The sequence below is a fragment of the Spermophilus citellus genome (assembly GCF_964194105.1).
Source record: "Spermophilus citellus genome assembly, chromosome: 3".
Classification (NCBI taxonomy): domain Eukaryota; kingdom Metazoa; phylum Chordata; class Mammalia; order Rodentia; family Sciuridae; genus Spermophilus; species Spermophilus citellus.
Window position 1 is genome coordinate 141,795,665 of NC_138184.1, and position 121,896 is coordinate 141,917,560.

Consider the following 121,896-nt stretch of genomic DNA (forward strand, 5'->3'; position numbering starts at 1 on the left):
ATGTTTTACCATAATAAAAATATACAGGACTAGGGGACATAGGTAGCAGACACAGTTAGGGCAGAAGCAGAGCACCCAAGGAAGAAACCAGTTGGGAAAAGGCCCTCTCCAAGGATGAGATTCAGACTCCACAGAAAAGGTATGGCTGTAGCCCACAGAGAAGTCTGTGGAGGTACAGAGGCCCGGTAGCATCAGCATACCCGTCCACAGGGGTGCTGACCACACTCACTAAGAAGCAGCTCTGAGAAGAGCCAGTGGCACTCCCTAGGACTTCACCCACAGCGTGCTACAGAGACTCACTGGGAAGCCACTGGGGCTTCAGTAAACCTTGGCAGAAGCCTACTATGAGGACACTGCTAAATTTGCTGGAGAGTTGGCTAAAGTGCTGGCTGAACTCCCTAGGTGTGTTGCTGATCCCACTGAGGGAGGAGCACCCCTGGGTGTTCCATGTGCCAATCAAATGCTGCAGGAAACAAGGAAAGGCACACCAGACAGAAAGGGAAGCCCTGTCCCTCAAGCACCCTCCAGTGACAGCACTAAACATAGTAACAGTGCTTACTGTCCTGCCCAGTGGCAAAGAAACATCAGGGCCCCATTCCAGTATCACAAAACTATTCAAGGCGGACTGGATTTGGAATTCAGGGACAATGAGTTGATAACTGTCACAGTCCACCCCTTGGCTACTCTACTTGCATTTGACCATTCTACACAGATCTGAACTTCTGTACAACAAAAAACAAGTCTTCCATGCTTTCTACAGGTGAAAGTATTCTTGCCCTTTTCCCCAAATGAAACAACACACAGTCCCAAGAGCTATTGTATCCTAATCTCCAGTTATATTAATTACTCCTCAAATTTGATAACAGTTCCACTAAGTATTCTTTTATCCAAAGATTAAATCATAAAGTGAACTTCCAACAAGTTGTATATAAACTAATAAAAGAAAGAAAGAGAGACAATTTTGGCATTTTCCCATAATCCCTCTATCAGTCTTGGGGAAGATTCTGATTGGCTTGGGTCATGCATGTCAGAATTTTCAAAAGATCTGAGATTTCACCCACCTTACAATTTAATAAATTAGTCTGTTAATATTTTCATGGATGTGCATGGGAAATATGAGTCTGGGTCAGAAACAAAGGTTTTTATTATTCATGACATAGACAGATGAAGGAGGCTGTTGGTCTGTGTTGGTTCCCCACACTTCCAAGTCCCATGGGAGAGGTGGAGAGGCTCAGGAAGATGCTGGACATGCATGGTGTTTGTGTTGCAGTGAAGGAACACTGAACCCAGGCACATATCATTTAATGGTAAGCAAGTTTGCTTTTCCTCTGGGCAGGGGGATATTGCTTCACCATGGTTGTCCATTGCAATTACTGTTCCTATGAATTCTAGGTACTTTATATGAGTGAAATCACATACTATTTACACTTTTGTGTCTGACTTATTTCACTTAATGTGATTTTTTAAAAGTTTCATCCATATAGTAGCATGTATCAAAATTTCATTCCTTTTTATAAGTAATATACCATAGTATACAGTACCACATTGTTTTTGCCCAGGCAAATAGCAGGGCCTTGTATTCTTGTTATCCCCAAGCATTACAATCATGGCCGATGGTGGACTGCCTTCAAAAAAAATCCATCATGAGCCCTGCCTGAGAGATTCTTGGCCAAATATAAAATTTCCCATGTCAGCCACTCAGATTAATCTGACCAACAGAGGCTGGAACCAAATCTGATTCCTACAGCACTTGAAATTAAGGCTACTAATAGCAGGACTTCACAACACAGTAAGGCTGATTTTCAGTACTTATTTCACCCATGTCTTTCAGGGTCCCAGGTTCAGACAACTGTGAATAAGTCCCTGAGGAGACTAATAGTTCTTATTTCAGACAGTCACAATGCCATCTAATGCCACTTTAGTGTCCATTACAACCCACTCAAGGGCGTTTAAAAAGACTGATATTTGGTATCACTGATGTAATTACAGTGGGCAATAAAGGGACCCCCAAACTCCATTTCCTCTCACATAGAAATATACTATTCAAAGGGGGCATAGGTTATACTACTTTGAGATTTATTGTTAAAGTTTGGTTCACCATTACATTGGTGCTATGGTTCAGATCTGGGATGTCCCCAAAATCTCATGTGTTGAAGATTCAGTCTCCAAAGTAGCAATGTTCCAAAGTAGCTTTTGAGAAGTATTGGATCATAAGGGCTCTGATCTCATCATTGGAGTGATCCACTGATAGCTGAATGCATTTGGAAGGTAGTGGAAACTGTAAGCAGGTAGAGCATGATCGGAGTAAATAGGTCACTGGAGGTATGCCCTTGGGGATTATCCCTGGTCCTTCCTCTCCCCTCTACTTCCAGGGTGCCATGAGCTCTGCTAGGAGCTACAAGCAAATAATATGATGCATGGCACTTTCGGTTGTAAGGTGACGCCAGCTAGCCATTGAGATGATATGATTATGTTAAGATTTACATTCATATGGAAATTGGACTCCTGCTGTTCACCTTGGCCTGCTACGGGACTCATGTTAAGGGACTCCTGGAGAGTTCCCATTGGTTGGGGAAGGATAGTAGGAGGGAATTCCGGGGGAGGTGGGGGGGGGGCCGGTTCCGGTAGACACGCGCGGGGGTGGAGCGGTTTTTGGCTTGCCGGAGCACGGAGTATTGGCGGCTTTTTCAAAAATAAAGTTTTGTTCCTGCTTGAGTGGCTCGTGATTCTGTGCCCAGCCAGACTGAGGCAGAGCTCATCATCTTTTCTCTGCCACATGTTCTTCCGCTATGATGTTCTGCCTTGCCTCAGTCCCAGAGCAATGGAGCCAGCCCACCAGGGTCTGAAACCTCTGACACAATGAGTCAAAGTAAAGCTCTCAACAAATTTTAAAAAATAAAATAAAAAATGCTGCCTTCTCTAAGTTGTTTTTGTCAGGTATTTTGGTCCCAGAAATGAAAAGTTGACCAACACAATTGGCTTGGTAAATATGATGGTTAATTTTATATGTCAACATGACCAGGCCACGGTATCAACATATTTGGTCTATCATTATTTTGTAGTGTTTTTAAATGAAACTTATATTTAAATCGATGAGCTTTGAGTAAAGCAAATCACCCTCTATAACAGGATTGGAACGTATCAATCAGTGGAAGGCCCAAGTATAACAAAAGACTGACCTTTCACAGCAAGAAAGAATTCTGCAGCAGATGGTCCTCAGACATGAACTGCAGCATTAGGTCTCCAGCCCCCAGCCCACCCTGTAGATTTTGCCAGCCTTCATAATTTGTGAGCCAATTCCTCTGGAGAATCCTGATTAATGCATTAAATCTCATGGACAGTGTCACTTAGTTCCTGCAGCCTTGACTGCTACATAACACATAAACCAAGTGCACCTGGGTGTCAGGAGGAGCGCATGAAATTGTATCATTCAGTTTAGAACATAATTGTTCTCATCCTTGTGTTTGAACAGTATGGGAATTTGGGATGCGAGGTACGTTGGGGAGTTATTGACGGCATCAAGTATAAGAGTTCAGGCCCTGCCATGTTCTTGTGAATTTTCAAGGACTTAGCGGGAAAGGGAAGAATTCATTGCACCCCTCCACACAGCTTGTACTTCTCAGGGTCTAAGGTGTGCCTCCCCAAAGCCTAGGACTATTGTTTTCCTCCCCCCACCATCACAAAATTGTCATATCCTGTCCCAGTACCTGTAACTTCATCTTTCCTTCCATCTACAACATGCCCAGATCTTTTATTTTTCCCCATAAGACTCAAGGGTAAGGGTATAACAGGGACTGAGAGAAGCTGCCTTTGATTCTCACTTGAACATGCAGATGCCCAATGAATAACTAAAAGAAGGATAAAGTTTGACATCTCTGCCTCCATTTTGTATCTGTCTCCTTTATTACCTTGAACTTGAGGTCAGGTTCTTGCTCAACCCTGCACACAGTCATGCTATTCATTTAAGGAATGTTCTTGTGAAGCTGGTCATCTGCCCCCCTGAAGATGAAGACAGCAAGACAAGACTAAATAAGGTATTTTCGAGATTTTCAAGGATATTCAACTGCCAGCTTTTTCCGTGTCTTCTTACAGATCCCTGGAAGTCTCCAGCCATCGCCTTATGTCTTCCAGAAACAATGGAGCCTCCCAGGCAGATCTACCCAGGATGAGACTGCCCCCCTAACTGAACTGCACCCCTTTTCCAGGATCACAGGTCTGATAGAGAAATATCTGAGCAGAAAATGGAGACACCCCCAAGAACTTCTCCTAAGCCACCTGGCAGAACCAGAACTGAGATAATGATCAATTGGACCATAGTTAAACCAAGACTGCTTAACATTGAATGCCTCTCTGGCTCCCTACCCCAAATTTTCCTCTGTTTGAACTGAAAGCTCATGTCAGCACCCTGAAGACAGGGCTAAGATGCTTGGGTATCACTTGTCTTCCCTATGTAACTTATGGATGAATCCTCTTTTTCCTGCCTTTTACATTATTTTTTCCTTTGGTTTGTGTGGGCTGGGGAGTGGCTGGGCCTGATTTACAGGGACCCTCAGAGTTGGGCCTCTGGCCTAGGTGACTCCAGCAGCAAGAGTAACAAGTCTGCTTTCACAACATTTGAGAGCCAATGACAGTGGCCGTGTGGGCCACTGCAGGAAGATTCAGAGCATTGCACTCAACCAGCTGGTAAATGTCTTCATGGCCAAATTTCATGGCCAAATTTATTCTTGGCCAAATTCAAAATTTCCCATGTCACCTGCTGCCCCTGGGGGCTGTACATACACCATCCGGGACTGGTACTGCTTTTAGGGGAAAGAAAGAAGCACCATGCCCAGAGTGGCCAGAGTAGAGTCCCAGTTTTTCAACACAGATTTATATAACTCTCCACCCTTCATCAGCAATGTTTTGGTTATTACTTAGAAAATGACCCAAAAGGAAATGATCCCTTACTGGGGATGGCCATATTCAGTAACTGTTATTCTTCTGCTCTGGTTGCATAATAAAGTACCAAGGACTTAACAGCTTAAACAACTGACATTCACATTCTCACAGTTCTGGAAGCTGAAGTCCATGGTCAGGGTGCTGGCAGTCTAGGGCCCTCTTACTAGCTGTGGATGACTATCTTCTCCTTGTGTCCTCACATGGCCTTTCCTCTGTGCTCAGTCCCTGACTCTCTGCTGTCTCTCCATTATCTTATAAGTACACTGGTCCTATCAGATCAGGGTCCCCCCAGGCCTTATGAACTCTTTTAACCTTAATGAACTCCCTAATAACTTATCTCAAAACATGCAGCCACATCCGGGGTTAGAACTTCAACATATGAATTTTGGGAGGACACAACTCAATCCATAACACTGACCAAGATGTTTTACCAAGGAACATGGACCAGGAGGAGGTGATGGGAGTGAGACTGGAAATCTTAAATTTGCTTTTTAGGAGATGGTTTCAATGCCCAAAAGATCTAATGCCTGTAAGTGGAAGGAATCAGGGGAGGCTCACCAGATACCTTGACTATGAGTGGACTTGGCAATGAAAGGAGTGTTATTGGATGTAGACAGTCTTCTGAAAAGCTGAAAATAACACAGTATTCTTTCAAGGGCTGTGGGGTATGGCCAGTGTCAGGCATGGTTGCCATCTTCCCAGTCCCAGAATGGAGCCCAGCCCATCTTGGGCACTTAAAACATTAATGAACACTGGGTTTCTTTGCTTCCCTTCTACATACACCCTTTGTTTGTTTAAACAATTTTTTCTAATTCTTTATTTTCAACAGGGTTGTTTCTCCCTTGTGTCATGGGAGAAGAGGACTTTTCCAAAGAAAAGTCCAAGAATTTCCCCAGGAGAATGGGGGCTCAACTCAGGACTAGAGGAGTTCTTGGCATACACAAAGGAAAAGAATCTCACTGCACATCAGCCAGAAGCATGAACACAGGTTTATTTAGGAAAGTAGGTAACACATTCAAAGGATAATGCAGGCCATCTTGTGGGTGAGAGATGTGTTTGGGGTTCCTGATTCTTCTTTTAAAGGAAACATAGAGAGAGGTGGATATGAGAATATATGTAGGGATGACATCTCGTCTGGTAATCTCAAGAGGATCCAATCAATCTCAAAATCCTTAGGCTGACGTGGTCTTCATTATCTGATCAGTACATAGTAGTGGAAAGTCCCCTAAATTATAGGTTTCTCAAGATATTGTATCTCAGGGGCTGGGCTGGGGCTCAGTGGTAGAGCACTTGCCTGGCACATGTGAGGCACTGGGTTAGATCCTCAGGACCACATAAGAATAAATAAAAATAAATAAATAATAAAGATATTGTGTCCAACTACAACTAAAAAAAAATTTAAGATGATATATCTCTCTTAAACTATTTATTGGGGGTTAATTAATAGCACACCGGTAGGTTTGCAGAATTCCTAGGAATTTAGGAGCAATAGGGCTGGGAGAGAGACTGGTGAGTGAGTGGGGGGTTGAGAAAAGTATGCAAAAATTTTGGATTAAAATCTTATTTCTTTGTCTTTCTTTTCTATCTTCTTTCTACCTCTTATTTCTTCCATCCTACCTCACTGGTTGACATCCGTGTTTCTCAGGGACTCTACCTTAGAGTGGCTCAGCTATAATCGTTTGGACTCCCATTCCCTAGAAAGAGAGTCTCCTGACTATTACTACCATGAGGAAAAAGCCAGCATGGTGGCATACACCTGTTGTCCCAGCTACTCACAGGCTGAGGCAGAGGATCACAAGTTGGAGGCCAGCCTGGGCAATTTAGCAAGACACTGTCTCAAAGTACATTTTGGGGGGTGGGTACTGGGGATTGAACTCAGGGGCACTTGACCACTGAGCCACATCCTCAGCTCTTGTGGGTGAGAGATGTGTTTGGGGTTCCTGATTCTTCTTTTAAAGGAAACATGGGGAGAGGTGGATATGGGAACGTATGTAGGGATGACATCTAATCTGGTGATCTCAAGAGGATCCAGTCAATCTCAGAATCCTTAGGCTAACATGGTCTTCATTATCTGATCAGTACATATTTTATTTGGAGACAGTCTCACTGAGTTTTATTTAGAGACAGAGTCTCACTGAGTTTCTTAGCACCTCACCCTTGCTGAGGCTGGCTTTGAACTCTGGATCCTCCTGCCTCAGCCTCCCGAGCTACTGGGATTACAGGCCTGCGCCACTGCACCCAGCTCAAAGTACAATTTTTAAAAGGGCTGAATGTGGCCCACTGATAGAGTGCTCACCTAGAATACACAAGGCCCAGCTTTCACCCCCAGTACCACAAAATGATAATAACAATAATTAGAAAACTACTGGTGGTGAAGATCAGTGGTAGAGTACTGGCCTGGCATGTATGAGGCCCTAGGTTTGATCCTCAGCACCCCAAAATTGCAAAAAATAAGAATCTGAGGAAAGAACTAAACTATAACCACTCCTAAGGGCTAATTCTTCTATTTCGCTTTTGCTTTTGTGGAATAAACACTAGGCAATATTGTGGTGGGCCTGTCCTCCTAGTCAGTAACCCTGTGCCACTTACCCATGGTCAAATATATTCACCCTCTTCCCCGTGCATTTCTGCATAAGATATATGTCAGAAACAACTATTTTCTTTCAAAATCCTGTGTATCATCTAGGCTGTCCTGGCCCTTAGATTTTCATTTAGCTACTGAAAAGATTTGATCTCAGCTCAAGGATCCTATTCTACCCCTGCTGGTCTGAATTCTGGGGCTCCAGTGAAAGGCTCTCTGGAAACCTGCCGAAAACCAACTGAGCTGTCTATAAGGAATTCAGCTAGGGAGAGTTTGGAGAGGATCCAATTAATTGGGTAAAAGGATTACAAATTAGATCTAAGTGAGGAAAGAGGGTTCTTGAAGGAAAAAAAGATGTTCAGTTACAATGAGTAACAGAAACCTGAAGCAATCACCTTTGAGATTTTGTTCAGGCAATGAGTATTGACTACCTACTGTGTGTATTGAATGATGTGCTGAATGTTAAAGATTTCAAATTAGATAAGACAGGCCCAGCCTGGGGAGCTCATATTGGAATGTTCAGGGGAATCCTCAAGAACTGAGTCACCGCCACCAATCTGACTCTGAGATCAATAATCTACCGTATTTTAATTGCTTTATTAAATGATTATAAAAACAATGCTTATTGAAGAGAATTTGAAAAACAAAGAAGAAATTAAAAAATCATTTTTGATCCTGCCCCTAGAACAACCACTGGTAACAATTTTGCCTTTTGTGTGAGTCTATATAGTGATAATAAGCACTAACATTGATTTAATGTATTCCATGTGCCAGGGGCCATGCTAGAGTCTCATTTAACCTCCACATCAGCCCTGTGAAGAAGGTACCATCATGATAACCATTTTATAGAAGAGGAAACTGAGGCTTTGAGAGGTTAATCTGTCCAACGTTGCAAAGCTAGTGAGTGGCAGAGGTTGGGCTCCCTAGAGTTCTGTCATGTTCTCAAAGTCTCAGCCAGCCAGGGCTCAAAAGAACCAGCAGCAAAGCCTTTGTCATTAGAGGTACAATTCTGAGGAGCGGCCATGACTCAGATTTGGCTTTCAGAGGACTGTCTGAAACCTGGGAGAGAAAAGGGCTGAAAGAGCCATATCCTAAACAAACAAACAAACACAAAACTGCTCTCTAGGAACTCTTAACAGAAGCTCCAAGAGGAAAAAGGCAGCTGGGTCACTCTGGCAGGAGGCGGCATCACGCTGAGGCGTAGTAATTTGGTGCTGCCACCTGGTGGAAACGGTGGTGTAGAACACCGCCTCCTGTATTACCAACCCTGAGAAACTCTGAGATGGGGAAGAAATATTTGGAGAGAAATTTCCAAGAGTTGTTCCAAGTCTCGCATTGGCACATGGGAACAAGAGTTACAATTGCTACTGTGACCCCCACCTCTCCCTACATCCTAGTAAGGCTCGAAGAAACAAGTTATACATTCCCCCCATACTCTTTGTTTTGGCAGTGCTGGAAATTAAACCAAGGGTCTTAACACACAGCCATGCTAGGCAAACACTTCACCACCAAGATATGCCTCCAACCCTCCTGTACTCTTAAAAACATGTCTTCTTCTCTGAAATTACTTCTGATGTTTAAATATCTTAAATACCTAGTAGGTGACAATATGTGATACACTTGGTCATTTTCGGGAATTATTTGACCAGCATCAAAAATCTACAGAGAGGCACAGAGTAACTGCTCAAAAAGTGCTGTTATTAGGTTTGTGCATTGTATCTTTTTCCTTGGGCCAGAGGCCAGGAATTACATCTGCATTAATTACATCTCATTAATCTCGTGAATTACATTTTATTAATTACATCTGCATTAATGAGATTAAAATTTTTAAAATACAAAATGTACATCAGACAGATGGAAACTCTAATTATAAAGATTTGGCAATCTGCATCTTCTGTTGAAGATAAATAAAAAATCTGCCAGGGTATCTTTGGGATTGGATACATGTTGTAAGACCCAAATATTTAAGCTAGAGCTCAGGTTCTGACTTTGAAGACTCTATCCCCCTTCAACTATTAGGCAAGGTGAAATGTGTATGAAAGTGTGTACCTCTTCTGGGGAAGGCTTGGGGCTTTTAGCAGCTTTTGCAAATGGTCTGTACCCAAAGAGAAGATTCATTCCAGGGGCCCTTCAGGGAGTCCTTGAAATCATGTTCTCTACAGTTGGTCAACATCACATGCATTATTATTATTTGTGATTAAAGTAATTATCTTGCAAGCTGATTTGAAATGACTCATTTTTAAATAAGCACTTGGATTGATACAGCCTTTTTTTTAAGAGAGAGTGAGAGAGGGAGAGAGAGAGAGAGAGAGAATTTTAATATTTATTTTTTAGTTATCGGCGGACACAATATCTTTGTTTTGTATGTGGTGCTGGGGATCAAACCCGGGCCGCACACATGCCAGGCCAGCGCACTACCACTTGAGCCACATCCCCAGCCCCTGGTACAGCCTTTACGGAGGAATCACAGTAGTAGTGAAGGGTTTGACCAAGTCAAGCAAATCCTGCAGTTGACAGCCCAGCAGACTGATCACGTTGAGGATGCACTAGGATAATCAAAGGACAAATAAGAACCCGATGTTCTGAACTTAAACCTGCTCATGAAGCTTGGTGACTTCAGGGAATTGATCTCCCCAGCCCTCAGTTTCCCTAACTGAAACTGTCTGATGCTTATGATTTTAAAATTCCTTTTCATCATTAACATTCAATGACTTAGAAGAATGGTTCTCAAGTTTTATTCATTTTTAACTCCTATTATAGGTTTCTGAAGATCCTCTTTGGCCTCTCCATGAACTTATAAGTTCTAGGGTGTCCAAGGAGCACAGTTTGAAAATGAGTTGTCTCAGGATAATCATGGAAATCACGGAATTGAGAAGGCAACTCACATTCTTAAAGGAAAGGTTTTGCCAAAAAGTTGTTTAAATGGAATTTGGATTTAAACCAAATCTAAATTAGGAGTTCCTGTGCCCTTCCTTCTCAATTGATGATCACTTAGCAGAGGCTTGAATATTTTATACATTTTGCTTTGCCAGCCTCTTACACATCTAATGAAAGAAAACAACGATTATTGAGTCTATATGAAGTTCCAGAAGAAAATGAATGAATCCATGGTAGAAGAATCAGATGAGTAAAGAGTTCAGCCTGGACTCTTCCTCTGGAAGGGTAAGATAAGGGTCACTTAAGGCCCATTTAGACTTACACATGAATGTACACTGAAGTGGGTTTTTTGTTGTTGTTCGTTTTTTTTCCTTTTTTTTTATTGGTTGTTCACAACATTACAAAGCTCTTGACATATCATATTTCATACATTAGATTGAAGTGGGTTATGAACTCTCAATTTTACCCCAAATGCAGGTTGCAGAATCACATCGGTTACACATCCACAATTTTACATAATGCCCTATTAGTAACTGTTGTATTCTGCTACGTTTCCTATCCCCTACTATCCCCCCTCTCCTTCCCTCACATCTTCTCTCTCTACCCCATCTACCGTAATTCATTTCTCTCCTTGTTTATTTTCCCATTCCCCTCACAACCTCTTATATGTAATTTTGTATAGCAATGAGGGTCTCCCTTCATTTCCATGCAATTTCCTTTTTCTCTCTCTTTCCCTCTCATCTCATGTCTCTGTTTAAAGTTAATCTTTTCTTCCTGCTCTTCCTCCCTACTCTGTTCATAGTTGCTCTCATTATATCAAAGAAGACATTTGGTATTTGTTTTTTAGAGATTGGCTGGCTTCACTAAGCATAATCTGCTCTAGTGCCATCCTTTTCCCTGCAAATTCCATGATTTTGTCATTTTTTAGTGCTGCGTAATATTCCATGGTGTATAAATGCCACATTTTTTTTATCCATTCATCTATTGAAGGGCATCTGGGTTGGTTCCACAGTCTAGCTATTGTTAATTGTGCTGCTATGAACATCAATGTGGCAGTATCCCTGTAGCATGCTCTTTTAAGGTCTTCTGGGAATAGTCCGAGAAGGGCAATAGCAGGGTCAAATGGTGGTTCCATTCCCAGCTTTCCCAGGAATCTCCAAACTGCTTTCCAAATTGGCCGCACCAATTTGCAGTCCCACCAGCAATGTACAAGTGTACCCTTTTCTCCACATCCTCGCCAGCACTGTTGTTGTTTGACTTCATAGTGGCTGCCAATCTTACTGGAGTGAGATGGTATCTTAGGGTGGTTTTGATTTGCATTTCTCTGACTGCTAGCGATGGTGAGCATTTTTTCATGTACTTGTTGATTGATTGTATATCCTCCTCTGAGAAGTGTCTGTTCAGGTCCTTGGCCCATTTGTTGATTGGGTTATTTGTTATCTTATTGTCTAATTTTTTGAGTTCTTTGTATACTCTGGATATTAGGGCTCTATCTGAAGTGTGAGGAGTAAAAATTTGTTCCCAGGATGTAGGCTCCCTATTTACCTCTCTTATTGTTTCTCTTGCTGAGAAAAAACTTTTTAGTTTAAGTAAGTCCCATTTGTTGATTCTAGTTATTAACTCTTGTGCTATGGGTGTCCTATTGAGGAATTTGGAGCCCAACCCCACAATATGTAGATCGGAACCGACGTTTTCTTCTATCAGACGCAGAGTCTCTGATTTGATATCAAGCTCCTTGATCCATTTTGAGTTAACTTTTGTGCATGGCGAGAGAAAGGGATTCAGTTTCATTTTGTTGCATATGGATTTCCAGTTTTCCCAACACCATTTGTTGAAGATGCTATCCTTCCTCCATTGCATGCGTTTAGCCCCTTTATCAAATATAAGATAGTTGTAACTTTGTGGATTAGTCTCTGTGTCCTCTATTCTATACCATTGGTCCACCCGCCTGTTTTGGTACCAGTACCATGCTGTTTTTCTCACTATTGCTCTGTAATATAGTTTGAAATCTGGTATCGCTATACCGCCTGATTCACACTTCCTGCTTAGAATTGCTTTTGCTATTCTGGGTCTTTTATTTTTCCATATGAATTTCATGATTGCTTTATCTATTTCTACAAGAAATGCTGTTGGGATTTTGATTGGCATTGCATTAAACCTATAGAGAACTTTTGGTAATATCGCCATTTTGATAATGTTAGTTCCGCCTATCCATGAACAGGGAATATTTTTCCATCTTCTAAGATCTTCTTCTACTTCTCTCTTTAGGGTTCTGTAGTTTTCATTGTATAAATCTTTCACCTCTTTTGTTAGGTTGATTCCCAAGTATTTTATTTTTTTTTGAGGATATTGTGAATGGAGTGTTTTTCCTCATTTCCGTTTCAGAAGTTTTGTTGCTGACATACAGAAATGCCTTTGATTTATGCGTGTTGATTTTATATCCTGCCACTTTGCTGAATTCATTTATTAGTTCTAGTAGTTTCTTTGTAGATCCTTTTGGGTCTTCTAGGTATAGAATCATGTCGTCTGCAAATAGTGATAATTTAAGTTCTTCTTTTCCTATTTTTATGCCTTTAATTTCTTTTGTCTGTCTAATTGATCTGGCTAGTATTTCAAGGACTAAATTAAATAGAAGTGGTGAGAGAGGGCATCCCTGTCTTGTTCCAGATTTTAGAGGGAATGCCTTCAAGTTCTGTCCATTCAGAATGATGCTAGCCTGAGGCTTAGCATAGATAGCTTTTACAATGTCAAGGTAAGTTCCTGTTATCCCTAGTTTTTCTAATGTTTTGAACATAAAGAGATGCTGTACTTTGTCGAATGCTTTCTCTGCATCTATCAAGATGATCATATGATTCTTATCTTTAAGTCTATTGATGTGGTGAATAACATTTATTGATTTCCGTATATTGAACCATCCTTGCATCCCAGGGATGAATCCTACTTGATCATGGTGCACAATTTTTTTGATGTGGGTTTTTGTATTCAATTTGCCAGAATTTTATTGAGAATTTTTGCATCCAAGTTCATTAGAGATATTGGTCTGTAGTTTTCTTTCTTTGAGGTGTCTTTGTCTGGTTTTGGAATCAGGGTGATGTTGGCCTCATAGAATGAATTTGGAAGAGCTCCCTCTTTTTCTATTTCCTGAAATAACTTGAAAAGTATTGGTATTAATTCTTCTTTAAAGGTTTTGTAAAACTCCGCTGTATACCCATCCGGTCCTGGGCTTTTCTTGGTTGGTAGTCTTTTGATTGCTTCTTCAATTTCATCCATTGATATTGGTCTGTTCAAATTGTGTGTATCCTCCTGACTCAGTCTGGGCAAATCATATGACTTAAGAAATTTATCGATGTCTTCACTATCTTCTATTTTATTGGAATATAGGTTTTCAAAATAATTTCTAATTGTCTTCTGTATTTCTGTAGCATCTGTTGTGATATTGCCTTTTTCATCCTGTATGTTAGTAATTTGAGTTCTCTCTTTTCTTCTCTTCGTTAGCATGGCTAAAGGTCTGTCGATCTTATTTATTTTTTCGAAGAACCAACTTTTAGTTTTGTTAATTTTTTCAATAGTTTCTTTTGTTTCAATCATTGATTTCCGCTCTGATTTTAATTATTTCTTGCCTTCTGCTACATTTGCTGTTGTTTTGCTCTTCCTTTTCTAGGGCTTTGAGATGAAGTGTCAGCTCATTTATTTGTTGGTTTTTTTCTTTTTTGGGGAATGACCACCAGGCGATGAATTTCCCTCTTAAAACTGCTTTCATTGTGTCCCATAAATTCTGATGTTATGTCTGTATTTTCATTTATCTCTAAGAACTTTTTTATATCCTCCTTTATGTCTTCTGTAACCCTTTGATCATTCAGTAACATATTGTTCATTTTCCATGTGATGTAGGATTTTTCCTTCCTTCTTTTATCATTGATTTCCAGTTTCATTCCATTATGATCAGATAAAATGCGTGGTATTATCTCCACCCCTTTATATTTACTGAGGGTTGCCCTATGGCATAATATATGGTCTATTTTTGAGAAGGATCCATGTGCTGCTGAGAAAAAAGTATATCCATTTGATGATGGTTGATATATTCTATACATGTCAGTTAAGTCTAGGTTATTGATTGTGGTATTGAGTTCTATAGTTTCTTTATTCATCTTTTGTTTGGAGGATCTGTCCAATGGTGAGAGAGGTGTGTTGAAGTCACCCATAATTATTGTGTTGTGGTCTATTTGATTCTTGAACTTGAGGAGAATTTGTTTTATGAATGTCGCGGCACCATTATTTGGTGCATAAATATTGATAATTGTTATGTCTTGTTGGTGAATGGTTCCTTTTAACAGTATATAATGTCCTTCCTTATCCCTTTTGATTAACTTAGTCTTGAAGTCGATTTTATTCGATATGAGGATGGCCACCCCTGCTTGCTTACGAGGACCGTGTGCATGGTATATTTTTCCCATCCTTTCACCTTCAGCCTGTGTATGTCTTTTCCAATCAGATGTGTCTCCTGGAGGCAGCATATTGTTGGATTTGTTTTCTTAATCCATGATACCAGCCTATGTCACTTTATTGGAGAGTTTAAGCCATTAACATTCAGAGTTACTATTGATATATGGTTTGTACTTCCAGCCATGTTTGATTATTTATCCTTTTTTTAAGAAATTTAGTTTGTTTCTCCATGATTATCTTTCCCCTCGCCCTCTGTCTTTACCAGGGCACTTCCCACTGATGGTTTTGGTTATTGTTTTTCATTTCTTCCTCGTGTAGTGTTTTGCTCAAAATGCTTTGCAATGCTGGTTTTCTGGCTGCAAATTCTTTTAACTTTTGTTTATCATGAAAGATTTTTATTTCGTTGTCATACCTGAAGCTTAATTTTGCTGGATACAGGATTCTTGGTTGGCATCCATTGTCTTTCAGTGTTTGAAATACATTGTTCCATGACCTTCTTGCTTTCAGCGTCTGTGATGAAAAATCCATTGTTAACCTTATTGGTTTACCACTGAATGTAATCTGTCTCCTTTCTCTTGTAGCTTTTAATATTTTCTCTTTGTTCTGTATATTGGATATCTTCATAACAATGTGTCTTGGCGTTGGTCTACTGTGATTTTGTGTGCTCGGTGTCCTGTATGCATCTTCAATTTGTATATCTGTTTCCTTTTTTATTTCTGGAAAGTTTTCTGTAATTATTTCATTCAGCAGGTTACTCATTCCCTTGGTTTGAATCTCTGTACCTTCTTCTATCCCGATGACTCGTAAGTTTGTTTTTTTTATGTTATCCCATAACTCTTGGATGCTTTTCTCATGATTTTTTACCAGCCTTTCTGAGTTGGCTAGACTCTTTTCAAGATGATATATTTTGTCTTCATTATCTGACGTTCTGGCTTCTACTTGCTCCACTCTGTTAGTGATACTCTCAATTGAGTTTTTAATTTGGTTTATCATTTCCTTCATTTCTAGAATTATTGTTTGATTATTTTTTATAATCTCTATCTTCTGATAAAGATGCTTAACTTCTTCTTTTATCCGTTTATGTAATTCATTCTCAATGTGTTCTTTCGCTGCTTGAATTTGCTGTCTCGTATCCTCTTTAAGGTTCCATTCCATCTGTCTAAGGTGTTCCTTGAGTTCTTTATATGACCATTTTTCTGATGACTCTAGGTCCTCCTGAATATTTAGGCTGTCCTGCATTGTTTGTACTCCTTTTCTTCCTTGCTTTTTCAAGTTGCTCATGTTACTTCTTGTTCTGTTTGACTGCTGAGTTACTGTTTACTCCTATAAATTTATTTGATGCTTGGCAGAAAAGGTATTAGAAGGGAAGGGAAGAAGTCACTAAAGAGAATGAGAGTAAGCAGGTAGAATTCAAGGAAGGGGGAATAAGAAAATTGAAACGAAATGAAAAGACAAAAGAAGAAAAAAAAATAGGAAATAAAAAAAGAAAAAAAAGAAAAAAAAATAATAAAAAATTAAAATTAGAAGAAAAAAAATTGTAAAAAAAATTAAAAAACAACAAGAAAGAAAAATGAAAATGAAAGAAAAAACCCAAATCAAAAAAAAGAGAAAAAACAAAACAAAAAAAACTAATAAATGCAGTCTTAGAGTTTGATTAACTTCTCTTCCAATAGGTGGCGCTGTGCCCACCAGGCCAAGTTTCTCCTGTCAATACATGGGAACCAATCACTGTGCAGCAGCTCCTCCTCCCAGACTGGGCGGGTCTCCAATCCTGAGTGCCTAGGGCCTCCTCTTGTGTCTAGTCACTTCCCCACTTTTCCTCTAGCCAGGCCCCTCTCACGGGTGCCGCTCACCACAATACTGGCTACACGCCAGGTCTGCTGCTCCCAGGAGCCCTGTTTTCATGAACGACTGGGCACACTCTCCCAGTTTGCCATTCCCTCAGACCCTAAGTTTGTAGAGCTTGGGGCTGAGAATCCTCAGGGAATTTTACTTGCCCTCTGGTAGCCACGCCCCCGGTAGCTGGTGCAAGAGACCTCAGCAGTCAGCCCTGGTGGGAGCGGTAGCCTGGAGTTTCGCGCTGCGGGTCCTACGCCACCTCTGATTCCCTTGGTCTGGCTGTCGCGCTCATGGGAGAGCTGGGGGGGGGCCCTTACGGGAGAGCTGGGAGGGGCCCTTAAGGTTTCCCCGATGTGTGGAGAGGGAAGGTTAGGGAATTACACACCTGTAGCCACAGGTTTCAATGAAGTTATCTCCTCCGCCGCAGTCTAGTTCTCTGCCATGGTGGTATCTCTTGCAAATGGCGACAGTTCGTTTCCCTTTGCCAAGTGACCAATGCAACGGGTGGGTCCTTACTGTCTCTCCCAAGCCCCGTTTCAAACCTGTGGCCACTACCTATGAAGGCTCGGTTGGCATTTACCTCTGTAGGATCAGAAGGGCCGACCAGTTGTTTCAGCCGGATGGATTAGTGCTGAGTCACAGCTGTTTGTCTTCGGGAAGCAGGGGAACGGGAGCTTGAATTCAGCCGATCCGGGCTCAGTGTGTGTTCTGAGAGGCCCAGACTGTTCGCCCCAGATCCACATCAGTTCAGCATTGCCTAGTGATCCATTGCCTGGTTCTCAGGAGTAGGGCTACTTGGGATCCTCAGTTCCTGCACAGCAGAACAACCTGTGACTCTGAAGTGTGAGACATTTCCTGGCTTTCAGGGTTCTCAGCGTTTTCCCTGTGGTTTGTTTTCAGCTTCAGCATAGTACAGAGACCTAGGCTCTGGATGTAGGACAGAAGCCTACAAAAAGCTGTTGTTCGTTTTATTGAATTTAAATCTCACATCAAAAGAAAAAAAATCATAGTCAATGGAATACTGTTCAGCCTTTTTTAAAAAATATTTTTTTAGTTGTAGTTGGACACAATAGGTTTATTTATTTATTTATTTATTTATTTATGGTGCTGAGAATCAAACCCAGTACCTCACATGTGCTAGGCAAATGCTCTACTGCAGAGCCACAACCCTAGCCCCCTGTTCAGCCTTTTAAAAATAAGAAAATACTCTTACATGCTAAACCATGGGTGACACTTGAAGACACTGTGTTATGTAAAACCAACCAATCACGAACACACACTGTATGATTCCACTTATATGAAGGAACTAGAGTAGTCAAATTTGTAGAAACAGACAGTTGAATGGTGGCAGCCAGGGGCTGGGGGAAGGGAGGAATGGGAAATTACTATTTAATGAATATGGAAATGAAGTTTTGCAAGATGAAAATGTTGTGGAGATCCATTGCACCCCAATATGAATGTACTTAATGCTACTGAATTCTATGTGTACTTAAAAATGGTTAAAACAGCATTTTTTGTGTGTGTATGTGTGTGTGTGTGTGTGTGTGTGTGTGTGTGTGTGTCTGTAGTGGGGATTCAACCAGAGGCACTCTACAACTTAGCTACATCCCTAGCCCCTTTTATATTTTATTCTGCAATAGAATCTCTCCAAGTTGCCCAGTCTGGCCTCCAATTTGCAATTCTCCTGCCTCTGCCTCCCAAGTTGCTGGGATTTGAGACCTAGCTTAAAATAGTATGTTATATGTTTTTACTATAATTAGGAGAAAAAAATTGAGACAATATCAAATTCTACTAGTGATATGCATGATGAAGTTTTAAAGAAGAGAGTGTCTTATATCTGCTACTTAATTTGATATGCTTATAGGAATAGAACATTGGATATAGAATAGAACATTGGATAGATATGTGAGTAAACAAGGGGTAGGATGCACCTCACAATAAAATTCTTCTATCATTGCTGTATGCTTTAAATTTTTCATTAAAAAAACACTGGAGAGGGGCTGAGGTTGTAGCTCAGTAGTGGTGTGCTTGTCTCACACTTATGAGGTATTGGGTTCCATCCTCAGCACTGCATAAAAATAAATAAACAAATAAAGGTATTAAGTCCATCTACAATTAAAAAAAATAGAAAGAAAGAAAGAAAAAACACTGGAGAAGTTGCATCCCCTGCCCTTTGTAAATTTTATTTTGTTGGTCTCACTATTTTGCTGAGGATAGCCTTGAACTTGCAATCCTCCTGCCTCAGCCTCCTGAGTTTCTGGGATCAAGCCATGTGCCACCACCTCTGGCACACATATGCACTTGATTTTTGTTTTTATTTTTTAGAGAGTGACCATCAGTTAGTGAATTAAAGTGAAGCTCAATTGCTTTTGTGTAATGTTTACACACATTCCCATTTGCTCTGTCAATAACACACAGCCTGAACCTGCTGTGGGTGCCTGTGGCACATGAGAGCTCTCATCCTAGAGCTCTCGTCTGTGGGTTGTTGTGCACATGTGCCCGACAGAGCACAGCTACTTACTTCCCATCTTTTCCCTTACCCAAGGGGCAATCCAAATTTGTTTGATTAAAAACTGTAATAAAATGGGTACTAAAAGAGTAACTGCAGATTCGAATATGTAAGGTGATGGATATGTTTGTTAGATTTCAAATAAATTACTGTGAGTTCAATGTGGTATTTATCTATTTTGCATGATATATCAATGTGGTATGTTTTTCAGCTAGGTAGAAAGCTATTAATGTACCATTGAACTTTATGTGCATGTCTGCACGTTTACATACAAAGGCATGGAAATTAGTAAACAAAATTTATGAATAGTAAAGATAGCCCATAAAATGATTGATCTTTGACTATCTCTTTTCTTTTGTTTTGGCATGCTTCTGAATCATTTTTGCACAAAAGTTCTTCACTTTTACAATGTTAGGGTTCCCAATAATTATTGTTTATTGACATTTTTATTTTAAGTATTGTCTATCCATCTGACCAAGACTATAATGATTTTTTTATCTTTGGGCATCTCTTACTTATGCTTTTATCTTTATGTATGTCCACTTATCTGGTATTCTTTTTTTTTAATTTTTGCATTTCCCACAGTCAAGTTCTAAAACCAAAATAGCAAAGCTCTTAGATATTTCTTACAATCATGACCCTCAGCAGAAGGTTATTGTGTAGCACCAGCATTGGTCTCCCTACATGGAATAAACACACATCTGTACTTATCTCTAGCATAACTTCCTTTACCATGGAAGGAAGCACTCCTTTATCCTGGAAGGTATGCTAGAGATATGCACAGATACATGTTCATTCCATGTTTTAATCACTATAACAATTACCTAAACACATGTTCAATGCAACGTCCCTCTATCCAGATATTAAATAAGCCTTCTCCTTTCTGGCAGACATTAACACAACTCCAGACTTTGGATGACCTGACCATGCTGTACCTTTCAAGTTGTTTGTACAGAAAAAGCAGGATGTGCTTAAAAAAAAAAAAGGCACTACCATGAGAGCCGAGATCCAGCCAGACTGCCTACACCAGCCCACGAGGGGGATCCTGCCAGAGCCTAGCCTTTGGCGCAGGACCACCCCTTCCTACCAGCAGACTACAAAAGAGGTCAATCCCAGCAGCCCAGATCCACCCACTCCAACTTTCTGCAGGTCCCAGACCCAGGATGCAGTAATATCCATTGAGGGACACCAGCAGGGCCTGGGAGCCCAACATCAAGGTGAGGTACAGACAATCTACATGGGTACTACAAGAATATAGGGAAGAAACTGTAATGTCTCAGATCCACACTGCAAGAAAGGAAGACACAGAGACAGCATGAAAAAACAAGGGAGGAAAGTGCCCCAAACAAACCAGGACACTATAATAACAGAACCCATGGACAGTGAAGTTGATGAAGTGTCAGAGAAGGTGTGCAGAATGTTCATAGTTAAAATGATCTGTGAATTAAAGAATGACCTAAATGAGCAAATACAAGCAAAAATTGATCACTCCAACAATGAGATAAGAAAGCAAATACAGGTAGCAAAAGGTTACTTCAAGAGAGAGATAGAGACTCTGAAAAAAAAAAACAATCAGAAACCTTTGAAATTAAGGATACAATAAATCAAATAAAAAACTCAATAGAAAGCATAACCAACAGACTAGATCACTCAGAAGAAAGAATGTCAGATAATGTAGACAACGTATAATCTGGAAAATAAAGTTGATTACACAGTGAAGAGAGTAAGAAACCATGAACAGAACATCCAAGAATTATGGGAAAGCATCAAAAGACCAAATCTAAGAGTTCTTGAAATAGAGGAAGGCACAGAGTTTCAAACCAAAGGAATGCACAATCTCTCAATGAGATAATATCAGAAAATTTCCCAAGGATGAAGAACAAATTGGAAAACCAAATACAAGAGGCTTACAGGATACCACATGTACGAAATTACAACATATATACACCAAGACACATTATAATGAAAATGCCTAGCATACAGAATAAGGATAGACTCTTAAAAGCTGCAAGAAAGAGGAATTAGATCACATAGAGGGAGAGACCAACTTGTATCTCAGCAGATTTTTCAACCCAGATCCTCAAAGCCAGGAGATCATGGAACAACATACACCAAGCTCTGAAAGAAAATAGATGCCAACCAAGAATCTTATATCCAGCAAAACTAAGCTTTAGATTTGATGATGAAATAAAAATATTCCATGATAATTAAAAGTTAAAAGAATTTACAACTAGAAAGCCTGCACTATAGAACATCCTCAGCAAAATATTCCAAGAAGAGAAAATGAAAAACAATGATGAAAATCAGCAGAGGGAGGGATTACACTAAAGGAAAATCTAATCAGAGGAGAAACCAAATCATGTTAAATACCAAAAATAAATAAAAATGACTGGGAATACAAGTCATATCTCAATAATAACCCTAAATGTTAATGGCCTAAACTCACCATTCAAAAGACATAGACCAGCAGATTGGATTTAAAAAAAGACCTGTCTAATAGAAGAAAAAGTAGGCCCTAATCTCCATCATATGGGATTAGGCCCCAACTTCCTTAATAAGACTCCTGTAGCACAAGAATTAAAATCAAGAATCAATAAATGAGATGTACTCAAACTAAAAAGTTTCTTCTCAGCAAAAGAAACAATCTGTGAGGTGAATAGAGAGCCTACATCTTGGGAGCAAATTTTTACCCCTCACACATCAGATAGAACATTAACCACTAAGGTATATAAAGAACTCAAAAAGCTAAACACCAAAAAAACAAATAAGACAATCAATAAATGGGCCAAGGACCTGAAAAGACACTTCTCAGAAGATGATGTACAATCAATCAACAAATACATGAAAAAATGTTCATCATCACTAAGAAATGCAAATCAAAACCACTCTAAGATTTCATCTCACTCCAGTCAGAATGTAGCTATTATGCATACAAACAACAATAAGTATTGGTAAGGCTGTGGGGAAAAAGGTACACTCATACATTGCTGGTGGGACTGCAAATTGATGCCGCCAATATGGAAAGCAGTATGGAGATTTCTTGGAAAATTGGGAATGGAACCACCATTTGACCCAGATGTCCCTCTCCTCCATCTATACCCAAAGGACTTAAAAACAGCATACTACAGGGACACGGCCACATCAATGTTTATAGCAGCACAATTCACAATAGCTACACTGTGGAACTAACCTAGATACCCTTCAATAGATGAATGGATAAAAAAATAATGTGGCATATATACACAATGGAATATTACTCAGCAATAAAAGAGAATAAAATCATGGCATTTGCAGGTAAATGGATGGAGTTAGAGAAGATAATGCTAAGTGAAGTTAGCCAATCCCCCAAACCCCAAATGCCGAATGTTTTCTTTGATATAAGAAGGCTGATTCATAGTGGGATAGGGAGCAGGAGCATGGGAGGAATAGATAAGCTCTAGATAGGTCAGAGAGGTTGGAGGGGAAAGGAGGGGGCATGGGGTAATTAATGATGGTAGAATGTGATGATCATTACTATCCAAAGTACAGATGTGAAGACACGAATTGTTGTGGATATACTATGTATAGAACAGGGATATGAAAAATTGTGCTCTATATATGTAATAAAAATTGCAATGCATTCTGCTGTCATATATAAATTAAAAATTCCATAAAAAACTTTATTTATTTATTTTTATGTGGTGCTGAAGATCGAACCCAGTGCCTCACAAGTGCTAGGCAAGAGCTACAACCCCAGCCCACAATGTGCTTTAAAAGTGCTAAAATCAAAGCCAAAAACTCATCACAAGTGTATTGCCTCCCTGGGATGGTTTACCTGCCTTGTTTACAGTTGTGGCAGAGACAGTCAAGCTAGTGGGTGTCTCAGCAGGCATCCTACTTCCACTTGCTGTCCTTGTCCTATTCAAATGTTATTGCTTCAAAATCATCCATAGTAGAAATCCAGTTCTCATCTTTGACATTTTCCCATTGCTTCCCATGTAATTGTTAAGCACCTCTCCAACCCAGATCCAGGCAGTCCCTGTCCTGATTAGCATTCTCTTGACATATTTTTTTCATGTTTCTTATTTCAAAAATAATCCGAGTTTATCCTGTATTATATAAGTTGTAATTTCTGAACTCTCTGCCTCTCATCAAGAGCATACCACCAATTAAAGATAAAAGAATTCACAACCGCTCACTGATAGCAGATAGGATTGTAGACATGGTATGAAAGCATACGGGTTTGTTGTCTGACTTCCTTGGACACTTGAATCAAAAATGGGCAATGAAGGGGCTGGGGCTGTAGCTCAGTGGCAGAGTGCTCTCCTAGCACTTGTAAGGCACTGGGTTTGATCCTCAGCACCACATAAAAATAAATAAATAAAATAAAGGTATGCTGTCCATCTAAAACTATAAACAAAATTTTTAAATGGGCAATGAACTAAAGACTTGTTAGAGGCAAGTCAACATCTGAAAGAAGCAATATAATTTTTAAAATTGGAGAACATTCTATAAGTTACACCTCTGAAAGGAAAGGAAATGCTCTAGCTATCTACTATGCAAATTGAGCAGCCACTTTCTCCCACGATAGTTATTTAATATCAATCCAGAAGGACTCATTTCAATACAATTATCTAACCATACAGGAGGGAGAAGACGGTGACTTACAAACTCTGATGAGGTGAGGGAGGAGGAAAGGGAAAGAGGAAATCCTAGGGAATGATATTGGCCAAATTATATTGTCATATTGTATGCATGTACAAATAGGTAACAACAAACCCAAACATTATGTACATTATGTATTATAGTTATAATACATGAATTAAAAAATATGGGGGGAAATGTGTTGGGGAGCTTTGGGTGTTAGACTTCCCAGGATGGCCACTTGGTGGCTGCTAAGTACATCTTCAGACCTTTATTACCAATGTTACCTAGAAGCAGCTGTAGTTGCCGTGCCAAGGATGGATCTGTCCAAAACACAAAAATAGAGGTGGAGAAATTTTACCCATGGCTGAACAAGTGACTGAAACTTCCTTTATGCACAAATATCAAAATCTAGAAAAAAATACAAAGGGGTGAGGCTCAGAATCCCATCTCAAGAATCATGAATATTTACAAATGGACTCATTCTATTGCCCAATGACAACAAAGCTTTCAACATGTTTCAGGAATAGCCTGCCCTTTTTCTGGTCAGAACAATAGCTTTCTTCTGGGCTGGGGATGTAGCTCAGTGGTAGAGTGCTTACCTAGCATGTGTGAGGCCCTGGTCTCAGTCACTAGCATGACAAACAGAAAAAGGTTTTCTTCTGCTGAAAAGATGATGTTTTAACTGATAGCAATAAAACTTGGACCTTTTCTCCCACTTGGATGAAGGGACTATTTTTCAGGTACCATACTTAGGGAACTATGTAAAAATCTTTCAATAAAACAGAAACCTCACTGTCCACATTATCCCTTATGTTGTAGAAAGAAAAACAAATTAATAATGTAATCAAAATCAAATGTCCAGGAGCTGGGGGTGTAGCTCAGTGGTAGAGCTTGCCTAGCATGCATAAGGACCTGGGTTTGATCCCTAGCACTGCCAAAACAAAACCAATCCAAACCAAATCAAAACTGTCCAAATTTTTAGGAGAGTTTAATCTTGTTTAGCCTAAAGTTCTACCCCTGTCCTAATGATAATGTGATGTATACCATGAAACCTCAACCTCTCTCCATGTGAAATTCATATGGACCCATGGGGCCAAGAATAACTCCTTTGCCAACATAATTTCCTTGTTACATTCTGATATTGTCAGTTATTGTCAAAACTGGTATTGTGTACATAGTCACATGCCAGTGGATGCAAGCTACACTTTGAAAGAGACGTGGGACACATTCTTACACGATATAGAGTTGGAAAATTGGGTGTCATGAATAGGATTCCAAGACATCAGCCTTGGAAAGTTCATCTCAAATACTTTTTGTGTGTGTGTTTGGTGCTGCAGATAAACCCAGGGCAATCAACCTACCATTGGGCTCTTTCCCCAGCCCTGAAGTACTTTTAACCACAAATATTTAGTATTAAAATCCAGGATGTACATGTACTCGTGAGCTCATGATTCCCAGTATAAAGATGCTAAAGAATCTACAATCTGGACATCCAGTCCCACAGGAGATACATCACTGTGGCACAGAGCGAAATGGTTTTAGATGTACATAGCTCTGGGAACTCCTAGCTCCTCAAAAAATTAGTGGATCAAGACAATTTGACAGCTGGGTGCAGTGGCGCACTCCTGTAATCCCAGCAGCTCCAGAGGCAGGAGGATCGAGAGCTCAGCTGGCCTCAGCAACAACAAGGTGCTAAGCAATTCAGTAAGGCCTTATCTCTAAAATACAAAATAGGGCTGGGGAGGTGGCACGGTGGTCGATTGTCACTGAGTTCAATCCCTGTTACCCAACCCACCGCTCAAAAAAAGATCATATGACATAGAGATGGTTTCTACTAAAGACTTTCAGATTAAGAATCATAATTAGAACTTACATTTTACTATTTGTCTTCTTCCTTTTATTATTTCTAAGTTAAGTTCTTAGGCTGTAAAATGACCTTTAAATGATCCTACCTCAAAACAATAATGTAGTTTTTTCTGTTTCTAGTGACCTTTCCCAGAGAAATCCATCTCACTGGAACTAGAGGGCTGTGGGTTTAGGCAAATAGGAGGTGTGGAAGTTGGGATGGTATGCAGACCACTGTGGCAGGAAATTTCTGGTGATAGGAAGAAGTGATGAAGCTTGAGATAGGCAAGATTTATAGGAAGGTAATTCAGCCTGTTTGAAGGCTAAGGAAACTCAGGAAGCTGATGGACAAGTTAATGGAAGAAACTGGTAGGGAAGCAAAGGTTAAAGGTCATACGAGGCAGTATGAAATAAATCCGTAGAGAGGGGCATAGCTATGGAGTCAGGGATAAATTTGAATAGTAACTTCTATTCACCAATCTTGTGACATTGGACATCTCACTTAAGTGAGATGAACTTTTGTCTTCTCATTTGTAAAGATGGGATAAGCGTCCCCTACATTAGGAAGTTTCGTAGTATTGAGATTATCCATATAAAATGCTTGGCACAGTGACCACGACACAGTGAATGCATATTGATAGTATCTCCTGTTAAGAAGTGGAGAAACAGTGGAATAGATTAGCCAAATCCAGGTGGGAAAGGAGAGGATCCAGTTCAGGTGGAGGAATTACCTGGGAAAAAGAAGAGGGATCCCTCTGTGGTGGTTCTAAAAAATGTCTAAATTCTTTGGTACCCTTTTTATAAACTTCCCAAGATAGAACCCAATTCCCCTTCTCCTAAGTGCAGGTGTTACTTACAGACTCACCTCTAACTAATAAAACATGGCAGAAATGATGATATGCAACTTTGGAATTTACAAAAGGCTTTGCAACTTATTCCACACTTGTTCTTTTGAATTGCTCAATCTAGGGGTAATGTCAAGTAACCCTCTGAAGAGGCCCAGGAGTTGAGATGCTGAGGCCTCCTGCCAACAGCCCCATGAATGGCCACCTTGGATTTGATCCTCAAGTTTTCAGATGATGGCAGCCACACTGATATCTTGACTATGACCTCATGAAAGACTCTGAACCAGAATCACCCAACTAAACAACTTCCAAATTCCTTACTCAGGAAACCGTGAGATAATAAATGCAATTAGTTCCTTTATGCTGCTAAACTTGGGAAGATAATTTGTTACACAGCAACAGGTAACTAATACACCCTCTTTCTCTAAGGCAAAAGGAAATCAGAGAGTGATATGAGTGATAGGGAAGGAGGGAAAGGAGAATGCTTTATGGTCTCAATTTTCTTTGTAAAATTAAACGTGAAGTTGTTATCTGCTGACGAGATGGCTTGAAGAGACAGGCAAGGGATTGGAATAGCCATGCAGAAAATAGGAAATGCAATTGACAAGAGGCACAGACAAGATTGATGGTTTTCTTTTGAGCCTACTTTCCTTTATGTCAAACCCAACTGCAGAGATCACAGTTGCTAATGGAACTAGATCAGACTGCGCGTAATAAGCCTTGGTCCCAAGTGTGAAATTCAGAGACAGAGCGGTCTGTCTGAGCCAACGCAGAGGCCGCATGTGTGGGCAAATTACTGATGAGTGAGTTCAGGGCTGAAGATGCTCAGACGCATCTTGGAAAAGTACTCCCTGCTGTCAACAGTGATTTGCAACAGCTGGATGGAGACTGCCATATTATTTATGAAGAGAGAGAGAATACCAGGGAAGTATTATAAGAGAAAAATCAACAAAACTGTTTTTCCCAGCAAGCATATGGCAGTAAGGAGAAATTCCAGCGTTTCAAATGTCTCAAGTGGCATTATTCTTTCCTCTTTGGTCCAATGTCTGTCTGCCTATTGGCCTCCCCTCCCTTCTCCTCTCAGCCTCTCCCCTCCCCTCCTCTCTCTCTCTCCCTCCATCCCTCCCTCTCCTCTCTCTCCCAGCAACTCTCTCCACTCTGGTTGTTAGCAGAAGAGCCCTGAGTTTTCTCTGGATCAGCCAGCCATCAATTTTAAGTCTTTTTCTCAGAACAGGGTAGAATTCCAACACATGAAAGGAACCAGAACTGCCCTCTCCTAAAAAGTTACTTTAAAGTTACCACAAATTGAGTCACTGCATCTCCCTGCAGAATGACAAACCTGCTCCTCTTCATAGTTTAACCTTTCCATATTCTAATTCCACTTGGAAATTGGGGAACTAAAACTTGATTGCAAAAACTGGTGTATATTTACCTTACACAAAAGGGTCTATGTATTGGTTTTTACTTTCACTTACTCAGGCATTCGATTGCTTAATAACTCATTTTTTGAGTGCCTACTCAGTACTAAAGTTGGGAAGTAACTGTGGTGACCTTTAGGAGGAGCAAAATGGAGGCACTAAGTAAGTTCTTAACAAATCTATGTTGAATAATCATTCTTGCCCTCTCTGGGCATCCTAGACAAGTAGGGGAAGGAGGCATGTAAACAAATAATTTAGTGCAATACTGAATGAATAAATCAAGTATTATTTAGGATTGCATTTACCTAGAAGTTAGGGATGGTTTGATAGAGGAGGTGACATATGTTTGATCTCCAGTGAGCTTCTCTTCTTTCCTCTCCCCTCCTCTTATTGTGTGTTAGCACTTGCATATCCGAGAGAACATTAGGTCTTTGGTTTTTTGGGGATTAGTTTATTTCACTTAGCCTGATCATTCTCTAGCTCCATCCATTTACCAGCAAATGCCGTAATTCCATTCTTCTTTATGGCTGAGGAATATTCCATTGTGTATATATACCACATTTTCTTATCCATTCATCTGTTGAAGGGCACCTAGCTAGGTTCCATACTTTAGTTATGGTGAATTGAGCTGCTATAAATATTGATGTGGCTGCGTCACTGTAGTATGCTGATTTTAAGTCCTTTGGTTATATACCGAGGAGTGGGATAACTGGGTCAAATAGTGGTTCCATTCCAAGTTTTCTGAGGAATCTTCTTACTGCCTTCCACATGGTTGCACAGCAGTGTGTGAGTGTACCTTTTCCCCCACATCCTCATCAACATTATTGTTTCTTGAATTCTTGATAATTGCTATTCTGACTGGAGTGAGATGGACTTCATTCCCTTTTATGGCTAAATAATATTTCATTGTATTTATGTACCATATTTCTTTATTCATTCATCCTTGATAGGCATTTGTACCGTTAGGCTGTTGTGAACAGACCCACTATAAAGACTTGTGTACAAGTAGTTATCAGCAATGCATGAATGTATCTTTTCCCCTACATCCATGTTAATTTTTTGTTCCCAAAGTAATGATAGGTTGGCAACATTAGATGCAAAACCACTCTATAAAACAGATTATTTTGACAGATTGGATGAAATTAATTCAAGGAAAAAAAGGGGTTAATATTCCAAGTTTCTTCCTGAGAGAATCTTTTACTTTTTGTGTAAAATGTTACTTTTAACCAGGGGAAAGATATTTTTCCTTACAGATGGTCTCTTTTACCTCTTAACTTTTTCTCACACCTGAGAACTCAGAACTCCACACCACCCCCCATTCCATACCAGATTGGTGTTTACTGTTCTTTTTCCTTTATTTTTTTCTGTTTTTTTAAATTTTCCCCATGTTTACTGTTCTTTTCGTACTTCAGAGCAGTTCAGGGAACCGTCAGACATGGTACACACTAAACCAAAATGGCAGAAGGACTTGGAACAGCAAAATACAGTAATCTAATTTGTCACTATCAATTCACTAGTGATTAAGTACACTGAGAAAATTCTTAATTGCATGACAGCCCAGAAAATCACATTACACCAGGGAGACAAGCTTGCAAAGCCAACAGGTTCCTCTAAATTGGAATTCAGAAAGAACTCTTTATTTGCAAAAAGAAACATGGATCAATACTGACACTCACTGAAATGTTTTAATGAGTAAGCTTAAGCATTTGGAAGAAACTACTGGTCCAGCAAGAGCTGCCAGTGTTACTAATGCTAATTAGGTACCTTTCTGTGAAGTTACCTAACCTGTTCTATTCAACCTATAAACTACTTGGACAATCATAAAAGAAACAAAAAGGAACAAAGTTAAAAAAAAAAAAAGTGGGAAGAGAAAGCCAAAGAGCCAAATCAATTTGGGATTCTGTGACTTTTACACTTGGCCTAGCAATCCGGTTCTTTTTGCACCTGGTGTGTATTTTTAACATAACACCACAGGTTCAAACTGATTACAAGGTTGTTGTTTTTGTTGTTGTTGTTGTTGTTTTTGTTTTTGTTTTTGTTTTTTGCGGGGGTGTACCAGGGATTGAACTCAGGGGCACTCGACCAGTGAGCCACATCCCAGCCCTATTTTGTATTTTATTTAGAGACAGGGTCTCACTGAGTTGCTGAGGCTGGCTTAGGCTGGCTTTGAACTTTCGATCCTCCTGCCTCAGCCTCCCACACTGCTGGGATTACAGGCGGGTGCTACCATGCCCAGCAGATTACAAAATATTTAACCAGCAAAGCTGTGTACCACTTGTAGGAGTCAATCCTGTAATAAAAGGTTACCACCCACTGAGATAGTCAGTGGTAAAACAGAATAGTGCAAAGATTTGGAATTCTCGACAGCAAACACAACATATAGTTTAGTTTCAATTTGTGGGATAATTTAGGATCCTATGAAGATAATTCTTCAAGGACTGAAAAATCACCTTAACTAAATCAAGGCCAAATGCATCACAGGGAGCAGCATTTCCCACATTCTCCTTACTAGGCTTTTCATATCTAGGAGGTTGTGGGACCCCTGAGGTGTGGGACCCCACAGACTCCACCGGTTTTCTTGCTGAAGGCTTCCTTACATCCCTTCACATGGCTACGTGCATTACTAATTTCCAAGAAATACAACAGATAGCTGGCCCTGTGCATCTGGGGGTTCCACATTCTAGATTTCAACCCCTCTCTCATGGAACCTATATGGGGGGAGAAAAGACCATCTGTACTAAATATGTACAGACATTTTCTTGTCATGATTGCCTAAACATATAGTAGAACAACAGTTTGCAGAGCACTTATGTTGTGTTAGGTATTATAAATCATCTACAGGTGATTTAAAGTATAAGCAGGATGTACTCAAATACTACGTCATAAAAGACTTGAGATCTGAAAATTTTGGTATCTACAGAGGGTCCTAGAACCAGTCCCCATGGACATCAAGGGTGATTATGTTTGTATATTCTAGCTCATTTGATTTCAGAAGCTGTGGTGTGTCCAATGTCCCACAGGCCAGACTTTCGGAAATACTTCTGTTCAAGTTATTAACTTTTTGTTTTATTTTTTGTAGTGCAGGGGATCTAACCCAGGGCCTCATGCATGTGCTTCACCATTGAGCTATACCCCTAATTCTGTTATTCTCAAACACCCCAATTTTTTTGTGGGGATTGTTTTGTTTTGTTTGTGGTTCTGGGAATCAAAACCTTTGTGTATGCTAGGCAAGTAATCTACCACAGAGCTATGCCCTCAACCTCAAAACCTCAATTATTAGTGGAGCACTTGACACTGTAAGAAGGGGACCAGTCCAGGATGGTGGCACAAGCCTATAATCCAAGCAACTTGGGAGGCTGAGGCAAGAGGATTGCAAGTTCAAAGCCAACCTCAGCTACTCAGCAAGACCCTAAGAAACTTAGTGAGACCCTGTCCCAAAATAAAAAATAAAAAGGGCTGGGGATGTAGCTCAGAGGTTAAGCAGCCTTGAGTTCAATCCCCGGTACCAATAAATAAAGTCATTTAAAAAGAAGAAGAGGAAGAGGAATAAAAAGGAGAAAGAAAAGGAGAAGACCCAGGGAAGGAGCATATCAGTAGTGGCTGATAAATGGAGGAGTGGGATAACTGAGTTAAATGGTGGTTCCATTCCAAGTTTTCCGAGGAATCTCCATGCTGTTTTCAATAGTGGTTGCATCAACTTGCAGTCCCACCAGCAATGTATGAGTTTACCTGTTTCCCACATCCTCGCCAACACTTATTGTTACTTGTATTCTTGATAATTGCCATTCTGACTGGAGTGTGATGGACTTCATTCCCTTTATGGCTAAATCATATTCCATTGTATTTATGTACCATAATTTGTTTATTCATTCATCCTCAATAAGCATTTGTACCTTTAGGCTATTGTGAATAGACCTACTATGAAGATTTGTGTATGAGCATTTTTTTTTTTCCAATTCATTTGGAGATAAACCCAGGTGGAATTGCTGAGACACAGAAATAAAGTTCTGTTTTGTTTTTGCTTTTTTTAAGAAATTAACTTTTGCCACTACAATTTTGTGACATCCTAAGGCAACTCCAATCATTTATGATTTAGTTAGCTTGAGACATAATTTTTAATAGATATAAAACATACCACCTTCAAGCTCTTTTTTTTTTTTTTTTTTTTTTTTTTTTTTGGTACTAGGGATTGAACTTGGGGGCACTTGATCACTGAACCACATCCCCAGCCCTATTTTGTATTTTATTTAGAGATAGGGTCTCACTGAGTTGCTTAGCACTTTGCCATTGCTGAGTCTGGGTTTGAATTTGAGATCCTCCTGCCTCAGCCTTCGGAGCCTGGGATTACAGGCGTGGGCCACCACACCCAGCTCTTCAAGAAGCTTTGAGAGAATAACTCGCTGAAGCTAGTTTCTTCTTGCTACACGAAACGTATTTGCTTCTCCCACTAGGAACTACTCATTATCAGTGAGTCATTCGTTTCTGTATTCTGTTGTCTTCTCCGCCAATAAGAGTCTAACAAAGGCAGTAAATAGAGATGTCTTTTGTATTCATGTGAAGGCAGAAAATAAAGGAGAAAAGGTAACACCAGAACTGGGTCAGCTATTCCGAAAAGCTCCAGAAACATCCAAACTCTTTTTTAAATAGGCAATTAAAGTGCTTCATTTAAGCTCTGTATCTCTGAGAATAGTTAATTATTAATATCATTGAATCCACTGACAACATGAAACACAAGCATATTAATTAAGCAGAAACCCTCAAGCATAGTTCTCACTTTCTCACTTTCCATAAACATTTTCAAAGTCTTCAACTGGGCCTCATTCCAAATCCATTCTTTTAATGAAGGTATTAAAAAGCTCTTGACTCTTATCTAATTATTATATGTGATATTAAGAATTGACTGAGTTTAAATTTCTAAGAAGAATGTGGTCTATACTCAAGAGAAGCATGGGGCTTTTTCATTTAAGTAAAATCTAAATTTTTGTTTAGAAAGTATTATTAACAATAGATAGCAATATTGCAATAGATACACGCAGCAAAAATTTTCTTTTACATTGTAATTTCAACTGAGTTTAAAGTTTTGTAAATACCATGAGTACATAAGCTAAGGAAATAAATGTGACGATGGTGATGCAGTTTGTCAGACATGGACAAGTATTAATCTTGAGACTGGTACATCACTATCTAACATGGCCATGGTAATGACATAGGATTGCTGAGTTGTGTTTCCAGGACCTTCTGGAAGTGACAGTGGAGTTAGCAGTGGGATCTAGACCATATACACATTGTCCTGGAACACGCATTCCTCTCCTAACCCAAACTGGGAAAATTCTGGTTCTTACATTCATAGACATCTCAATGGGCAAAGAGAGAATATGCCTTTCAGATTTTGAACATGAGATTCTGAAACTGCAGGCCTCTCAGGGTAAAACGGATCTCTTCCATGCAGCAGCGCTGACGAGGGTCTGCCTTAATTACTGATTGATATATTGAGAGGCAAACTAACTTGATAATGCACTCATGCAACTATTTTCTCTTTGGGAAATTTAGCCATCAACTCTCTTTATCCTCCTCACAGTATATTCTGTGGTGTTTACCAAAAATTCCATAATATTTTAATTTTTTTTTTTGGTGGTGGTGGTACTAGAGATGGAACCCAGGCCCTCATATGTGCAAGGTAATGCTCTACCACTGAATTATATTCACAGCTTTTTGTAAAAATTCTATTTTGAAACAAGGTATGACTAAGTTGCTCAGGCTGGCCTTGAACTTGCAATCCTCTACCCTCAGCCTCCTGAGTAGTTAGGATAACAGGCATGCACTACCATGCCTGGCTTTTGCTCTAAATTTTAATAATATATGTATTTTCATAGTGTGTGTACATGTATATATATTTATAGTGTATATAGATATATATATTTAAAACAATAGAAGATAAGAATTCATACTCAAGAGTATGACAAATAAAATACAGGATAAAAAATAAATAAAAGCATTTGTTCAGCTTGCTTCCCTACTTTCCACCTGTCCAATTTATTTTCCTTCCCCAATGTTGAGCACAGCTAAGTTTACTGAAAACCTTTACAAAGTATGTAGTTATAGAGATATAAAAGGAGATTATTTTCTAAGCCCTATACAATGAACTATATTGGAACCAATTATCAAGGTTACTCTCAAAACAAGAATACAGATTATCTATCAAACATCCTGAGAAACTGCAGCCTAATAGAATTTTAATACATCCCCTCCTCCAGAACATCGCTGATTTCCTATATTATGGCTTCCTGCATGTACCAGACCCCAGCTAGAAGGATCTATAAATATGAATACCACCATGTCTAATAAAATTTGCTCAGAATGTGATAAAGTATTAATGTAAAATTTTAAATCATAAACCAGAGTTAAAGAATAATTCCTTCTCATTACAGAGAGGCAAACTCTAGAAAAGAGGAAAAAAATCTTAGAGACGAAAGGATTTGGGAGTCGGTGTGAAGTCAGGGAGATTTTGACTCTGGTTCAGGTAATCAGCAAATACTTATTATTCTTCTGTGGTGGGGTGAGCACTATAGGCATATAGAAATAGAAGGTGTGGTCTCTGCTTCCAAAGGGTTTGCCATCTACTGAGAAATCAGCTGGGCAGACAGAATGGAATTACATATAAAGAGCTTGCACAAGAACCTGAATTTGGTAAAGGGATGAATCAAAGTCAGCCTCCAGAGGTTTGGGGGTTGTTTTGTTTGTTTGTTTGTTTTTGTTTTTTAGTTGTAGTTGGAAACAACATCTTTTATTTTATTTTTATGTGGTGTTGAGGATTGAACCCAGTGCCCTGCACATGCTAGGCAAGCGCTCTACCACTGAGCCACAACCCCAGCCCCTGTTCGTTTGTTTTTTAACAGAAAGAAGAGACATGACAAAATCAAAGTGAGCAATGTCTTCACTCCCTCCTGGCCTTTCATTTTCATTCCATCACTCCTGCCCCGGCTCAGACTTACATGACCTTGCCCTCTCGTAATGAACTTGTATAAAGCATCCTGCCATCTCCCCAATCTACCCTCTCCCAAGTCATCCTGAACACATACCTACAAGATTGCTTTTCCACAGGGGTAAGAGGGTCCCTCTCTGCTTAAAATTAAAACTGACTCTTCTTTGACCACCAAATAGTCTGAACTTTTTGTGAATAATTCAATGTCCTCTCATAAACTATGCTAATATCCTTCCAGACTTGTAGCACATTTCCTAAGATGAACCCTGTACTGTATTCAAATTGAGCTATTCACCATTCCCCAAAACCACCTCTGTGCCAGCCTCTTGTGATTCACATTCTCTCCTTGTCAGCGCCACCTCCCATCCCTTACTCAGCACCCTCCCATCTCCCTAGCCAGTCAGAGGAACCAGCCCTGGAGTGGCTGGTTGCAGTCATCCAGGTGTGAGATGACCACACCAGGGAGAGGGTGGGGAGTGTGGGAAGAGAGAGGGCGGACACAGACATAGCGGCCCCCTCCTGGGGCTTGGTGACTGATTACAAGTGGGGTGGGAAGGAGAGAGCTGAGTAAGAGGCAACTCATTTAGGTTTTAAGCAGCAAATGGTGTTCTTAACAATTGGTGTTCTTAACAATTACAGGGCCCATGTCCTCGTAGTTATTGGAAGTTAATGTTTATTTCATACTGCCTGTGTAACCCAGGACCATTTGTAATCAACGATGATGTCTACTCTAGTTTACTAATGAATATTTATATATTTATTTTAAATAATGCATGCCTAATAAAACATTTTACTTTGGGAGCTAGAGGTCTTAAAAAAGGTATTGCTAACAGCTAGAGCAGGCACTTGTGGGTGCTCAGATTTTTTTCTCCAGCTCCTCTCTGCTTTGGCTGTGTCTGTTTTCCTCACCTATGTTAGTAGAATCATCTTCCTCCACCTCTCCAGCCACAAGTCTAGACTAGCTAGGAGTGTTAAAAGCTATAATTTAAGTGTTCAGAGGGTAACCCAACCCTCTTAGAACCAGGTACAAATTCTCAGGGAGAAAAGCTAGAATTAGCAGGAAAATCTGATCCTTGTGTCCCCTAATTCCTTCTTCTCTAGAAGGAAAATCCACTAAGAAGGTAAATTATAGTTAGAAGACTATTTGGTAAGCAAACATGGAATCAATCACATTTCCAATTCTTCAGCAAGTCTGTTCTGCTTTCTGCTTTACCATAAAAGAGAATTCCAAATGAGTCCAGCTTCACTCGTGTGTTGTAGTCCAAGCCACCATCCAAAGTTGGAAAAAATGGACTGGGGATGTAGTTCAGTGATAGAGCACTTGCCTGCCATGTTCAAGACCGTGGAACAGATCCTAGAACACAAGAATGAAGTTATCAAACTTTCGCACAGTAGTTTCTCTGTCTCTAACCTATCCTTAGATTCTCCACTTAGTATATAGAATTACTCTGTTGAAGTGTAACTTGGACCCCATGCCTGCCTAAAACACCCCTATAGCTTTTTTTGATCTCTTAGAACACAATCCAGACTCCTTGACATAGCCTTTAGGGAACCACATGACATTGCTCCTGTCAAATCTCTACCTTATTTCAGACCCCCACTCATCTTGTACTGGCCCCTTGACCTCCATTTGTAGCTCAACCTTGTTAAACTCATGCCCCATGTGGACTTATTTTCCTAGTGGGAGAAAATGCATTGATCTGTGAATACAAGTATATGATTTGTCTGATACAGTTTTTATCGTACATCAACAAATTGGCATTCTGATGTGTACAACCATCTCTTACGAGTCAACTTAGTGTGAATTTACAAATGAGATTGTTTTTCTAAACTCACAGAGCTAAGAGACAGACTCATAAGATCGTCTGTCTATTCCACTAAAATACTACTGCCCCTGACTGACCTATATGTTACTTTTCCTTTACTGTACTCAATAAATAAACATACACACTACTACAGCTTTACTGTATCTATACAACCATCTATCAGTTCGTCATTATCTTTCCCATAGGATGTATGAAGTGTCCTGGGGGAGGGGTAGCAGTGCCTCTTCTGGAGGAAGGGTTGACAATGGCACTGGCCCTCATTTCTTCACTTACCATGTCTTGGGATTTATTGTCATTCATCATGCTTGGCTAAATGGATTTATAGACAAGTAACTAATTCTCACAAAATGGAAACATGTAGATTCCTGCAAAGAACTAGAAGAGAGCTCCTACTAAATCTGTAAGAACAAATAAAGACAAAAAGAAAAGGACAGAGCTGACATTTTTCAAACTTCTAGTGCCTCATCACAGTCATTGAGGTATAAAGATAATGATGTTCTAGTACGATCTGACAGGGTCATCGTAATGTGGAAAATTTTCAGGACTACTTACAATATGAATTTGTACCCAGTATTATTTACAATTAACTTTGACCTACATGTGCATTTTCCTTGAGATTGGCTAATGATTGAATGAAACTATCACAATTAACATGACAGTTAAAATTTTTTTGTTTTTAAATTTCTATTTTGTGATTATAACTAATGCACTTTATATACTAGCATACTAATATTAAAATATAATAATTATGATATAATACTATTCTATGTGTATTATATTAATGTGCATTAGTATTTTTGTGTGTGTCTGTGAATACTGAAAAAAAATATTTAATGATACAATCAAAAAGACTTTAAGGACCTCTAAATTAAGAGATGGCATTTGGAAGAAATCTTCATTATCATGATTATCAAGTGATCAAAGCCTACTCTCCTTATTTCATAATATCCTTTTGTATGACATAAAGATTGTACTTTAAACTGAGTTATTAATAACCACTCCCATCTAGAGCACCAGGGCTTTACAACTGTGGGAAATCTGGGAGTAGCCCCCAGTGGTGACTCTAGAGCTCAATCTCTGTTTTAGTCATAACTACAACCTGGGCAAGTTAGTTAATTTACTTTGCCTCAGTTTCATTGGTTATAAAATAAGGATAATATTAGCATAGCATAATTTTGCATAGGGCTATTTTGAGCTGATACAAGAATTTAAATGTGATCGTGCTTTTAATTAGTGCTCAATGCTGGGTGTGGTGGTGCATCCCTGTAATCCTAACAATTGTGGAGGCTGAGGCAGGAGGATCCCAAGTTCAAAGACAGACTAGGCAATTTAATAAGATCCTGTCTTGAAATAAAAAATAAAAAAGGCTGGAGATGTAGTTCAGTGGTAGAGTATCCCTGAGTTCAATCCCTAGTGCCACACACACAAATGAGAATAATAAAGATTAAAAAATAAGTGCTTGGCGAATGATAATATTAATCTTGCTTTAGTTATGTTTGAGAAAACAAACACAAAAATATAACTAACCTTGCTACCTCTGCCCCTTGCTGGTCAACATGAATCAGTACAGTACACTCTACATGGGTTAGCTAAATAAATGTTCGAGGTAAGAAAAGATTTTTTAGTGTTGAATAAAACATCAATGCTTAACTTTAGATTTTTTTTTTTTTTTGCAAAATAGTGTTGAGAAAAATCAACTGCTGTGAAATTAAGCAATTAGCAAGAAGTACAGAGCAAGAAATTAAATCTTTTAAAATAAATAATACATTCTAGATGTTCAAAAGCAATTTTAAAAGCAGGACATTTTAAATGACAGTGTTCCAAAAGCAGAGACCTTGATAATTTCTGGTGAAATAGAGCATGATTTGCCAAGAAAAGCAATTTTCTCCCTGAAATAACCAAATACATGTTTCAAGATTTGCCTTGATATCTGGAGGTAGAAGAAGATATGAATCTTCAGACTTGCAGATTATACAATTATAATGTTATTGCTTATTAAGGGTTCACTATAAGCCATGTGCTTTCAATATATCACCTATTTTCATTTCTTTTTAACATGAATATGTTTGGACATAAGAAAAAAATAGTGAACACCCATATACACGTCACTCCATTTAACATTTAACACTTTTTAAAAAAAATTTTTTTAGTTGTCAGTGGGTTATTTATTTATTTATTTATTTATCTGTGGTGCTGAGGATCAAATCCAGGGCTTCACACATGCTAAGCAAGCACTTTACCACTGAGCCACAACTCCAGCCCCAATTTAACAGTTTATATTTTTATTTTTAGGAATTATTTTAAAATGTTTCATTCTGAATATGTCAGTATGCATGCTTAAAATAGACATTTTTCTACATAAGCATAAGACAACATTATCACACCTAATAACAATTGTCTGTTATCATCCAATACCCAGTTCAAATGGAAATATCTTCCCTTGTCCCCCAAATGTCTTTTCTTTCTGCTTTGTTAAACCAGAATCAACCAAGGACTCACTGTTGTGTTTGCTTAGTTTCTTAAATCTTTTATAAAGCATGACAGCTTGTTCTTAGCCTTGCCTTTTTAAATTTTTATTGTTTATGGCACTAGGATTGAACCCAGGGGTGCTCTACCACTGAGCTACATCCTCAGTGACTTTTTACATTTTCATACAGGGTCTCACCAAGTTGCCCAGGCTGGCCTTGAATTTCAGTCCCTCCTGCCTTGGCATCAACTCACTGGGATTACTCCTATCAGCCACCATGACCATGACTTAAAGAGTCAGTAGGGTGTCCTATCATTTGTTCTTGGTTTTCCTGATTGCTTTGCATTTGGTGTTATTTGATTTTTCTATGCTGGTAGTTCCTGAGACAGAAAGATGGATGTTAAAGGCTTGATTATGCAGAGGTTAAAGATCTTTGGAAATGATATTTCATGGATGATGCTGGAGCTTCATATTGCAACACATCAGAAAACATAATGGTAGGCTGGTCCACTGTTAGTGATCTGATTGATCTGGGATAAGGTAGGAGGGGGACCAGATTTCTCCACAGTTGGTTGTTTTTCCAGAGATAATTTGGCACCGTGTAAATATCCCACTCCCTATGGTCCTTCACCAAATGGTTTCGTTGATGACCCTAGCATGAATCAGTTATTTCCTAATAACAATTTTCTATCATTCTTTTAACTTAGCAGGTTTCTAAAGAGAACTTCTCCTTCATCAAGTGGCGCTACTTGGTTACCCTGAAAAACAGCTGGTACTGGAAAGGCAGATTAAATGTTTATTTTCTTAAATTACCACTTTTCAGATTAAGAATTGGTTTAATAGTGACTATTACAAATTTCAATAAGGATTGTTCCCTGCCTCCTTAATTTGGCTTACTTTTTCAGGGAAAGTGATTTTTATACATTTAATTTTTTAAATCATTTTACAGTTTGTTGTTGTTATCTTTGATGCTCACTTGTTTAGTTTTGGCCAGTGGGTTGTCCTTTTGAAAGGACTTCTTTTTTTCTTCTTTTCTGCTAAATGTTCCAAGCGTTACTTAACCATTCTCAGCTTCCAAACTGACGTCAGTCATTTCTCCAGGAGCCCCTTTTAACCATGAGTGGTATTCAGAAACCAACATCAGGGTGCTAGGGATAGTCATTACTTCTGGGTCTGAGTTCATATTCTTCATTCCCCCCCCCCCACTTCAAAATTAACACAAATTTTTACTTGAGACAACTTATTTTATGATCCCTATTTTAAAAGGTTACATGGCTAGTAAAGGGCAGCCTCGGGATTTGAACCCAGGCATTCTTCCTCCAGGAAGGGAGCACGGCATTCAGAGGGCCTTCTTCAAGTGGCAGAGGGTCCTTAGAAAAGGTGTCAGGCTGATGATCACGGTTGGGTGCGGGAAGCCGCGGGATGAACAGAAAGGTCCCGCGGACTCCAAGAGGACAGTCGGGAGCAAGCTGCGGGGCGAAGGAGCCATCGAGGAGCACCCAGGGCCGCGGTTTCGACTGGATCTGACCAGCGCTCCCCACAGCGCAGAGCCGATCAACCACCAGTTCGCGGTCGCTAGGTGGGAAACGGGTTGCGCGCCGCGACCCTCAGCGGGCGCCACTCGCACTAAACTCCCGCCAATCAGAAGGAGCCTTGAGCAGGGGTCGGGACCATCAGAGGAGCGCATCCAATGAGGAGTCAGCTTCGGGTCGCCTCAGGAGAAAACATTTCAGAGTCCCCGCGGAGGGCGGAGAGGGAGCGGTGGAGTTTGGCCAATCACAGGGAGCGACTCACGTAGGCGGTACGACAGCCAATCAGAAGAGAGCTCGCTCCGCCGCTCTAGGCACACGCTTGGAGTCTTCCCCAGCCCCTAGGGGCCAGCGCTGCGGAGACCGGCTTCGGGTCGTTGGCAGCAGCGCCACGTTCCTGCGGGCTTCTTGCACTCCTGCTTTCCGCCCCCCCCAGGACGGTGCAGGCGTCTGGTGAGATATGGCTAGCTCGTGTTGCGAGGAAGGCGTGGGCCAGGAGGAGGAGAGTTTTCTGTACTTTGCCTATGGCAGCAACCTACTGACGGAGAGGATCCACCACCGAAACCCCTCGGCCACGTTCTGCTGCGTGGCCCGCCTGCAGGTCAGTGGTCCATCCTACCCCTGCGACGGCGGGCGGGTGGTGCACACGGCAGGACCAGGGCTCCCCGAAGGCGCGTCCTCAGGGGTATGCCTGGGCAGAATGGGCCAGGAATGCAGTTCATTCAGAGGCGTGGACGTCCGGATTTGGGGGGGCTCTGGATCCCGCCTCCACTTCTTTCACGGCCCTGTACTTGACCCCCGTTGGACTGTGTACCCCTGCAGCAGCATCCTCTCAAGCTGCCCTGAGCTTTCTCCCTCTTGACATTTCCACTACTGCTGTTCACTGCATAGCTTTGGCCCCTTCTGTCTTCTCCACTTAGGGACATCCTCATAGAGCGCATTCAGTTGGTACTTTACAGAAGCCTTCTCTGACCTGAGACAGAGAATTAGTTGTTTTGTTACATGGTATTGTAAAAATCTGTTTACCTGTTTTTCTCTCCTGATCTAGGAGGTCCTGAAAGTTGGAACCCTGTCTTCATACTAACCGCTGTGTTCAGTTAGGTCAAGTGACTGGATGAACTTTAACCAACCTTGGTAAATCATTGTTCTTCAAAGGACCTTAGGAGACAGTACATTTCATTCATTCAGCACCTGTTCTTCTGGCACTGAACGCTGGCGATACAAAGATAATTGAGTAATGTTACTGCTTTGAGGACCTCCTGATCTATAGGAGACAGGTGCATATTATGTGCAAAACATTTTTGACAGTGTTGAGCTAAACAAGCATGATCTTTGCTAACCTCGTCAGAGTTCTTAGTTGCAAGCAACAGAAATAGGCTGATTTAAGCAAAAAAAAAGAGAGAGAAAAGTGTTGAAAGGCTGCTGGAGAGCTCACAGAATGACTAGAAAGGCAGGAGTACAAAGCTGACAAAAGAGACAGACATAAAGGGAGGTGCGGCCCCCTCTGATAGACAACAGAACCAGCGCAGGCAGCCACTGTTGCGCCTTTGCTGAACTTGTAAATATGGATGCTGTGTGTTGCATCACCACCTGCGCAGTACCCAGCCACTGTACTGCATCCCAGAATTTCCCAAAACTCACACCACTAGGGTGGAGTCCCTGTCGACCCTGAATGTTAGCTTCTAATTCAAAGCCCCAGGTGGGTGTCCTGATTGGCTTAAATCTTGGCTGCAGATCTGTGACTGACCACCTTACTTTTGAAGCTTCAAAAATGGTATTCAGTCTCTGGTACCTCATACCCCCAAACTCATAAAATATGGAATGTCCCAAATGTAGAAGAGAGTTCAAATGCTTATAGTTGGAGCAGGAGGAAGTAATATTAAGGAAGAGCTATTCAGTTACAAGTATGATCAGTCTTAAGAAGGAAATATTCAGGGCTGGGGTTGTAGGTCTGTGGTAATGTGCTTGCCTAACATGCATGAGGCCCTGGGTTCAATTTCCAGCAGCACATATACACACACATGCAGACTTTCAAGGTCTAACCGAATATATAACTAGAGGACCTGTACTACCTAGGATGTTCAGGAAAGCCTTCCCTAAAAATATGACTTTTAAGCTAAGGCCTAAATGATTGGGGAGGTGGAGAGAAAATAGAAGAGCATGTTCAAAGGACCTGAGGAAAGAAGAAGCATGGGACTAGAGGAGGAAAGGACAACATCCTAACAGGATCACAGAGGCCTAATATGATTTTGGACTGTATCTCAAAAGCAATGAGAAGACCCATTGTAGAATGGAAGCAAATGAAAGATCATATTTACATTTTTTGAAAGTTCATCCTGGTCACTATGGAAAATGAGTTTGAAGGGGGATAAGAGTGGGAAGGTCAGAAAGTTTTTACATTAGTTTATGCCAAAGATAGCAAATGCCACCTTGAATGGATTTGAATAGATTAGAGGGATATTTGGGAGATAACATTGTTGACGCTTGGTGATTGAGTCTGAAGACTGTGATTATCAAGCAGGACTTGAGTTTTTGCACAACACCAATGTTGATGATGACAGAGGGAAGAGGAAAATCAAGTTTGGGAGGGAAAAATCTGAACATGCTGAGTTTGAAATGCTTGTCCCAAAGCCAAGTGAACAGAAAAGTACTAGTGGATATCTGTTAGTTACATACTATGTACTAGGCCCTGTTCTAAGCACTTTTGAAGTTCAAAGGTGGGCTGGGTTTAAAGATAATTAGTTTATCAGTATGAAAGTCTAATCAATCTGAAAGTTTAGATGGCATTTGAAGCCACTGGATGTGATGAGATTGTCTTGGGCAGGTTGCTGAATGGATAGAGAAAAGGGCCTATACTGAACCTTGAGAAACCCCAGTGTTTAAAGATAGGGTAGTCAGGGAGGAGTTGGCAAAGGGAATTGAAGAGAATAAGGAACAGCCTGAAAACGAGAAAAGAAGGCAGACAGGTGAGGGAGGTTAGCCACATCACAAGCAGCTGAGAAGTAGAGCAAGATGAGAAATGAGAATGGTCCACTGGATTTAGCAATAGACCAACCTGGTGTGGGTTGTAATTTTCATCAGATCTCTGATTACCCGCCAGGGATGCTTGGCGCTGGAACACCCATTATGGCAATTGAAGGTGCTGGTCACTTGAACCATCCTTTTTTTCTGAAATGTGTGACACAAGTTTTGAGAAAGTAGGCTACAGGGATAAACTATAAATGTGGAAAGGACCTTAGATTATTATCTATTCCAACCTCTTTCACTTTACTATTAAGGGAATGAATCGCTGAAGAGATGGAAAGAAATCTTCCTAGACCAAGCAAGCCAAGTTAGAATTTTCAGTCTTCCCCAGGACTTATCCCCTGATGGCTCATCTCTGATGGAAGCATCTAAACTAGAACCATGGTTCCATTGCTTATTAGTTGTGAGACCTTAGGCAAGTTGCCTAGTCTTTCTCAGCCAGTTTGTCTTGCTGTAAAATAAGTATAAATAAAGTTTCTGCAGGACAAAAGGAGATGGTCCACATAAAGCTCAGAATATAGTTTATAGTGCCCAGTAACTTTCCAGGGTTAACTGCTCCTATGATTTTTGTGGATAAATAAGTACACTTCATGAATATTAGAGTAGTATTCCTGAGTATACAAATCACCCTCGTATGCCAGTTCCCTTAGTACAAATATAGTGATATAGGCTGGTACGATACTCTACAGACATCAAAGTATAACTCCCATGTAGCCATCAACCTGTTTCTAAGTAAAATTATATATGTGCACGTAAGTAAACTGGGGAGTAATTTGCAAAAATGAAAGTAGGTTGTGTTAAGGTAGTGGGGCTATGAGATTTTTTTCTTAAGTCTTTTTTTTTTTCTTTTTTGCATGCTAAGATGCCTGTACTTATTCAGCATGTTTCTTTTTTTATGGAAAATATGAAAAAATATAGTTCTTCAGATCTGCATCTTTGTCTATTTATCTCTATATTTTCCACAGCTGCTTTTTATAGAAGGAACTTAAAGCTTATTGAATGCTTTAATTGCATGGAGTTCAAGGTAAATCATTTTTATTTTGAGAAAGGAAATGGGGGTTCAAGTGGATATTGATTATATCACTTTGGTTTCCTTTGCAGGATTTTAAGCTTGACTTTGGCAATTTCCAAGGCAAAACAAGTCAGAGGTGGCATGGAGGTATAGCTACCATTTTTCAAAGTCCTGGCGATGAAGTGTGGGGAGTAGTATGGAAAATGAACAAAAGCAATTTAAATTCTTTGGATGAGTAGGTGACTTCTAATTACAAGTTTAAAATAACTGATTCAGAAGTGAACTGTGTGTAAGCATGTGTATTTGTGTGTTAGTTTTCAAAACCATATTCTACAAATATATTCTTTACACTTAGAACCAACATAAAAGGTATAATAGTGAGTTTTAAAGAGTGACATTTCTATTGAGATTTGGGGTGATATTTGTAATCTCTTATATAGAAAGATGGGAGCTCTGATTTTTTTATTAAAATTTATGTTTGTAGTTTCAGATTGTGAAAAAGCATAAAGACTTTTGTAATTGTTACCTATTTTTGTTGATTTTTTGAAAGCAAGTAGATTCAGTTTTTGAAGAACAATTCTTGAAGATGGTAGTTGAGTCAGTCAGTAATAGCAATTTGTGAAAGCATCTAACAGCATATTAGAAATTTGATACTTGTTATAATAAGAACTCTCAGAGTTGTATGGCAGAGCATTTAAAAGAATTTTTTTTAGTTGTAGATGGACACAATAACTTTATTTTATGTATTCATTTTTATGTGGTGCTGAGGATCAAACCCAGTGCCTCACACATGTGAGGCAAGCACTCTACCACCAATAGACACAACTCCAGCCCTGGCAGAGCAAATACAAAGAGAATGAGTCAAAAGAGTGGACCTTGAGAAGAACATGTTATCTGACATGCTTGATACTGTAACTCACATAAGAACCAGCCACACTCCCTCTGCTCTTCTCTGAATGGATATTCTGCTGTCAAAAAACTTTACTTAATTTTTTGTAGCCTAGACAACAATGTTTCAGGAGTTTAAAAATGGAAATAGGTACATCTAAGCAAATATTCCAAGATGATTATCACAGATCTGTTGGAAGTATGCCACCTGCAGTTGTTCTTAGGCGTCTTCTAGGGATTGGTTCCAGGATTCCTGAGGATTCCAAAATCAAAGAATGTTCAAGTCCCTTATAAAAACGGATGGAGTATGTGCATACAATCTATGCACATCTTCTGTATAATTTAAATCATCTGCAGATTACTTATAATACCTAATACAATGTAAATGCTATGTAAATAGTTTTTAAAACTGTATTTTTTAAGAAAAAAGTCTGTATATTTAGTTAAGACCCAATTTAAAAAAAATATATTTTCAATCTGGGGTTGGTTGAACCTGGATGAAGAACCCATGGATACATTGGGCCAACTATAATATTAAGTCTCAGGCTTTCTAATTGAAACACTATGCTCCTTTCGATGTAGTGGTAGTTATGTTTCACTATATTTCTAACAACATAGGGAGCAACTACATCTGTATAGTTAAGTTGTTAATACTGTATCTGACTTGATAAAAGCCCTAAATTGCCTGAGTCACATGTGGTTGAAATTTTACTCTTCTGGTTTCAGGCAAGAAGGGGTTAAAAGTGGAATATATGTTGTAATAGAAGTGAAAGTTTCAACTCAAGAAGGGAAAGAAGTAACCTGTCGAAGCTATCTGATGACAAATTATGAGCCTGCTCCCCCATCTCCACAATATAAAAAGGTAAGCTACTTGGACTTTTGGTGAATCATTTTTAATTTTCACTGAAATAAACTAAAGAATATCTTGGGTTTTTTTTTTTTTTTTTTTTTTAAGGTTTTGTGTGTTTACAAAAATGATGGGCAAATTTTAGAATTTGGTGCATATTTATAAAGTAGAAAAGCACATGAATTTTTTGGGTTTGTTTGTTTTTTTCCTTTTTATGGCACTGGGTTCTAAATCCAGAGTGGTGCTCTGCCACTGTGCTACATCCTAGCACTTTTTATTTTTTGAGACAGCTAAGTTACTGAAGCTGGCCTTGAACTTGCAGTCCTCATGCCTCAGCCTCCTGAGTATCTGGGATTACAGGTGGTCACCACTGTGCCTGGCTTATGAGGGTATTTTTATTTTTATTTTTTTTAGTTTATATTTTTTTAATATACTTTTAGTTATTTATAGACCGTTATTCATTTGTTTATGTGTGGTGCTGAGAATCGAACCCAGTGCCTAGATGCTCCACCACGGAGCCACAACCCCAGCCCAATGAGTATATTTTTAATAGATTTATTTTATACATGGTTTTTATAATCTTTTTTTCTTTCCCCTTCACAAAACATGTTTCATGAACACCAGGATTCATTTTTCTGGGGGAAAAATATATTTCCTGTTTTTTAACCCTAGATGGAAAAAGAAAAGTCATTGGGCCTTTTAAAATCAGAGAAATCACCCTTGTAAGCATAAGATAAGAATGTGGGGCAGAGACCCTCACATGCCTTTTTAGAAACCCAAGTTTAAGTGCTTACTGGCAAGGCCAATTAGGACATGGCACTGTGGAGGGTTAACATAGTTCCCAGACCTAGTCAGGAATGTTCTAGTATGGATCCTAGATTATTATGGATCTTGGTGTGGATCTTGTTATGGATCTTGAAAGTGCCACTGGACACAGTTGCCTTTTAATTCAAAGCAAGAATAGACAATGGGATTGAAACGAAAGCTTTACATTTTTTTAAAAATTTTTTTTTCTTAAAAGGTTATATAAATAAACTTTTTGTCTTAATATAAAAATATGTTAAATCATGTTATTGCATAAAATTGACATTCTGCAAAGATGACTCAAACAGCTTTGAAAACTCCCTATTCATTCCTACTGTGTGAGAGAAATGGTTATATCTCAGTTTTGTTCTGTAATTATTCTGTAGTTACCTGAAAGCTAATATCTCAAACTTTTACAATACAAAAGAAGGTGTAGTCTGCTAAATTAAAATAATGTTCCTAACTAAAAGCCATTTATTTATTTATTTTAACCATTTCTAGGTTATTTGCATGGGTGCAAAAGAAAATGGTTTGCCACTGGAGTATCAAGAGAGATTAAAAGCAATAGAACCAAATGACTACAAAGGAAAGGTCTCAGAAGAAATGGAAGACATTATCAAAAAGGAGGAACAAAAGCTCTTTAGAACATAACAGTATATCTAAGAATATTTTATGTACTAATATAAAATATTTGTAACATTTAAGAACAGGGATCTGGGATATCACTGTGTCTCATCTGTTTTCACCAATGTTTGGAAGGGGTACCTCACTTAAGCAGCTGGGTTAAGAGTTAGACAAAAAGGGACTATGCAGTTCTGGAGTGACAAGTAGATGTGGGTACTCCTGTGGACACTTAAAGCTGTTGTCTTGGGTTGATCTTAAGTGTCCTCTTGCTCTGTGACAAGAATAGATTTACATTCTGCTCAGTGATGGTGCCGGGGAATTGATCTGCTCTGTCTGGGCTTTTTTTTTTTTTTTTTTTTAAATAAAATCAGTTTAATCAGAGTAAGCAAACTAATGGCAAGTTGATAATAAAATTTTGGAAACTAGAAAGATGGGACACCGTCCTAAGAGGAATAAATGTAGTGGTGGTTTAACCCGTTTTCCCTATCAAAGTACTCCCTTCCATTGTGCTGTTAGACAGATCATCATACATGCTGGAGCTGGTCTTGGCCATGTGGAGTCTATATATTCATGGAGAAGTGCACAGACTCTGGAGCCAAGCAGCCTGGGTTCAGTGATCAATCCCACCACTTTCTAGCTATGAGAGTTTAGTTTATTTGATGCTCTGTGACTTACCCATAGAGTAAAGAGTTTCCTCACCCACAGGGTAAGGATAATCAATATTTCAGGATTGTTTGGAGGAACAAGTAAAAACATGTAATAAATTTAGGTCAAAGCCTGAGGATAAATATTAACAGACAGTATTGTCCTCATTTAAAGAATTCAGTTTGTACATGGACATTCTTGGAACAGGGTTTTAAAATAGAAGAGTCAGGATTATGAAAGAAGGAATGTTTCAGGGGTAGTTATCATTTGAGTCTTGGCTTATCAAGAAACAGTTAACATTGAAAAAATAAATGGTAACATCACTAAACTTATTTACTGAATAAATGAGGAAAGAAGACTCACAAATTAAGCGATACTGATTATCAGAAACTCTCTGTTGTCCGTGTGGTGGGCAGTTAGCTGTCCTTTCAAATTTAAAATGTGATTTGTTCTCTTGAGGTAAAGCCCAAATCACCTTCAGGTTGCAGCAGTTATTCTGTAGTGAGGTTGAGCTGTAGACCACAGATAGACGCAATGCATAACTGTCATACCTCATGGTTTTCCATATACCCTCCAGTATTGTGGTTTAACTCCTCCCCAGAAGACCAAGTTTGTCAGCAACCCAGAAACCAGTGACAGTAATGTGGTGAGCAAGGCTCAATTTTGCTACAGATACTAAGAACTGAATATTACTCTAATAATCTGTCTCACCAAAGATAGCAACTTCCACTAAGGATTCACAATGCTAACACCAAGACCTTCATGTCTGACCTTTTAACAAAAATCTGATACTCATGAGGCACACTTTTTTCAGTTGTTTTCAAGGTAACACCAAATGTCATATGTCGGATTTCCCTTTCTACCAGAGACTTTGACCCTCTAACCATAAGATAACCAGATCCTGGATAAGCCATAGTTTTGAAAAGGGTTTCTGGGGTTGTAAGAAAATATAGGCTATCTTCAAGGTGGACCAGTCCCTTCCCCACAAAAAGAAAGAAGGAAGATGAACTGTGAGTTGAAAAAACAGATTATACTGAAGTGACCCTGATGTTCTGGGATTCAAATGCCAAAGGCAGCTCCAGAATTGGACTACAGCTCCGGAGCACTCCTGCCAATGGACAGGAAAACAATCTGAGAAACCAGGACCCTTGAAGAGGAACTACTATGGTCCCCAAGTGATAGCTGCAGTGCCTCCTGCAAGTGAAAGCAGAAAAAAAAAAAATATTTGTTTAAAAAATCAAAAAAAAAATCCACAAGATTTTAAGATATTATCAGAAACAGAGGCTGGGGTTGTGGCTCAAAGGTAGCGAGCTCGCCCTAGCACGTGGGAGGTGCTGGGTTCAATCCTCAGCACCACATAAAAATAAATAAATAAAATTAAGGTATTGTGTCCAACTACAACTGGAAAAAAAAAATAAGAAAAACAGACCATAAAACAAATATGTAGGGAGACTTTGAGTTCTAGGATGAAGTAGAGATACAGTTCCATATTTCACTAGTTAAGTGCAACTAAAATCTGTGAATATAAAATATAACAGGAAGACCCTAAAAAGTGGAGAGAAGGCAGAGTCCTAGCTAGGGACCTCAGGCAAGACACAGTGTGGTGCTGAATTCCCTCATATGTCACAGACTTGGGTCTGAGAAAGTGACCCAAAAGCACTAATGAACATACATGACAGGAAAAGCCTGCTGTCTCTAGGCAGAGGCCCAAGAGAGAGACGACCTAATAAGACAACTTAGAGAATAAGCATTCTAACTGCAGTTACCATAGAAGAAAAATGTGGGCTCCCATCTCCACCTCTGCCAGCAGAGGCCAAGCAGGGAGCTTAGATTTCCATACTCACTGAACTGGAAAGAAGGCACTCTAACCTGTCACGACCAAAGTAGTAGGAAAAGGCCTTTGAGGGAGCCTCCTCAGAGCAATAAGCCTCCCTCTGTCAGTGTGTCAGAGAAAACCATGTGAGAAGCTTGGATTTAAACCCCCATCTTATGGTAACAATACCTGCTTGCCTTCCCTGCTGGAGTGGTTTCAGAGTAAACTTGCAAAAGTTGATTTAAATACAGTCCACAGTCTCATAATCTCCAGTATGCCCAAGTTTCAGTTGAATGTCATTCATTCTAAGAAAAAGCAGATCCCAAATTAAAGTGTAAAAAGACAATCAATAGATGGCCAAAACCAAGAAGACAAATATGTTAGAATTATCTGTTAAAAATTTAAAACTGGGGCTGGAGTTGTGGCTCAGGGTATTGCAGCCTGCCTGCAATGTGTGGGGCACTGGGTTTGATCCTCAGTATCACATAAAATCAAATGAATAAAAGTATTATGTCCATCTACAATGAAAAAAAGGATTTAAAACTTATAACAGAAAAAAATGTGTTAAGGAACTTGCTTGAAACAAGTGAAAATGTAGACAGCCTCAGTGAAGAAATAGAAGATATAAGGAAGAACCAAGTGGAAATTTTATTACTAAAATGTATAATAGAAAAAGAAATGAGAGAACTGAAGACAAAAAACAAAACGGCAAACTTTAGTCCCAACATATCAATAATTACATGGAATATAAATTGTATACCAGTTAAAAGAGAAATTGGCAGAGCAGATTAAAAACATGACCTACGCTTATTCTGTCTACAAGATACATCAACTATTATAAGCATTTCAAAGGTAAAATAATGGAAAAGGATACATGATGCAGGCATTAATCAAAGGAAAGAATAAATGACTGCATTAATATCAGGTAAAGTAAGTTTCAGAGCCATACAAAGGTAATACCAAAAACAATTAAACTATCCTTCATGAATGTAGACGCAAAAATCCTTAACAGGGGGATTCAAGATGGCGGGCTAGATGAAGGCCGCATTCCTGTCACTCCATGACTCCAGATTCAAGCAACAGGAATTCTGCTTCTCTGTGAGGTGGTTAAAAGAGGGATTTCACTAAAATATTGGGCAGTCAGCATGTCTTAGAGACTCAAAAATTTGGGTCCATTAAACAAAGAAGAAAGAGCACTTGGAGCCAAGCCAGTTGTGGTAACACTGGCAGCTTTGGTAGGGGTACTGGTTCTGGTACAGCACAGAGGGAGGGAGAACACAGAAACACAATGGACAGATTTAGTATGAAAAAAATCTGACATCAAAAAAGCAACCCGCCCTTAGCTGATCTAGAGGGTACACTGTGCACTGGTGCCTGAAAAAGGCCCTCTGTTTCCCAGATGGCCAAGGAGAAACTGAGGCGGGAGCCATCCTGAGGTGACCATACTGCAGTTGCTGTCACAGGAGTTGGAAGATCTGAGCAAAGAGGCTAGAACATCTTGGCAGGCTTCCGTATAGCCTAGGGTGTATCTAGCAGAATGGGAGCAAACAGAGAGAATATTTTACCCAGGAGTATTCAAGTCAGAAAAGTGAAGGCGAATCTGCTTAATCCCACCTTTGAGTCTGGTGGCTCCTGTTAGCAGCTGAAGCAGGTTGGGAATCTGTAAAGAGTTGGGTGTAAATGCACTCGGGGACTAAGCCTAGAAAGTCTGTGTTCATGGTCAGCAGAGGGGGTGAAGGATTGGCTCCCCCACCCCATGTGTAGAATCCTTGGGAAGCTTCAGAATTCCAGACTCCCAGGAGAGATTGGCAACTGCCAGGCCCTAGAGGGGTGTTGATCTAATCTCTCCAGAGCAGACACCACCCACCAAAGCCCCTAATGCCTGATTAGACCTAAGCTCTCACCCGCTGGAACTCTACCCTCAGAACTCTGCAGACACTGGACCTTGGGAGTGCATCAGTTGGGTCTATGCAGAAAAATCTTCAACTAACAGCACTTCCCATCCCATCCTACCTCATTTTGAAACCAGAGTTTAGAGATGAGACTCAATTCTTGCTTCTGTTGGTGGGTGGGATCTGCACAAGCTGCAGGATTCTACAGCAGAGAAGTGTTGCAGCTTTTAATGGTGGGCCAAGCCCTCTAATGTTGCAGCAGACCCAGCAGTTCACTGTCAATTTCTTCTTTCAGGCTTCTTGTGAATCCAAAGAACAAGATGAGTGAGTGTAAGAGTAGTACTTTTATTGAAGAAAAGAAACAGGAACAGAACTCTTGCAGTGCAAGAGGGGACCAGATAGGTTTTCTCCCCCAGAGCATGCTAGCCTAAGGGTTTATATAGCATGTGGGTCATTGCTATTGGTCCAAACTTATGCTAATTAGGGTTTGGAAATGTACTGACACTATTGGTTAATTCTTGAGTCTTATAGACTTCCATTCAGCTCTTCCCCACTTCTATTTTCTGGCTGCTGATTAGGAAGCAGGAGGTTGAGGACATCAGATGGTCTATGCTTGCAGGTTCTGGGCAGCAGCACTGCATGGAGTATGCTGCTGAAGTAGGCATTTGTACTTGTGCCCAGTCCTGGCCACTGAAGGATGACAGGTTGGTATGCATTGGTTGCCTTGGTGCTGGCTTGTAGTCCCTCAGGCCCACTGCACCTGTATGGCTGGCTACATGCAGGTGAGGGCTGTATTTGCTGCCCACACTCTAACCCACTTGGACTGAGTCTGCCACTCCACCCACTGTGCTGCCACTTCTTGACAGAGACCAGTAGGTCTGTTGCATGGCTTGGCAGCCAGGGAGGTGTGTCAATACTGGGGAGAAGAGAAGCTGAAAATTATTTGAACCATCTGCAGTCTTAGGCCACTCCAACACAAAAAGAGGAAGAGGTTAACAACCCCCAGCCCCTTGTTTTTGTTCTAGCACATACCTCAAGAAGAAACATGGGCTGGGGTTGTGGCTCAGTGGTCAAGTGTTTACCTAGTATGTGTGAGTCACTGATCCTCAGTAGCACATAAAAAAGCCAACAAAATGGAGTTTCAAAAAAGAAAGAAAGAAAGACAGGCATAGACAGTAACCATCTATTCTCATCAAAATCTACTTTGATGCAGAGGATTCTTGAATTTTTCATTAAAAATCTTTTTGTTTTTGTTTGTTGTTTTGTGTGGGTGTGTTTGCTGTGCTGTTTGGTCTATGGACATATATACATATTTGTTCCTTTTTTCTCATTTTTAGCATTTTTTAAATGTGGTTATTTTTTCTTGCTTTGTCTTTTGAGGGTTAAGGTTTGTTTTTTGTTTTGTTTTGATTTGGTTTGGTTTTGGTTTTCTTTTCTTTTCTTTTGGTACCAGGGGTTGAACTCTGGGGGCATTCAACCACTGAGCCACATCCGCAGCCCTATTTTGTATTTTATTTAGAGACAGTATCTCATTGAGTTGCTTAACACCACACTTTTGCTGAGTCTGACTTTCAGCTCAAGACCCTCCTGCCTCAGCCTCACGAGCTGCTGGGATTACAGGCATGTGCCAACATACCCAACAAGATGTTTTCATTAGTATATTTTGTTTTTGTTTTTATTGTTTTCATTTATATCTTTCTCTTTCTCTCTTTTATTCTCTGACTGACAAATTCTATTGTTCTCTTTTTCACTTTCCCTTCACTTTGTTGCTTCTTTTTTTTTCTCCTCCTTTATTACAACCATCACATGCTACCTCTCTCCTGCATTCTCTGGTCACTTCAATGAAATTGTACATTATTTTCTATCTTTGTGTCACATTTCTCGCTCTGTTTTTACAGTTTCTCTTAATCATCTTTTAGAACTAATTGCTGCATATAACTCCTGTCCCTGCCATTAATGCTATAGCAGTTATTACTGCTGTAGATGACACAGTTGACACCTGTTTTTTTTTGTTTTAATGCCACATATAGTTCATATGCTTATTGTTTTTTGCTGTTGGCAGTTGCTGACCCTATAATTTCTGGGTTTTGTGGCAATTAACATTGTAGATGTCATAGTAGGAACCAAGTATTTAATGCTGTATATTATTTGCATTGGTTGTTGCTGTTATTTGTTTCTCCCTATTCTGTGAGGTTCTGGGAAATGACAAGGACACTACAAATTCACAGGGTAGAAACTCTGCTGCTGAAGTGAATTAAAAAGAAAGACAGTGCACATTGCCCCCCCCCACACACACACAAATTGATGACACTCAACATTCAGCTATTCTTTAACACAGAGAATAGAAGAGGAAAAAATCCGAACTAATAACCAGGACTCAAGTAGAAATGGTTAGGGGCAGGCCCTCAGGTCTCACCAATGGACATCCATTGCTATAGCAAAAACAGAGAGAAATAACACAAAGGCTCAATCTAGATCATTAACTCCAGGACACTTTGGCAAGTGAAGCTGTGCCTACAAAGGCCCACAAATAAGAGTGGAAGAGAAATCCCTTCCAACACATGCATAAAATCCAACACAGGAATATAAGAAATATTTTTAAAAAACAACCCAACACTTTCTAAAGTACATAATTCACTAGCAAGTGACCCAAAATATATTGAAGAGGATGAAATATAAGGAATTCAAACAAATCATTATAAAAATGATCAATGAATTCCAGGAGCACACAGGGAAACAACTGAATGGATTAAGGAAGTCAGTACAGAATAGGAATGAGCATTTCAATAAGGAGGTAGAAATATTGAAAAAGAACTGTTTGGATTATGAGAGTTTTAACCCAATCAGTGAATTAATCCCTTGATAGGGATTAATTGGGTAACAAATGAGGGTGGAGTGGGTGGGGTGTGGCTGGAGGAAGTAAGCATTGGGGATGTGACTTTGGGGTATCTATTTGTATTTGGAAAGTGAAAGATACCTCTTTCTGCTTTCTGATCATCATATGAGCTGCTTCCCTCCACCACACACTTCCTCCACGAAGTTCAGACTCACCTCAAGCCCCAGGGATTAGAGCCTGCTGTCTATGGACTGAGGCTTCTGAAACTGTGAGCCCCCAAATAAACTTTGCCTCTTTACAATTGTGTTGGTCAGGTATTTTAGTCACAGTGGCAAAAAAGCTGACTAAAACAAGAACGATACAGAAATCTTGGAAATGAAAGATGTAACAAAGCAAATAAAATGTTCAGTTGAAAGTTGCTCTAATAGAGTAGACTATGCTGAAGACAGAATCTCAGAGCTGGAAGACAAAGTGGCCAGCCTTGAACATTTAGATGGTATTAAAAGAAAAAAAAAAGTAACCATGATCAGAATATGCAAGGACTCTGGGACAACACAAAGAGACCAAATTTAAGAATCCTAGAATTAAGGAGGAATGTGAGATGCAGGCTAATGGAGTGTGTACCTTTTCAGGGACATAATAACAAAGATTCCAGACCTTCAGAATAAAAAGGACATCCAGATACAGGAGGCATTCAGAACCCCAAACAGACAAGATCAAAAAAGAACCTCTGCATGACACCATATAATTAAAATGCCCAACCTACAGAACAAATATAGAATTTTAAAAGCCACAAGAGAAAAATGTCAGGTCACATTTAGAGGCAAGCCAATCAGAATCACTTTCACTTTCTCAGTACAAACTCCATAAACCCCAGTACAATAACACTGAGTGTTTCAACACAGCTCCCTCACCATTAGATAGATCATCCAGACATAAACTTGGTAAAGACTTTTTGGACCTGAAAGATATTATAAATCAAATGGAGTTAATGGACATCTGTAGAATAAGGCATCTTAAACATCTCAATACATTTTCTTCTTAGCAGTTCATGGAACCTTCTCAAAAATAGACCATATTTTAGACCAAAAAGAAAATATTAAAAAAACTGATATAATTCCTCAGATCACAATGGAATGAAATTAGAAATCAACATGACAAAACCATACAGAAACTATATAAACACATGGAGATTGAACAAATAAACTTTTGAGTGATGAATAAGTGATTTAAAAAAGTCAAAGAAGAAATTTAAAAATTCTTAGACTCAAATGAGAAAAGTGATACAACATACAAGAACCTCTGAGATGTTATAAAAGAAGTTCTAAGAGAAAAATATACAGCTATGAGTGCCCACATAAGAAAATCAAAAAGATCCCAAATAAACAACCTAATGATGCAACTCAAGGCCCTTTACAAACCAATTCCAGATCTAGTAGAAGGAATCAAATAATTAAATTCAGAGACAAAAATCAATGAAACTGAGAATAATAAAATAATACAAAGGATTAATGAAACAGAGAGATGATTCTTTGAAAAAATAAAGAAGATTGATAAGCCCTTAGCCAAACTAAATAAAAGAAAAAGAGAAAATTTGAATTAATAAAATTAGAGATGAAAAAGTAGAAATAACCACAGACATCTCACAAATCCAGTGGATCACTAGAGACTATTTTGAAAATGTATATGCCAATAAATTGGAAAACCTGGAAGACATGGCTATGCTCCTAGATATATACAGTCTGCCAAACTGAATTAAGAGGACATAGAAAATCTGAGCAGACCAATAATTTGTTAGTGGTAATAAAATTACTTCCAACAAAGAAACATTCAGGACCAGATGGATTCTCAGCTGAATTTTACCAAACCTCTAAAAAATAACTAATGCCAATACTCTACAAATTATTCCATGAAATAAACAAATGGAACACTACAAAATTCATTTTATGAAGCTAGTATTACACTTGTATGTAAACCAGGTAAGAACAAATCAAGAAAAGAGAACTATAGATCCATTATCCCTGATAAACTTGGATGCAAAAATACTTAATAAAATTATAGCAAATTTTGTTCAACAACACATTTAGAAAATTTTACACTTTGACTAAGTTGGATTTATACCAGAGATGCAAGTATGGTTTAATATAAGCAAATCAATAAATGCAACTGATCACATAAGCAGAATTAAGGACAAAAATTACTTAATAATCTCAACAAATGCAGAAAAGGCCATCAAGGAAATTCAGCACCCATAAAATACTGACAAAACTAAGGATAGAGGGAACCTAACCTTAACATCATAAAAGTTACATATGAAAAATCCAAAACTGACCTTATAATAAATGGGGAAAAACTGGAAGCATTTTCTTTAAAATCTGGGACAAGACAAGGATGTTCACTCTCACCATTAATTAATATAGTACTAGAAGTTCCAGCCAGAGCAATTACTCAAGGGAAGGAAATAAACAGAATAACAATAGGAAAGGAAGAAGTCAAATTATCACTGTTTACAGATGATATGATCCTATGCCTAAAAGATCCACTCCACCAAAAGATTGCTGAGATATTAAACAAACTTGGCAAAGTAGCCTGTTACAACCAATATATAAAAATCAATAACTTTCCTATATACCAACAATTAATCCACTGAGAAAGAAATCAGGAAAAAAAATCCATTCACAATAGCTTAAAAAAACAAACCTAGGAATAAATCTAACCAAGGAGGTGAATAACATCTATAATATCTATAATGAACTAACATAGAAGAAAGAAATTGAAGGTGACCTCAGGAGATGGAAAGATCTCCCATGTTCATGTATAAACAGAATTAATATAGTTAAAATGGTCATACTACCAAAAGCAATATACAGATTCAGTGCAATCCCCATCAAAATACCCATGGCATTTTTCACAGGGTTAGAAAAAACAGTCCTAAAATTCATGTGGAAGGATAAAAGAAAAAGAAAAAACCTAGAATAGCCAAAGCAATTTTAAGAAAAAAAAAAAACAGAATACCTAACTTTAAATTATAATATAGTGCTATAGTAACAAAAACTGCATGGTAGTGGCATAAAACCAGACACATAGATCAATGGTATAGAATAGAAAAGACAGAGACAAGGCCACATATTTACAATCATTTGATCCTGACAGAGGTGCCCAAAACACATATTGAAGAAAAGACAGCTTTTTAAATAAAAGGTGCTGGATAACTGGTTATCCACATATAGAAGAATGAAATTAACCCCGTATCACACCCTGCACAAAAATCAAATCAAAATGGATCAAAGACCTCAAAATTAGACCAGAAACTATGCAACTCCAAGAAGAAAACTTAGGGTCAACACTCCAGCTTTTAGGCACAGGCAACAACTTCCTCAACAGGACTCCTAAGGCTCAGGACACAATACCAAGCGTTATTAAATGAGACAGCATCAAATTAAAAAAAAAAATACTTCTGCACAGGAAAGTAAATAATTAGAAATGTGAAGAGAGAACCCACAGAAATGGAGAAAAAAATCTTTGCCGGATACTCTTCTGATGGAGGATTAATAGCTAGAATATATAAATAGCTCAAAAGACTTTGCACCAAAATATCAAATAACCTAATCAATAAATGGGCAAATGAATTAAATAGCTACTTCTCTAAAGAAGAAATACACATGACCAGCAAATACATGAAAAAAATTCAACATCATCAGCATTTAGGGAAATGGAAATCAAAATTACCATGAGATTTCATCTCATACCAGGCAGAATGGCAGTCATCAAGTATACAAATAATAAATGCTGGAGACGATTTGGAGAAAAAGAAACTATTTACACTGTTGTTGGGACTGTAAATTAATACAATTGCTTTGGAAATAAGCATGGAGACTCCTCAAACGACTAGGCATGGAACCACCATAGGACCTAGCTGTACTAATCAGTGATATTTATCCTGAAAAATTAAAGTTTTCTTCCTATAGTGATACATGCACACCCAGGTTTATAGCAGAACAATTCACAATAGCCAAATTCCAAAACCAGCCTAGGTTTCATCAACAGACGAATGAATAAAGAAAATGTGGCATATATACACAATGGACTTTAAAAAAATTTTTTTTTAGTTGTAAGTGGACATAATACCTTTCCATTTTATTTATGTGGTGCTGAGGATCAAACCCAGGGCCTCATACATGCAAGACACATGCTCTACCGCTGGGCCACAGCCCCATCCCCACAATGGATTTTTATTCAGCCATAAACAAGAATGGAATGATGTCATTTGCAGGAAAATGGATGGAACTAGAGACCCATCATGTTAGGTGAAATAAATAAAATTCAGAAGATTTAGGGTCATGTTTTCTGTCACAAGCAGGAGCTAGGGAAGAAAAACAAAAAGAAAGGTGGGGGGTAAGTCTCCTAAAAATCAAAGGGAGCTCTGTAGAAGAAAGGGACCAAGAGATGTAAGATAGGAAGAGAGGAGGGAAGTGCTGGGGAGTGATATTGGCCAAATTATATTGCATGTACCTCCAAATATGTAATAACAAATCCCATATGGACAAATGTGGGGGTGAATGCTTAACAGAACATTATCAAATAGAATTCAGCAATACATAAGAAGAATTACAGACCATAACCAGTGGAGTTTATTTCAGACATGTGACGTTACTTGAAAAGTCATTAAAGTAAGCTACTGTGTTAACAGAAAAAAAAAGAAGAAAAGTCATAAATATCAATTGATTCAGAAAAGCATCAGAAAAATAGGAATAGAGAGGAATTGAACAACTTGACAGCATTGTCAAAATACCTATCACTAATATTATTTACTAATATTATTACTTCTTAATAATAGAAGTCTGAATGCTTTCCCCTGGATTTGGGAACGAGGCAAGGATGTCTTCTCTCACCACTTTTACCTAACATAGTTCTGTAAGTTCTTCAAGCTTTAAGTTTTGGAAGCCAGTACAACAAGGCAGAAAAGGAAATAAAAAACACACAAATCAGAGAGGAATAAATTAAACCATTCCTATTTACAGAGGGTTGATATGATTGTCTATACAGAAGTTCCAAGGAATCTATATTAAAATAAACACAGAACCAAATAGTTCGGCTGGGTCATAGGATACAAGATGAATGAAGAAAAACCATTGTACTTCCTATATACTAGAACACATGGACATTGAAATTAAAATTATGGTTCAATTTACTATTTTTCTAACTAATTTTTATTGAAATGAAATTAACAGAACTAATCATGTTAAGGTGAACAGCTCAATGGCATTGAATATTTTTATAACATTGTGCAACTAACTCTTTATATTTTCCACACTTTCCTCCCTCCAAAGGAAACCATGTACCCGTTAGAAAGTTATTACTCATTCCCCTCTCTTTCCTGATCCTGCCACCCACCAATTTGCTTTGTTTTTATAGATTTATGATTCTATATAGTTAATAAAAATGGAATTATACAAGATGTGACTTTTTATGGCTTCGTTCATTTATGTCTTGACGTTCATTCATGTTGTAGCATGTATCAGTACGTAATTCGTTTTTATGGTTGAATAATATTCTGTTTTATGGTATTGTATAATTTTGTTTATCTTTTCATACATTGATGAATATTTGACCTATTTTCACTTTTTATCTATTGTGAATAGTGCTCCTGTGAACACTCATGTACATGTATTTGAGTACCTATTTTAAATAATTTTTGGTTTATCTTCAGAAGTAGAATTGTTGAATCATATAGTAATTCTACAATTAACTTTAAAAATTTTTTTTAGTTATAGAGGAACACACAATATCTTTGTTTATGAATTTATTTTTTATGTGCTGATGAGGATCAAACCAGTGCCTCACACATGCTAAACAAGTGCTCTGCCCCAGCCCTACATTTAAGTTTTTGAGGAGCCACCAAAATTTCCTAGATGGGCCAAACCATTTTACATTCCTACAAGTAATATATACAAATGCTGTTTTTAAAAAATGACAACACTTCATTGTAAATCTTAGAAAACATATAGGACTTGTATGCTGAAAACTACAAAATACCAGTAAAGAAATCAAAGTAGGTCTAAATAAATGGCAATATAAATGTTCATGAATTGGGTGACTTAACATAGTAAAGATTTCATCATCCCCCAAACTGGATATACAGGGTTAAAAAAATTCCTATCAAAAACAAAGCATTTTATTGTTTTATAATTTTTATAGAAAGTTAAGGAAACTAGAATAAATAGATAATGCAATTTTTATAAAGAATAAAATGAGAGAATTCAATATACTGAATTTTAAGACTGCATGTTATTGGCAAATGGATTAAAAACATAGATCAATAGAAGAGAATAGAGAACTCAGAAAAAAGACACATGCAAATATACCAAAACTTAGTTTGGTATATTTGTACAAAGATAGAGGTACAAAGACAGTTTAATGGAGGAAAGATCACCGTCTCAATAAATGGTACTGAGTCAGCGATTGGACACCCAAACCAAGTAAGTAAGGGGGAGGGAAGACACATTAATCTTTTTTTTTTAATTCTTTTTTTTAATTGGTTGTTCAAAACATTACATAACTCATGACATATCATCTTTCATACATTTGATTCAAGTGGGTTATGAACTCCCATTTTTACCCCAAATACAAGTTGCAGAATCACATCGGTTACACATCCACATTTTTCCATAATGCCATATTAGTGACTGTTGTATTCTGCTACCTTTCCTATCCCCTACTATCCCCCCTCCCCTTCCCTCCCATCTTCCCTCTCTACCCCAACAGCTGTTGTTCAATTCTCTCCCTTGTTTTTTTTTCCCCTTTCCCCTCACCATCTCTTATATGTAATTCTGTGTAACAATGAGGGTCTCCTTCCATTTCCATACAGTTTCCCTTCTCTCTCCCTTTCCCTCCCACCACTTGTCTCTGTTTAATGTTAGTCTTTTCCTCATGCTCTTCCTCCCTGCTCTGTTCTTAGTTGCTCTCCTTATATCAAAGAAGACATTTGGCATTTGTTTTTTAAGGATTGGCTAGCTTCACTTAGCATAATCTGCTCTAATGCCATCCATTTCCCTGCAAATTCCATGATTTAAGACACATTAATCTTGACCTGAGTTTCAAGCCTTATACAAAAATTAAAGTGGATCAAAAATTCAAATCTGACATTACACTGTAGAAACTTTAAGGACAAAATAACATTTGAAAATCTTTTAAGTTCTAGATTTTGGCAAAGCGTTCTTAGACTTAACACCAAAAGTATGATCCATCAAAAGGAAAATTAATGAATTTCACTGTGTTAGTCACTTTTCATCAATGTGACCAAAATGCCCAACAAGAACCACTTAAAGGAGGAAAATTTCATTTTGGGCTCATGGTTTCGGAGGACAGTCCATAGTCACATGGCTCCACTGCCTTGGGCCCAAGGTGAGGGAGAAAATATGGTACAAAGGCTTGGTGGAGGAAAGCTGCTAAGCTCATGACTGCTATGAAGCAGAGAGAGAGAGAGCACAAGGAGCCAAGGACAAGATAAATAATCCCAAGAGCACATCCCCAGTGACCTATTTTCTCCTTCCATGATGTTCTGCCTCACGTTGAGCCCATGGTGACGGAGCTAGGCAACTCTGACTGAACCTCTGAAACCATGAGCCCAAAATAAACCTTTTCTTCTTGAAATTGTTCTTGCTGGGTATTTTATCCCAGAAATGAAAAGCTGACAACCACAAATTGGTACCAAGAGGGGAGTTGTTGCTGTGACTAACTTGACATGTGGTTCAGAAGCTTTTGGAACTGCTTTGCAGATGGAGTTTGGAAAAGTTTGGACATGCAGGCTAGAAGAGGCTTAGAATGTTGTAAGCAGAGCAAAATGGGTGATTCTAATGGGAGCTCAGAAGACCCGAAAGCCCATAGGAATGCGGAGAGTAAAGATCATGCTCATGGGGTTTCAGAGGGGAATTAGGACTCTATTGGGCTTTGAACCAGCGGCCGTTTATGTTACATTCTGGCAAAGGACTTGTCTACATTTTGCCCTTGTCCTGAAACTTTCTGTGAGTATGAATTTAAAGGTGTTGGACTACGTAATCTAGTGGAAGAAAGTTCAAGAAAGCACAGCACTCAGGCAGTAGCATCAATATTGCCAACAGCTTTTAGCCAGATTTATTGTGAGAATTGGCAGGAAGCAGAGAAGAAAGCTTAAAAAAAAAAAAACAAACTTGGGCTGGGGATGTGGCTCAAGCGGTAGCGCGCTCGCCTGGCATGCGTGCGGCCGGGATTCGATCCTCAGCACCACATACCAACAAAGATGTTGTGTCCGCCGAGAACTAAAAAATAAATATTAAAAATTCTCTCTCTGTCTCTCTCTCTCTCCCTCCTCTCTCACTCTCTCTAAAAAAAAAAAAAAAAAAAAAAAAAAACTTGCAGTTGGGCCAGAAAAGCATGTGTAAAACTGGATCCAAGGAAGTTGTGGTTGTTGAAGAGATTACCAACTCCTGAAAAGAAGTTGAGTATTTGCACAGAGACAATAGGACAGATGTCTTGAGGGCATCTCAGGAATCAGCATGGCCATACTTATGGCAGGCTTAAGGGTATAAAAGGGAAAACTGTTAAGAGACCATGGAGGCACCCTTATCACACAGGTGCATAGGAAGTTGTTTCTCTAGGATTTGTTTCACCATGCTCTCCCAGGTACTTGGAGACTGATACAGCTGTCAACCAAGGAGGTTCAAGCTAGCAACAGACCTTGGCACCATCCATATGGTACTGGTTCTGCAGGAATGTAGGATGCTGGAGTTAAGGGTCATGTTTCTATCAAGATTTCAGAGAAAGGCATGGGAATCCAGGCAAGATGTAGCAGGATTAGAATCCCTGCCTAAAGAGAGTGATTCATGAAGCTATGAAAAGAAAGTCAAAGCTGCAGTGGAGACTCCTGGGATTAATAGATGCTAGTAATGACGAATGTATGTCTGCAAAAGAAAGCTTTTGGATGCAGCAGAGCCAACCTAAGAGAGAGGCCATGTGGGCTGCAAGAAGCAAGGGCATAATGGCAGGGCTTCCCAAGGCCTTTGGACCCCAATCTCACCACCATTTTTTCCCAGATACTGAACATAGAGCTACAGGACTTGTTTGCTCAGCTGGGTTTCAGTTTTACATCCCTTCTTTCTATGTCCCTATTTCTTCCCTTTGGAATGGGAATGTTTTATTCAGTGCCATTATATAGAGGCACGTTACTTGCTTTTGATCTTTACAGAGGCTCATTTCAGAGGAGACTTTGGACTTGGACTTTTGGACAATGCTGGGACTGTGAAGACTATGGGGACTCTTGGAGATTAACTAAATGCATTTTGCATTGTGATATGGGCATGAGCTTTGGGGGATCAGGGGTGGGGGTATTATGATTTGGATATAGCTATCCCCCAAAAGCTTATGATTAGACGCTGAGAGCTGTAACCTAGTCAGTGGTTTAATCCATTCGATAGATTGATAATTTGAAAGGACCACTGGGTGGTAACTATAGGCAGGTAGGGTATAACTGGGGGAAGCAGGTCACTGGGGCAGGTCTTTGGTGTTTATATCTTATCCTTGGCTCCTCAAGGTCTTTCTCTGCTTCCTGGCTTCCATGTGCTAAAGAGCTTTCTTCCACCATACCCTCCCACCGTGATGTTCTGCTGCTTCTTGGTCCCACAGCAAATAGTCATCCATCCACAGACTGATGCTCTGAAACTCTGAGCCAAAATAAACTTTTTCTCCTCTTGAGTTGTTCTTGTCAGGTATTTTGGTCACAGTGAAGAGAAGCTAACATGTGAACCGTGTCAAAACTAAAAATATTTTTCTTTATGAAGGCCGTAATAAGTGAATGGAAAGATAAGCAAGGAGTAGAAGAAAATATTTACAAACCACTTATAGAAAACCTAAACTTATCTTAAAACTCAACAGGGGAAAAAAAAGCAAACAATCCAATTAGAAAATAAGCAAGAGATAAAGAGATACACTTCACTTAAGATACCGATGACAGCCAGGTGCAGAGGCAAATGTCTGTAATCCCAGCAACTCGGGAGGCAGAAGATTACAAGTTCAAGGCCAGTCTCAGGAAATGATTGAGGCCCTAAGCAACTTAGTGAGACCTGTCCCAAAATAAAAAATAAAAACGGCTGAGATGTGGCTCACCACCCTTGAGTTTAATCCCCAGTAAATAATAATAATAATAATAATAATAATAATAATAATAATAATACAGATAGCAAATAAGCACATGCAAAAATGTTCAACCAGCAAAGTAAAACAATAATAATGTATCACTATCACCACACACCTATCCAAATGGCTAAAATGAAAAATTTTGACAGCACGTGAGAATGTTACTCATCCAGTTGCTAGTGGGAATGTAAAATTAGCCATTCTGGAAGATAGTTGCTCCCCTGGGTATTAACCAAGGAAAATGAAAACTTATGTTTACACATACATTATGTTATGAATTCTTATAATAACAATATTCAAAATAGCCCCAAACCCAGATGTCCTTTGAATGGGTGAATGATTAAATGAACTATGGAAATCCATACCATGGAATTCTGATCAACAATAAAAAGGAAAGAACTACTGATTCATGCAAAGACCTGGATGAATCTCCATAGAATAATGCTAGGTGGAAAAAAAATCTTTCCCAAACTTATTATATAATATATGATTCTATGTATTTAACATTCTTGAAATAGCAAAAGTATAAAAATAGATAGCAGATTAGTAGTTGCCAGGGGTTAAGGAAGGGTTGAGGTGGTATAAAAACAGTGTGTGGTTGTAGTGGTAGAAATGTTTTATATCTTGACTATATTAATGTCCATGTTCTGGTTGTACTGTTATACCTAGCTTTGCCGTATGTTGTTATCATTGGGGAAAACAGGGGACATGCATTTGCATTCTTTCTTCAAATTACATGTGAATTTATAATTATCTCAAAATTAAAAAAAAAAAAAGAAATAAGTTGTTAATTTTTTAAAAAATTATAGATTCAGCAAAGAACAGGAGACTATTAAGTACAAACAATGGGGCTGGAGTGTAACTCAGTGGTATAGGGTGTGCTTAGCATGTAGGAGGCCTTGAATTTGATCCCCACCACTGCAAAACAAATAAAACTAGAAATAGAACTTAAAAAAAAACTTAGAAATTAATATTGTTAAAATTAAGGACTTTTTTAAAATTTATTTTTTACTTATTGGTGGACACAATATCTTTATTTTACTTTATGTGGTGCTGAGGATCGAACCCAGTGACTCATGCATGCTAGGTGAATGTTCTTCCTCTAAGGACTTAAGGACTTGTTCTTTATTGCTATTTTTGTTGTTATTTGTTTTTTATTGCTATTCCAAGTTACCATACATTTAATATTTTTGTGATAGTAGAAGCAAATGTGACTCCATTTTGTTTTATGACTTCATCCTGTAAAACAACCATGCCAGTGCTACAGGGACACTGCTACATCGATGTTCATAGCAGCACAATCACAATAGCAAGACTGTGGAACCAACCTAGATGTCCTTCAATAGACGAATGGATAAAAAAATGTGGCATTTATACACAATGGAGTATTACTCTGCATTAAAAAATGACAAAATCATAGAATTTGCAGGGAAATGGATGGCATTAGAGCAGATTATGGTAAGTGAAGCTAGCCAATCCCTAAAAAACAAATGCCAAATGTCTTCTTTGATATAAGGAGAGTAACTAAGAACAGAGTTGGGAGGAAGAGCATGAGAAGAAGATTAACATTAAACAGGGGTGAGAGGTGGGAGGGAAAAGGAAAGAGAAGGGAAATTGCATGGAAATGGAAGGAGACCCTCAGGGTTATACAAAATTACATACAAGAGGAAGTGAGGGGAAAGGGGGAAAAACAAGGGGGAGAAATGAATTACAGTAGATAGGGTAGAGAGAGAAGATGGGAGGGGAGGGGATGGGGGATAGTAGAGAATAGGAAAGGCAGCAGAATACAACAGACAATAGTACAGCAATGTGTAAAACAGTGGATGTGTAACCGATGTGAAGCTGCAATCTGTATACGGGGTGAAAATGGGAGTTCATAACCCACTTGAATCAAAGTGTGAAATATGATATGTCAAGAACTATGTAATGTTTTGAACAACCAACAATAAAAATTAAAAAAAAAAAAAAACAACCATGCCAAGTAGAAGGGTCATGACTGGGGCAAGATGTTCTTTTCCTTTTGCTATAGAAACCTTTAAAACATGGAACTACCTAATGGGCATGTTTCTGTAACTAGGGTAATGGGGGCTCTGTTTCTGTAACTGGGGTGACTGGGCTGTGATTGGTTAGGCTTCCCTCTGCTAGACTGTACTGTCCCGCTTCTGTAACCTGGCTTGCTTGCATTGGCTGGATCCCCCAACATTCCTTTTGTGGTTTTCAGGCTTATAAGGAGCCCCCATGCAATTGTTCAGGGCTGATCAGGGGAACAGCTTTATGTTCTGGTCAGTCGCCACCGGTGTGCTTCAATAAAGGGTTGATTCGATTATACGTGATCTGGAAGTCAGTTTATGAAACCCTGGGATGAAGCTTTAACTATAACATTTTAATATTATCTTATGGTTCTGAAAGTCAGCTTTTCAAAATATGTCTCCTGGGTTAAAATCAAAGTGTCAGCAGAACAGCAGTTCTTGGCTCACAGTTCCTTTTCTTTATCTTCAAAGCCAGCAGTGTTGGCCAGTTCCTTCTCAGGCTGCTATTTTTCTGGTCCTTATTGGCCTCCTTCTTCCATTTAGGTGGACCCTTGGGATTACAGTGGGCCCATCTCAATAATCCAGTATAATTTCCCAATCTCAAAGTCAGCTGATTAGTAACTTTAATTCTTGCAACTTTAATTAACTGCAACTTCAGTTCCCCTTTGCCATATTCACATGTTCCAGGTTTAGGATTGATATCATGATAGGGGGTCGGGGTCACTATTCAATCTACCACACATAGTTTAAAAACCAATCCAAGCCACTGTATGCCTATAATCCGGCTGCTCTGAAGGCTGAGGCAAGAGGATTGCAAATCTACACCTTATCTTAAAATAAAATAAAAAGGGCTGAGGGTGGGGAGTAAAGCTAAGCCCCCGGTTTAATCCCTAGTATTACAAAACAAACATATGATAAAAATTCAAACATCTACAAAATAACATTTGAAAGACTTGAAGTTACTCAGAATGCAGCAGGAGAAACCAGATTAGAAAATATTAAATGACAGGTTAAAATACATAAAAGATACAGTTCAGAATCCTAGAGGAAGTTTTTTGGTTTTTGTTTTTTTTCCCACGAGAGGCTCATATGAGGATAAGGTGGAGGAATTAAAATCTAGACTTCATTTTTGTACTTGCAAGTTTGCATGTTTTACCCCCTTGTGTTTGTGAAGTTTCACTTTTGACTTACGATCCTGCTCTCCTTTTCTCAAAAGGCAGCCTTTGTTTGGAAATTTTAATACGCCTAAGTATACGTGGTCACATGATCGAATGCACTTCTTTAGTGTGAATAAGTGACAACATTTTATGACATCGATAACGTGTTTAAAAATATCAGGCAAAGTTATTAGCATGTTAAAAATTCCTTTACAACTCAGACAGGAAATGAAAAGAATATTAAATATGCATTGTTAATAACAAGCTTAAGGACACACAAGAAGAAAAACTAAGATTTTTTTTTTAAAGTCTAAATCAAAGTCTATGCTCAGTTGCAAATTTGATTACTTTGAACGAGTTTTCATCCAGGTGGAGCACACGTGCCATTTTAACCAGAGCTCCCCGTTACGTCCAGGCATTGACTCTGGTTGCTCTTTAGGGGGCGGGCCTTGGCTCCCAGAGGCCGTGGCCAAGCTGTCACGACGAGTTCCCAGCTTGTCACCCCTCGGCGAACTCTGAGGCCTGTCCACTCGCACCTGTGCGGTGGCGCGGGGCCGCGTGTCTTTCGGCACAGAGTGCCCCTCGGGTTTCAGCGCCAGTCCACCCTGGCCCTCCCCCACCCGGCCTCGGCCTCCCGCAGGAGCCCGCCAGACTCCCGGCGCCGCCAGAGGGGCGCGGCCGCAGCAGCCGTCCAGACCAGTTCCCGTTCCGGGACCGCGAGGCGGCGGTGCCTGCTCTGCCCTAACGCTGCTGCCGGCGCGGCGCTCTCCGGGCCTCCGCGCTCCCGCGGCCACTGCGCTCCCGGCGCACCTGGCGCTGGATCTTGCCTGCAGCCGCTGCCTGTTCTGCAAACTTGGCCAAGTAAGTCTTAGGCGATCGCGCGAAGAGACTTGTGTTGGGGTCTGGGGCGCCGCAGGCGAGGAGGCGCAGGGAGGCGAGATCTGCTTGCTGGTGGAACACAACAGTGCTCTGGAAGAGCTCGGGTGGACGAGGTAGAGAAACCCAGGAGTTGGAGAAATGCCGCCAAAGTTCAGAAACGGCACTGAAGCGTCAGTGGAAATGTTTATCCAGCTGTGGTCTAGCTGGCCTTCTCTGTACTTCGGGCAATTTAGAGTCACCTGGAGGGCATTTTAAACATCCAGATACCCAGGCCACATCCTAGATCAATGCAGTCAGAATCTCTAAGTGGGACCTAGGCGTCTGTATTGTTGAAAAGCTCCCTGGGTGACTCCAGTGTGCACCGGAGTGCACAGGGGACCCAAGGGTGGCTTCCAAGAGAACTTGGGAGGGCTGATGGGGGCCTTCCTGGAGTCCAGCCATCAGATACGCTGGCTCCTTCCAGTGCCCTGTTTGGCCCTGAATCTGAGGTAGGACTTCCCTAAGTGTTCATCTGGCAACAAAATTAGGAAATGAGACAATGCTTGGCAGGGTCCCTGAATATCATATGAAAAATTGCTTCAAGTGTGCAGTCTTTTGTTACAGGGAACACAGAATGATAAGAATGATTAATGATGCCCTTTTGGTTCTGCAGTGGGTGAAATGTCTGGATTGCTGGTTTTTTGAAATTTAGTCTTGGGAAGCCAAGTGCACCCTTGACAACTTCAACACCTTAGGCCCTAAGGGTGAATCCAGAGATGTACTTGCCTGAGGGTGGGGTTGGTCTTCCCTTGAAAGCTCTCAGTTAAGATTTGCCTGTCACAATTGGAGAGTAATTCTCTGCCTCAGAAGTTAGAAGTGGATTCTCTGTCCTCACCTGGGGAGATAGCTGTAACTTGGGGAAGCAGAGCCCTTGGACAAGGGTCAGGCAGCTCCCCAGATGTGCTGGGCAGGTGAGAAAGGTAGATTTAAAACCACAGTAAAAAGGTAGAAGAGGGGTCTTTCTTGCAAGAAAAGAGGGAATGGAGGAATGTTCAAGTTTTGGAGCCCACTAACCCTAAGTTCAAATTCTGATTCTGATACTTCTGTGATCTCTGACCTTTGGCAAGTTACTAGACCTCTCTGAGCCCATGTTCGATTACCTATGGAATAAGAGTAAAGTAGGAGCTCTCTCCAGAGGCTAACATCTTTTAGTGACATGATGTATATCAAACATCAGGCAGGACACATGGCAGGTACTCTGTCATTGGTAGTTACTAGTCACAGTAGTGGTAACTTGTGTCCAACAAGTGTTTATTTTATTTTATGATAGTGTTGGTCCAGAAGGTGTCTCCTTCAAAGTTTTATTCCTGCTGGGCCTGGTGGCAAACCCCTGTCGTCCCAGAGGCTTGGGAGACGAAGGCAGGAGGATTGTGAGTTCAAAGCCAGCCTCAGCAACTTAGCAAGGCCCTAAGCAACTCAGTGAGATCCTGTTTCTAAATAAAATACAAAAAAAAAAAAAAAAAAAAAAAAAAAGGATGTGGCTCAGTGGTTAAATGCCCCTGAGTTCAATTCCCAGTACCCCGCAACCACCAAAAAAAGCTGGTCCTGCTCTTCTCCCCCCCTGCTGCCCTGCTTAGGGGAGGGATCCAGGGTATCTTCCTCCTCAGGTCTTTGAGCTCTGGGTCCTCAGACTACTAGCACTCTACCACAATCACCAAGAGGGCTTATTAATGGCTCTAGACTACAGGTTTATTCCATGTGATAGAAATAAATTTCTTCACAAAAGAAAGCTGTCCTGAATCTTGAGTCTTCCCACACCCCACTGCCTCCTACATCCCCAAATGGCCTCCAATGGGGGCTGTCAGCAGAGACTCCTGTGGCATACATGTGTATCTCCTGCGGGCTGCCATCTCAGATCATGTTCCTATTTTGCTCCTGACTCTTGGCCTAGGGGTAGTGACTCTTTCTTTGATGACCAAAGACAATCAGAAGTCTAGATCATGAAGCCCAAATCTTATAGCTGCTGATGCCTGCACCCCAGCCAAAACTTTCACCCTTCAGTGTGATGTGACAGTCACTTTGATAGCAACAGCAGTAGCACTGTTTAGACTTTACAAATATAAACAATGAAGTCATAGAGGTATGAAGAGTAAGGTTTATAGTGTCTGTGTGATCACTGATATTAGCTTAAACAAGATACCAGGGCCTTATCTTTTATAAAAAAAAAAAAGTTCACTATTTGTTAAAAATCTAAGATGCAAACCTAGGATTTGAAGTTCAAGTTACCAGTTTCTTCTACAATTCTTTTTTTAGGGGGAGTGGAGAGTTAGGCAAGATGAAATTAACTAAAATTTCTACTTGTGCTGAATTTTTGTCATGCAGAAGCTATAGGTATTTTGCAAGTTTCCAGGCCCTGGTGTTTTTTGGTTTTTTTTGACATCATGGGGAAGTCAATTGCATGTCACACAAAGGATCTTCTTTCAGTCATCTATAGATCTGAACTTGTTTCTGGGAACACTCTTCTTCATTGCATCAAATGCTCACTGAGTTCTGGCATGGGAGCACAGGCCTGTAATCCTAGTGACTTGGGAGGATCACAAGTTTGATGCCAGCCTGGGAAACTTAGCTAGACCCAGTCTCAAAATAAACAATAGGCATGGGGGCAGGAAAGATGGTGGAATGAGATGGACATCATTACCCTCTTTACATGCATAACAATGTGAGATGCTACATTGTATACAACCAGAGAAATGAAAAATTGTGCTGCAGTTGTGTACAATGAATCAAAATGCATTCTGTTGTCACATATACCTAATTAGAATAAATAAATTTAAAAAAATAAAAAATGAAAATGGCTGGGGCTGTAGCTCAGTGGTAGAGTCCCTGGGTTCTATCTGCAGTCCAGGGGTGGGAAGGAATATTTGTTGAGGATAAGTGTTCTTTCCAAATTTGACTCTTGTGGGAAGTGCTGTGTAGCTGCTGCCATTTCAGTGAATTGATGGATTTTACCCAGTGCTAGAAAGTTTGTTGAAGCAAGATATCCTGGCTTGGATTCTTGCTGAGGGGCCTGCCCTTCCAGCATCGACTGTGGGGAGCTTAAGAGCACTGAGAAACCCCTCCTGAGATGGTTTTGGAGAATAGAGTCTGTTTTATTGCACAGCAAAAATATCTTTTATAATGGGTTGGGGTTGTGGCTCAGCAGTAGAGTGCTTGCCTAGCACATGCAAGGCCCTGGGTTCGATCCTCAGCAACACATAAAAATAAAATAAAGGTATTGGGTCTAACTACAACTAAATAAACAAAATATTTAAAAAATAGCTTTTATAGTGGGTATGTGCCAATTTGCATATAACATTCATGATAGGCCAGAGGTGATACACAACGTATCATCTTACAAAAGTCCAGACACCAAGAGTTCAGGAACTGCTACTAGGCTGACATTGCACCCACCGGAGAATAACTTCTTGTCAAAGGAGCAAGGAAATGGCTCTTGCCAGTGTTCTGACAGCACTCTGTCCCAAAACATAGCGTTCTATTGTTCTGTGTTAGGACTTCCCTGCTGCACAATGAGCAAGATAAGCATTCCTCCATGAGGGTCCAAGGTCAGGCCCTGCAACAGATTCTTATTTCAACTTGAGTTTTTCTGGAACTGTCACACACCAAGCTAGGCAGATGGCTACACAGAGGTGGCCAACGCAAGTTCTCCACCACCTTTCCCTTTGCCTTCCCCCCAACCTCTGGAGCCAGCTGGGGATGCTGTTACTCTTAGGGCATCTTTTCTTGGTCCTTTGATGGAGCAGAGTTCCCCGAGAAGGGATGGCTTCTATGCAGCCAGCAAGGTGATTTTATGTCATTACAATCAATAGGCTACTCTCTAGTAAGCCACCACTTTGGAATTTGTTTAGCTGAGAAGTAATTTTACTTTAAATTAGAAAAATATATATAGTTTAAAGGGATATTAAATAGGTCAAGATAAGGAACCAGGTCATTACCAATTAATTGAGTACCAGATTAGCACCAGGTTCTGGTAGATTAATATTTTAACAAAACATGAAAATTCATCCCTGTGAGTTTTATTAAAATTATTTTATTAAACAAACACCCCTTGTATGTTTGAGAATATTGATGTCCCTTTTTTGTTGTCTCATCACCACGATATAAGTTAGGGCCAGAGGAACTGGGAGGAAGTAGTGACTGGGTATTTCCAGATCCACATGCGACTGGAGAGGGCAGTCACATCTGGCTGAGGAGACTCCTTACTTGGTGAGAGAGATGATGATGTACTTGGGAGAATATCACACATTGCTCTTATTCCTAAATATTAAAGGTCTAATGACAGGAATGACCATGCTTCATTTGAATACATTCCCAAATTTCTTTCTATGATCTTGGATCAAACCTTCTGGAAGGAACTGTGTAGAAAGCTAGGCTTCTTTTGTGGGGGTATCCTAAGTCTTTACAATATAGGACCATAGGCCCCTTCACTGAGAAGGCCATTCCTGACCCCACTTAACAAGACCAGTATTTACTGAACATGAAACCAGTCATGTTGGTGATTTCAAGTGGGGATATGAGATCTATAACAAATGCCAGGCAGACAGGATTTAAGTGGGTTTTAGAGCCAGAACAAGGATCCCTTCCTTACCTTGTTTCTTAACTAACTGCGTGATCTTGGCCAAGATCTTTAACCTCCCCAACTCTCTGTCCACTTTTATAGTGACTCCTTTCTTACCAGGTGCTTGAGTATTGATAACTAATCTATGTGAAGCTCCAAAAACAGGAGTTAGCTCTTGGGAACTGGTGATCGTGATGGTGATGATAACTACGACAGCTGTTTTGGTTCCTGTGCTGGTTTTGCCATCAGCTACTGGTGTGACTTTGAATAAAGTACTTGATCCTCACTACCTTCAGCTTTTGGTACAAAATGGGGATAACTCATCTGTCTGGAAAGACTGGTTTGAGACTTAATTTGATTAAATGAAATGATGATGCATCGGATTTAATAGACCCCCAAATAATAATAGCAGACACTTACATTGACTTACTGCATACCATAAGGCTTTAGAGCTTTTAATTTTGGTTTTTAGCTCATTAAATATTTCCAACAATTCTACCCAGTATTTATCATTCCCTCCATCTTACAGATGAAACTACTGAGGCTTTATTAGGTTAAGTAGCTCAAAGTTGACAGAGAATAAATGCTGTTCCCAGGACTTGAAGTAGGTAGGGCCCCTGTTATTTTTTTTAAATTTATTTTTAGTTGGAGATGGACACAATACCTTCATTTTATTTATTTATTTGTTTGTGGTGCTGAGGATCAACCCAGTGCTTCACACATGATAGGCGAGTACTCTAACTGAGCCACAACCACAGTCCCAGAGGGCCCTTGTTCTTAACCTCTGCTCCAACTGCACAGTGAGTAGGGCTTAGCCTCTGCTAGTCCCACCCACCTGCCCTGGCCACCACCTCCTAATTAACTGGTGGGAGAGCACCTGTTCTGCTTAGAGCCCTGTTTCTGGACAGAGGGCCCCAGCTTCCAAAGAAATGGCTGCTTATGTAGTACCGTGGGGGTCTCCTCCTTCTGCCCACTCGGGTAACTTGTAAACCTCAACCATTTCTTAGAGTGTGCTACCTAATATCAGCTAAAAAAAAAAAAAAAAGAAAAACAGAAGCCCCTGATACTGATATTGACTGATGCTATTAGGATGAATTATTGTGTTTGTTTTGCAATAAGTGCCATCTGTGTGCACTGAGATTGTTAGCCTGTGTAAAGGTACAGCAATGCATACCTTTACCCAGACAGGTATGGGGATATTTAGGAGCACAGAAAATAGTCCCCGACATCCAAGGATGGGATTCAGGTGCAAAATTGATTTTTGCAAAATTGGCCTTGCCTTCCACTATATTTTGGGAGGCAAAGGTTGGTGAAGGAAAATAGATTTATGCAAAATTGTTCTTGAGGAAGATATAGGAGAACATTTTGGTCTCCAATTCTAAAATAGAATTCCATCACAAATTACGGATGGCTCTTCTAAGTATACCCCTTTTACTGAAACCTCTTACCTTCCCTTACTCCAGTGGCTTTCTCTTCTTCTTGAAATCTCACCATCTTCCCAGGGGCCTATGTCCATGGAGCTTGGGAGCCCAGAAAAGCAAATTCTCAACTGAGCAATTGATGGATACTTTAGCATTTCTGTGAAGGAGGTGACAATTTTGGGCTTTCCCTGCGGGGTGAAGCATTTTGCTGGCTCCCCAGCCTGGTGTTGAAGAGGATTAGAAAGCTATTTGTAATTCCTGGTTCCTACTGGCTCTTTGGAGCTTCAGCTCTTCAATACATCCATTCAATCAATATTATCAGGCGGTCCTGCCAGGACCCGAAGTCGACTAAATACTTGGGATGCAGCAGTGAACGACACAGACCCAGTCTCAGGCCAAATGGAGTTGGCAGGTGACTGGAGGCTGTCTTCAACAACAGACCTTAATTTCCTACAGTCCTGGAGGCTGAGGGCATGAATGTTGGGTGCAGCACATTCAGGTATACAGGTAAACTCACCCTGGCTTGCAGGTGGCCTCCTTATTGCTGGGTCTTCCTGTGGCAGAGAAAGAGAAACAGAAAGCAAGAGATCTTCCTCATGTCTCTTCTTATAAAGACATTAGTCAAGAGGGCTTCACCCTCAGGACTTCATCAAAGATGCATCTACATCTTTGTGAAGCCCCACCTCCAAGGACTTGGGGATTAGGACCTCAGCATAGGAACTGTGGGGAACACAGAATTTCCATCCATAGGTGGTGGTGAGGGGCATACAAGAAAATATTTAGTCATCAGTTGTGGTAATGTTACTGGGAATAGAAGGTTCCACTATATTTTGGGAGGCAAAGGTTGATGAAGGAAAACAGATTTATGCAAAATTGGCCTTGAGGAAGATATTGGAGAACATTTTGGTCTCCAGTTCCCCTTTTCTAGAGACTCAGGGGTGTGTGAACAGTAGGACAAAAGGCAGGAAATAAACATGTACATTCCATGAGGCTGTTCTAGTCAGGAACACGTTGCAATTCATGTTTCCCCTAACACCCCCACTAGGGGGTAGCTTGGTAGCTTCTAGTTTCCATTCTCAGCAAGAGGAAACTCCAGATGGGGAGAAGCTGTTAGGAAGAAATAGCTTTTATTTATTTACTTTGGTGATGGGGATTGAACCCAGATACCCTTTACCACTGAGTTACATCCACCGCCCTTTTTTAAATTTTTCATTTTGAGACAGGGTTTCACTTAGTTGCTGAGGGTCTCACTAAGTGGCTGAGGCTGGCCTCAAATACTCTCCTCCTACCTCAGCCTCCCGAGTCCCTGGGAATATAGGTATGTTCCACCACACCCAGAAAGTTGCTTTTAATTTTAAAGTTGTTTTTAATGTTAAAGGGACTCTGTTGCAGTAAGGCTATAAGTGGAAACTACAGCATGCTGTGCTACAAAAGATCAGAGCTGTGCCAGGATCAGGAGAGTCTGGAGTTGCTTCTCCAGAAACTAGCCTCTTCAACTTGGACTTGGGGCTGCACCAAAGATGCAGATGCAAGGAAGAGTATGCTTGAAGACCAGAGGTCTCCCAGGATTGGGTGTGTGGGGGAACAGAGAGGGCGGCCTGTGAGGCCTGAGCCTGGAAGCACAGAGAATAGCTAGAGAATGAACCAAGCTCAGGCCAAGCAGTGTGTCTGGGTAAAAGGCTGGGTAAGGAGTCGAGATTTTTTTTCTAATGTTCAGTGAGTGAGAAGCTGTTGAAGAATGCCCCCCCCCCCCCGCCTGCCCACTTTTTTTCCCTATCATTAATCTATCCAGAAAAGGTAATTAACCGATAATTAATTAGTCTGTTTTCTGTCGCTATAACTGAAGAAATTTATCTCTTACAGTTCAGAGGCTGGGAGTCTGAGGTCAAGGAACCTCACCTGGTGCAGGTCTGCTTGCTGGTGGGCACTCTGCAGTGGGGAGGAGAGGGAGCTCACAAGAGCCCACTCTACCGGCTTGTATAACAGACCAGCGCTAGTGATAACACACTCCCGTGACAACCTGCTGTGTTAGATTTCCAACACTGACAAAGTACCCGAGAGATCAACTTAAAAGGAGGAAATGTTTATTTTGACTCATAGTTTCAGAGGTTTTAGTTCATGGTCACTCAGCCCTGTTTCCTTTGGGCCTATGGAGACACAGAACATCATAGAGGAAACTGCTCACCTCATGGCAACTGAGAAGCAAAGAGAGAAAGGAAGGGTTTACGGTGCCAGTATCCCTTCAAGGACACACCCCCAGTGACCTTCCTCTAATGAGGCCTCACCTCTAAAAAGTGAGGTCACTCCCTCCCGGTGCCACAGGCTAGCTAGCAGCCAAGACTTTTTAGTATACAGGCCTTTGGGGGACATTTAGGATGCAAACTTTAACCTCCATGAATCTATTAATGCTTTAATCCATGAATGGATTAACCCATCATGAGGACAGAGTCCCCAGACCCTGTCATTTCCAGAAGTTCCCACCTCCAAATACCATTACCTTATGGCTGTGCTGGGTGTAGCCGAGGGGTAGAGCACCTGCCTGGCATGTGTGAGGCCTGGAGTCCAGTCCCCAGCATGAAAAAAGGAAAAAAGCAGAAAAGAAAGCACATGACGTTGAGGGTTATGTTTCCAACACAGACTTTCTGGAGGACACATGTTCAGACCATAGCTACCCCTACCTCTGAAGCTTTGTAGACCTTGTGTTCAAGTGTGAAACAATTCTGGAAAGAGACATGGCACTTTTCAATTTCTAGACAAAGGAACCAAGGCTCAGAATAAAGTGAAAGAGGGCGAAACCAGGATTTGGAGCCAGATGTGCCCAGCCCACAGGGCCTGCTCTAGAGTTTTCTGGGTCAGATGAGTTTGAATGGGAGGGGTCCTCCTAAGTACCCCACATTCTTCATCAGGAGCCTCAGGGGATGGTCTGGTGGCTTCTAATCCTTCTAGGCTTCTGGAAGCAGAAACAAAAGACTCCAAAGGGTGAAGTGGGGGGGAGTTGGGGGAGTGGGGTCAGGTGTTAGTCTTTGTGAACACAAAATGCCAGGAACCCCCTGGGGAAGGGACATCCACGGAAGGTTTTCAGACATCTATTCTGCCTCCCAGAATTCCTGAAAAGGATGCTTTACTCACCCTATCACCTTTTTATTTTTTAGTTTTTGGCACCAGGGGTGCTTAAACACCGAGCCATATCCCCAGCCCTTTTTAAAATATTTTATTTACAGACAGGGTCTCACTAAGTTGCTTAGGGCCTCGCTAAATTGCTGAGGCTGGCTTTGAACTTGTGATCCTCCTGCCTCAACATTCAGAGCCCCTGGGATTACAGGCGTGTGCCACGGGCCCCACTCTATCACTTTTGAAACTTCAAATTACACTATAGGTTGAAAAATTCAAATTCAACTACCAGCAGTTGAATTTGCATATACTTGGAGGTGTGGGGTTTGGAAGAAGGACATTCTTTATTTGAAGCTCGGGTGACTGGAAAAGGTGCCTCTATACAGGGCCAAGCGCCTACCAGAGCATGCTAGCTTGCTTCTGGCATCTGCATGGACGGCTCCTCCTCTCTCAGTAGGTCTTGGCTGGTCACTGGGTCTTCTCCATAAGCTTGAAGCTTGGAGCTCTCTCAGTAAGCAGCCCTGGCCCAGGCTGAGTGGGCTCCATGGAGAACGGTCCATGGTTTGTGGTTCTGTCAAAATCTCAATGTCTGATTGCCACTCAGGGCCAATGCACATAAACGCCAGGTAGTCTGGCTGAGGTCTGATAGATCTGTGTCCCAGACGCTGGCTGGCTGAAGTAACATGTTCAAATGGGGTAATACAAGTCTTCAGCTAAGCACTTTGGCTAGCAGTCAGCAATGTTTATTTGCTCACAGCCAAGTTCCAACTCAAGCTTCTGTGGTGACTAATACATTTTGTTCCTGTGAACTGCTTTTCACTGGAGAAGCCCAGACATTTTCTGTGTCAGTCCTAAACGCCACCTCCAGATGTCCTCGGGCTTCCAGATCTGCCCTTTGCGTAGTGCTTTCTTCTGCATAAGCACTTAAGCCTTTGCTGAGTTCCAGGACCTGGGCTTCTGATTAAAGACTCTTATTTGCTATCAGTTGTCCTTATCAAGATGTTTTTATTCACTGGACCCTCAGAGATGATCCCCACGCATGATGTTTTTGAAACTCTTGTTTTTCAAAGCCTGGACCAAACCAGGAAAAGGTCAACCCACAGTTGCCAACCAACCCGGTAAGGCACTGCAGGGAGAGGCTAATTACTAAGCAGTGGGTATTTAAGCAGCCAGCAACTGTACTGATAATTCTTTGGAAACTGAGAGCTAGGCTCTGATTCACCTTTTTAAGGTAGTAGCTAATATGAAAGGCTTAGAGCAACAGGAAAGGCTGGTGGTCCTACAAATGGGAACTTATACAAATAAACTTAGCAGTTGGCATTCCCTAAGGGGGATCTTGAACCATGGAAATGCATATATTCTTCAGTGAGCATGATGAAGCACTGGCTGGCTGTAGGCAGTGAATCGGGCCAGATCCATTCATTCGATGGTTTTTCTCTAGCATCCTACATGTGCTAGAGATACAATAACTAAGCACATAGACGCCATTCCTTATAGTCAAATGCTGAGCCTCAAAGATTCCCGGGGCAGATTTCCCAGGTCACTGTGTGCCCAGGGCTGATCTAAACCCGGAAGATGTATCAATTCATTGCATCCTCATGGTGATCCTATGAGGTAGATGCTCTTATTATCTGTGTTTTGCAGATAAGAAATTGCAAGCACAAAAGGGTAGTGTTATTTGCCCAAGTCACACAATTAGTGATTAGGGTCTTTGCCCTTCCCTGCCACAATCAATTGATCAGAAAGAATAATCAATGTAGGAAAGAAAGTACCACCTCCTCTGAGAGAGGTGGGATAAAGTACACCCTTTCTGTAAAGGAGGGACAGGGTGAAGTGGGACCACTGCCCTTTTCTGACAGGTGTCAGTCCCCACTGGGAGATGGCAAACTCTTACCTGCTAAGGGGGCTACCCTAGCCAGAAGTAAGCAAAACAAGCAATTGTCTTGGTGCCAGGAGACCTGGATTCTAGTTTTGGTTGATCCAGACAACTTTCTGTGCTGCTGAGGGCCTCAGTTTCTGCATCTCTAAAATGGGTGAGTGGGTCAGCATTCCAGTCCACACTGGGAGCCCAGCAGAATGGAGGGGCTGGCCCTCCATGCACTGTGAACAGGGTTTCTTGACCAGAGAAAAGAGCTACTTGACTGGAGAATGCGAGGCAGCTGCTTGGCTTCTCTGAAGGTCCAGGCAGCTGCCAAGGGACGTTCTGTATTTCATCACGGTCCTACCCTGAGTGCTTACGTTGACTGTGTCTGCATTCCTTCCTTTGTGGGCAGAATGACAGTGTCTGTGTGTCTGGGGTTCAGATTATACGGTGCTTTCTCATGAGAGGAAGATGGAGGGAAGGAGAGATGGAGAGGGGAAGGGGGAAGAAGAAGGGAGAGAAACTGAGAGAAGGCATATTGAGAGGGATTGACTGGCTTCTATCTGCTTTGAAGTTCTGAGGGACTAAGTGCTTCCTGATCCTTAAAGTAAATGAGTGTTAATGGAGCTTCAAAGTGTCCAGTAGTCACTATAGCTTCATGCACCTGTAGTTTCCTGCTGTGGCAAAGGTGTACCAGGCTGAGCTCATTTTCCAGGTTAAGTTCCTTAATGAATTGAAAACAAAACCAGAAAACAGAAGATATGCTCCCCCCCCCCCACCAATGTGGATTTTTGAGGATTAAGCTGCAGAGAAAGTAGGACCCAGTTTGAGTTGACGGAGCATATGTGTTCCCTCTATAGCTCTAGCATAGTGTATAAAAACAGGCTGGGCATGAGCTTCCTGTTGGAGTGCTCTTGGGATGGGTTAGTCCTCTTGCTTCACTCTTGGGCATCTTGAAGGATGATGGAGGCATGTCATTCACATGATCACCTTGTCCCTGAATATCTGGGTTCATGTCAACTGATTCAGTGTGGATTATCTTCATCATTTGCAAAACTCCTCTCAGGAGATAGTTTTGTATTAAATTCACCAGCATGAATGTTGTTCAGAGAGAAGCAATTTCCTCAAGGAGAATCCAGCTACAACCCTTAGCATTCATGGGTATATATTCAAATTGTGCTTGGGGTTATTGTCAAGTTGCTGGGGCCAGTATGTCCTAATGACATACTGTCATCCTGATACTATGAACCCCGAGGTGGGTAGGCTGGAAATGATGGTTATAACTTATTTTAATGAATAAATAAATGCTACCAATTATCTCTTTCAATCCTCCAGGACTGTGGTGGACAGAATATCTGGAAGCCTATTTGGCAAGTATGGCAAGTTCTGGGTTTTCTGTGGATGTTTCTGATGGCTAGACTCCAGTGGTGGTGTGTTCTTAACAGAAAGGGAGACAGTGTTTGTAGTGGTTCCCTGGGTAACCATTTGAATGGGGAGCAAGTATGGAGTGGGGAAGACTAAAGTCCATTTGGTATCACACATCTGCTGCTAAGAAATCGAAATTGAAACACCACTTGGGGTGAGAATGGTACATGAAGGCAGCTGAGCTGAGAATGTTTTGCAGCGTGTGTTACAGGAAAAGAAGGGGAAATGATAAAACATCTTGGTAATCAGGAAGCATTTCTTCAGTATGGTGTTTTTTGAGACCCTTGGATAAAAAAAACAAAAACCCTACTTGAAAGTCATATTTGTTGACTTTTGCTCTGTGCTATTTTTGAAGCTATTGATTTTTCACTTTAGATTCCTTATTTCAAACCAGTCCATGAGTTGATAGCCCTCTCCTAAATCAAAGACAAAATACTCCTACTCACACTCAGAACAAGCTCATCAGATTCACTGTGATATTTCCCCAAACCAGGAGGAGCTTTTCACTTACTTCCAGGTGCACAGGAAAAGCCTTGTGCCCATGTGTGTTTGGTTTTAATGAACCATTGTTTAGTTTAATGAGCACTGAGCATTTTTTTTTTCTAGCTGGGCAGGATCTTTGAGTCGAGGTGATTTCCTTAGGACGAGGTGATTGCCAAAATGCCTCCTTTAATGGAGTGGGTTTCTGTCCTGTAGAAACTGCAGTCTCCTGAGGGAGAGAGAGGACTATGGTGAGCTTCCTGAGCTAGACATCTTAACTGTTCCTCCTCTGCTTCCAATCCCACTGGCCTTAGACAACTCACTCCCTATCTTGGGCCTTGGTTTCTTCACGTCCAGAATGCTCTTCTTATATAAAATTGTATCTGTCAAATTATTGGGCAAGGAGGAACCACAGTAACAGATAATTTTAAAATCTCAGCAGCTCAAACAACCATCACTTATTTCTCGCTCACCCTCTATGCATCTCCAGTTGGCAAGAGTGCCACTCACTGGAGTTATTTATGGACTTGCCCTTGGGCTGATGGAGCAGCCACCATCTTGCATGGTGTTGGCCATAGTGCCAAAGAAGAGTTGCCTGTTGATGAATGGTGCACCGATACCTCAAGCTGCCTACCCAAAGCACCTCCCTTCACTTCTGCTCACATGTCATGGGTCAAAGCAAGGAGGTAGGGAGTGGTAATCCAGATCTCTAGGAGGAACACCTGGGCTATGTAACTAGCAGCATATTTCTACCACTATGTTGATCCTCGAGGAAGGGGTGGGGAAGTCTGTGAAAAATAGCCTATGGTCAGTAACGTCCTATCATAAGCCTGTTTCTGTGTATGTAAAAGCATTAGCCTTTACCTACGGCTGCCCAGGTTCCTGAGCAGAAAGCTGTGTGAGAACTTGCATTTCAAGAAAGAAAAGAACTTGAGAAGAGAGTAGTGGGATGTGGCCAGGGAGATGACCTGGGCCAGATTCCAAAGCTGGCCTTGCTTTTATTTACAATTCTATTTGTTTCCAATATATTTGCAGAAAGTTTCCACAGCAGAAATACTTGCAGAATGGCCTGACTACATTGATCTCACTGTTGGTTTTTTTTTTGTTGTTGTTGTTGTTTCATTTGTGTAATCTTTTGAGTTTTAACTCAAAGTTAGCATCTGCTACATTCTTTATGTTTCCCTGAACAGGACTCAGAAGTTTGGAATCTTATCTGCTGGTATTGCAACACCAATTTGCAGAAGGCTGTGTTGTTCATTTTGAAATACATATGTTTAAAAGAGAATGAATGATGATTTCCAAGAATTGGATGTCTTGGCAAAGAGTGAAATAATAGAGCCAGTGTAGATGATGGGAAATGACTTCTTGAGATTTCTCCTCTTTCCCAGCCCTCATCAGTTGGGATGGAGGCCAAATTCTGTCTTGGGAGAAGATTGTGTCTGCTTGTTCTGGGAGTAAAGAGTCATAGCCACACTCGAGGCAGGGTGACTTCTGCATCTAGGCACTGCTGGATGATCTTGCACAGGACAAAGCTACCTGCTAAACAGGACTATATTTGCTAGTGTTAATAGGCTGCAGGAACAAGGGCATGCTGGGAAGATTTGTTCATGGGGTTTATTAAAAGGCCACATGGAATAAGGGCTCCAATATCTGGTGGCTGTGGACACCATTTGGCTGTTACTCATATGTCTGAGTTATTCTAGGTCAGTGTCTGTGTGCCTCAAGTTCAAACTTCCTAAGGGAGAGGAGCTCTAACCACATCTACCTGTCACATTCCACTACAGAGGGCTCCCATGGAGCAGTCACCTCTGTGGTCACCATGACTGGAGCCCAAGGAAGCTCTCTAGAGAGCTCCAGATGGGCTCTCTCTGCATTTCTCGTTCCATTTATGCACTCACTCTTCTTTCTGGAGTGGTCTGCCCTGCCCAGCTGTGAACCACATGAAGACACTTAACCTCAGTTTTCTCATTTGTAAAGCAGTGGTAACATTGGACTCTGCTACTTGCGGTTGTGGTAAGGATGGAGATGACAGAAAAGATCAAATGATTTGAAAATGACTGAGGTCTATTGTCTGCAGCCCTGGTCTAGACATTTTGTGCACACTAACTCAATTCTTCCAGCAACACTTTGAGGCAGGGATTCTCACTTTGAGGAAATCAAGGCTCAGAGAAGCTGGCTAACTTGCTAATGGGTGGCGGTCCTTACAATGAGCTATCTGATAAAGCCCATGAACGAGATCACTTTGGTGTGCCCTGTTCCCTGTAACCTGAAAATAATTATTAACAACCAGTCCTTTCCGCCATGGATCTATGCAGCAGGTGCTTCCTTCTAACTTGCTAATGATCAAGTTTGAACACCAGAGAAGAACTCCAGAGACCATGTATTTAAGCCTGCCTTTTGCAGAGTATGTAAAGCATTAGGTCAATGCAGGTCCCCAACCAAAGCGCTTACTCTGTGTTTGCAATGATCATCTGCCTGCTGGGGCCCCTCACAGAGCCTGGCTGACTGTGAGTGTGAGCAAGTGTGTAGTGGATCTGTGTGGAAGGAATGCATGAGGCTGCAACATCATGGAGGCATTTCCACGGCTCCCCACCCTGACAGCCATTCCTCGGGTCAGGTGGAGGGTGGAACTCTGTTGGCTGATGTGGCAGCTGGTAGAGGCTGCCGAGCACCCAGGTTTGCTACACAGTTTGGGCAGGTAGGGTCAGGCCAGGGAAGGTGCAGCCATCTGCCATCGCTTTTGAGCCTCTTTTGGGTTCGGGGACTTGCACAGGGGCACAGCAGCGTGGCTTGTAAGTTCTTCTTATCTTTATAAAAGGAAAGCCAGGTAAGATGAAGCGTTCTGCTTTCTGGAAGCCTGGTGGATTGGTCAGAAACCAGCTTCAAAAGAGGACCCTGGCATTCCCAAAGAACTCTGAGATAAAGGTAAGGGTGCGATAGAAACACACCAGAACCCAGTGTACCCACAAATCACATAGGTGAAAACTGAAAGAAAAGGCTTCAAAATGTTAAGTGGTTATTGCATGTGGGTGACAGGTGACAATTTTTTTCCTCCAAACTTTTTTCTGCCTTTTCCTCCTTTTTTCCTGTTCTTTTTCTTTCTTTCTTTTTTATTTCTCACATTTTCTTTTTTTTTAAACTTATATATGACAGCGGAATACATTACAAAATTCTTGCATTTTCTACAGTGACCAGGTGTTGTCACTATAGAAAAGAGGACAAGTTATTAAAACAGAAAAAAATTATTTAAACCTAGAAAGATGTCTGGAAAACACCTCCTCTCAGGGTGCCCTAGAATAATAAAGAGGAAAAAAAAAAGCTGGGGTAAATCCCCATTTAGAAAGTGTCATTGAATATGTGTGTCTGTGGTTTCTCCCTGTGATTAGGGGACAGAAACAGGAAGCTGGTTTTGGCCCCTGAGTCCCAGTTGCTCTCCCTTCTAGGATAATCATTTCTCTGATAGGTCCCTGTGACCTCATCTCATGTGCTGATGCTGAGTTCTGACAATCGCCATCAGCAAAACCCTGGTAATCCCCTGACCCCACTTGCAGTCCCCAGACTTTTGGTTGACAGAGACCTCTCTGTATTCTAGGGTTCCAAGTTCCCCTTACAAAGTATTTTCTTTGTTTTTGATAATTTGGAATATGCCTCCCAAAATCAATGTAAATCACTGTCATCCCATCAGTCAAAAGTGATCACAACTAGTTGGGTGGGGTGACACATGCCTGTAATCCTGGGGGGGGGTGCTGAGGCAGGAGGATCACAAGTTTGAGGCCAGCCTCAGCAATTTATCAAGGTCCTAAGCAACTTAGTGAGACCCAGTCTCAAAATAAAAATGAAAAGGGCTGCGGATGTGACTCAGTGGTTAAGCACCCGTGGGTTCAATTCCTGGTATGGAAAAAAAACCACAGTTGATAATGGATTTCCTTTTACTGTTTCTTTCTTTCTCTTCTTTGCCTTGGATTCCTGCCCCGAACCCCTTGGTTGTTTCCTAGAGCTGCCTCACCAGGGTCTCCTTCCAGCTGCCAACCTCACTGCCCTGTACCACTGGCCAGAGAGCCCCACCCAGCAGAGCAAGTCCTACTCCCAGAAAACCTGGCCCTGACCTGACCTTGGCCTTGCCTTGCTTTTTCTCAGAAGGACTCACTCACCCTTTACCAGAAAATACAGTATAAGATCTCTCAGGGCCATGAGATCCCTGGCTCCCTGGTGTTCCCTGTTACAGATGCCCATGGACTCTGAATTTCCCTGCCGTGTTCATGGTATGGATTTGGTCTCCCTTTGGATCCTGCCTGACAGTCCTGAGTTCCTCTTTTTGTCTTTCTGACATCCTGCTGGATTGAGCTAACAGCCCCCTGATTAAATCCCAAACCAGGGCTCTGGAAATTCCATATGAACAGCCTCCTCACCAGCTGGCCGACCTGGGACATTGTGTTTTGTTTAGGTGGCCAGAAATCAGGAGAATGTTTCCACCTTTAATGGTGAGAGACGGTGACGTCCGAGGTGGTCATTACAGGAAAAGTCTAGGAAGAGAAGTCACTGTTCCTGTGGGATCATGGAAGAGACAGAAGCAGGGAGGGGTACAGGAGGGGTAAGCAAGTGTGCCACCCCCATTCCCAGCCCCCTAAAGAAGAGAGCGAGGCATTAAAACTGCATCGTCAACTGAGAAGCTACTCCTTTCTCAGTTGGCAGCATCTTAAAGAAAAAGTCTCAACACTGCGCTACTGGGTCTTTAACATCTCTCCAATGCTTCCAAGAGGAAAGGGCCTCACACCCCTAGACTCTCCAGTCAGTACCACCAGCTGGAATATACTTACATTGTTTTATTTCTGGTGAATTTATTTACTTTATTGCAAGTATTTTTTTTCCTGTTTCTAATGGCAACATAAAACTGCCCTGAAAATTAATCTATTAGAGGGTTTTTGGTTTTGGTTTTGGTTTTTTCCTTTTTGGTACTGAGGATTGAACCCAGGGGTGCTTAACCACTGAGCCACATCCTCAGCCCTTTTTTATATTTTATTTAGAGACAGGGTCTTGCTGCGTTGCTAAGTGCCTTGCCAAGTTGCTGAGGCTGGCTTTGAACTCTCGATCCTCCTGCCGCAGCCTCCCCTAATGTGCACCTAATCTATTAGAGTTTTAAAAACTCAATTTAAATCAAAAAGGTAAGCAAGTAAAGGACAGGTGGGACTCGATTATGGCAACAACAACAAAACAAGTGACGTAGTGCCCCAGTGATTGACATTTGGAAACCTGTCCAGAAAGAAAATGGTACAGAAAGTACTCTTAGATCCTGGAGTTTTTGGATTCAAAAACTATCTTATTAGCATTTTTACTCATTCCTTCACCATTCCGCACAATAGCATTTTCAAAACACCTTTCTTCTTTTTCAATTTTGCAGATTCCAGAAAGAAATTGAAGTTTTAAGGCGAGAAGTGAAATATTTTTACTTTCTTCCCAGAATGATGCCAGACATTTTAAAAGGGATTATTAACCACTAACTTAAATTTAATATTATCAGCTGATACGTCTTAAAGGAATTGATTTTCTAAAGCTGTGGCTCTTAAAAGTGGGTCACAGAATTGACCATAATAAAAAAGGCTGCATTCACATCTAATAGGTTAGCATGCTATTAGTAGAATAGTAACAAATCATTCTCGTTCTTTAAATTCAATTTTGGTAAGAATCTCTTGCTCTTCTGTTGCTCAAAGTTTTATTTTATATTGTCACTTGCTTAGTCACTCAGGTTTAAAAAGGGAAGTTATTATGTGGTACAACTGAGACTCTATGAAGACTTAGCAATTTGGTAGGTATAATAAGAAGCAGGCTGGGCGTGGTGGTACATGCCTGTAATCCCAGTGGCTTGGGAGGCTGAGGCAGGAGGATTGGAGTTCAAAACCAGCCTCAGCAAAAAGTGAAGCACTAAGCAACTCAGTGAGACCCTATCTCTAAATAAAATACAAAATAGGGCTGGGGATGTGGTTCAGTGGTTGAGTGCTCTAAGTTCAACCCCTGGTACCAAAAAAAAAGAAAGAAAGAAAGAAAGAAATGGAACTATGTTAGCATAGAAACTCACAAATGACTTGTTAAACAAAAAATTGAAAACCACTAGACTTGAATGTTAGCAGGCATGGTTCATGAGACATAAATGAATAACACTGTTCAGAGGTCTATGAACTTTTTTTAGCTCAACAATAATAATTTTACACTATTTCTGTGAAATGTATGGATTTTCCTACCTGGGCAAAGGACCAAATGGTCAGTTCAAGGTCTTTCTGCTTCCAAGATTTTGATTCTTTCTTCACATATACGGATAACCAAAGATGTAGCTCAATGATCTTAGTTTGTTGTTGTTGCAAGAAAGCAAATCAATGCAATTTGGAGATAACTCACATGAACCCATTTTTAATACCCAGCTAAAATAACTTGGAAATTATTTAAAAAACTTACCCAGCTAAAATAACCAAGACTGGAAATTCATCATGTACATGAGGTTTTCAAGGGATTCCAGAAAGATGCCTTTCCTGGTCACCTCACCCTAAGAACTCATGTTCCTCTGTCCTCTCAGTCCACACATGGCCATTGCTTCTCCTTCCTCCCCGTGGTGCTTGTATAGAACAGACTTTGCTGAAGTATGAAGATAGGGTCAGCGGAGGTCTATGGCTCAACACAGAAGGGGCAGTAATGACACATCATTGTCCCCAGGTTTCTTGGCTCTGGTCACCATGGGAGTCCTCATGCAGGCTGTTTCCTTGGGCCATTTTCTGCGCACTCTGTATCTCACCATCTCCTGTAGTTCCTCTGTTCCCAGTTCTAAGATTGCTGTGCTCATCAGGTGGAGGATGCAGACACCTCCCATCCCAGTTAACCTTGATATGTAAGATCATACACCTGTCCAGCTCGATCACAGTCTAGAATTCAGGCACACTTTTGCTTTCTCAAAGAAGATAATAAAAATTAGGGGGCTTTGCTAAACAAGAGGTGGGTGCTTTTGTTCCGTTACCCTAGTAATTATTAAAAACCCACAAGCCAAAAATTAAATATTTTTTTTTTCTGAAATGCATCTCAGATAAAAGTCATAAGCATGCCTCTGTCCTGCTGTAAGTAAAGAAATCCCGTGGGAGAGACAGCTGGGGGAACCCTTCCAGGGCTTTTGCTTTGTTCATCACTTCCTTTATCTCTTTAGAGTCTGCACTGAGAGGCGGGGACCCTGAGGGTCCTGAATCCTGATTGCCCTTGTACCAGGAAGACACCTGCAGCTAACGATGAATGTGGGAAAAGTAGCTATTTGCTACTTTAACTATGGAAACGCAGGAACACCGTGAGAGCATCCCGGCTGGTTCTGTCTCCTACATCAACTTGTTGAAGATCAACCGGGAACTTCTGGTCACTCACATCCGTAACACTCAGTGTGTGGTGGACAACTTGCTGGAGAATGACTATTTCTCAGCTGAGGATGCAGAGATCGTGGGTGCCTGCCCCACCCAACCTGACAAGGTGCTTGGTGATGGGATTGGTACTGGCAGGACTTGAGCCCCTGAAGCTGGAAGGGTCTTGTCCCTTCTGGCCTGAGTCAGGGGTTTTGTGAGTTTAGTAAGCAGGGCAGAATTTCACGTTGAGTTTATTTGTTGTTGTTGTTGTTTTGATTTTTTAACCAAAAATACCTTTATTATTTTTAATCTTCAAAAAAAAAACCTAATTGCTTCTTTTTTCCAAGATAATCATGATTAACTTAGAAAAAGGGCCATATAATACATTTTCAAAGCATTTCCCTTTTACAGGAAAATGAGCTTTAGAGAATCTAAACATTAGAAGATGTTTTACAAAATCAATTTTGTTGCTATTACAAACAAAGTGGAATCTAGCATAAGTCAAGGAAATTCGTTTGGACTCCAAGTCCTTCTCCTCTAGGAATTAGCATTGTTATATTATTTCCCTTTAGCAAAATCTGATCTAATTTAGTAATCCTCTTCCTTATGGTTGATTTCATTTCCATTTAGCAAAATCTGATCTAATTTAGTAATCCTCTTCCTTCTGGTGTGATTTTCATTGTATCAGTAAAAGCATCTGGGGGGTGGGGCTGGGGCTCAGCTGTAGTGCACTTGCCTGGCCTGTGTGAAGCACTGGGTCCGATTCTCAGCACTGCATGTAAATAAACAAAATAAATGTCTATCAACAACTAAAAAAAAATTAAAAAAAAAAACTAGGCCACCACCACTTTTTAAAAGGATGCTGACAAAGTCATCAAATCCTAGAAGCGTTCCAACAATTTCCTTCTTACTCTTCATCACAATGTGAATGTTTGATCCTATACACTTGTCCACAGGCTGTAGTGGCAGTAGCTACGACAGGTTAGTGGTAGTGGTAGATGCCATGGATGAGCCGGAAGTGGTCAGCCCATGCTGGGGTCTTGTTAGAGTGTCAGTGCTCCAATTATTTGGTTCTTTTCATGGTCATGTATATCAGTTCTGTGGTTGTAGCTGGAGCAAGCTCTTAGATCTAGCTTTCATTGCCGTATATATTGGTTCCAGACAACTTATGGTTAAATCCACTTTAAATGAATGGGAGAGAAAAAGCAGATGAGCACAGAACACTAGCAGTGATGGTCATTCTGTACCTTGAAGCCCTATGGGCTGCTGGTAGCAGACTAAGACTCAGGATGGACATGACCTTGTGTTTAGGAAGGACTACATCCGAGGTAGGTCCCTGCCACAGTCTGGCTGGGCACAATCAGGAGCCACTTGTCAAAAGAAACAAACTTTATTTTTAGAACCACACACCAAACAAAACTGCTCCTCAGGAAAAGCCTTCAGAGACCAACTGCCACCACTGGCTTCCCACAAGCCTCTCAACCTCCCCCACTCCTCCTGCTCTTGAGGCCGATTGGCTGGGTCGCATGGGCGGAGCCAAAACAAGTCCCCCACTGAGCAGCTCCTAGTCTGAAAGGGCGGGGAAACAGCCCAATGAGCATCACCGCAGAGGAGCCAATCAGCTAGAAGTTGCTGAGGCCTCTGTGAGCCAATCATCAGCTGGCAGTCTGAAAGTTTGCTGGGGCCCCTTCGGCTGTGGCTCTCAACAGGTCCCCAAGGAGGAGGTCTCCATGCTCCATTGTAGACAATGTAGCAGCAACTAGTTTCACCTAAGTTTGGTGTTACCTTCTGAAAAAATAGAATTGAGACCCATAACTCTGTCTCACTTAAAAGAATGACAGAACTTATTTGAAACTCAGTAGCACACTTGTTCCCCCCCCCTGCATTTTTAATAAAAAAAGGCTACTTAAAACATATAATACATATGGGAGTCTATTACCCTCTTGCTGCATGACCCAGCTGCCGCCTCATTAGGCTTCAGGGTGATTTTCTCCCTCTCCATAATCATTCCTGATGGCAATAGTGCTAGGTTAAGATAAAAAGCTGGGATTTGGCCTGGTAGTGGAATACTTGCCTTCTATGTATGAAGCTCTGGGTTCAATCCCCAGGGAAAGCAGACAGAGAATTCCATGGGTGGATATGGTTCTAGTCGTGAGTCTAAACTTTTTTATTTTTAGGCTCATGGAAGCTTCCCAGTTTTGCTTCTTGCCAAGAAGATCTATTTAGAAGATGCTAGGCTTCTAATGCATCAGATTTTCATTCTGGCTTAGTAAGAGCTCAGAGCCCTGCACTAAGCCCACTGAGGTATCTTTCTGTCAGGAAGGACCCCTCATGCCAGCTCATACCCTTCTGCTTGTGCTACCACCAGGTCCGAAAACTTCTGGACCTGGTCCAGAGCAAGGGTGAGGAGGTTTCTGAGTTTTTCCTCTACGTGCTCCAGCAACTCGCAGATGCTTATGTTGACCTCAGGCAGTGGCTGTTGGAGATCTGCTACTCTCCTTCCCAGCTCATTCAGAGCAAAACTATTGTCAACACCGACCCAGGTAAGAGTCAGCTCCAGGGGGACTACAGGTACCTGTGCACAAGGACAGTGGGTCTGGAAATGCTGTAGCACTGAGACCCAAGTGGGCATAAAAGTCAGTCTCGTATTGCACCTCAAGTTGGAATAGCACCAGATAATAAAATTAATTTAATTCTTGCTAGACACTGTAACACATGCTTGTAATCCTGGATACTAGGGAGGCCAAGGCAAAAGGATTGCAAGTTTGAGGCCAGCCTTAGCCATTTAGCGAGACCCTGTCTCAAAATAAAAGATAAAAAGGACTAGGAATGTGGCTCAGTGGTAAAGCACCCCTTAATTTAATGCCAGTACAAAAAAAAAAAAAAAAGATACAGTTTGACCTTGGAAACAGAAGCAAAGAACATATCTAGAGAGCCAGGTGTATGTTTAGGAAGAACAAGGCCAATGGCCAACAAGCAGACTTTTAGGGCCAGGGATGGACTTGCTCCTGTAGCTGCCATCTGCAGCCATCATCTTGCTCTTACTGCTCCTTCCCCTATGAAAAAAGGAAAAATATTCCATGGTGAGTAGTCCTCTCAAAGGACTTCTCCATTGGTTCCTTTATCTAGTTATTTCCTAGCCTTTAAAGTATAATTCACTCTATAAGAAGCTGCATGCAAAAGACTAAAATCATAGGAAAAGCCGATTTAGAGAGAAAGAAAGCAGAGCAGTAAAGGTGGGGGCAGGGATTGGCCGCAAATAGGCATGAAAAATTTTTAGGAGTGCGATGGATGTGTTCTAGAACTGGATCGTGCTGATGTTTGCACAACTTTATACACTTGTAAAAGTCAATGATAAGTCTATAACATTAGTGAGTGAAATTTGTGGTATATAAATTACACTTCAATAAAGTGGTAAACAAAATACAATTCACTTTACAAATTTTAAATAGGCAACCAAGTTGGAAAGTTGATGGGAAAAGGATTGGAGATGAATTTGGAAATATACATGGGTATCCAATTTTGGCTAATTGAATTATAATTAAGACTATTATAAAGGAATGTAGGGAACAGCCTTTTGTTCGGGGAAGAACCACTTGCTTTGTGGCATTAAGTCCCATTTTTGTCACTCAGGTTTGCTGGGAGCATGGCACCTATGTGAACATCTCTGCCCCTGTGGGCTGCTCAGACCTTACCCAGTCGCTATGCCAAACATTGGTGACCCAAGACCCACAGCTTGGGCGCCAAGGCTGGTGCTGCCTTCATCTTAGTGTACTAGTTGTGGTGTTTTAGGTGAGGCACGCGGCTCCTTTGTAAACCATAATGTTCATCATTGTATAAAAAGTTTTGGCCTCTGGCTTTTGAGACCAGCTGCTTTAACAGCTGTGTTGCAAGCAAAAGAAAGGTCACGGTCTTTTTTCTTTAACAGTGAAACTTCCAATGGGAACTGGCTCTTGGTATTTGAACAAGGCTGAGGGATGGAGCAGGGAAGCAGGGCCATCTGGCCTGGCCCTGCAGTGTAGGGGCTTCTGTCTTCAGCTAGAGTTCAGTGACAACACTGCAGAGGAACAAGAGGCCTATCTCAGACTCTGATCCCAGTTGAAGTGTGTCGCCCTCTAGCGGGGCTAAAAAGGAAGACAAGCAGAGGGATGGAAACCTGGAGATGCTCAGTTCCTGGATTATGGGCTCTTCCAGGTTTCAGAGGCCCTGCATTGAGGAATGCCTGTACTGAGCACCCCACGGCCCTGGGGGGTGTTTGATTTGCTTGAGGGCTTGCCTTTCCTCCTTGATACCTCCCTGTTTGATGTGGTTTCCACCTCTCTCTCTCTGCCTCTCACCCCAACATGTGCATGCATCTCTCCAGTGAGCAGGTACACCCAGAAGCTGCGGCACCAATTGGGTTGTGACTCCAAATTCATGCTGTGTTATGCCCAAAAGGAGGACCTGCTGCTGGAAGAGATCTACATGGATACCGTCATGGAGCTGGTGAGCTTCAGCAACGAGAACCTGGGCAGCCTGGGCAGCCTGTCCTGCCTCCTGGACCACAGCTCAGGCGTCCTCAACGAGCAGGGCGAGACCATCTTCGTGTTCGGGGACGCGGGTGTGGGCAAATCCATGCTGCTGCAGCGGCTGCAGAGCCTCTGGGCCTCAGGCCGGCTGGACATAGGGGTCAAGTTCTTCTTCCACTTCCGCTGCCGCATGTTCAGCTGCTTCAAGGAGAGTGACACGCTGTGCCTGCAGGACCTGCTTTTCAAGCATTACTGCTACCCGGAGCAGGACCCCGATGAGGTGTTTGCTTTCCTGTTGCGCTTTCCCCACGTGGCCCTCTTCACCTTCGATGGCTTGGACGAGCTGCATTCGGACTTCGACTTGAGCCGCGTGCCTGACAGCTGCTGCCCCTGGGAGCCCGCCCACCCGCTGGTCCTGCTGGCCAACCTGCTCAGCGGAAGGCTGCTCAAGGGCGCCAGCAAGCTGCTCACGGCCCGCACGGGTGTCGAGGTGCCCTGCCAGCTCCTGCGGAAGAAGGTGCTTCTCCGGGGCTTTTCCCCGAGCCACCTGCAGACTTATGCCCGGAGGATGTTCCCTGAGCGCCCTGCGCAGGACCGCCTGCTGCAGCAGCTGGAAGCCAACCCCAACCTCTGCAGCCTGTGCACCGTGCCCCTCTTCTGCTGGATCATCTTCCGGTGCTTCCAGCACTTCTACACCACCCTCGAAGGCTCCCCGCAGCTTTCGGACTGCACGGTGACCCTGACCGATGTCTTCCTGCTGGTCACCGAGGTCCATCTGAACCGGACGCAGCCCAGCAGCTTGGTGCAGCGCAACACGCGCAGCCCGGCCGAGACCTTCAGCGCGGGGTGGCGCACACTGCGCTCGCTGGGGCAGGTGGCTCATAGCGGCATGGAGAGGAGCCTCTTCGTGTTCACCCAGGAGGAGGTGCAGGCCTCTGAGCTGCAGGAGGGGGACCTGCAGCTGGGCTTCCTGCGGGCCGTGCCAGAAATGACCCCTGAAGGGGGACAGCAGTCTTATGAGTTTTTCCACATCACCCTCCAGGCCTTCTTTACCGCCTTCTTTCTCGTGGTGGACAACAAGGTGGGACACCGGGAGCTGCTCAGGTTCTTTCAAGAGTGGGCGCCTCCTGGGGAGGCAGCGGTAGAGTCCTGCTATCCACCCTTCTTTCCTTTCCAGTGCTTGGGGGGCGGCAGGCTGGCACGTTCTGATCCCTTCAAAAACAAGGATCATTTTCAGTTCACCAACCTCTTCCTGTGCGGGCTGTTGTCCAAAGCTAGACAGAAACTCCTGCAGCACCTGGTGCCTGCTGCCACCCTACGGAGGAAGCGCAAGGCCTTGTGGGGGCACCTGTTTGCCAGCCTGCGCGCCTACCTGAAAAGCCTACCCCGGTGTCATTCCGGGGGTTTCAGCCAAGTGCAGGCCATGCCCACCTTCCTCTGGATGCTGCGCTGTATCTACGAGACGCAGAGCCAGAAGGTGGGGCAGCTGGCGGCTAAGGGCATCTGCGCCAACTACCTCAAGCTGACCTTCTGCAACGCCTGCTCCGCTGACTGCAGTGCCCTTTCCTTCGTCCTGCACCACTCCCGCAAGCAGCTCGCCCTTGATCTGGACAACAACAATCTCAACGACTACGGTGTGCGGGAGCTGCAGCCTTGCTTCAGCCGCCTCACCGTTGTCAGGTCAGACAAGGGTGGGGGTGGGGCTTGGAATGGGGCCAGGACTGGCATCACTGGTCAGGATCCCCTAGTCTGTTGTCCCCTAGGACTCACAGTCACTGGTCTTGGAACATCTGGACTCTCTTTCAGGGTGGCAGAGGGCAAAGACTAAAGAGAGTCAGAACTGGTCCTCCCCAGCTGGGTGCACTTGAACAAGCTGCTTAGCCTCTCTGAGCCTTGGTGAATTCCTCTGGAAAGAGGAGATGCTCATAATCCCAGCAATCACAGTAAGAACAACTCAGTTTACTGAGGATGGGTGAAGCACATTACCAATATTACCTCATTTAATGCTCTTCACCCTATAAAGTAGGTACTATCATCGACTCTATGTGGGTAAATGAGGAAACAGAGGCACAGAGGAGATAATTACTGACTCAGATCACATAGCTGAGACGGGGTAGAACCAGAATAAAGATGGCATAAAGAAGACCAATTGAAAGATTAGAGATAGCCTGTGAAAAGTTTCTGGCATGAGGGAGGTTTCATGACTGCAGAGAAAGCAGACCTGGAGCTGCTTGGCATGAGTTGCCTTCCATGGTCAAATCAGCAGCCCTATTTGCTGCTGGAGAGCTTGGTGAAAATGCTGCCACATGGTAGTTTTCCCATTTGAGGGTTTTCAGGAAAGAGGCCAGTCTGCTCTTGTCTATTAGCATTTCCTGCATAGAACAAACCTTGTCAGTCTTACCAGCCTGGAATTCTCTACTACTTGGCTCATATATTTCTGAAGAGCAGTGGGGATTTGCACCTGCCTCCCAGGGCCTGATGTACCAGAACCAGAGAGGAATCTGTGTGGGCACGTGGAGTGCCGGGAGTTGCAGGCTTCTCTGGCCTGGGAATTGAAAGCCTGGAACCTGTCCTCTGCCCTGGCAGCCAATCACTCTCTCTTCTGCAGCCTTTGGCAATCTGTCATCCTGCGCCACCTTGCACCCATCCTATGAGAGATACTTGGCAGCAGTGTGGTGGTACTGCTCCATTCTGCTGTCCCCAGGAAAGGAAAAACAGCTCACAGGAAAGTAGGAGGCTATGGGCAACCATGGGGAAGCTCTCTGATTTCCCCTGAGGGTTCCTGATAGGATTCATTTCAGCTGAGAGTTAGACAAACTACAAAATCTTGATGGCTTAAATAAGTTTTAAGCTTATTTCTATTTTATGCAAAGGCTAGAGGTAGGTAATACAGAGCTGGTATAGTGTCTCCATAACCATCAGAAGCCCAGGTTCTCTTCTGCCTTGTTCTAATGCCATTCTCACTATCTTGCTTCTACACTTTGACCCAACATGGCTACCCATGCTCCAGTCAGCAATCTAGCCACCAGGACAAAGGAAAAGGCTAAAAAGAGCAAACCTCATTATTCTAAAAAGACTGTTCAACTACCGCTAATGATACTGCTTCTTCAGTTTCACTGGTGGAATTGAAATGTGGATGTCAAGTAAAAAAGGAGGGAGGTTTCTATTAAGAAAGCATAGACACTGGAAGTGACTAATAGCCTCTGTCAACCTGGGATGACCATACAGGACATGTGCACACTGTATACCACCACCAATCTGGCTACAATAGGGGGAAGGGTCTGGAGTGTCTGACCTGATCATTTTGATGTGGCCTAAAAATAAAGCTTTTACCTGTTTGGCCTTTAACTTATTACAGAAGTCAGCTTATGGATTAAATTCGACCCATGGATTGTGTTTGTCAATAAAGCTTTATTAGAACTCAGCCGTACCACTGGATTACTTACTGATTGCTTTACACTGTGGAGTTGAGTGGTGAGGCTGGAAACCATCCTGCAAAGCCTAAATTATTTGCTCACTGGCTGTTTGCAGAGGTTTACTGACCCCAGCCTCTTCCCTCTGATTTAGAAACTGCCCTAATTTGTCATTGTCTTTGCTGTTGTATTTCAGACTCAGTGTCAACCAGATCACAGACAGTGGTGTGAAGGTGCTGTGTGAAGAGCTGACCAAATACAAAATCCTGGAGTATTTGGGGTATGTCCTTCTCAGGAACACTGGGCCAACTACCTAGTAATGATATTAAGCAGCCGAAGTTGCCATCCATGTGGGTCCCCAGCATATTGGCCAGGATCAGGGTGGTGGGTGGCGAGTGCCTGGGGTCTGTTCCTGCCTCAGCATGAATGCTTGCTGAGCCTCAGATTCCTCATTTATAAATAGGGATCCTAATCCAAGCAGGTCATCTAATTCCTGGTTATTGGAAGAAATACATGGGAGTAAGTTTTGTAAACATTAAAATACTGTTTGTGGCCAGGTGCAGTGGTGTACAACTATAATCCCAGTGGCTCTGGAGGCTGACATAGAAGGATTGCGAATTCAAAGCCAGCCTCAGCAATAGCAAAGCACTAAGTAACTCAGTGAGACCCTGTCTCTAAATAAAATACAAAATAGGGCTGGGGATGTGGCTCAGTGGTCGAGTACCCATGAATTCAATCCCCAGTAATCCCCCTGCCAAAAAAATACTGTTTATATATTAGATTTTCATACTGTGAGTCCATAATCCCTCCTCCAGAACCCTTGGGCCAAGCCATGGATCAGGGTTTGGTGTATTTGCTTTGTAGTAGTGACATGGCCAGAGGGGTCCAGGGCAGCACCCCATTATCCTCAACCTTGATATTTCTGCAGAGAAATGTGTGAATATTCAGAGCAAGTAGGGTAAATAGAGACCATAAATAGGTTCACATTGGTTGCCAAAACAACTATGAGACACTTTAGGTTTTCAGAGCCTTTGGGATTGTGGAGTTTGAGATAAGGGATCTTACCCACCCACTCCACCCCATCCCACCCAGGTTACCACCAATTCTGTGAGCCAAAGTGGTTGCTCAGCTGCATTGGGCCTCGGTCAGCTCCTTCTTGGAACAAGGACAATGAAGCAGATGATTCCGGGTCACCTCTCTTTCCACTCAGGAATGCTGTGTGACAGTGGGGTCCTCAAAGCCTCAGCTTAGTTTTTTTCTGCCTTATTGCTGAATTGGAATTGAGTGGTAAAAACGACTAAGAGGTAGACATGAAAGAATGTCTTCAGAGAGAAACTTCTTCCCCTCAAGAGACTGTGTGCTGATTGACGTATCATCATCTGCATGAATGGCTTGGTGAACCAAGAACTTCCCAGCCAGGACTGTGCACCATGTTGCATGCTCCTCATGACAACCAACCCCATGAGGAGCCATGATTGTCACCCCCACTATAGACAGAGAGACTGAGACAGAGGCGGCCAGTGGTGGAGCTGGTCTTGAAGCCAGGCTGAGACCACACAGTCCTTTCAACACACTTTGAAACTCAGTAAGCAGCACACACTGAAAGGAAAAGCGGGTGTTCATATGACCTCAGGAGTCATTAAGTGACCTGACTGTGCTTTCTCTTCAAGTTTATACAACAACCAGATCACGGATGTGGGAGCCAGGTACGTCGCCCAAATCCTGGATGAATGCAAGGCCCTCACCCACCTGAAGTAAGTAAGTGGGGTCTGGTGTGAAGTTCCTTAGTAGCCTCTTTTCTTCTTCGATTCTTTGGGTCACCCCTTCCATTATTAGAAGAATAAATGTCACTGTAAACAGCTTTTATCCTCAAGTCTTCTGCCTGCCCCAGGAGCATGCCAGTCAAATGCAGGAGACCTGTTGGAAAAGTGAGGTAGTTCTGCAGAGAAAGCATGACCAGGCGAGAGGCTCAGATTTTGGAAGGGACAGCCAGCTGGGGGGAGGGGGAAGGAGGCAGGGAGAGCTTGGCACTTCGATTTCATTAAAGACTGACCAAGAAGAAAGACCTATCGCCCTTTCTGGAATACTAGAGAAAAAGATCTGTCTCCATCTGCAGGGAACTTACCACATGATGGCAAGCCAGAGCTTGATCCTTGGCCCTGTCATAGAAATGCTCTGCCAAAGGTGACAGAGTGCCTTGGTCCACCTGGCGATGGAAGCACACCTTGATCATGAGCAATTGAAGTGGGCACTTTCAGGCCTCCTGGTGGAATGGATGGTCCTGAGGCCATGTAAAGAAGCCCAGGAGGGCTCAGGTCAATAACTTTCTGCAGAGATTATGGGCTGTCCCCTGCAGAGGACCCCTGTCTGGCTATCCCCAAGGCTTCAGGTGACTTCCTAAGAGGAGGCCCAGGGCTTGGCTGCTGTACATCCCAGGAGCAGGAACAGACTGGCAAGAGGGGCTGGGAGGGGCTCCAAGCCAGGGAGGAGGGAGGCCCGTATTGGAGTCCCTACCGCACAGCTGGAGGCTGACTGTGCGGGAATTCTCTGCAGACTGGGGAAAAACAAGATATCGAGCGAAGGAGGGAAGTGGCTGGCCCTGGCTGTGAAGAACAGCACATCCATCTCTGAGATTGGGTGAGTAGAAGGGGACGCACACATGGGGTGTGTGACCTGCTGGGTGTATGTGGGCGCCCAATGGTCTTTTGTACATCAATGTAGCGGGACTGCTGGGTCTGGCTGTGAGGAGGCAGAAACAGAGATGTCCCAGCAGCTTCTGCATGGAAATGGTGTGGGAAGACCCAGGGTTGATTATAAATCTGACTGCACAGACATATTTAAGTCATGCAAACTCAGCATTATTGCCACCAGCAAATGGAGGGAGTTACTCTAGCTCTATGTGGTGGTTAACACAGGCAGATGCTCTTACTTTAAGGAAATCTATCCTCTGAAGGTTTTTTTTTCTTTCAATTTTTAAAATTGTAGTAAAATATGTATAAAATTGACCATCTTCAGCATTGCTAATTGTACAGTTCAGTGGGATTAAGTACTTTCATATCATTACACAACCATCACCACCATCCATCTCCAAAATTCTTTTTATCTTGCAAAACAAACTCTTCATCCATTAAGCAGTAACTCTCCTTTCCTCCCTCCCCTGGCCCTTAGCAACCCCTGCTCTGCTTTTTGTCTCTTTGAATTTGACTACTCTGGGCACCTCGTGTAAATGGAATCACATAGTGCTTGTCTTTTGGTGATGGCTTATTTCAGCTAACATGATATTCTCAAGGTTGGTCATGTGACATGCCAGCTTCCTTCCTTTTTTTTTTATGTGTGTGTGGGGGCATACCAGGAATTGAATTTAGGGGCACTTAGCCACTGAGCCACATCCCCTTCCCTATTTTGTATTTTATTTAGAGACAGGATCTCCCTGAGCTGTTTAGTGCCTCACCATCGCTGAGGCTGGCTTTGAACTTGAGGTCCTCCTGCCTCAGCCTCCTGAGCCTCTAGGATTACAGGTGTGGATCACTTTGCCCTGCGATTCCTTCCTTTTTAAGACTGAATAATGCTCCATTGTATGTATGTTTGTACCCTGAAGGTGACACGCGGGTAGTTCCTTTCTGAGACAGTCAGGAGCTGAGGCTTTTGATTGGACAGCTCATCCACCCATCCAGCAGCAAGCATTTGGTTACTTCTATATTTAACTGTCACAAATTATTGTGAATAAGGCTCCTATGAACAAAGGCATACAAAGACATAATCTTTGAGATCCTGCTTTTAATTCTTTTGGAAATGCTGAATTCTGTGATGATTCTATTGTTAATTTCTTGAGGAGCCCTTGTGCTCTTCTCCAGGCGCCTGTTCCGTCTTACATTCCCATCCTGCTCCCCGGCATCCTCACCAACACTTGTTGTTTTAATAGTAACTGCCATCCTAGTGGATGACAGGTGGCATCTCATTGAGGTTAAGAAGCTTCTGAACTGTATCATTATAATTCTATGAGATTATAAAATAATGGTCATTTTGTTTTAAAACTGTGGAAAATAATTACTGGTAGCATTTGAAGCTATTGAAGCACTCCCACTTTCTCTTTCCCCCACTATTATTTTTTTAATAGGGTAGAGGTCAGACTACATGTACAGAATTTTATCCTTCATTTTTCACTTACTCTCAGGTCATGAGTAGTTTGCCACCTTATTAAATATTTGATACCATTCAGTTGTATAGTTTTGCATTTGTTCTGGGGCAGCAGCAGGCCTTGCCTGGAAGGACGCAGGCAGGCAGCTGCTGGACCTGTTGTTGAGGCAGCCATGGTTGTGTTGTGAGTGGGCCGGGCAGACTGCTTTCTGTAAATGGAGGCCCTTTGTCCTATTAGGAATAGCTGACATTTTTTACAGGCCAGATGGTGTCCTAAATGCTTTGCATCTGTTAACTTACACATCCTCACACACAACCACTCTATGAGGGAATGCTCTTATCATACCCATTTTACAGATGAGGAGACTGAGGTCCACCGTGTTATATAATTTTCCCAGGGATCCACAGGTAGTAGGTGGCAGAGCCAGGATGGGAGACTGGCACCTTACCATGCAGACCATGTTAGCCAGATCTCAGATCACCCATTCTGGGAACAAAAGTCAGCTTCATTGTTGCAGCTGCCCACCAAGATTGCAGCAGTCCTTGGTGCCTGACTTCCTGACATTTCTCTCCACATACAAGGAATGCTGCTGGTGCAGTTGGTGCCCAGGGGTCCTGACCCTTGCATCCTGAAGACACTTTGCAGGTGCTGCTTGTACCACTCAGTGTTGCACATGGCTGTCCTTTCAGGCCAGCATGGACTTTTGTACTCTGAAGGTGACATGCAGGTAGTTCCTTTCTGAGTCAATCAGGAGCTGAGACTCTCAACTGGCAGCTCTCCAAAACTTTGCAGCGAGACCTGGTCTCTAATTGTGCAACTTCCTGATTGACAACATCTGTTCACAAGGTCTCCACTGCTGTTTATTCTCTCTTTCTCTTTTTTTCTTTTGGTGTTGGGTGTTGAAATCAGAGGTACTTAGCCACTGAGCCACATCTCCAACCCTTTTAAATATTTAGAGACAGGGTCTCACTGAATTGCTTAGCACCTCACTATTGCTGAGGCTGGCTTTGAACTTCCAATCCTCTTGCTTCGGCCTCCTGAGCGTCTGGGATTACTGGCGTGCACCACTGTTCCCGGGGCTCTTTATTCTCTATGCTTCTGCCTTGCATTGGAAATCCAGAGCAATCCATTAGGGGCCAAGATGAGAAATAGGTGTCCAGGCCACAGCTCCAGGGACTGAGTGAAACAGCTGCCTCTACTGACAGAAAAGAAGGGGGAGCCTGGCCGAGTGGGAGGAGCTAACTTGAGCTGACTATCTGTGTCCTTAGGATGTGGGGCAATCAAATAGGGGATGAAGGAGCCAAAGCTTTCGCAGAGGCTCTGAAGAACCACCCCAGCCTGAGCAATCTAAGGTAAGAGCTGCGCCTGGGGCTCCAAGGCCCACAGGGATCCTGGCCATTCTGAGCTCTCCAGGGGAGGAGCTGGTGGGGAGAGAGCTGGTGGCTTTCCAAATTTGTCAGGGATTTGCTGGTGTGATTTTTCTTTCTCTAATTTTTTTTCTTGATGTGCAAGAGGGAAACAAGAAGTACATTATTTTTAAGTGTTCAGCTCAAGGAGTTTTAGCAGACTCACACCAATGTAGCCACCAACTAGATCAAGATGTGAGACATTTTGCAGCCATTCAAGTGCCGTTGGAGATCAGGGAGAAATTCCTAAGTAGATAAAACTGAAAGGAATGCTAGTTGATAGATTCCTGCCCCTTTTCCCTCATGATGGTGCTGGGACAGAGGGGACCCCTCCCCTCTGGAATTGGAGTTCCCCTTTCCCAACCCTCCTTCAGGCCTGTGGCCTAATCCTGGAGCCTTGGTGTCTCCCAAGCTCTGCCTCTGTCCCAACTGCCATTGAAGGGAGTCCAAGACGGTGGGAGTAATAGCAGGAGAGACTTCTCAGGTTCTCATTGATGGGGCCCGCAAATGTGGCAGAGTGCCCTGGCCTCCTCAGCCTCTAGCCTGCGTATAAAAACCTGAGTTCCGTGTCCTTTATCCGTCTGGACACTGCTGGAGCAGTTGGTCTTCAGTCTTGTGCCTGTCCTGAGCATGACTCTTTAGCAGCAAGGCCTGGGCAGTTGCTGACATGACTGAGCTCTTCCACGTGCTGCTCCAGGTTGGTCTAGGAGGTGCCACATCCAGACGAGGCTTCCCCACTGTTTCGGTATTGACGCCAAGGCCAAATGTGAACCCGTCTCTAATGAGTTGTTTTCCTTCCTAGTCTTGCAGCCAACTGTATCTCCACAGAAGGAGGAAAGAGCCTTGCCAGGGCCCTGCAGCAGAACACGACACTGAAGATATTCTGGTAATGGCCAGTCATTTTGAAGGGCTGGGCTGTGGTAATTGTTCCAGGGACTGCTTACACACAGCCTGGAATCTTTACTGAAAAGGTGCCTCTCAATTGCAAAGGCTCATTTAATTTCCTCCCAGAGAACAAAAATAGCTGTTTTCAGAAACAGCTGGGGAAATGGGCCTGCAACTTATGGGTTTATGGTCTTATCCTTATTGCCATCCTTGGCCTCAGGAGAACCAGAAGGCTGGCCACTGGAACTGCCAAGAATCCCCCCAGAACATCCTCCATACGTCTGGCAGAGTCCAGCTCCTGCCTTCCCAGGTCTCTGCATCAGCATTTGGCCTTCAGTGCCCCTGCTCAGCCCTCACCCATCACCTGTCACTGGAAGCCCCAGTCTTGGCTTCTTCCTCCCTGCACTCCAGGGCACTTACTAAGTGGATGGTGCCACCTGAGAGTGCTTTTTGTTGTTCCTTTATTTACTTTCCTGTATCATAAATTCCTTATGGGTGAGCAAGTTGCATTACACCCTCTATTTCATCCACCCATGGCCCAGTATTAGATTCTGCTCAGATGTTTACCGAAAATAATGCCAGTGTTGTCTTTATGAGTATTCTGATGTTAGATCTACTGGACAGTAAATGCATTTTTTAATTCTTTTCCCTCAAAAAAATCTTTGAACATTTTGAAAAAGTAACATATGCTTTTTTTTGAAGAAAAAACAAGTATGACTGAAAATGTTGGATGGAAGTTTGAAAAGTAGGAACTGAAACTACCTCTCTCATGTTTTCCAAATATGATTTTTTTTCTTTCTAACCATTTTTCTGTCTATATTCAAATATATACAAAGTAGAAGAGCATTTAGCAAATGGATTTAAAAATATCTTAGCTGCCTGTTGTACATATTTGACATGTCCCTTTATGACATTAAGTTTCTCTCCTGATCTCAAATAATACTACAGAGCTTTGGTAACAAAAACAACATAGTATTGGCATCAAAACAGACAGGAAGGGCTGGGGTTGTGCTCAGTGGTAGAGCACTTGCCTAGCATGTGAGAAGCATTGGGTTCAATCCTCAGCACCACATAGAAAAATAAATAAAATAAAGTTATTATGTCCAACTACAACTAAAAACAAATGGACAGACATGAAGACCAATGAAATAGAATAGAAGATAAAGAGACAAACCCACATTATACAATAATATCATTTGGACACAGTGAAAGTGCCAAAAACATATGTTGGAGAAAAGATGGTACTGGATAAACTGGATGTAGAAGAATGGACCTAGATCCCGATCTTTCACCCTGCCCAAAAGTTAAATTAAAATGGGTCAAAGACCTAGAAATTAGATGAGAAACTTTGCAACTGCTAAAAGAAAACATAATCATCCCAACACATTTTTGCAGTCTCTAACTCCCTTAACAAGATACCTAAAATTCAAAAAAATAAAACCAAGAATCAATAAGTCAGATGGAATCAAATTTAAGAGCTTCTGTATAGTAAAGGAAACAGGAGTGTGAAGAGGGAATCTGCAGAATGGGAGAAAATCTTTGCCAGCTACTCCTTTAGCAGGGGATGAATATCCAGACTATATAAAGAACTCCAAAAACTTAATATAAAAATCCAAATAAACCAATCAATAAATAGCCAAAAGAACAGACATTTCTCAAAAAGAAATACAAATAGTCAATGGTTGTATGAAAAAAATGTTCAACATCCCTAGCAATCAGGGATATGTAAAATAAAACAGATTTTTGTCTCAATAAATAAATAAGTAAACAAACAAACAAACAAATAAATGAAAATTTTAAGACAGAGACTCATTAAGTGTGAGACTGGCCATCCTCCTGCCTTGCCTCCTGAGTCCCTGGAATTACATTGTGTGCCACCATGCCTGGTAAGAGCACTCAAATACTGTGGTCTCTGCCATCTTCTTTGTTCAATCTATCTCACTCTCTCTAAGGCTACACAATGTTGCATAGATGTTCATTATTTTACCAGTTCTTTAAATTATTCCAGTTTTGCATTTGACAGCTAATATCACAGTGTACACTGCAAGGTAGAAAGCTCTGCTATACATATCTTTGCACCTGACTTTTGTCTTAAGGGAAATACATTTAAGATTTGGATAGTGCTGGACGCGGTGTCACATGCCTGTAATCCCAGCAGCCTGGGAGGCTGAGATAGGAGGATAGAGAATTCAAAGCCGGCCTAACAATTCAGTGAGACTGTGTCTCTAAATAAATGAGTTTCCATAAGACTAGAGATGTAACTCAGTGGTCAAATGCCCAGGTTCAATCCTCCAGTACTCCCCCAACCAAAAAAAAAAAAAAAGATTTGGATAGTGATCACACGGCCCTTCAGGGGAAGACTTTTTAAAACAGTATACTATTCAATTATCCTCATTATTCCTTCATCCACTGAAAAAAGAGGGTCCGACCCTAGTTACATCGTGAACTCCTGTGCTTATCCAGACCACTGCTGGTTTTAAGAGCAATTGAGAGGCTTCCTGAACTTTCAGTCACTGAACCTGGGTCCTTTGCCACTGGCCTCAGAGCACAGCACTGAGCACACTTTACCATGCAGTTGGTGGGTTTCCCCAGGTTTTCATCTTGACTTGGACAAGCACCCTGTCAGCGATGTTCCTGGGTCTTGGAGCTGGAGGAGACCCGAGTCCAGGCCCTGGCCCTGGTTCTCTGTGGCTCTCTCTTCTGTGAAATTGGAGGCTCAGTGAGGGTGAGGAGTGCAGGCTCCTGGGCAGGCAGGGGGCTACGAACTCAGAGCAGGACCTGCACTAGAAATGAGTTTCCATATATGTGTGGGGTCGGGGGCTGCTGGGAGCCTGCACTCTGCTGCCTTCTCAGCAAGCAACTAGCCGCAGAGCTGGAGAGACTCAGGCCTGGTTCTGGCTTCTGTGAACTCACTAACAATGTCTTCCGACTCAACCCTCCTGAGTAATCACTTCCTCTCTTTTCTAGGCTGACCCAAAATGAACTCAATGATGAAGTGGCCGAGAGCTTTGCAGAAATGCTGAAAGTCAACCAGACATTGAAGCATTTATGGTAACTCAGCCCCAAAATTTCCAGACTGTGACGTTCACATATTTTTTTAAGATAAAATTGACATATCACAAAATTCACTCTTTTGAGGTATATAGTTTAGAGGATTTTTAGTATATTCACAAGGTTGCACAACCGTAATGATCTATTCTAGAACATTTTCACTGCCCTGTACCCCCCAACGAAAAACCCGTGTATGCCTTAGGCAGCTATGCCCAACCTTCCCCTCCCTCGATCCCTGACAAACACTAATTTGTCTCTGAATTTGCTTATTCTTGGCAATTCATATAAATGTGAGCTTTCGTCTCTGTTCCACTGGCATAAGTTTCCAAGGTTAATCTTTGTTGTAGCATGTATCAGTACTTAATTACTTTCTTATAGCAAATTGCCGCAGTCTGGCTGGGCACAGAATCACGAGCCACTCAAGCAGGAACAAAACTTTATTTTTGAAAATGCCGCCAATACCCTGTACACGTCTGGGAAGAAACCGGTCCACCCACGCAGTTTTTCTGATTTCCAAGTAATTTTGATTGTCTCAGTGGCCCTTTCTGAAAACCCAATCCATGTCTATTTATTTCTTGATCTATTTGAATTGGTGCTGTCATACCTTGTTCTTGTTCTCTTAATCTTTTTTCTTTCCTAAAGTTTTGTCTAGCCCTAGTAGTGGGCGCGTTAGGATTGATGTTATTTGTTAATGTCAATCCTAATTGATCTAGGACAGCAAATGATACTCCAAAGTGTGGATATATGACATCTATCTGTCATTTGATGGGTGGTTGGGTGGTTCCTACTTTTTGACTGTGTGAATAATGCCACTGGGAGTATTTTTGCAAATGTATTTTCATTTCACTTGAGTATATACTTAAAAATAGAATTGCTGGGTCATATGGCACTTCTATGTTTAACTTTTTGAGGAACCACCAAGTGCTTTGCAAAATGACTGTTTTATGTTCTCACCAGCAACATAGGAGGATTCCAGCTTCTCCATATCTTCCTCAACACTTGTTGTGGTCCCTCCTTTTGAGTCTAGCCATGCCAGTGGGTGTGAAGTAACACCATATTGTGGTTTTGACATGCATTTCCTGCTGACAGTGTCGAGCATCTCTTTTTGCCCCTGTTGGCTACCTGTATGTCTTCACTGAAGAAATGTCTCCACATCCTTGGCCTATTTTTAAACTGGTTTGTTTTTAATGCTGAGTTGTAGTGTTGGAGTTCTTTATGCTGGGTGCTAGACTTTTACTATTTTTTTGTAATGGGGATTAAACCCTGGGGTACTTAACCACTGTGCCACATCCTAAACTTTTTTTTTTTTTTTTTGCATTTTATTTAGAGACAGAGTCTTCCCTGAGTTGCTTAAGGCCTTGCTAAATTGCTAAGGCTGGCTTTGAACTCATGATCCTCCTGTATCAGCCTCTTGAGCTGCTGGTATTACAGGCATGTGTCACTGCGCCCATCTAAACTTTTATTGGACAAATGACTTGCAAGTATTTTCTCTGTGTGTTTGAGGTTTTCCTCTTCCTTGATAGCAACCATTGAAGCATAGAAGTTTTTGATTTTGATGAAGTTGAAATTTTCTATTTCCTCTTTCGTTGTTTGTGCCTTGAGAGTGTTATTTAATAAATAAGAACCTAGCCAGATGCAATAGTGTATGTCTGTAATCCCAGTGGCTCATGAGGCTGAGGCAGAAGGATTGCAAGTTCAAAGCTAGTCTCACCAACTTAGTGAGGCCCTAAGCAATTTAATGAGACCTTGTCTCAAAATAAAAAAGGAGAGGGACTAAAGATGTGGCTCAGTGGTAGAGCACCCCTGGGTTCAACCCCGGTATCAAAAAAATATATATATATATATAAAGAAACCATTATGTAATCCAAGGTCACAAAAATTTACACCTGTTTTCTGTTAAGTTTTATATTATAGTTTTTCTCTCATTTAAGGTCTATAACCCATTTTGAGATTTATTTATTTATACATACATACTGAGGGTTGCATCCAGAGGTGCTCTACTACTCAGCAACATCCCCAGATATATTTTTTTCTTTTTTCCATAGCTTTATTGAGGTAAAATTGAAGTACAATAAACCTATTTGAAGTATGCAATTGCAATTTGATGAATTTAACATGTATGTAACTAATACAATCAATATAAAAAGCATTTCTTTTTTAAAATTTGAAATCAGGCAGACTGTGTTTCCTGCATGTTTTATTACATTATAAATCAATCACTTTAAGATATATAGAGCCCCATATCAACTATTTCAAAATTAAATGGTGCACTTATAAATATCTCTGAGGTCAAGGAAAAAAGCACAAGAAAAGTAAAAAGTACTTTGAACTAAGTGATAATAAAGCTTAAAATATCAGGATCTCTGGGATGAAACAGTATTCAGATGAATATTTATAACAGAAAGAAGCTAGAATAACAAATCGTTTTCAAATTAAGTAGTAGGAAGAGAAAAATAAGAGTAGGAGAAGAAATATTTGAAAATTTGAATTAGAGAACAAATAAACATTGTTAAAATTGCTAAACATTGATAAAAATCAAATAAGTCTAATCAAGAAAAAAACAAGAATACAGAAATTAATATCAATGAAAGGGACCTATCAAAATAACCCTACAGATGCTAAAAGTATATTAAGGTAATATTACAATTGTATGCCAACATATGTGATAGCTTACATAACATGATCTATATTAGAGAAGGATCCATGTGCTTCTAAGAAGGTATATTCAGTCATTGATGAATGAAATATTCTACATATGTCTGTTAATCTAAATTATTATATTATTTAGTTCTATAGTTTCCTTGTTTAGTTTTTGTTTGGAGGATCTACCTAGTAGTGAGAGAGGTGTGTTAAGTCACCCAGAATTATTATGTTGTCATCTATTTTATTCTTGAAATTGAGAAGTGTTTGTTTGATATATGTACATGCTCAATTGTTTGAGGCATAAATATTTATGATTGTTATGTTTTGTTGATGTATGATTCCCTTAAGCAGTATGAAATGTCCTTCTTTATCCCTTCTGATTAACACTGGCTTGAAAACCACTTTATCTGATATGAAGATAGAAATCCCTGCTTGTTTACAAGATCCATGTTTTTTCCCATCCTTTCACCTTCAGTCTGTGGATGTCTTGGAGACAGCATATTGTTGGGCCTTGTTTTTTAATCCAATCTGCCAGTCTATGTCTTTTGATTGATGAGTTTAGGCCATGGATGTTCAAGGTTATTATTGAGATATGATTTGTGTTCCCAGTCATTTCAGTTTATTTCTAGTTTTTAATTTGAATTAGTTTGTCCTTTGACTGTTCCTTTAGTGTAGTTCTTCCAATTCTCTGGTTTTCTTTTTTCATTTCATCTTCATGGAGTATTTTGTTGAGAATTTTCTGAAGTGCAAGCTTTCTGGTTGTGAAGTTTTTAAATTTTTGTTTATCATGGAAGGTTTTTATTTCATCTTTAAATCTGAAGCTTAATTTTGCTGGATATAGGATTCTTGGTTGGCATCCATTTTCTTTTAGAGCTTAATATATGTTATTCCAGGACCTCCTAGATTTGAGGGTCTGGACGGACAAATCAGCTGATATCCATATTGGTTTTCCCCTATATATAATCTAATATTTTTCTCTTGCAGGCTTTAAAAATTCTATCCTTATTCTGTATGCTAGGCATTTTCATTATGATGTGCCTGGATATGGATCTGTTGTAATTTTGCACATTGGGGTCCTATAAGCCTCTTGTATTTGATTTCCCATTTCATTTTTTAGATTTGGGAAATTTTCTGACATTATTACATTGTAAAGATTGTGCATTCCTTTGGTTTATATCTCTGCACCTTCATCTATCCCAATAAATCTTAAATTTGGTCTTTTCATGTTATCCTATATTTCTTGGAAGTTCTGTTCATGGTTTCTTAATGTCTTCTCTCTCTGGTTCAGTTTATTTTTAAGGTTACATATTTTGTCTTCATTTTCTGAGGTTCTGTATTCCAAGTGGCCTAGTCTGTTGGTTATGCTTTTTATTGAATTTTTAATTTGGTTTATTTCCTTCATTTCAAGGATTTCTGTTTGATTTTTCTTCAGAATCTCTACCTCTTTATTGAAGTGATTATTTGCTGCCTGTATTTGCTCTCTTACAGCATCCTTTACTTCGCAGATCAATTTAACTATGTACATGCTAAACTCCTTTCCTGACATTTCTTCCACTGTGGGATTGATAGATTCTGTTAGTGGAGTATCTTGGTTTGTTTGGTACAATTTGTTCCCTTGCTTTTTCACGTTGTTTGTGTGGCTACTCATCTAACAGTATGGATCTAAGGCAGTAGAGTTTCTACCTTGTGGATTTATAGAAACCTGAAGGTTTCTAGTACCTCACTGTTTAGGGGGAAGAAAATAATAACAACAACCATGCAAACAATTTACAGCATTAAACCAAATGTTCCTACTATGATGTCTACAATGTTAATTATCACAATAAACAAATAATAGGATCAGTTATTGCCTACAATAAAAACAGCAAGTTTGCAAAGGGTTTACATTTACAAATGGTGGACAGGGAGAGAACAGAAGTGATATAGGATGTGATGGTTATGTGGGAGGAGAGAAAACAGAAGAAAAGGGCTAACAGAAGAGTGAAAGATGAAACAGTAGAGATTGGCTGTTAGCAGAAGAAAAGTGAGAGTCAAGAGAAACAGAAGAAAAAAATATATATATAAATAAACCAAAATTTTAAAAAAATTTAAAACAAAAATAAAGGAATACAAAACAAAACTAAAATATACTAAATATGCTAGTTCACAAAAAATCCATTTAAAATAACTAGCTTCAAAAATTCTAGAGATGAGAAGCAGAAACAAAAAGGTGACTGTATAAATGTCCATGTACCTTGAAGGTCACAATTAAACAGTGAAAAGAAATTTAAAAAAAAAAGAGAGAAAACAAATCTTGATGAAAAGTTAAAAATTCTTTCCCTTGGAGTTCAAAACATTCTCAGCTTCTCTTCTCAGGAGTTTTAGGTGGATCTTCTGGAGTGTGATGTTCCACTCTCTTGATTGCTAGGATTCCAGGAAGAGTTCCTGGAGGCAGGGTTTAGGCTTAGGCGGGCTCCAGGCTCTTTACTGATTTGGTCTGGAGATTTTAAATCAGTGCACCTCCAGCGCCTAGTACTTGCTGGTCCATGCTGGAAGACTGTACCCCAAGGATCTCCCCTGGGTTCCATTCCTGTGCTGGGGGATTCAATCCTTAGTCCCCTACATCACCTGCAGACCCCACTTTTCCTGGTTTCCAAACAACCTCTCGTGCCCCCACTCTTCAGAGTTCCTGGTCATCTCTCTCAGCTGGTCCTGCAAGCAGTCAGATTGTAGGGGGAGGGTAGAGCCAGGTGGTTTCTTTGACTAGTTGTTCCCTGTGTAAACCTCTTTCCATGTTTGATTTTCTCCTGGTCACTTAAGCACACTCTATGTGGTGCAGCGAGTGTTTAATGGGCCTGTATTTGGGGCCAAACTTGGGTTTGCCAGGAATCGGCCCCCTTGGCTGCTGGGCCCCCACTCAATGGCTGAAAAATGTTTTGTTTTTTTTTTGTCTTCCACAAGCACCTAGAGAGATGGCAGCTTCTTTCCCCACACATGGGTACACATGGGTATCATGCAGCAAGTTCTTCAGGTTTGCCAGGCAATGTCTTTGATATCTAATTGCTCTGTACCCAGACACACCTTGGGCCTCCCAAACTATGGGTTCCTTTAATGTCCTTATCCCTCTACTGTGCTCATGGAGGGACTGCTCTGGCTGGAGCTTCCAGCCCGGCTGGAGATCTATATGCAACAAAATGAAATTACACCTCTATCTCTCACCATACACAAAACTCAACTCAAGGGAATTAAACCAGAGACCCTGCAACTAATAGAAGAAAAAGTAGGCCCTAATCTCCATCATCTCAGATTAGGCCGCTACTTCCATAATAAGACTCCTATTGAGCAAGAATTAAATCAAGACTCAATAAATGGGATGGATTTAAACTAAAAAGCTTCTCAGCAAAAGAAGCAATCAGTGAAATGACTAGCGAGCCTACAGAATGGGAGCAAATTTTTACCACACACATATCAGAGCACTAATCTCTAGAATATATAAAGAACTCAAAAATCTTAACACCAAAAATACCCCAAATAACCCAATCAATAAATGGGCCAAGGAACTGAACTGACACTTCTAAGAAGATGATATGCAATCAATCAACAAATATATGAAAAAATGGTCAACATCTATAGCAATTAGAGAAATACAAATCAAAACCACTTTAAGATCCCATCTCACTCCAGTCAGAATGGCAGCTATTAAGAATAAAAACAATAATAAGTGTTGGCGAGGCTGTGGAGAAAAAAGCACACTCATACATTGTTGGTGGGACTATAAATTGGTGCAGCCAATATGGAAAGCAGTATGGGGATTCCTTGGAAAACTGGGAATGAAACCACCATTTGACCCAGCTATCCTGCTCCTTGGTTTATACTCAGAGGACTTAAGAACAGCATACTACAGGGATATAGCCACATCAATATTTATAGCAGCTCAATTCACAATAGCTAAATTGTGGAATCAACCTAGATACCCCTTCAGTAGACGAATGGATAAAGAAAATATGGTATATATACACAATGGAATATTACTCGGCATTAAAAGAAAATAAAATCATGGCATTTGCATGTAAATGGATGAAGTTGAAGAATATAATGCTAAGTAAAGTAAGCCAAATCCCCCAAAACCAAATGTCGAATATTTTCTCTGATACAAGGATTCTGATTCATAATGGTGTTGGGGGACAGCATGGGAGAAATTGAGGATCTTTAGATAGGACAAAGGGGAGGGAGGGGAAGGGAAGGAGGATGGGGGTAGGAAAGATGGTTGAATGAGATGGACATTATTACCCTAAGTACATGTATGAAAACATGAATGGTGTGACTCTGTGTGCAACCAGGGACATGAAAATTTGTGCTCTATTTGTGTAATATGAATGGAATTGCATTCTGCTGTCATATATAACTAATTACAATAATTTTTTTAAGAATTAGATTTAAAAAATCAGTTGATCAGAAATGTATGTCTAGACTCTATTCTAGTCTGTTGATTAATTAATTTTTGGTACCAGGACTAAACCCAGGGCGCTTTACCACTAAGCCACGTCTCCAGCCCTTTTTATTTTTTATTTTGAGACATGGTCACATTAAGTTGCTTAGAACCTTGCTAAGTTGGTGAGGCAGGCCTTGAACTTGTGATCCTCTTGCCTCGACCTCCCAAGTCGCTAGGATTATAGGCATGTATCAGCGCGCATGTATCTGTCATTATGTCAGACCTCACTGTCTTGATTACTATAGCTTCATAAGAACTTGTGAAATCAAGAAGTGCAAACCCTTCAGTTCTGCTCTTTCTCAGGTTATCTTGGCCAGTCTGGTTGCCTTGCGTTTTCATAAGTTTAGAGCCACATCGTCAATTTCTGCAAAAAGGCCAGACTGTGCTTTTACATCCATTTTCCTTCCTCTGTGTTTATCTGCTGTCTTCTCTTCTGCCCTCCACCAGGTGCTGGGCCAGCCCCTCCAGGGAGTGCAGAGCTTGCGCAGGGCTGGGGAGTCTTGGCTGCTGCTTGTGTGCACAGCCAAGCTGGCCCGAGCAAAGGTAGCCCTGGCAGGCCATTGGGCTTGGACTGCAGGCCTGTTAGGGACCGTAGGAGCTTTCGTCTTCCTGGCCTTATGCCACTTCTTGGTTGAGGGCAGGCTGCCTTGCCCCTACGGAGACATCAGGGGTGGTAGTGGCAGCCACCATGAAGGTGGCGACTAGAGAACAGTAGTTCAAGTGGATGCGGAACTCAGTGCCCACCTCCAGATTCTGTTTTTGTTCAAGTTCCACTCTTCTTCCCACTTTACAGAGACAACTAAGGCACTGGTAAGGTTTTATGGTTCTGTAGCTGAAAAGGATTGTCAGGGTCAGGGCTGCGACAGTAGCTCCTGCTTGCCATGTGGTCCTGCCTCCAGGGCAGGCCCCTTCATGCTGAATCTCTGTGACCTCATACAGAGCCCTCATACGGAACCCCTTTCTGGGTCAGTGTCCAGGATTTCTAAGGGTCAGGTTTAGGAGTAGTAAGGAGTGAGAAGTGAACCTGGGCTGAAGGGTGGATACATCAGTGCCTCGCTCTGCATTTATTTCCTGGTTGGGTTAGAATCATCACCGCCTAGATCAGCATTTCAGGAAAGGTCAGGTCTTCCCAGCTCTACCAGAAACTTTCATTTGCATCATTGCTACTCAGCAGCGTGGGGACACTTTAAAAGGCCCCATTATCAATGCTTTACAACAAGACCCAGGAGTGGCAGCAACAGAATTGTTTCTCTGTCCTCCCTCACGGATGGTGGGAAGATGCGGTATCATTCTAGAAGACTTTGGGTCCCTCAAAGAAGGGATGACCATTCAGTAGCTACTTAACTTTTAAAACTGCCCTCAGTTTCCCGAGGTACCTGGAAGGAGACCTTGGATGACCTTTTACCCTGGTGATGTGTTTCTTGGAATTTGTTGTTCAGATGGGTGGTATCCATATCTTTTTGGTTGGGCACCCCTATGATGAAAAAGGTCTCTCTCAGACACACACATGCACACACAAACGTATGCACTTGCCCCTATTCATGTATTACACACATCCCTCTTCATATATGACATTGTCTACATCTAAGTCAACAGATGTATTATGGGCACTAAGAAAAAAAATTTTAAAGGCTGTTCATTATTCTCATGTGAGGCTACCTTAGCTTAATGAAGAGTCACAGGATCTGGTCCCCACCTCCAATCCCATCTCTGATCCTGTTGGTCCCTGCAACTCCCTGTGAAGAGGGCAGGTTTCACCCAGCATTCTGTATTGGACACAAGGGGTGCTTTTCTTTCAGGCTCATCCAGAATCAGATCACAGCCATGGGGACCGCCCAGCTGGCAGAGGCCTTACAGAACAACACGGGCATAACGGAGATTTGGTAAGGTTGTCTGCTTGTCATATTGACAGGGACTCTTGACTCAGCACTACTGTCTGTGTGTCCAGCACCACATGGGGCAGTTCCACTGACTCCTCCAACGACCCTCTAGAGTGGTGGTGTTGGCTTCACTATACAGATGTAGAAACTGGGGTCCTGAGCAGCAGAGAACTTGTCCACGATCACAGCAAGAGCAGAAGTAGAATTCTGCCCATCTAGGCCCCTGTCCTTGACCTTCATGGTGTTGCATGAGAGACTGGCTTGTGAGAGGGAGTTCTGCTGAGGTGGACCTCATGAGCCTTAGGGGTGGCTGTGCTGGTTTGGAGTTTAGAGCTCTCTCCCTCTTCCTTGGCATCCTGGGATTCAGGAGGCACCAGCAGGCTGGATTTGAGTTGATGTATGCTCTTCCTGTATTCTTGGTTCTGCTTTGAGAACATACTTATGCTAATGAAAAAAAAAGACCCTACTTTTTGCTTTATAACATCAAGCCCCATTCTAGGTCTTTCTTGCCTCCCACAAGGTCCTCCCACCCCACACTCCATAGCCCCTTGGAAACAACTCTGTGGCTGAGGTAGGCCTGGTAGATACTTGGAGAGTGGCTCATAGAACACACAGGTGTTTCCCAGTAGTCATGAGAGTCGCCAGGCCTGTGACCTGCTACATGCCAGGCACCAGAGGTGCAGCAGTTAAATTGATGGCAGAAGCCCTGACTGCTCAAAAGTGCTGGCCTGAGCCGAGAGCTGAGGGCCCCAGTGTGCAGACTCTTCAGTCTGGATATTTGTCCTCATGACTCTGGTGTCTCTGACAGCCCCCGCCAATGTGAAGGTAGAGACCATTGTGGAGAAGCTGGCAGAGGGCAGAGCTGGGTTTCTGTAAAGGACACTGACCATGGGAGTTACGTGTCCACTGTGGCTTCTCTGAGATCCATGGGGCAGCCATGACTCCAATCCTTCAGCTCAGGGGGTACTTGCCCATTAACTACTTCCTCCCTTCAAGACTTTCACAGCTAAGAAAAAAATCAAAGTACAGTCTTCAGCCTTGGATCCTTGAATAGCGTTTTACTTTGCTTTGGAACTGGTCAGTGGAGCAAAAAGCAGTCTGGTGATTTGCAGATTGCATTATTATTATTATTATTTTGGCTCTGAAGGATTGAACTCGGGGCACTTGACCACTATTTTGTATTTTATTTAGAGACAGGGTCTCACTGAGTGGCTTAGTGCCTCGCTTTTGCTGAGGCTGGCTTTGAACTTGCAATCCTCCTGAGCAGCTGGGATTACAGGCATGTGCCACTGCACCCAGGGCAGCTTGCATTATTTTCAAATAAAATTGAAAAGGACAGAATACTGGGCTACAACATGCATAGCAGGGTATTCTAACTCCAGGCATGCATGTGGGTGAATTTAATTTCTATTTGGGGACATGGTCAAAAGCATTTTTAAAAAATGCTGTTGTAGAGAATGGAGCCTAGATCCAATATGACAATGCTGGCATCTATGCCCATGAGGCTCTCAGCTGGCTCTTCTGCCTGGAAAGTGCTGGAGAGCTCCAGAGGGTCTGGCCTGCAGGCATCTCCAGCTAACTCATACTGTGACCTCTGCCTTGGGATGGCTCTGCTTCCTGTTGATTCTGTGTCTGAGGACCGAATGCAGAGAGGAGCAGTTTGCAGACCACAGTTGGTCCACACTCTTCTTCCAAGCTGGTTGAGACAGTTGTCTGTAGCTGCTTTAATTTTGCCAAGCTTGAACACATGCATTTTGTCCCTCAAGGCCACTGTTCCTACACAAGAAACTATCTGGGTAGGGCCAAGGGTCTTTGGCTTCAAGGCCCGCTATCCAGAGAGTAAACATTTATGTTCAGGTGGAGAGGGTGGGTTGGCCATCGATCCAGACATGCGACAGGACAGGTGGCTCAAGTACTGGCCTTGGGGACATCTTCCCTTCAGTTCCTAGCTTGTGCTGGGAGCTACCAAAGGGTATTTCTCTGTGCATGGCTTCTAAGGACTAGGCCTGGTCCAGGAGCTGCCACAGCAGGTCATAGGGCTATGCTGGACTGGGAGGGGAGCTGTGGCTCCTGGGGCTTAGGGACACTGTGCTTGAGGCCACTACTGACAGAGCATCTTCTTGGACTTTTTTTCTACTGACATTTATTCAGTAGAGTTCTTGTGTTTGAAGACGGAGCTCCCATGAGGCAGTGTCAACCCTGTGAGCTCCTGAAGGGGAGAGCCTGTGTAGTGGTCACAGCTGGGTCCCCAGGGGCTAGTGCTGCATCTTCATTCATTCCTTGAGGAACACAATGCTTGAGCGCCAGGCACCACTAGTGCCGAGCATCTGTGGTAAATTGGATCTTCCCTCTTGGGCTCACTAGCTAGTGAGGGAAGGGCAGAGGAGGGGGGAACTCATTAAGGAGTTATGTAACTATCATTGTGAGGGGTGCTCCTAGGGGGAAGGCCAAAAGCAGGTGTCCGGGAAAGGTCTCCTAAGGAAGTGGCATTTAAACGAAGCCACGGGGGCCAGAGTGCAGCTCAGCAGCAGAGCACTTGCCGAGCATGCTCAAGGCCCCGGGTTCTACCTCCAGCATCACGAAACGGTAACAACAAAACCTAAGCCTAAGGGTGAGTAAGTTAGTCAGCTAGGCTGGGAGGGAAGGAGAGTGTTGCAAGGTAGGGAGAACAGCATATGCCCAGGCTCTGGGAAGGAGGGAGTGTGGTGTCCACAGAGAACGGCAAGAAGCTGCCGCATTAGAAGGTTCAGACTGTGTGAGAGGGTAAGGGGAGGCAGAGGAGACAGGCAGAGTCCAGGCCATAAAAGATCTGTGAGTTACAGAGTTACATATCATGTATTTTGGTTTTTATCCTAAAAGTAATGGAAGGTTCATTGAAGGGTTTGAAGCAGGAGAAGGATGTGGTCAGATTTCCAAGGCATAGGGACCACTTAGGTCCCTTCTGGGAAGCTTGATTTGAGACTAGGGCACTTATGAAGGGCCTGACAGGGGGATACTGCAGTGGTCCAGGTTGAGAGCAGATGGGTGCCCAGCCCAGGGTATGGAATGGAGGCCACAGAGAGATTCCAGGCAGGGATTCTAGGGATGGCTAGGAGGAGGAGGGTGTCAAGGTGGTCCCTGGGTCCTATCTGACACAACTGATGAAGGGAATCCTGGGGAGGTGTTATCACTTTGAGTTGCCCGGAAACTCCAAGTGAAGACATAAGGTAGGAAACAGGCTCCACTGACCTCTGAATGAGGCTGTGGCAAAGATGAGAAGGCCTGAGGAAAAGGCCTGGCCCCAAGTCTGGAGGAAACTCAGTAGTCAGAAGTCACATGGAGAGTACAGGAAAGGAGGCTGAGGCAGAGTGCTCAGATACAGGAGAAACCCGGAAAACATGACATCAAGCCCAGGCAAGGTAGTGCTTCAAAGATGGAGAGCTGGCTCTGGAGCAGGAGGATCCCAAGTTTGAAGCCAGCCTGAGCAACTTGCTACAACCCTGTCTTAAAATAAAAAAGACTGGAGATGTAGCTGAGTGGCAGAGTGCTTGCCTAGCACGCAATGTTCATGGATTCAATCCCTGCTACTGCAAAAAAAAAAAAAAAAAAAAAAAAAAAAGGAAACTGTTAGGACAGCCAAATGCTGCCTGTGAAAGCCCAGATGACAAGACCTGAGAAAAATGTCACTAAGTTCAGGCTTTTGGAGGCTCTAGGTGACCTTAGTGAGATACCCGGTTATGAAAGCAAAAGTGACTGGAGAGGATTAATATTAGTGTCAAAGCACCACTTGAATAGAGTCTGTTCCTTACCTTGAGGGCTGTGTTATGCTCAAGAGTGAGTTAGGGACATGGAAGGAGCATCCAATAGTCCCCAGTGCTTTCCTGTGTGTAAAATTTGTTTTTCGCGGGATGGGGTTGTGGCTCAGTGGTAGAGCACTTGCCTTGCATGTGTGAAGTACTGGGTTCTATTCTCAGCACCACATAAAAAAATAAACAAAAGTTATTGTGTTCATCTACAACTAAAAATATATATATAGTTTTTAATTATTTTTCTCCTTCTCACCAGTCTAAATGGGAACTTGATAGAGCCAGAGGAGGCCAAAGTCTTTGAAGATGAGAAGCGGATCATTTGTTTCTGAGAGGACTTTCCTATGCTTGGGTCTTCGCCCTGGGAGGCCCCGTAGCAGCTGCTGCCACCCTGTGCAGTCAGGGCAAGCAGGCTGCGACCCAGGGCATGCGGCCAGGGGCCTGTTGGAGCCCACTCCTAATGATGCAGGCCCACCTCTGTGGTGATGTCCACCCTAAGCTGTTAGGGTGTTGCAGAAACAGTGTGCACCCTGTGAGCTGCGGTAGCCACTGCAAAACAGTATCAGGTTTTCTATACTATGAAGACTTCGTTGTGTATCTGTAATTATTTTATCCAAAGCTGGAGGAATAAGACTGAAGGAGAGAGAAGGCCAGCCACAGCTAGCACAGATGCCTGCCCTAAGAACCAGAGCGAGTGTGTTGGTCACTGCTGTCTTCAGGGGAGAGTGGAGGACCTGGTGCAGAGTCAGTGCCAAGATTCTGGGAAAGAAGGTTCTCAACGCACAGGAAATATCCACCCTCCTTAGTACTTCCCCTCGTACTGATGTCCCCTTCAAGGCTGTGGATACTGAAGGGTGTAGGACGTGGGGATGTGGCTTATCCAAGGTCCTGTGGGGAGCTGGTGTCAGGAGCTCATCACAGGCTTCTCAGTCCTGAGTCTAGGCCAGTCTAAGAGGAAGACAGTGACAATGCCTTCATCACATAGAGCTTCGAGTCTGGCCTCTACCTGTCCCAACTGCACTCCACAGCTGATGTGCCTGCCCAGGAAGAAGAATGGACTCCTGTTCTCCAGAGGGATAGGCATGACTTGTCTTAGTGACCCTGGCACCCACACCACACAGAAGCTTTTCTCTACATTGCCCTCTGAGGAAGGGAAGTCTCAGCCAGGTGTGATGGCACACTCCTGTAATCCCAGTGGCTGGGGAGGCTGAGGCAGGAGGATTGCGGGTTCAAAGCCAGCCTCAGCAAAAGCGAAGCACTAAGCCACTCAGTGAGACCCTGTCTCTAAAATACAAAATAGGGCTGGGGATGTGGCTCAGTGGTCGAGTGCCCCTGAGTCCAATCCCTGGTACCAAAAAAGGAAATAAAAAAGGGAAGTCTCTTCCTGCCCCCGAACAGCTGGCAGGGGGGGGTGGTGGTGGTGGTGAATGAAGACTCGGGGAGCCTGCTGAGAACTCAGCCAGCAAAGTGTGCTAGACCCCCACCACTGTGGGGGGCACATGGTGGATGCTCTGTGAGGTGGGGTGGGGTTATCACAAGAGAACTTGTTCTTTGGCCACCTCATTTGTTAATAAAATATTTAAAATGCTCACCATTTTGAAATGTTAGGGCTGGGATTGTTTGGAGGGACTTCGCCTGGTGCTGTGAGCCTCAAGCCCAGCCTGACTCAATGCACTGTGGACACGTTCTGGATAAAGTGCTCCAGGGGGAGGCCTGAAGAAGGGAGGCCAGAGGCGTCCTAAGTGTGGTCTGGCACAGTCCTCTCCACCTACCAAGGGATAAGAAAAGGTGGAGGCACTATCTGAGGCTGCTCCATCTGGCCTCTGAATCCATACCAGCGGGGGGGGGGGGGGGGGAGGGGGGCTCTTGTGCTGGCTGGGCTCAGGACACATGGAGTGGCCCAATTTCATGCATTCCCACCACAGCACACAGTAGGTCCTGCCAGGCCCACTACCTTCCTTGGCTGTTCACTGATGGATGGAGGACAAGGTGGTCCTGAGGCAAGAGGGGACAGCATGGGAAGGGTAAGGGGTCCCTCCTAGAAAGCCACAGTGTTCTAGGTTCAAGCCTGGCTCCATACATAGCCTGCTAGGGAGGGTGCGATTCAGCAG

At 41.7% G+C, this 121,896-nt stretch overlaps 2 protein-coding genes across 6 annotated transcripts; both read left to right on the forward strand.

The window, feature by feature from the left end:
- The first annotated feature begins 41,024 nt into the window (after positions 1 to 41,024).
- GGCT (gamma-glutamylcyclotransferase) lies at positions 41,025 to 48,069 on the forward strand. The gene is made up of 4 exons (XM_081288289.1): positions 41,025 to 41,326; positions 44,851 to 44,996; positions 46,376 to 46,511; positions 47,802 to 48,069. The coding sequence occupies exons 1-4, from the start codon at positions 41,186 to 41,188 to the stop codon at positions 47,949 to 47,951; spliced, it is 573 nt and encodes a 190-aa protein (XP_081144415.1). The 5' UTR covers positions 41,025 to 41,185; the 3' UTR covers positions 47,952 to 48,069.
- Positions 48,070 to 68,924: 20,855 nt separating this feature from the next.
- On the forward strand, positions 68,925 to 121,374 carry NOD1 (nucleotide binding oligomerization domain containing 1). Of its 5 annotated transcripts, XM_081286742.1 has the most exons (14): positions 68,925 to 69,328; positions 85,057 to 85,163; positions 87,637 to 87,717; positions 89,420 to 89,732; positions 91,974 to 92,148; positions 93,969 to 95,793; positions 97,723 to 97,806; positions 99,197 to 99,280; positions 100,080 to 100,163; positions 102,933 to 103,016; positions 103,873 to 103,956; positions 106,923 to 107,006; positions 115,920 to 116,003; positions 120,045 to 121,374. In XM_081286742.1, the coding sequence occupies exons 4-14, from the start codon at positions 89,538 to 89,540 to the stop codon at positions 120,115 to 120,117; spliced, it is 2,856 nt and encodes a 951-aa protein (XP_081142868.1). In that variant the 5' UTR covers positions 68,925 to 69,328; positions 85,057 to 85,163; positions 87,637 to 87,717; positions 89,420 to 89,537; the 3' UTR covers positions 120,118 to 121,374. The 5 variants fall into 5 exon arrangements, 4 of the variants coding, with proteins under 4 accessions (XP_081142868.1, XP_081142867.1, XP_081142869.1 ...); XM_081286741.1 differs by lacking the exon at positions 85,057 to 85,163; XM_081286743.1 differs by lacking the exons at positions 85,057 to 85,163; positions 87,637 to 87,717 and having other exon boundaries at positions 89,422 to 89,732.
- Positions 121,375 to 121,896: the final 522 nt, after the last annotated feature.

Coding starts and splice junctions, on each gene's coding strand:
- GGCT (XM_081288289.1), top strand. CDS start 41,186: ATGGCTAGCTCGTGTTGCGAGGAAGGCGTGGGCCAGGAGGAGGAGAGT. Junction 44,997..46,375: donor AATTTAAATTCTTTGGATGA/GTAGGTGACTTC, acceptor TTCTGGTTTCAG/GCAAGAAGGGGTTAAAAGTG. Junction 46,512..47,801: donor CATCTCCACAATATAAAAAG/GTAAGCTACTTG, acceptor AACCATTTCTAG/GTTATTTGCATGGGTGCAAA.
- NOD1 (XM_081286742.1), top strand. CDS start 89,538: ATGGAAACGCAGGAACACCGTGAGAGCATCCCGGCTGGTTCTGTCTCC. Junction 100,164..102,932: donor ACATCCATCTCTGAGATTGG/GTGAGTAGAAGG, acceptor CTGTGTCCTTAG/GATGTGGGGCAATCAAATAG. Junction 107,007..115,919: donor CAGACATTGAAGCATTTATG/GTAACTCAGCCC, acceptor CTTTTCTTTCAG/GCTCATCCAGAATCAGATCA.